This window comes from Carassius gibelio, chromosome B23 (genome assembly GCF_023724105.1).
Source record: "Carassius gibelio isolate Cgi1373 ecotype wild population from Czech Republic chromosome B23, carGib1.2-hapl.c, whole genome shotgun sequence".
Lineage (NCBI taxonomy): Eukaryota > Metazoa > Chordata > Actinopteri > Cypriniformes > Cyprinidae > Carassius > Carassius gibelio.
In genome coordinates this window covers 10,733,071-10,877,249 of record NC_068418.1, presented here as the reverse complement: position 1 = coordinate 10,877,249, position 144,179 = coordinate 10,733,071, and the positions used below count along the sequence as shown (strand labels likewise).

At 39.2% G+C, this 144,179-nt stretch overlaps 2 protein-coding genes across 2 annotated transcripts in view; both read right to left on the bottom strand.

Annotated features, from left to right (window-relative positions):
• Nucleotides 1-34,710: 34,710 nt before the first annotated feature.
• On the bottom strand, nt 34,711-107,073 carry cntn3a.2 (contactin 3a, tandem duplicate 2). The gene is made up of 23 exons (XM_052595100.1): nt 106,686-107,073; nt 95,849-95,985; nt 89,210-89,339; nt 80,273-80,448; nt 76,576-76,668; nt 75,769-75,972; nt 71,779-71,881; nt 71,096-71,280; nt 67,076-67,212; nt 66,770-66,899; nt 64,026-64,176; nt 61,565-61,692; nt 58,559-58,728; nt 55,293-55,410; nt 53,513-53,671; nt 53,003-53,152; nt 48,567-48,637; nt 48,023-48,257; nt 45,891-46,000; nt 45,290-45,476; nt 43,761-43,873; nt 43,230-43,395; nt 34,711-39,895 (listed from the first exon to the last, which is right to left on the bottom strand). The coding sequence occupies exons 2-23, from the start codon at nt 95,901-95,903 to the stop codon at nt 39,795-39,797; spliced, it is 3,072 nt and encodes a 1,023-aa protein (XP_052451060.1). The 5' UTR covers nt 95,904-95,985; nt 106,686-107,073; the 3' UTR covers nt 34,711-39,794.
• Nucleotides 107,074-138,286: 31,213 nt separating this feature from the next.
• Nucleotides 138,287-144,179, bottom strand: part of LOC128011626 (uncharacterized) — a 7,018-nt gene continuing 1,125 nt past the window's right edge. Inside the window, exon 2 of the mRNA XM_052594261.1 lies at nt 138,287-144,179. This exon is cut by the window's right edge and continues 774 nt beyond it. Coding sequence (XP_052450221.1) covers nt 138,776-143,758 — 4,983 coding nt within the window. The 5' untranslated portion in view covers nt 143,759-144,179 and the 3' untranslated portion in view covers nt 138,287-138,775.

The window sequence follows — 144,179 nt, the reverse complement described above, 5'->3', positions numbered from 1 at the left end:
AATGTCATAATTTTATACAATTGATTATTAACCATATCTGTTAGCCAAAACATCAATTTTATATTTTTGTTTGTTTCCACATTTTTTTATGTAATACGTTTCAGAAATGTTGCAGTTAGCACATCTCGACGTATAGCACAACTACATGTAAAAAGATAAAGCTACACACACTTTATCTCAGCATCACATGCCCAGTGAATAATAAGGAGCATGTTTGAGCCAGCTGGATGTTGGTTTAAGCTGCAAGTTTGTGGCCTGCTCATGTCAAGCATGCACTGCCTCTTATCAGACCTACATTTCCAAAGCATCAGCACTTGCTTGATCCCCCCCGTGCAGACACAGCAGTGTTAATATACTTCCAGCACAGGGTCAAATGATAGAAAAAGTGTTTTGAGAGCGGTGCGTTACAGCCTTATCAAACTCCCTAAAGATTGGAAGGTAAATCTTCAGTACCTCACATGACAGCTGGCTTATTTGCTGGAGGAAAAAGGAAGATGGAAGAGTGCAGAATAATTAAAGGCTATCTGTTAGGCATTGGCTACAAGGAACAATTCATTAACATCTCATTATTTTTCAGCACCTAATTAAAGGGGAGGTAAAGGGCGCTGTTTAAAGGCATGTATGGGTAAACAGCATTTATCTCAACCTATTAGTTTTATGTGATTCTCAGACAGGCCATCTGACAGTTCACCTTGTACATAAACAATACTGAGGTCTAAAACACCCATCTGGATCTAGTTTGCATGCATTGTTGCGGTGAGGTCTTAGGAGCGATTTTTAAAAGAGACGAACCAAAACCATTAAGTGCTCATTAGAAATAGTGTAAGTAATGTATCTGCCACACTACAAGCCAGAGACACATGGTTTGGATGCAAACAGGAGAGTGGTTTGACATTAAAATAAATAAGTTGTTAGAAAAAACAATGACTATTTTTTATATTTGCTCAATCTAAACGGGCTAAAAAGCTAGTGTGTACAGACTGCAGATGTTTTGCCTCATGTTCTCATGTTCTTGTCAGCGACTGTGTTAAATGAAGTTTAGGAAAGATTAAAAATAAACTGACAACAGACCACATCTGACAGCTAATAGTGAAAATGAACAGGCATCGCAAGTCATTGTCTGCATGAAGCCTGCATGACAGGATAGACAAAAATGGAAACATGCAACAACTTAAATTGTCACCTCATTAGTGTGATTCGATGCCTTAAAGGAATCGTTAACTCGAAAGAAAAAAACCTGTCATTTTTTTTTCTCAAGTTCCAAACCCATATGAGCTTCGTTATTCTGTGAAACACAAAAAGAGAGGTTTCTAATAAAGTTCACTTTCTTCTACAATGAAAGTTGATCAGGTTTCAAAAACAACAACAAAGAAGCATTATACTGTATGCTATATTTTTAAATCTCTACAATAGCTTTAGGTGAGAAACACAATGAAATTTAAATTGTTTTTCTTAAAAAAAAAGTAAGGAAGTATTTTTTTTTTTGCTGTACATGTTCAAAATAAGCTTGGGAATTCTGAGAATTAATACTATTATTTAGTTTGTTTGTTGATTGATTGGTTGGTTGGATGGACCATCCTTTTAATAATCAAAAGACACATTGAAAATAGGAATATATTCAACATAAAGACAATACCATTGTGTCCTGCTCTCTCAAAAGAGCATGCAATGCTTTTCTGTTTAATGCCATTGTAAATATGACAAATGTAACGTATGAATACAGAGACGCACGCAGTCAAGGAGAGATTCTTGCCACAGGCTAATGTTTGGCAACCTATTTACATCTGCAGGAGGAAACAGCTGCTGAGTTATTGTGTGACCTGATGACTCACACGCAGCTACCACACATTAAATCCTCTGCCTTGATTTACAGCCAAACCAATGTATCCATCACATCCACAGGCAGTCACTCACTCGTGACCGATGCTTTGTGTGAAACGACAAAAACAGAGAAAGAATATGAATCTGGCTGTGAAAGGAGATTTTCTAAAACACACACGCTCTCTTTTTCTTTAAACTCCATTTCTGAGCAGATGAAAAAACTGGTAACTGCATCTCTGGTTATCTGAAGCGGCGGGCTTTATTTAGGCCTTATAAAGCTTCTAGATCCAATTAGTTCCCTAAAGGCCCATTAGAATGAGTAAATCAGGCTAAAAATCTGCAGAGCTCACAAGTGCACTTCTTAAATTAACAGTTTCAAATGCTTGAGGATGGTATTTTTTCTCTTACGGCTCTTATGTCGGATAATTTCTGCTCCTGATTATACAGCAAACCCTGCCGATTAAATGCACTGGGTGCTTGAATTAAACCGAGAAAACCAATTTTCCTGTCTTTCACAAAACACGTGTAGAGGTCTCTAAGACACTGCTGATGAGATCATTTCAGTCCTCCTCCAGAGCAGTAACTGACCGGATACTCCGCGCAATAGCGCCATCTATTGAAGTGGCAATAGTAGGTGCAATTCCCATCACACACTCTGGGTGGCACTGTTTTGCTAAATATCAGCATGAACAACAGTCACCTGTATGCATGCTGCAGAAAATAACATTTGCTTTGTTTTAATCCGACAGCAAATCATTGGCTCACATATCAAGAATCCCCAGGCTTATATGGGAAACATGAGATCAGTGCCGTCTCTCTCTTTGTACATATGGCAGTGACAGCCTTTGTATAATTCCACTATTATTTATTCAACCAACTGTCCGTCGAACAGTTGTGATTAAAATGTCAGCATGCAAAAGTTCTGCTTCAGTGAGATTTAATCTCAGATATTTTGTTTTCATCTCCACGCTTTTGTACCAAATGCAAATGATGCAAATGCTTTCAAAAATGTTTTGACAAAAGCATTTATGTTGCTTTGTAGAACTACACTTGGATCTCAACTGATTTAGCACTCAGGTTCAGTGTGAAAAGCTTCATGTTTTTTTTTTTCATATTTTATTCCCCTATTTTTCCATATTTTGGTTACTTTAGCATTGCACATCCTCTTATAGGCTAGATATATATTGCCACAGGTTAATTTGCCTAAACTGACTTCTCGGACTATAAATGTAACAATAAAAGTATTGTATCCCTTCTTCACGTTAGTTGATAAATCTGCTTGTTTCCGTGACTGTCCAAAGCACATTACTTGAATATGAGGCACATGATTGCCTGTCTGTTGCATAATCTTTTGAATAGATAGTGTTGTTGTTTTTCATAAAGCCCTGAGAACTCAGACCAGCGAAGCATCTCGTATAAGTCTCTTTGCTGTCTCATCCTTGTCTCGCTCAAACCTTCAGGCTACGAAAGCTGACATTTTCGCTGCAGAAGCCTAGCTATAAATCATAAAGTTTTAGCTTCATCGTCCGTAACACACGTTGGAGCAGATTTCAAAAGTGTATTGATTTTCTGGACAATGGCAAAGGACTGTCACGCCGTCATCCATTTGAGGTGAGACTGAAGTGTCAGGGTAAGCAGAACCCCCCCAAAGAGGCCTCCTGAACTGAAACCCATCATAGCATATTACTTGCTGAGGCAGTAACAGGATTTATCGGTGAGTATGGTTAACGCAGTTCACACCGCACAACATACAAGACTGCACATGGACGCCCAAGACCCCAAGCATGATCAAAGTGAGAGCGGCTTCTTAACTGAACCAAATATGCCTGATGCTCGGCCTAATTCATGGTAGAAAAATATAGCCTTCTGTAATTGAGCTGATTAATCAGCCTGGGTTCAAATTTAGCTTCATTAAAAATAACTAATCTCCAAATAAGTACTTGATTAGACTAAAAACCTTCAAAATCCACCAGTTGGCAAAAGAGAGGAGTGACTAACAGCACCAGAGAGGAAATCATATATGCAAGAACCGACTGAAGTGTTGTTAATTACAGCTAAATTGCCTAATATGAATGCTAATATTAACGTTTTCATCAAGGTAGCTGTTTGTTATAGGTTGGACTGCAAAACAGATCAGATGTTTCTGACAGCAGAATTGAAAGGATTGAATTTCTATATGATTTATTCATTGTTCTATTTTTACAGACATTTATTTATTTATTATTTAAATATATGCACATTATCTGAGCTATATCTGAGAGTTCTGAGCAATCCGAGCACCTATACAGTAAATCACGTGTTCAGTGTCACCAAGTTACTCACTTGATTAGTGACCTAGAAATATTCTGCGTTCATGCCACGCCGTAATTACCGAGATTACTAGATGGCATCCTGGACAGAGTATTTCATGTCCTTGGACTTGTAATTATGTGTTTCTATGGCAACAATATAAGGCAAAAATGTATCTGTGTAATTTGATAGTTATTTAAATCCTTGCCAGTATTTCTGTATGTCTATATGTTGTTTATTTGCAGATTATTCTTGCATTAAGACATTAATGATAATCAATTATAGGAATTATTAAACAGAAAAAATACAAATACTGACTTATTTACAATGTCCTGCTGAAGCTGCTTTGGTGTGTTTTCCCATGATGCTGTGCAGTCAGGTGGTACAAAGCAGAGCTCAGAACATGTACAGTACAGTAGAGTTTACAAATTGTGAGTATCTACAAGAACATGAACACTTACAGTATTTTTGACATGGTATGAATTTGTGGTGTTAGGTTTGTGTGATAAATCTTCAAACATTGTTTATTCACAGGGAAAATTAATAATAATATATAATAACAATGAAATCATGTTTTCAGTATGTAATCTGTCTACAGTTTGAGTGTCAGTCCTTGCACATGTTTCTAGGTTAATGCTAGGTTGTAATGCTTTGATACTTCTTTATTTAGTAGTCAGCTCTGTTGATAGGTGAAGATGAGGTGGCACTGTGTCCATGGAGTAAGTTAATGACTTCAGTCATTAACTTACTGTCAAGCTTACATTGGCTTAAGCCAAGGAACCCTGTTAATAAAGACTCTTAAAGACTCTGTAAGATGACTCTCAGGTCTCATGTGACAACCAAGAAACATCTATATATACATGTATTTTGACATACAGTATATTTTATTCTGTCTTATTTACTATTCTTTTATTTCTCATTCTTACTGTTTTTTACAATATTCTATGATAGTGAGCTGCATTAATGGTTAAAATGTAAAATCTGTTATAGTCAATTCTTAAAGAGACCTAAAACATTGTCAGTCAAGCTGATTTTGTGGTGTAAGCTAAGTTATTAACACATATTATTTGTAGCAGAGGATGGATTCTGAGTATGGGTCATCATATTGTCATATGTTTTCTTTTTATTTTTGACCATCTGATGCAATGTGAATCAGTGGATGTGAAACTATAAAATGCATGTTGGTCGTGTTACTTGTTTAAGTTCTATTCTATAGGATTAACATATAAATGTAATGTATTGTACATGTATTGTAAATGTCAAATGCAAATATTAAAGTTACTCAATGGAGTAGGCACATTTTGATGAATAAGGAGAACAGCTGATTCTGTGCTACAGATTTATTCACAAATGTGAAGACATGAAATGAAAGAGTTGTTTATGTCTCCATAGGCGCACACACACACACACACGCACACATGCACACACACATCTCATAGGCGTAATGGTTTTTATACTGTACAAACTGTATGTTCTATGGCCCTTCACCAACCCTACACCTAACCCTAACCCTCACAGGAAACTTTGTGCATTTTTACTTTCTCAAAAACATGGGTTATGTCCTCATAAGTCACCCTCTCCTTGTAATACCTGTGTCATACCCATGTCATTATACAGAGTTGTGTCCTCATATGTCACAAAAACAAGAGCACACACACACACACACACACGCACACACACACACACACACACACACACACATACACATACACACACATACACATACACACATACACATACACACATACACATACACACACACACATACACATACACACATACACATACACATACACACATACACATACACACATACACATACACACATACACATACACATACACATACACACACACACACACACACACACACACACACACACACACACACACACACACACACACACACACACACATATATATATATATATATATATATATATATATATATATATATATATATATACATATATTATTATGAAATGACTGTTGGCTCATTTGGAGCATATCAACAATACCTAGCAAATCAATTGCTGCAATCTTATCACACATAACACAATCTAGAAACTGCTACAGATTGCAGTTTAAATTTAATTGCCTGTCTGAAGACGGTTTTTGTGATCTGGGAGATCTAATTCTTGCAGAATTTCAATCCTTTAACAGGAAAATGATGAAGATTCATGTATGCTTCACCCAGTGCAACTGAATATTTTAGGACACCAGACAAAGTCTGGAATTATTTCTTGTCTCTGGATGGTTGTTGCATCGCCCCTGGTTATGACATCTTGTTACATGTCCTAAGATTTTAGTATTTGATTAATTCAAGGACTCTGAATGCACTCATTACTACCTGCCCCAAACAATTAACTTCTCTTGGAAACACTAGGAACTTCTAAATCAATGAAGACTCTCCTAGTCTTTTCAGATTAATGTGGCTGATCCAGCTTGCTTCTCCCATCCAGTGTCCTTCTATTGGCCTTCACATAAAACCATCATTTCTGCTTCTGTGCCTGCAGGATAATCAATTATTTACTTCTCATCACCGTCTATTGTCCAAAACTGATCATCGCTATTACAGCATGCTGGGGAAGAAATCTCATTAAACAGTTTTCTCATCAGCAAGAACATCATTCTGTCACCTGCCTGACTGGACCGTGGGCTGCAGGAAATTGGACACATTGCCACATTTTCTCCTAAATATTTGAGACTTCACCTTGCAGAACACCTTAATGGACACAAAACCTGAGGCAAGGCTGGTTCTTCTGTGCTGCAACGTCTGACTGAGGTAAAAAAGCAGATTATTGATCACTTTTTTTGGTACTTTATTTCAAGCAGACATACTTTTTTGCTCTGTAATGCCTTCAAACTCTAGTGAAGCCCAAGTTGTGATATCCTGGCTGGCTTGCTTCTGTTTAAATCTTGATGTCCATCTCACAGATCTTGATTTTTTTTCAGCAGGCCATGACACTATGCTTTAGTTATGAAGCCAATGATAGGGCGAGTGTCTCCTGAATTAAAGAGCAGTGTTACAGGAGCTATCGGTCCAGAGCTCATTAGAGAGGATGTGATCTGACAGTGTGTGTCAAAGCGTGTACACCGCACACAAATAAAAAAAAAAGTGAATATGCTGCTTCAGCAGCCCCCGTGGTCTCTCCTCTCTGAAAGCAGGCTGACTCAGTTAGAGCAAGAGACATGGGTGGATTAAAGGCCTTGTATTCATCTTCCAGGCAGGTGGACATAAAGACCAGCAGCCATCCACAGTTCAGCCATTAACCACAATATACCGTGTGTGTAAAAGGAGTAATTAAGACAAAAGAGATGCTGGAGGTGCTAAAGTTTTCACAGGGGAGTTGTTTCTTTTTGGGGAGGCAGAATGTTGTGTAACTAAAGCAGGTTTGTGAATTTTGGAGCTATCAAACAATTATCTTACCCATAGGGTAGTGTTTAATACATTTTTAAAAATGTCTCATCAGACAGTTAATATTTTATGCTACTTACAGCAGCACTTAACACAAGTCATGCCTTAAGTGTCCGCAAATGCAAAACTGTACAATCTGAAATTTAATGCAAAAATGCACTAATGATATTAAGTTGGCTTGCTGCTTCACATTCAAGCTCATATAACACATGCATTAAAATGATATATTGCATTAAAATACACATACAGAATCACCTGTGTATTTGTATGTTTCCCCACAACATGCAATGGTCCCAAATTATTTGGAAACTTAAGCAACAATTAAAATGTATAAATGTATTTGCATCCGAATATAACCCAGGATTCTTTAATGTTAAACAAACATAGGACAAGCACACTTTTGTATTAAAACATTTCACAAAATTAAGCTTGTTGCAAAATATGAGCCAATATATTACATGTATGCATTTAGCAGACATTTTGATAAATTTTTTTTACTTAAATCTGGAACAAAAACAATTAATCAAAGAGCCAAAAATAATCATAATATAAAATTCAAGGTTTATTAGAGTTTAACTACATTAGAAAGCAGACTAGAAAATAAATGCTGAAAAGAAATAGCAAAAACACTGAAAAATATTTTTTACATTATATGTTCCACATGTAAACATTTTAATGAACTTAACCAGGGGTTATTCTCCTAAGACACCTGTGTGAACCTGATGGAATATTACTTCATCCATCCACAAAAAAATACCTTGAGATTATTTAATTAAAAAAATAATTGAAAAATAAAATGGCTCAGAAATTGATCACAGTTGTAATGGGGCTGATGAGTCGTGAGACGTGCGGATCCATGTGTGAGCATTTATTAAACAGAGACGTGTCGTTACAGGCATGGTATGGGCAAGACACAAGAATAATCCAAGGGGAAGCAAGGGTCTCCGATCAGCAAACAATATCCAGAGGGTTAAGCAAGAGGGGAAATCCAGAATCCAGAGCAAAGGGTCAAAACACGAGAATGAAAACTATAAACTTAAACAAGACTGAGAAGGATAAGTGCTGAATAACACTCGGCAGAGCATGAGAAGAAGTCCAATGCTTATAAAGTGTGTCTGATGATGTTCTGTGTGTGTGTGATTTATCTCAGGTTAACGGTGTGATTGTTATCAGATGAACTTGTGATTGGTGCAATGGATCATGGGAAATGTAGTCCAGGGTGTACTGTGTAAGCCTGTGTGGTGAATTAATGTCAGTTCAGTGACCAGATCATGACATAAGCCCCTCCCCCCCCAAAAAAGAGTGGCTTCAAAACACTCCTAAACAATTTAGGAGGGCGTTGGATCAGAGGTGGAACAGGGAGAGGGAAGCAGGGCCAGGTCCACATAGAAGTGGAGATGCTGGGGACCGAGGCAGAGCCGGAAGCCAGGGTGGAGCAGGCGGCACTGGAGCCCACCAGGGTGGAGCAGACAGGCAATGAGTTCTTGAGTGGCCTTTGTGGCCATGACAGGACAGGCAGTGACTTCTTGAGCGGCCTCCGTGACCGTGGCAGGACAGGATGAGAGTTCATAGACGGCCTTTATAGTCGTGACAGGACAGGACGAGAGTTCATAGACGGCCTTTATAGTCATGACAGGACAGGATGAGAGTCCATGGATGGATACTACTGACACCTCCGGAGGTTCTGCAGGAGTTGCCACCGCCTCTGGAGGTTCCACAGCAGAAACAGTCTCCTTGACAGCAACACAACAGGCTGAGAGAGCATTGCTGGGCGCCACCACCATACAAGGAGCTGAAGCAAGCACCGCCAGTTCAGCAGGTTCTGCAGCATGTACTGCCACCTCTGGAGACATCACAGTCGACATTGCCACCTCAGGAAGTGCTGTGGTGATGTACGCAGCCCAAATGAAACCTAAAGCAATCCCCATCATGGGAAGAGCTTCAGACAGGAGGGTTAGTTCAGGAAAAGAAGGGTTAGAGTGAGTGGGTTGGGGATACCAGCTGCACGAGCAGATACCAGCGGTGTATCCCTCACACTGGAACCCAGACCGGGTACCGAAGGACTGAATATTTTATATAAAATATTCACAAATATTTTATCCAAAATCTGTTTTCACGCCACCTTATACAATTACTAAAGTTCATTAGCAATTAATATTTTTATGAAAACATGTTTTAAGTCATGATTTACCACCACTGGTACGTCATCAGACCTTTGGTCATCGTACACCCCCCACCCCCCGGCGTCCCTTATTTTTCTGTATTGAAGGTGGCAACCAGTCTCCAATCAGCTAACAATATCCAGAGGGCTAAAGAAGTGGGGTAATCCAGAATCTAGAGCAAAGGGTCAAAACACGAGAAACAGGGCAAGAAAAAGAAAAAAAAACAAAAACAAGAAAAAGACTATGAACTATAAACTTAAGGAAGACTATGAAAACTATAAACTGAAACAAGACTATGAAAACTATAAACTGAAACAAGACTATGAAAACTATAAACTTAAGGAAGACTACGAAAACTATAAACTTAAGGAAGACTACGAAAACTATAAACTTAAACAAGAATATGAAAACTATAAACTGAAACAAGAATAACACTCGGCAGTGCATGAGAAGAAGTCCAATGCTTATAAAGCGTGTCTGATGATGTGTGTGTGTGTGTGTGTGTGTGTGTGATTGATCTCAGGTGCACGGTGTGATTGTTATCAGGTGAACGGTGTGATTGTTATCAGGTGAACTTGCGATTGGTGCAATGGATCATGGGAAATGTAGTCCAGGGTGTACTGTGTAGTGTAAAAGTCTGTGTGGGAATTAACGGCAGTTCAGTGACCAGATCATGACAACAGTTCACAGAAAAATCATTAATTCATTATTAAGGATAATATATAACATATTAAATAACACATTAGGTATCAATTAATAATATTTGTAGTGGATTTATTAACATTTTTCTTTTTTTATTTAGGATTTTTTCATTTTTGGTTCAGGGTATAAGTATTGATAACATTAACATATTCAGCATAATTAAATTTGTGTTTTTTACAATCCATTTACTATGTGCATGTTATCTTTTATATATAATTCTGTGGGTGCATACAGTATGTGATGTACCTCTGAAAATCTATGTATATTTGTTGGAAGTTTTGACACTGCTTTACTGAAAAAATGTCAGTTCTTGGACAGGATAAGCTGCAAAGTGGACCAGACTTTATGCTGATACTCAAAAGTCTGGTTCTACAAGACCAGCACTGGGCAAAGAATAGCCCTGGTGTGAGAATAGAGATGATCAGGCCTACTTCTTATTTATGGCTTTACAATAGAGCTTACAGCCACTGATATCTGAATAGTGCTCCTGTGATGCAACAAAGGAGTTTCTAAGCTTCTCCCTTCTCTGCGTCCCACTGCCTGCTCTGAAGTAGTTGTCATCTCTGATTGTACAAATTAACTGCTGTAGCTAAAAATCTGGAACAAAGACTTGAAATGTGGTATGCGGAAAGGTGATAAAGCGACAGGCTTGTGGAACAAGATGCTCGGCTCAGATTTAATCCACCAGGCAGATCACTCTGCCAGAAAATCACACCTCATAGTGAGAGAGAGAGAGAGAGAGAGAGAGAGAGAGAGAGAGAGATTGGAGGCATGTACTAAAAATAACTTGAATGCTAAAATGTAGTCTATTTATTTATTCATTTCTCTCCCGAATCAAACATCTGTTAGTTTTGCAGCAATAGACAAAAGCTAAAAAGAAACAGAGAGCCGCAATCAATAGTAATTTAGCATGGACCTTGAGGTTGCCCTCAGTTTAATCTGAAAACATTTCAGGATGCAAGCCTGTGAATTTACCATCACACAATGAAGTCTATTATTATTCTGAATCACAGGATCAGCATTGCATTGGGACTGAATGCTGTATATCATGACTCAAAGATCAATTTCAGTCCCTGCTATAGCAAAGCCTCCAGCGGGACATTATCTTAGTATCTGTGGTTGGTGTTAGAATGCTGGTCATTTCTCAAGTATGATTATTATCTTCAGAAAAGGGTAAGCGATGAATTTATATATCCAATAGTGTTTTCTTCTGCTGCAGAATCTTGACAGTGAAGTGCTTATCTGAACAAGAATGTTCACCAGTTTGTGAGATATACATTTCCTGGTGATAGGGGTCAGTATGTGGTCTGATGATACGAAACATCAATCATGATTTATAGCTGTGATTTATTGCTTGTGGGAATTTACAGGCATTTATTTCATGTAAAAAAAAGTCAGTCTAAGAATAATTAATTATTTCATTAAAACATTAGGATTTAAAATGATACAATTTCTGAAAAAAAAAAACTACAACTGAAAAAAAAAAAGCCCTTGAAATGATTTTCTCTCACAAATTTCTAGTAAATGTAACATCCAATAATCTTTGTCTTATTTACAGCTCAGGCATTTTTAAGTGTGATTTAAAGGGTTAATTCACCCAAAAATAAATAAATAAATAAATTATATATATATGATGTGACGTGCTAACATGGATGCAGCTGAAGCTGCCGGGTTTTTCTTCAGGGAAGCTTCAGGGAATTTTTATTTTATTTTATTTTTTAAGAAGCTTCCCAATGGAAACCTCAACAAAAGACGCATGTCTGTTTCACACACTCCATCTGCAGTGCGTATGCAGTCCGTGTGCGTTACGTATGTGGTGCAGAAGCAGCGCGGACTCATACTCATTGTGCTTAAAAAAATACAAAATGCATACGTTCTGCAGACGGAGTATGTGTGAAACAGGCGTACGGTTGTTTGTACCTTGTGCTATGTGGAATTAGTTTACAGCTTTCTCAAGCAGTTTGTGATGCATTTTGGAAACAGGAGATGAGCCCCTGGTCTAATGCACCACCTGGCTTGAGAAACCCCTTCTCAAAGACTTACTTTTAGTCATTATTTTATTTGGGTAGCACACATATTCTGAATGCCTTTGGCAGAATTCAAATGAGCCATTTTAATCTAGATTAATCATATATATTTTTTTTCATTTAATAATTCATAAAAAGTATCATTCATCATTGGTTCAGGTTAATTATTGATGTTACTAATGTTAATATATACAACCTATACTGTAAAAAAATAAATACAAATAAATAAAATAAAAACAACCTTTGTTAGGCTTTGCAAGAAAATACTTTTTTTTTTTTTACGTTTTTCTACTTCAAATTTTCAAGTTTAATTCGGGGTTACTTACCATTATTTAATAATTGTTTGTGAAGTTTACTAACAATTTCTAAATGAAAATGATTTCTATAGCATTTGTGGTAACCTTGTAACACATGTTACAGGTACTTACTATTATAAACAAGAAACTATGCATAATTACATGCAAGTAACCCTAAGACAAACCCTTATCCCAATCCTAACCATATAGTAAGTACATGTAGTTAATTAATATGACTTAGTACTTGATTAATTACACTGTAACAGGGACACCTTAAAATACAAATACCACCAAAACCACCCCCACCCCCGCACATTGTCTGACAGTCTGAATAAAAAATAAATAAATTAAAAAAATCATATTAGTTTTTTCCATATTCCTCATCCTTTCCTACCAAAATGCTTGCTACGGATGCAAAAATGCAGAAAATCAAACTTGGTCTAAATTTATTTATGACAGACAGTGTGTCAACATGATTGACACAACATGAGGTCATATTTATTTTATTTGACTATAAGATATTAACATATTTTCACTCAGAAATTGCTAGTAAATTTCACATATATTTACAAAATGGCAAATTAAACATTGAATTTTACATGCAATAGTGAGGTGGACAGGCTAAAATAATTATTTGCTTTTATAATGAACTCTAATAATGTTTATATACAAAACCATTTTAGATTTTACAGTCTACAGAATTGTGTAGTTATTTAATAATAAACATTACATATGACATTACAAAAAAATAATTGCACAGAAAATGCCAGAAAACCTTAAATACAACAAAAGCACCCGTTGAAGAGAAGATTTTAGAGTTTTTCCAATCATGAGTTACACGACAGAGTGCATGAACCAGACATTTTAATATGTCTCCGCATTGATTTGGAAGATAAAGAGTGGCTCTTCATTACAAGCAGAGACCCTGAGGGCCCATGCACTGTTAACTTCAGACGGAGAGAGATATGGATTTCCGTGCCTCATCTCACCTGGGTCACTCAGCTCAGATATGCTTCAGGTTTAATATGTACTAGGACCTCCGTTAATGACGTGCCTCTAACACAGATTAATTCATTTCCTTATCTTGCAGCCGAGCAGGAATGCACGTTGCGTTCAAATGAAAACGCATTAACTGGCATCACGATGGAACACTGGCCCTGATGAAGTGAGAACATCCCTGTCCCACTACAACACTGATACACTGTCGAATTATCAGCACTATTTGCTGTGATGCCAAATAAAAATAATTGGTGTGGTGTGAGACAGTGTTATCGTGTAGGATAATTAGAGCTTTTTGCTAAAGCAGACATCTCTATTTGCTCAAATGCACAACAGAATTAAACTTCCCACACTGCTTGTTCTACGTACATGAGTGTTACCTCAGATCATGCGGCTTGTTGAGAGAACTGATTCCCGTTCAGTCAGAAATTGAGTCTGGCATTAGCATGTTGCTAAGCTAACAACATTACGTACTTTTGTAAGCATAAACACTGACTGACTTGATCACGTTTGAAGTGTTTCATGGGAATGGGTGAATGCTAAAGATCTCTTGGTTTGATTTGCTTATTTTTTTATTATCTGATTCCTTGAGATTTCTGCAGAATAATGTACAAAAGACTAGTAGTTCACAGTACATCTTACTTTATAGGAAAAATAGTTTCCATTTGGATAGAATGAATGAGAATGTTCTGTGATATTTACCCAGATAAAATTAACTGGTTTAGGTTACATTCTGTTTTTCTTTTTTAACACCATGTTAAAAAACGTTCATGTTAGAGGTCTTGAATGCTAATTTCAATAATAAGCTAACGGATTGATATTATTAATAAGCATAAAAACATATAACACACAATATTAACCTTTTCTATACAATAAAACTATTAAACCCTAAAAACTATTAAAATAAGCATGTTTAACTTTTAACTAATTTGCATAAAATATAAAGCAGGATTGTTTTTACTTTAGTAAAATGGTTTGGCAACTGAAAGCCAACTAAAAATAAAACTGAAATAAAATAAATAAAACCTAAAAAGCAATATTAAAAAAATGACAATAATAATAATAATAATAATAATGACAAAAGCACATAGCAAACTGATTAAAACTTAAATTAAAATTAAAAACCTAATAAAGCTAATACAAAATATTCATAAAAACATAGTAACATTAAAATACTATTAAAATAACACTAATACATTTAATTACATTAAACATTTTTTTTAAGATAATAGTTTTTTATTGTATTGCTAGGCACTTTCTTTTGCCTAAACCATTATGGATTTTCTTTTTTTCTTTTTTTTTAGCTCAGCTCAGCACAGTGCAGGGATGACTTCTCCACAAAGAGTACAAGCAATGTTTCTGCAACTGCATAACAATTATGCATGGGTAAATACTACTCAGATTTTCTTTGGAGTATTGTAAAAATAGTTTTTGTATTTTCTGTTAACCCTAAAACACAACACAATGCTGTGAAATAAAATAAAAAAAAAAAAAATAATAATAAATCAAGAAAAAATCCTTTATATTAATAGAATACGGTACATTATTATTATTATTACTTTGTTTGTACCGAAACATGATTGATTTGTTGTGGTAGTGTGGGGGACTCATTCATGTCTTGTGGGACAGTACAGACATGCTTAAGATGCTGCTGGCTAATAGGCAGTGAGTTGTCACAGTCATTGTCAGACAGTGTAATCATAAAGAGCTCCCTGGTGTTTAAAGAGCATGGAGCTCAGGTCCTGCTTGTTTCTGATTGCATCGGAGCATCATGCATTGATTGCATCGACTCCCCCCCACACACTTTCCAGAGCTGGATTAGCTGGAAGTCTGCAGTCTAGCGAGGCACCTGATGAAAGAGATGGAGAAATATCCCTTTTGTTTTTACAGTGAGAGTCATTAGTGCATTACTGGCCAATTGTGTCGACTCTGAACACGTGCCAACCCTCTTGCTACTTTGGCATAGTGTCAGCATATTATTTGGAGAGTGCAACAATTTATATTACATTCATCTTACGCTGTGTGAGAGCCATAAAACTCATCTGATGTCAGCACTCAATATCAGATGTCAAAATAAGCCAAGAGGAATTTAGAATCTAGAAATGAATTGATAAATAAGCACACTACTGTTATTCAGCCAAATTAAACATGCTACAGGAATTAAACCAAATCAAGTGTATTTTGGCTTCAAATATCCTACAATAATCTGTCCAAATGGAGAATTCTGGGAAATAAAAAACATGGCAATTTCTAAATGTAAAATGAATTTGCAAATATTAAGTTGTGCAAAAACTCTTAAGAACATGTTTACTTTTTACTGAAGCTATTACACAAATAATATCATTTATGATAATAAAAAGTGCATTAGATTAGAAAAATGCTAAAAGCATTGTCACTAGTGGCGTCAAAGTTTTGAACCCCATCTCAACACATTCACTGTGATGATAAATGATTTAATAATGAATGCAGTCACATTCAAATTCTGTTATTATAATTCCAGAAAATCATGTGTAACAACTGCATATTTCAGTTGTCATATTTTTATGCTCACAAATACCTTTAAATCTAACTCGTAAACCTACAGACTTGAAAAAATGATTTATTTATTTATGATTCTTTTTTAAATATATGCCTTAGGCATCATCGAAAGCTGTGGTGCCATTTATCACATTTGCTCTTGTGTGAAATTTTGGTCACAGTTTTGCTGGTTTCATAAAGCGTAATATGTAAAATTCTTGCACCCTCACTAAATTAGAGGCATTTAATCCAAAATGGCTGCTATGAAATGCATGGGTATGCTTCAGAAGGAAAAGAAAGATAGAAAACAACGCATCTTTTCTTTTAGACATATATGTGTATTTGGCCTTGTTGTTATCATAAAACAAATATTGAAACCTTCTTCGACACCTGTATTTGACATTAAAAATGTGTTTTTGTATTCAGCACTCAATTAATTTTCCATTCTAAACAGATACAGATGAAGATGAGACTAGCACATCCCAGCTTATAGGACAATAAAAAATATTAATACCACAAAGAAAAAAAAGAAGAAAGCCTTTTTTATAGCAAGTGACACTTACCCATGCTGGATGTTGGCTTATGACAGTACATTAACTAGAAGAAAGCATCTACAGCTCACATTTTTCATTGTTTTGCCTAAAACCAGAGTTAGCTCTCAAACTTCACCATGATATCTAGATGTACTGTAGCGGTTCAAGATAAGCAGTTGAGTCAGGCATTGGAGGTCTGAACCATGAGCATTGACTGTGCAGACAGATAACAAGTTTTAGCAGGGTGCTGAGGCACTTACAGCCCTCAAGATGAGAGGAGATACATTCATTAGTCCATGACCTGCAAGGTCCTTCTGTGTCACTATTCCCTCAGATCCAAATCTCACTTTATTGAATTCTTCTCTAAAAAGCAATAAGCAGCATACTCTTTCAGAGTGGCTGGGGATATGGATGTTAGACAACACGCCAATATTAAAGAATCACAGCTCAGGCAAATGAAATCATAGAGCCTCTCGCTTGCTAAAAGTCACCGCCGACCGAAAACCTCAACCAAACAGCACAATGACCCCCTCTGTCACCGATTCAGCTAGTTGATGCTTTTCTTCCTTTTGCTCCACTGGAATTAGAGTTTAATGCTTCTCAAATAGTGCTGTGGAGAGTAAAACACTGAAGTCACTCATTTGGAAGGACAGTGTGTGAAGAACAGGAGAAGAGCTCTTTGAGGAAAGACAAGGATCTTTCTTTAATGACCTGAGCATTGCTGGCTGTCTTAAGACTGTAGAATCTATTTTGAGAGCAAATGAAGCAATGTTTCTTCTTATCTGGTACTAATCGTTCAGGCTTTGACTAAAAACTAAGGAAACAAACTGATATAGACAATCGTACTTTTCATTTCCCAGGTGCTTTGAATGAGAACAATCAGGGATGGACTGAGAGTAAGAAAAACGGCCCTGGATTTCTTCCAAAATTGGCCCACCACAACAACAAACGGCCTCTACCATCTCACAATACTACAGCAATCAATGTATCCCAATTACAGCAAATAACATCACAAAACCCGTTGTGACCTTGCTGAAAAAAATAAATAAATCAGAAAATCTCCACCTCGTCTCATAAAAATATGTACCTCTGTGCACTTTTTGTGCAACACCATTTTTATGCACCTTACGGCACGTTTCGCCGTAGTTTCAAAGGCTACGTTCACACTGCAGGCTGAAACGACCCAATTCGATTTTTTTGCCCCTATGCGACCTGTATCTGATCTTTTCATGACAGTCTGAACGACACAGATCTGATCTTTTCAAATGTGACCCAGGCCACTTGGGTATGTGGTCCTGAATCCGATACGTATCCGATCTTTTGAAATGCGACCTCCGTCTGAACGGCCAGGCCACATATATCCGACCCGTAAGTCATTGATACGCTACAAACGTCATAATTCTGCGTTGAAGTAGGCGGGAACGAGAAGAGCCACTCACATCAGTATCCCACCACTCCTGGCTGCGACTCCGCACCCACACGTTTCTCTGTACCGACGTTGCTAACACTGCTCCACAAAATGCCATGGCCAAAAACCTTGCTCTCCTCCTTGTTTTTAATTTTCTTCTTAAAACGAAAAGATTGTAATTGTGCTCCGTTGGGAAAAATAACTTTAATATTGCATAAAGAGCTCCGCTGTTGACTACACTGTTGTTGACATCCATGTTTAACGTTAGCTACTTCTGCAAACAATGAGTGACGTCGTTCACCGCTGAGTACTTCTGTGCATGCAGGTCACTTCTGGGTTATTTTACGTTCACACAGGAGATCACAAAAGGTCGCATTAAATTGGAAATGTGAACGGCCTTTTTTCCAAATAATCGAAATTGTGCATTAAGCCCTGTAGTGTGAACGTAGCCAAAGAAAAATGTCCACTTAGTGGCACTAAAATACGGGTTCAATATGTGAACCCTGTCACGTTTTTTATTACGTTGATATAGGAACTTATTGCTGTGTTTCTATTATGTTTGCTCTGTTACATATTGCGGCAAATCAAAATTCAATTATCCGGGGACTATCGCAAAAAGTTAATGCTCTATCATGTTGGAAATACACCCTACACCAAACCCAACCCTAAACCTACCCTACAGATGCAAAACTGATGAAAAAAGCATTTGTTGATGCAACCGTGCAATTTAAACTTCCTTATATGCAGATTTGAATTGCTTTGTCGATCCGTGGTCACACAGGATGTGAATTGGAGCTCCAGGCCTCTCAAGTCCGTCTCCGTTCCCCATGAGCTAACGAACAAACCTATCAGCTATGAAAACCCTTAGGTATTAAGCTGGGTTTGTGTGATGCTAACATTCAAAGGCATCAGTTTTCAAATCGAATTGTGCGAAAATTTGCTTTATTAATTCGAAACTCTGTAAATTTGTGTGAAAAGAAATAAAAGGTCTCAGAGTTGTACTGCCTCTAGTGTTTATTTATTTTGAAAACTGAAGTGATTTAATTATTGGTACGTATTTCGCATCTCGCAAAAAAGTGCACCCAGGTACATTTATGCCATGAGACCAGGCAGGAAAATCTATGGGTTTCCACTATACATACCATTACAAACAATCAACTTTTAACCATTAAATAATGGTTTCCTGTAGTGTGTATTTGGGACATGTTCCATTAGGATTTAGTGGTTTTTAACAAAAACCACCAATATTAGGTGACCAATTACAAGTAAAGACCAACAGGGTCCATGACATTTTCCATGAAAAGTAAAGCCAAGTAAAACCGTTATAAATTATATTGATGGTTTCTAAGTTTTTTTTATTTTATTATTACTATTATTTTTATGTTTTTCAGCAGGGGGTTGAAATAAATGTATTATTGTATAAACTAAAATATTTGAAATCTACATAAAAGAGCAAAAAGCAAAAATGTATATGACATAATAAACATAAACCTAGAATCTAGAAATCTCTGCTGTCTCATTATGAATGAATGGAATATTCACGTCAGACAATGTGGAGTAATAAATAGCAGTGGACATTCAGATTAGGGGTGTACTGGGATTTTATTATAGTGCTCACAGGCTACATGCTCTATAGTGAGAGAGGCGGGCAAAGGTAACCTGATGTAAATGTTTGCTTTTTTTTATTTTAGCTTCTCCCAAGTGCCTTTATCATCACATTTTTTCCTTGCCATCATGAGCTCACTTTACTTTGCGTCAGTTTCGGTTTATTATAAGGAAAAAATGCTTGTATTAGCGCCCTCTTTTGTTGGCTGTCAGCATCACTTAATCTGACACCTTTTCTTTGAATATGAACCAGCCAGCCGACATCTCCAGAATGTCCAGATGTCCAGTCCGCCCTTGAGGTCAATGCAGTAGCAGCGAATCACCATCTGTAAAGGTACTTCAGATAAAAAAATGATTTGATTGACTTTGAGAAATGAAGGAATCAAGCAGACCCTTCACTGAGAGTTTGATTGACAGGCGATCTGACTCATGATAAAGCTGAAATTGCCATTTTGTTGAACAAACAAATCAGACAGAAGAGTAGATTTACATCACTGAACTTGAAATTGAAAAATGGCGTGCATTGACATCTTTTCATGGTTGAAACGATACCTTCTGATTTTCATTCATGTTTATTTCGCACAACCACCTCCGGCTCCTTTCCTCGCTCGCTCCTTTCATCTTGGCAATGGGGCTGACTGATTTGAGTGCAGCCCGCGAAAGAAATACTGTTACTGCATTGCTTGGGAGCCGAGGGTCAGCGCGTGCTGGGAGTGTTTGAGTCGTTTTCTGTTCCACCAAAGACACCAGCTTCTTGGTGAGTCTGTGCAAAAGTACGTAGCCAGCCTATTGGGATTGGCCACCACATGCAAGTTAGGTGCGTTGCAGTGATTCGCAACCAGTTAATTGAACATACTGATGATGCAAAAGTGCGTTAAACTCTGCATTATGAATACAGAGTGCAGCTGCATGTGTGTCAGCTCCGACCAAACAGCAAACAATCACGGAGTGCTCAGCCCCATCTGCCATGCCATCATCTATGTTACAACCCAGCCAGAATGACACATGCTACTGACGCACATGCAGCGGTCTTGGCCACACCCACAAGCACAAGCACAAGCATCTGTGGATCTTCATCTCAACTGTCTAGAGCACAGAACTGCCCAGCTCGTGATCAAATATGCCGCAACTGTGGTAAACGCAATCATTTTGCTTCAGTCTGCAGCTGTGTCAGCCCAAACACCAATAATCATTCACTATGTCGACTCTGGGCCAGTCTCATTTAAAGCATGTTCAGTACGCCTAAATGATGTGTGTATCCCACTGCTTTTTGACAGTGGTGCCAGTGTGTCTCAACTGAAAAGGTACACATACAGCACTTTTTTTGGTGCACTGCCACTTTGGGCACCTTCTGCTTCACTCTGTGGCTATGGTGACTCAAAGATTGACTTAGTGGGTTCCCTGCAAGTGACTGTTGGATATGGCAACAACATGGTGCCCAGCTTCACCTTCCATGTTACCCATTGCAGGCCAACCTGATGGGTCTGGATTTGGTCTCGGCTCAGGGATTTTCTCTTGTTGACACAAAAGGAGCTGTGATCCTGACAGTCTCCATGCATTGGCAGGAAAATTGGCCATCCCTGTTTGAAGGATTACTGCTTTTGCCCATCAACCTCTCCTGAACCTTGCTATTAAACCAGTCATCCAACCACTTCTATGCATTCCCCTGGCTCTCCCTGATGGTGTTTTGGCTGAGCTTAAGCAGCTGCTAGACGTTGGCATTATCTAACCAGTGGATGCGTCGCCCTGGGTCTCAAACCTAGTGGTAGCTCAGAAGAAATCAGGGGTGTTCCCTTTGCCTACCTCAGAAGAGCTCATTGCTCAGTTCCATGGCTCAACCATGTTCTCTAAACTAGATCTCAGACAGGGCTACTTACAAGTGCCTCTCCACCCTGACAGCAGAAACCTCACAGTCTTTGTGACACATGTAGGTGTGTTTCACTAAACACATATGGCATTCGAACTCAGCTCCGCCCCCAGCAGTTTCCAAAAAATCATGGTGTCTGTGTTGGCTGTAATACCAGGGGTGGCCATTTACCTGGATGATGTAATTATCAATGCCATGTCTTTGCAGCCCTAGCTAAACACAAATTAACCCTTATATTCTCTGCACTGACTAATGAATATCTGGGATTCTGGCTGTCGGCAGATGGCATCACACCACTTCAATCATATGTAGATGCCATACTGGCAATTCCCAAACCCAGCTCAGCTGTGCAGGTCGCCTCCTTTTTGGGCATGACAGGCTACTACCTGAAGTTCCTCCCACATTATTCTTCTACCATTGCCCCACTACAGTGTTGCCTTAGTATGAGCCATGGGTCTTGTCACAGGCATGCTCTGATTCTGTGCTTGCGCTCAAGATGCAGCTCACCACAGGTCCACTGTTGACTCACTTTGATATCTCCAGCACCACCTGGGTGACTTGCAATTCGTCAGCTACAGCCATAGGAGCAGTGCTGTCACAGACCCAGCAGGGTGTTGAGAAGCCCATGGCCTTTGTGTCACGGGCCCTCAATCAGACGGAGCAGCGGTACTCAGTAGGGGAACGTGAAGCATTAGCCTGCATCTGAGCCTGTGAGAGGTGGCAGTATTATCTCCAAGTGATCTCCAGATCTCCATCTCAGTGAAGGCACAAAGTGACATGCAAGCCACCGATGCAAAGTGCCACCCCTGGCACATACAAAGCCACACCCCCAGCTTGGCAGGACTCCCCAGTGCTTCAGCTTACACCTCAGATAGCTCCTGCACTGGCTCCAGACATGCCAGATGAGATGTGTGCCTGCCCATCACAGGCTGCCCAGCCTCATCCCTGTGTTTCTCCATGGCCTGTCATGAAATGTACTTTTTAAAATATTTCAGGCGAGAATGTAGTTGTTTAAAACTCAAATATGCAGTTTATTTATAAAGACAGCGCCTATTTAAAAATGTGTTTGGCTGATATTGGAGACGGTCAGCTCCACGCGATCAGCAGGAGCTCAGTGATCATGTATCCGCCGAGAGCAATCTCACCTCGGCTAGACCTTCTGATATGTGCCGCTGGCTCTGATGTCTCTAGTGGTTAAACATAAAATATAATTCGTTTTGGGTAAATCTAACAGGTAATCATTGGTCTGTATTCAATTTATCTATATGTTAAAATGAAAATAAAAAGAAGCAATTGATATAATATTTTGTTTCAATGTAACAGCTGGGGGGAAAATAGTTCCTGGAGAAAAAAGTTCCTGGTACAAATGTTCCGGGTAATCTCGGGGGAAACGCGGCATTACAGGACTTTGTGTCAACATTTCATGTTTGAAACTCTGAAGGAGGAGGGGAAATCTTGTGGTCTCACACAAGTGTTGTTTGATAATGCTTTGAGTTAGTGTTCAGTGATGCATAGAGTTTTGATTGATTGTGCTGATTGTGCTGAAAGCATTCTGTCGTGCCTGAAAGTAAAAGATGCAATAAGTTGATGTTACTCCCTGTGATCCTCTAGTCAAACACAACATATATATCACAGCAGTTTCCAAAATAAATGAACACTAGAGACAATAAAACTCTGACACCTTTTACTTCCATTTCACACAAATTTACAGAGTTTCGTTTAATAAAGCACATTTTTACACAAATTACTTAAGAATATCATGTTATGACTTCAAAACAATATAAATATGCTGGGAGATTTGAAAAACTGATGCTTTTGAACGTTAGCATCGCACATATCCAGTTTAATATCTATGGGTTTTCAGAGGCAGTAGGTTTGTTTGGTAGCTCACGGAGTACGGAGACGGACTTCAGAGGCGAGGAGCTCCAATTTGAATCCTGTGTAACCACAGTTCGACAAAGCAGTTCAAATCTGCATGTAAGGAAGTTGAAATGGTACTGTTGCATCAACAAATGCATTTTCACATCAGTTTTGCATTTGTTAACACTATCAGGTAGGGTTAGGGTTTGGTATTTTTCCAGCAAGACAGAGCATTAACCTTTAGCGACAGTTCCCGGATATTTGAATTCTGAACCGCCATAGTACATACCAGAAGCAACGTAATAAAAACACAGCAATACGTACCTAGATAAATGTTATAAAATGTTCCAGGGAGTTCACATATTGAACCTGTGTTTTACCACTCAGTTGACATTTCTCTTTGAAATTGTAGCAAAATGTTCAGTAAGGTACATAAAACCGGTGTTGCAGAAAAGTACCCAGAGGTATGTATTTGCCATGAGATAAAGAAGGAGAGTTGATCGGTTCGTATGCTGTTTGAACCGAGGTGCTAAAGTGATCTGTTGGTTTTAACTGCTATCTGAGAGGCATGGCTTATTGGACATACAGTAGCAACAGTAATGAAGGAGGGCCTTTGCGAAGGGTCAATTCTTGTCAATATAATATGCTGTTAAGGCATTGGACAGTAAATTGGCTCTTGTACTGTCCTGAAATATTTGTATCTGATATTTTTCCCAAACTTTACTGTCAAAAGCAGTGTTTTTAGACCCCTTCCCCACACACGCACATCATCCCACACAGCGAACAGCCAAACTTTCTTCTTATTATGCTTATGTGGATGTGTTGTCATGGCAATGATATTTAAATTCCCCAAAGGCAGGTTACTTTTGAGGATCTGGTGCTAACACACATTTGGGAAACCCACACAACACATGTATAATGTGATAATATAACAATAAACTAACCTTTTTCTTACCTCTAATTTATTTTCTGGCAGTTCCTGCATGTTAACTTTAAAAGTCGTGTCTAATACTGCTCTCAAGGGATGTTTTTATTCTAGTACTGCATTCCCCTGAGCCAGGGGCTGTATTTTTATCCTGTTTCTTCAGGAATGACAAAGTGTCCCACGAGTTTTGCTGGATTCTTCTCCAAATATACTCCAGGGTTTGCTATCAGAGTCAACATGAAATCACAAACGGACCCTATTTAATATGTTCCTGATCTATGTGTATTAATCACCAGTGAAAAAAGACTTTGTGATCTATCATAATTGTCTGGATCTAATAATTCCTTCAAAAATACATTAAAAAGGCAACTGATACATAAAGTGCAATGATCGACATAATCTTAACTTTACTTAGATACAATACATGCATCACTTCTATGATCATCACATTGAAATAGCTGAATTAAACATTATTTTGAGAAACAAACATAAAACGCAAGATTATATCATATCTTCCTTCCTTCCGCTCAGGTCCATTACACATTATAGCACTTATGAATACCAACACATGCACTTAAACACACAGTGTTACACTACACACTAGACACATGAAACTGCATGTGTTTCACATGTAAACGAGATCATCTTGAAGTTATTAAGTGAAGCGGACAGCGTAAGGAAAATGTGCATGGCAACGGCTGTATTAAAGCCACGGGTCGTTTAGATCAGGACTCAGCAGACACTTTTAATTGAAAAATTTTATCTAATAAGGTTCTGCGCACCGCTGGCTTTCTCCCTTTAAATCACCTCTACCTGAGCCAAGAGGTTGTAAAATACTCACTAGAGATATCGATCCGAAAGATTTACTTAAATGCCAGGTGGTTCTAGAGGCCGCTGTCATTGTTAAATTTAGAGAGACTCTTCAATAAACCCTCAAGGCTTTTTCCTCATATAGGCCTTTGTTATGAATTAATTGGATGGAAATAGAAATGCACATGCATACATAATGAGGTCATTTTTAAAAATCGTATTTTGTAATAACATTTAGCATAAAATAGGCCCGTGACATTGAATATTTCCCAGTGCTCATTCTCCAGTGTAGCAAATTAGAAGCAAACAGATTGGCTGAAATGGGAGGCATGTTTTTGGCTGACACGCACAGCATTTCACAGTGGTTGACGGTTGGAGTTTGTTTGTTTGTTTTCCCCGTGACAGCTGTTTCGGACTCGACCACACAGCAATTTATGAGGGCACTATGGACAGTTTATCATAGACAGAGCACAGAGCATACAGCATTCATCACAGAGGGAGCCAGGCCATAGCCAGGAGAGCAATTCTAGGGGCTACTGGTTTGCAAGGCACGGCATGAATCACTGCCAAAGCAAAGGCACAGAAAAGGGGGAAAAAAACCACTTAAAAAAATATAGTTCACCCCAAGATACATAAAAAGTCATGTGGAATGGACTGCGGTAAATCCTTCTGCACATCACGGCTTTAGACACCAATAGAGTCTCTTCAAGAGCAGCACCGAGGCGCGAGCAGGAATGATTGCAATGCTCAATAAATTTCGGTAATAACATCGAATGCACAATCCGCTCACAATGGCCATATCCAGCTACAAGCAAGCACAATTCAGCCCTCCTTCAAAGTAATGGACAGTTTCAGTATTGACTGATACAGGTAAAGAACAAATATATATTTGGTTGTTGTGTTGTGCCCAATTTGGATGCAATTACAAAAGATCTGTGTTGTTTCTGTTGGTATGGATGTAATGGCTGCCTCTAGGCCAGTGGAAATGAGTCCAGCAAATGGTGAATAAACAAATACACCATCCAACAAGCATCCGACATATCTGTAGCCTAAATATTCAAATGTAGAAGAGGGCCTGATTTTAAACTACTCTTTTATTTCACTGCTGGTGTTGTCATTTATTTGTATGGGGTTTAAGTAGGCTCATGTACAGCCAGCCCATTATTATTACAAAATAAAGCCTTTCAGGATTGACCTGTCACTTATTATAGGACCACTCAATAAATAAATAATATGCAGCATTTTGGTTTTTCCCATTTGACTGCTTGTGTCTAATAACATTTATTGTATATACATTGTAAAAAAAAAAGAAAAAAAAAAGAAAAGAAAATGAAGCTGATTACTGGAGAGAATTTTATAAGAAAATACTAGTTCCCTATCTGTCGGTCACTACGAGTTATGTCGACCGACAAATGGGGTCTCACTTGGGAGGCCAATCATCTCTGATTTTAAGAGAAAACGCCAATGAAATTGGCAAGTGGATTAACACACCTGAGCCACTCCCCGTGCCAGCGGGTATAAATAGGGCGACAGGTGCATCCACTCATTAGATTTTTGCTTCGGAGCCGAGTAGTCGATGAAGAAGATCACTACAAAGCCATTCATCTTTGTTTTTGGTAGAGCTGTTCCTGGTCGGTGTGACGGCGCGTTACAGTGGTGTCCCTGCGAGCGGCGATTCCCCTGGGCGCTTCGGCTAAAAGAGACAGTTCTCTAAAAGAGCAAATCACGGACGATTCGCGTCTTTTTCAAGATGCCGTTTCGTCCGTGTCCTTCTGGATGCGGTCGTTTCCTGTCTTCGGTTGACGGTCACGAGCGTTGTCTGCAGTGTCTGGGCGTCCAACACGCTGAGGCTGCGCTCGTGGATGATTCATGCGTCTACTGTGGGCGTATGAACATGGCAGCGCTGCGATCGCGTCTCTCACTCCTCAAGGGGAGTGCAGCAGACCCCTCTGTCGCCACCCGTCCCGGTCTCTCTGGCTCGAGCAGAGGGCCGCCGGCTGGCGCTCTGGGAGATCTGAGGATCACAGTGAGAGCTTCTCCGCCGGGCCACGCCCCACGGACCTCTCACTCCTCACGCAGCGACTGTCCCGTGCAGCTGCCGATTGATTCTGCTGGGCCGTCTCACAGCGGTCCCAGCGTGTCTTTCGGTGCGCCGCCCGAGGACCAGATGTCGATTGCTGCATCGGGGGATGGGTTATCGACCTCTGAGGATGAAGGTTCGGCGGGGCTGCCCCCCTCGGGTGTTGTCGCTACTGCCGAATCGGACTTGGAGTTGTCGGCCATGCTTGCCCGGGCAGCCGTGAGTATCGGACTGGAGGTGACTACACCGCCCAGTCCCGAGCCCTCACGGCTGGATGATTGGTTTCTCGGCGCGGGACGCGGCTCACAACCTCGTTCTGCTCCGGTGCCTTTCTTCCCGGAGGTGCATGAAGAGGTGACGAAGTCGTGGACGGCCCCTTTCACGGCCAGAAGCCGCTCTTCTCCCTCTTCCATCCTCACCACCCTCGATGGCGGGGCAGCCAGGGGGTACGTAGAGGTTCCCCAGGTGGAGAGGGCGGTTGCGGTGCACTTGTGCCCACAAAACGCCGCCACTTGGAGGAATCGTCCGCGCCTCCCGTCCAAGGCCTGTAAGCTGACGGCCGCACTCGCTGCCAAGGCTTACAGTGCTGCGGGCCAAGCTGCCTCTGCCCTGCATGCCATGGCTATCCTGCAGGTACACCAAGCCAAGGCACTCAAAACCATGCACGAGGGTGGTACCGACCCGGGGTTGATGCAGGAGCTGCGCACGGCGACCGACTTCGCCTTACGGGCAACGAAGGTCACGGCGCGGTCCCTCGGGAAGGCGATGTCCACGCTGGTGGTCCAGGAGCGGCATCTCTGGCTGAACCTGGCTGAGATGAGGGACATGGACAAAGCGCGCTTTCTCGACGCCCCCATCTCCCAGGCAGGCCTGTTCGGCGACACTGTCGAGGACTTTGCCCAGCAGTTCTCGGCGGTACAGAAGCAGACTGAGGCCATCCAGCACATCCTGCCCCGACGTGTCTCTCCGGCTGCCACCGTTCCGTCGCGGGTAGCGCCTCAGCCTGCTCGTCGCCGTGGGCGCCCCCCTGCGTCCTCTACGCCAGCTCCGCCCCGTGCTGAGAGTTCTTCGAGGCCGGCGCGTCGAGCCCCGCGCAGGAGAGCGGCGCCCCCCGTGTCACTCCCGGCTGCGAAGTCCTCCAGGAAGTCGACCAAGCGGCCCTGACACGGGCAACTCGGAGATGCGGAGAACTGCTCTTCAGGAGATGGCGAAGACAGCGCCACTCCTTCCCCCGGAGGAGGGCCGGGCGGAGAATCTTCAGTTTCTGTTTTGTTCTGTTCCGCCACTGGCCGGACGGCCAGTGGTACCCACATTTTCAATAAAAGAGCAAATTCTCCTTCCTCCGAGTTGCAAGGCTCGTGGCTTGACAATGAGCGACGCACAGCTTCCTCACTCTCACCCACGACGCCCCCTTTCGCCAGCGGCCAAGAGGTCGCGGTTCGGAGACGCAACGCCTCTCCACGCGTCTCTGGCCAGTTCCTCCGGGAACACGAGGAGTGTGGTTGCGATGACCCAGGACGCTGTGCCTTCTGGGCCTTGCGGCACGACTCCCCATCGCTGCACCACTGCGGGTATGTCGACTGTCCCTTTGGTGCCACTTGTACGGTATCTGGGAGCGTGGCTTGCGCTGCCCAACCCGTCACGCTGGCTCATCCGGACGGTTCGACTCGGCTATGCGATTCAATTCGCCCGGCGACCCCCCAAGTTCAATGGCGTGCTCGAGACTTCGGTGGCAGTCCAGGACGCCCCTGTCTTGCGCGAGGAGATTGCTGTCCTCCTGGCGAAGGATGCAATCGAGCCGGTCCCTCCAGCCGAGATGAGGACGGGGTTTTACAGCCCTTACTTCATCGTGCCCAAGAAGAGCGGTGGCCTTCGACCTATCCTGGATCTGCGAGTCTTGAATCGGGCCCTACACAAGCTCCCGTTCAGGATGTTGACGCAGAAACGCATTATCAAATGCGTCCAGCCCCAGGACTGGTTTGCAGCGATCGACCTGAAAGACGCGTACTTTCATGTCTCTATCCTCCCTCGTCACAGACCGTTCCTGCGCTTTGCTTTCGAGGGTCAGGCATGGCAGTACAAGGTCCTCCCCTTCGGGCTCTCCCTGTCCCCCCGTGTCTTCACGAAGGTCGCGGAGGGCGCCCTTGCCCCACTTTGGGAAGTGGGCATCAGGATCCTCAACTATCTCGACGACTGGCTCATTATGGCCCGGTCCCGAGAAGAGTTGTGCGATCACAGGGACTTCGTGCTTCGGCACCTCAGTCAGTTGGGGCTTCAGGTCAACCGAGAGAAGAGCAAGCTCTCCCCTGTGCAGAGAATCTCTTATCTCGGTATGGAGTTAGACTCGGTGAGTATGACGGCACGTCTCACCAGCGAACGTGCCCACTCAGTGCTGAACTGCCTGAGTTCCTTCAGAGGCAGGACAGTGGTACCACTGAAACACTTTCAGAGGCTCCTGGGGCATATGGCATCCGCAGCCGCAGTCACGCCGCTCGGATTGCTTCATATGAGACCACTTCAGCACTGGTTACACTCCCGAGTCCCGAGATGGGCATGGCGCCGCGGTACACATCGTGTCACCATCACACTGATGTGTCGCCGCCTATTCAGTCCTTGGTCGGACCTTGCCTTTCTACGGGCCGGTGTGCCCTTGGAACAAGTGTCCCGGCACGTTGTTGTCACAACAGATGCCTCCAACTCGGGCTGGGGCGCGACATGCAACGGGCAGGCAGCCTCAGGGTCCTGGACAGGACCTCGACTGCTTTGGCACATCAACTGCCTGGAGTTGCTGGCAGTGCATCTAGCTTTGCGACGGTTTCGTCCGCTAGTGCTGGACAAGCACGTGTTGGTCCGCACGGACAACACTGCGGCTGTTTCGTACATCAACCGACAAGGCGGGTTACGATCACGCCGCATGTCTCAACTCGCCCGTCATCTCCTCCTCTGGAGTCAGACGTGGCTCAAGTCGCTGCGCGCTGTCCACATCCCGGGGGAGCTCAATCGTGCAGCCGACGCGCTCTCACGACAGCTCACTTTCCCCGGGGAATGGCGACTCCATCCCCAGACGGTCCAGCTGATTTGGAGTCGATTCGGGGGAAGCCCAGGTAGACCTGTTTGCTTCCCACGAGTCCTCCCACTGCCAGCTGTACTATTCCCTGTCCCAGGCCCCCCTGGGCACAGATGCACTGGCACACAGCTGGCCTCGGGCTTTACGCAAGTATGCGTTTCCCCCAGTGAGCCTGCTCGCACAGACACTGTGCAAGGTCAGGGAGGACGAGGAACAGGTCCTGTTGGTTGCGCCTTACTGGCCCACCCGGACCTGGTTTTCGGAACTCATGCTCCTCGTGACAGCCCCTCCCTGGCGCATCCCCCTGAGGAGAGACCTTCTCTCTCAGGGGCTTGGCACCATTTGGCACCCGCGTCCAGATCTCTGGAACCTCCACGTGTGGCTTCTAGACGGGACGCGGCAGACCTAAGTGATCTGCCCCCAGCAGTGGTAGACACTATCACTCAGGCTAGAGCCCCTTCTACGAGGCAGGCCTATGCTCTGAAGTGGAGTCTGTTCACGAATTGGTGTTCTTCTCACCGAGAAGACCCCCGGAGATGCCCGGTCAGAGTCGTGCTTTCTTTCCTGCAAGGTAGGCTGGAGCGTGGGCTGTCACCCTCCACCCTGAAGGTGTATGTGGCTGCCATTGCAGCACATCACGATGCAGTGGACGGCCGGTCCCTGGGGAGGCATGACCTGATCGTTAGGTTCCTGAGGGGTGCCAGAAGGTTACATCCTCCTAGGACACCCCTGATTCCCTCCTGGGACCTCTCTATTGTCCTGGCGGGACTTCAGAGGGGTCCCTTTGAGCCGCTGGATTCGGTTGAGCTGAAGTTCCTGTCTCTCAAGACAGCGCTCCTGATCGCGCTCACTTCCATCAAGAGGGTCGGGGACCTCCAAGCATTTTCGGTAAGTGAAGAGTGCCTTGTGTTCGGGCCGGCCTACTCTCACGTTGTCCTGAGACCCCGGCCTGGATACGTGCCCAAGGTTCCCACCACTCCCTTCCGAGACCAGGTGGTGAACCTGCAAGCGCTGCCCCTGGAGGAGGCAGATCCAGCCTTGTCGTTGCTGTGTCCCGTAAGAGCGCTCCGCATATACGTGGACCGCACCCAGAGCTTCAGAAGCTCTGAGCAGCTCCTGGTCTGCTTTGGAGGTCAGCAGAAGGGGAAGGCTGTCTCTAAGCAGAGGTTGGCCCACTGGATAGTGGACGCCATCGCCTTGGCTTACCATTCCCAAGGCGAGCCGTGCCCCCTGGGGGTGAGGGCCCACTCCACACGGAGTGTGGCCTCCTCCTATGCGTTGGCGCACGGCGCCTCTCTGGCAGACGTTTGTCGAGCTGCGGGCTGGGCGACACCTAACACCTTTGCGAGGTTTTACAACCTCCGTGTAGAGCCAGTTTCCTCCCGTGTGTTGGGTAACAGGTAATTGGCGGGAAGGGCTGGCTGGGTGTCTCGCTTGCTGCGCCATTCCCCCTAACACGGGGATGTGAGCGCCTTCTTCTCCCAGTAGAGTTCCCCGGTTGGCGTACCCTGGTCGAGCATCCTCCAGCACCCTCGGCGTCAGACTTGGCGGAGCAGTCTGTCGCCAGGCCCAGTACTGGCGTTAGCATGCCCGGAGCCGGTCAGCCCCCGTACTGGGCTAGGTGTCCATATGGCTGGGTTCCCTGCGGGTAATCCCATATGTGTATTCTTCCACGGTAAGGTTTCCCTCTTGGCAAACCCGTGTCTTCCCTTGACAGATCGCTCTGTCGGTCTCTTCTGGCAGCCGTCCCATCCCTACTCCAAGGTAGGACCTGCCTCAGAGACCCCTTCCATATGTAGTACTGCCCCCTGGGTCAGTCCATATCAGTATATCCACATGTCACCTCCCTACGGGTAGGATGTGGTCTCCGTAGCGACCCTTCCTAAAGGCTCGCTTCCCCATTGTCTTGCCAGCTGAAAGAACAAATAGGGAAGATTTGAAGCAATCTTTCACTGAAGGTTGAAATCCCTTCCATTTACTTTATGTGGGCGGAACAGCAGCATGGCCTTCTCCAGCAGCGATGTACTCACCCTTTGGCCCCTTCGGTACCAAGGTCAGTGAATTTGCGCTGGGGCTTTGGGAAGGTTACGACCTTAAGCGTAGCTTTTGTGGCACGCCAAGGCTTGTCAACAATTGCAGCGCCTCAGGGTTGTGACAAGGTTCAGGTTATGGCGTTTTCCATAGGACCCCATTTGTCGGTCGACATAACTCGTAGTGACCGACAGATAGGGAACGTCTCGGTTACGTACGTAACCCTCGTTCCCTGATGGAGGGAACGGAGACGTTATGTCCCCATGCCACAACCTTGAACCATTCGCTGTTGCCGGGACACGTTCTCGGCTCCTCAGCGTAAAACCTAATGAGTGGATGCACCTGTCGCCCTATTTATACCCGCTGGCACGGGGAGTGGCTCAGGTGTGTTAATCCACTTGCCAATTTCATTGGCGTTTTCTCTTAAAATCAGAGATGATTGGCCTCCCAAGTGAGACCCCATTTGTCGGTCGACATAACGTCTCCGTTCCCTCCATCAGGGAACGAGGGTTACGTACGTAACCGAGACGTTATTTTTTATGTGAAATTTGTGAAATTTACTAGCAATTTCTGTGTTATAATGATTTCTGCTCTTTTTTTTATCAATATACTGTATAATGTACATTATTGATAGCATCATGATAGCATTCATTATTTATTTATTTTCAGTATTGTGTTTGCTGTTTGATTACATGTATTTTGATGTCACTATTAAAGCCTGTCTTTAATGACATGTACATGTTGAAGGAAATGGTTTGTCCTAATACTGGCATTAATGTGTAGCATACATGCTGCTTCACATTAGCTTCCTCCATTTACTTTTATATTTATTGCTTATCACCATGAAAATTATACCACAAGGGTGTTATTGGCCTTCATGTAACTTAGTCTAACAGCATCAGTCCCAAACAAGACATTAATTTATCTGACACTGGTAATTGCTAATATAGAGATTTTAGAGGAAATATTTCAAAGAGCAGTTATCTCTTCTTCCTCTCATCCAGAACCACTAGAATGCATGAAACTCATCAGAAATGACCTGCGTGTGCTTTGTATTTCAGAGTTCAGCTATCCTCTAACATGCCCTATAATCAAAATCAGCTGTTAATTCAGGTCAGAGCAGCGGAGGTATAGCGTGCTATTCATCTGAAACTGGATCAGTGGGATAGCACAACTGTCCCATGGCAGCCTCGCTCATTTAACCAAATTTGTAATCATGATAACACAGACATGTTCAAGAGAAAAATGGTTTTAAGTTAATTTCCTAATTGTTTACAAGCCTCCACTGAGACTGAGTAAAGCATGGGCACACCAGGTTAAGAAAAAAGAAAAAAGAAACAAGAAAGGTTTAATCCAGCCCGGCTATTGATCTAAAATGAGTGTGACACCCCTGGGTTAGAGGCTGTCAGTGAACCGCTAAGATGAATAGTGCAGTTTCACTGAAACCTATTAGTCATGTAACAGGCCTAAACAGCTCATGCATTATTTCTAACTGGTTTAATACTATAGGACTATAGAACACAGGACAAATTTGAAATGGCCGAGTTATCATAATTCAGCTTTTGTGACAGGTATTTCAATATTGATCACAGTTAAATAGCTTGTGCAAAACTACTTCCCCTTACAAACTAATTATTGAAAGCATATGCACTATTTTGACATCCGTAATTTAATTAGGGTGAAATCCTGCAAATGGTACACTAGGATGAGCTAATAATGTTATAGTCTGTCTGTGGATTTTGGACTAAGGTACTGGTTTGGTTTTGATGTTACAGAAGGCAGTATGATCACATTAGGTACTGGGCAAACTTGGTAAAGCATTTTTTGGTGAGGACTCATACTATATAATACTGCTGCCAATACATCCACATACATGCTGCTGTGAGCATGTAAGAAATACTGTTGCTGAGCATATAGCAGATATGTAATTACCCCCATATATTACATACATACATTCCCCTATAGCAGATCTATACAGGTGGAGCTGGGGAAGGAGAAGGGTTTCAGAAGCACATTGCAACTGCTATAACAAGTACTAGAAAGGCGTTTGAATATTTAAGAAAGCAGCAAGCTCATTGGCTGCTGATGTGAAGAGAAACCAATCACCCGTGCCATGTGAATAATGATGTCATCATGTCAGATTGAGTTAGAACCTATTAACTTGCACCATCTAGAGTTTCATGACATAACTTTGTATTTACTAGCAGGCTTTGTCATCCTGCTTCTTGCTGCCTTTATTTATGCTTAAATATATATAATTATAAAACAATTTCAGAATAAAAGGACCCAGTGGCTTGACATTATGGAGGTAAATCTCCAGTAAGTTGTTTTTATTAAATTTGCTTTAGAAAAAATGTACACACATTAAACAATCAACATGCACAGCTTTACTATACACAATCCAATTCTTTTCAATGTGAAAACGGTATTCAGCTCCAGTACATCATCTCACAGAGATGTATTCAGTAAACAATGTATTAATACAGAAATATCAAAACATTAGGTCAAGTGTTGTTACATGTATTCATATGGAAGGTGGATCTATTTGAATCTAACACACGAAAACACAAGTTAATCTCGATCTCGTCGACATTTCAACCAAAGAGGAACAAAATATATTCTTGCATTCCACGACATAATCTTTCCACAAATCGATCCGTGACAGCCATAATCAAATTACTTTACTTTTAAAGGACAACACTTGACCTTTAACAAAAAAGCCATTACAAGTTTGATGTCATGAAACTGAAACAACAAAACAATACTTACAAAATACAAAACACTTCTTTTTTTTTTTCGTCACCTTTTTTCAGACACAATCACATAAACCAATGATTTTCTTTTTTGTTCGTTTTTTTAGTTTTTTACATTTATAATAAGCACTTAAGGATCTCAGATGAAGTAGGAACTCCAGAGAAAATATGAATAATATTCACAAAATGGGCTGACAATCCAGAACAAAATACACAAGTCCCAACAGGCACCTAAATGTCAGCAGCCATAATCAAAGGTTAAATCAAAATCATGCAGCAGCCTTCATCCCGGACACAAAAACATCCAAGAGCTTCAACAGAGTTTGATGTGACATCTATATTGTACGGCAAGTCTGTAGGGACAATGCGACTTTTCTCACTCAGAGACCATTTTCATTTCCTCTCACTTCAGACTGCTTCCTATTTGACCTAACAATTCCAAACCAAGGCCGGGTGTGCGGGCGGCCTTGAACAACACCCTGGAGTCTCCTCACATGTACCGAAGTGAGAGTCATACAAAGGCCCTTTGAGTGCGGCCATCCAAAAATGGCACAGAAAGGTGGCCACGTCCCTTTCGTGAGGAGAAACAAAAGAACGAAAAGCAAAGCTCGTCAGCTGTCTGGACAGTCCTGATACCGCTCATCATGCTGTTCATCTCACATCCATCTTGTCTTCGCCTCTGCTAATAACCATTATTCCCTTGCAGATTTGGTCAAAAGCCACTGTAGGGCTCACTGTAATTTATTAGCATGGTTTAATGGCTTCTAAATCACGGTAAAGACCAGTCAAATCATGTTCTTTCAGGTCATGGCTCTAAATTTTCCAGCGTTCTTGTGTTTATATCTTTCGACAGCGATGTTTTAGGCCACATTTTATTTTAGGATTGCAATACACAAGCATAATAATTAAAGGAATAGTTCTCCTAAAAGTGCTGAAAATGTACTCACCCTCAGGCCATCCAAGAAGTAGACAAGTTTGTTTCTTCATCAAATTCAACATTACATCACTTGCTCACCAGTGGATCCTCTGCAGTGAATGGGTGCCGTCAGAATGAGAGTCACAACAGCTGACAAAAACATCACAATAATTCACAAGTAATACAAGACTTTAATGGTGGATTATTGTGATGTTTTCATCAGTTGTTTGGAATCTCATTCTGACGGCACCCATTCACTGCAGAGCATCCATTGTTGAGAAAGTGATGTAACGCTACATTTCTTAAAGAAACAATCTCATATATATTTCAGATGGTGCAAGGGGGTGGGTAAATGTTCAGCAGTTTTTCAGTTTTGGGTGAACTATTCCTTTAATTACCAGGACTGAATGAGTCTAAAGCAATTTGAGCGTTACTGGGTAAGCAGTTTTTTTTTGTCCCGAACTTTCCTAAACACATCTGATTCAGCTGATAAAGGCCCTGAGGAGCATCTGGTGAGTGGCCTAGAATCTGCGCCGCAGTCCAACACAGCGAGAAAGTGACAAATAAAACACCAGCTATTTATCTGAGGTTTGCTAAACAAGCTTCGAATGCATAAAGTACCAGAACTTTTAACAGTCACAGAAGAACAAGTCACAATATACATGGCCAAAAAATGAACAAAAACAAAACACAAGTGGCTTTTAGCAACCATTCAGCATTTCTGGTTTAAGATCCAGCAGACGTGTGCAGTATCCAGCGCTGCCCACCCTTTGTGTTGATATCTGGACTAAAAGCAACAGCCAATACAACACTGTCTGCATCCTCTGCTGTGTGAAGAAACACCGGCAGCAGACTGAGTACGCTTGCTCAGATCTAACAGTGTGCAGATAAACCAAGGGCAACGAAAATAACACTAGCTGACATCTAATTTGTTATTATATGTAATAAAACAAGTTATGCTGTAGTGCTTAACAGATTATTAATACATTAAACCTATCATATCTGGCTCACTTTGCTGTTTCTGAAAATTGTAACAGTATTAAAAACAACAACAAAAAAAGTACAATACTTGGGTCATCCCTTGTCAAAAAGAAGTACGCTTAGGTATGCTTTTAAAAAGACTACTTATTATGGAAATAATATACGTTAAAAGAATTTCGTAATCACTTGTATTGTCTTTTAAATATGGTTAAAGTGTACTTCTGAATAGAATGTAATGAAAAGCATTTATGGTCAACTAAAAATGCTTTAATGTCAGTTCTATTGATGTTTGCCATTTATTGAAATGTATGTGTAATTACACATTTGCAATGAAGCAGTTTAGTATAAATCTATTAACTGTGTAATATTAACATACTACTGTTCAAATTTTAATCGCGTTGTTTGCATTGCTTTAATGTGTCAACACATCAAAATAAGTCAATTTATTATTTAAACAATTATAAAAAATTTACTTTAAAGTCATTAAAAATGAATACACTAAAGTGGCCTTTTTATTTAATATGATCTGCGATGTACTTTTTTAAGATTGAAAGTACACTACAAATACAAATTGAACACAATTAAGAACATTTCTTTTTCACAAGGGATAATTAAGAGATACTAATAAAAAAAGGTCATTAAAATGTGGCTTTAGCGCTCCAGATTTTCTGATAGTGAGGAAAGAAAATCTAACATATCTCATATTGTAATTCTGTAATAATTGGTTGCTCATCTCAAAATTACATTTTCACCCACCTTTTACTAAAACAGTGCATTTTTTATCATCAAAAATTATTCAATTATTCTTTATTAAATCGAATCATTATGACTGCATTAAGTGTCTAAATGCTTAATCAAATTCTAAACTAAGAATCAGCGAATTTATAAAAGTCTAATAAGATCCCTCACGTCACTATCATCTGATATCATTACTGTTGTGAGTGTACACAGATTTACCCATAACCTCTTCTAGTGTTAACACAGTTGAAATAGTGTAGATCCTGTACTGTAGCACTTTGACAATCATGAATACTAGAGGCTTGTAGCTGCAACATGGTGCTTGGAGCAAACAAACACAAGCCTTGTGTGTGCTAAAACATAGATAAGGCACAGACACAACTCTTGAACAAATAATTAAGCAAAGGCGAAATGTTAATTAATGATGTGATTACAGAACAATCACAAGTATAACAAACAGCTTAAAGGGATCATTCACACAAAATATGAGTCTTCTGTCATTATTTACTCACCCTCATGTTGTTCCCAATGTCTTTCTTTTTTCTTCAAAACACAAAAGGTGAATATTTTGGCTTGTTTCTCACATAAAATTATGAATTTGTAAGTGGTTACATAGCCTAGAAGTTGTATGGACCACATTTATGATATTTTTTTATAGCTCTTCCATGACCTTAAAAATGTTAATTTGCTGGAAATATACTCATCCTCAGGTCATCCAAGATGTAGATGAGTTTGTTTCTTCATCAGAACAGATTTGGAGAAATGTAGCATTACATCACTTGCTCACCAGTAGATGCTCTGCAGTGAATGGGTGCCGTCAGGTTGAGAGTCTAAACAGCTGATGGAAGCATCACACTAATCCACAAGTAATCCAAACGACTCCAGTCCATCAGTTAATGTTGTGTGAAGAGCTGAGTGTTTGTAATAAACAAATTCATCTGTAAGATGTTTTTAACATCTTGCTCTATCTATAATATTGCCTTCTCCAGTGAAAATGGTCTGAATCAGGAGCGAAATATGCACAGATCAAGCAATGCTGAAAAGCAAAAAACAGTCTAAATTAGTTCTGAACAAATATGTATGGTTGATTTCGATGGACAACAGGGGATGGACTTTTTCCCTGTACGGTTTAATCGATTTTGGCCAAAAGTGATGAAAAAGTTCAAATGCCTTAATGATGGATTTGTTTCTTATAAACAAATGTTTTTTTCAGGTTACAAGATGGACTGGACTGGAGTGGTGTGGATTGTGATGTTTTCATCAGCTGTTTGGATTGCCATTATGACGGCACCCATTCACTGCAGAGGATCGATTGGTGAGCAAGTGATGTTATGCTAAATTTCTCAAGAAACAAATCTTGGATGACCTGAGTATAAGTGAATTTAATTTCTGAGTGAACTATTGCTTTAAAAGGCCTCTCTCTAAATTCACTGTAATTGCATGGGATCATTCTTTAAAATAGCACTTTGTGTCCCACAGCCAATAAAGTCACATGACAACAACAAGAGGGTGTGTAAATGATTTTTGGGTGAACTAATCCTTCAGTTAATGATGTGATAACTACAAACCAGTCATAAGTTTAACAAACAGTAGCGTAGGAAGAAGCAAAAGGATGTTAACTACTTTGGCATGTACATGGAAGTAAGGCATTTGTTCCGACGGATCAATGAGAAGATGAAATCTTAGTGCAGTAACATGACTCATCCCTCCTCATACACCAATATGCTTCAAAAACCTTCCGTTGAAACCTTGTTAGGGTCTCGGATCGCTTGCAAGGACACAATGATACACAGTACATAACACATGCACATGAAATCTGACCACCCTGACGCTGACGTTTTCCCGTTACGCTCCTTGAAGGCCTCGCCGGACATTGCCCCAGATAACTATGGAGAGATAGATCGATAATATCTCTTCCAGTGTTTTGGTGCACCTCTCCAACGGCTCCACAGCGAGGAAGAGTGCAGGCAATCAAACTGGTCAGAGGTTGCTAACACAAAGTTGGCCGCAGTGTTGATAACGCGATGATGGAAAGCAAGGACACTGGGATGGTGTTGGGTCGCCAGGCTCTGGACCCTCGTACGCTCATACCTGGAACATGGAAAACAGGACTTAAAGGTGCTGAAGCTTATTAACTTTTAATTGATGAATAAAAATAGACAGAGTAATATAAGAGCAATAAAGGAAGGCATCGTTGGGAATTGAAGGATGGAATTAAAGCTTTATCAGTGTTTAGCTCTACATCTGGTGGTGGACAGTCTTGTGCTCTAAGCGGATTTGCATTGACTTCCAGTAGACGTTCACTGTGCAGTTTTCCAGTTTAAATGACTAACTAATTAATGGTAAAGCAGGTTAGAAAACCTTGCTATTGGCACAGCTAATAATTTCCTAGATTAACAACAGAACATTTGAAATAACATTTTCTCTTCTGTTACATTGAGATTTAAATGAGCGTTATGACAGCAAAGTAATTCTTTAAAAAAAATAAAAAAATAAATAGATTAGTTTAAAACAAAAATGAAAAATTGCTGAATAACTCCTCATCATCATACACTATAAAAAAAGTCCTATAAAAAAATCAAAAGTACTGGCAGCTATGTCTGCAAAACAAAAACTTAAAATTGAAGTAAAATATCGTAACTGAAAAAGCTGTAAATTAACAGGATTTTTTCTTCTGCAAATGCTTTAATGAAAAAATCTGTAATGTTGTTTTTAAATTTTATTTCAATGAAGATATTTTACTGTAATTTTATGGCTTTTGTTTGACAGCCGTTGCTGCCAGTCATTTGACAATTTTTTTTTTTTTTTTTTTTTTTTTAATATGATCCAGGATGTAGAGGAGTTGGTTTCTTCACAGATTTCTTCACCAAAGGAAACATTTAGCATTGCATCACTTGCTCACCAAAGGATCCTCTGCAATGAATGGGTGCCGTCAGAATGAGAGTCCAAACATCTGACAAAAACATGACAATAATCCACAAGTGGCCCACACTACTTCAGTCCATTAATTAAAGACTTGTGAAGAGAAATGCTTTGTGTTTGTAATTAACAAATCCATAATTGAGTTTTTAAATTTTAAACCAATTGCTTCTGGCTGAAATACGATTCCTTTATCTATAATATTGCTTTCTCCAGTGAAACAATGAGAAATATGCACAGGATCAAACACCATTTACAAGCAAATACAGACCAAGACAGACAACATTTGATTATTGTGATGTTTTTCTCAGCTGATTTGACTCGCAACCTGACGGCACCCATTCACTGCAAAAGAACCATTGGTGAGCAAGTGATATAATGCTAAACTTCTCTATCTTAGATGTCCTGAAGGTACATTTTCAGTTTTTTGGTGAACAACTGTGCACAACTGTTCATAAGTTTGGTGTCTATCAAATTATTCATTTAGGATGTATCTTATACTCAACAATTATTTAATCAAAATTAGAGTAAAAACAGTTGCATTTTCACTGAGGTCCAGCAGATGCTCACTGAGCAGTTTTTCCCAGTTTAAATGACTAACTAATTAATAATAAAGCAGGTTGGAAAACCTTGCTATTGGCACACACCTAATAATTTCCAACATTAACAAAAGAAAAGAGTCAGGGCTTTTTCTTGAAAACGAGACATTGCAAGCCATTAGATGAAAAATGTGAACAATAAGCCACAGAGAACAGTTGTCCCTTGCAGTTGCATCAGCCTGTGTCGTTGTATCCATGGGGGAGCGGAGACCAACGGGCAGAGATAGATGGCGAGGGCTTGGGCTAGTTAATAAAGATCAGACTGCTTAGCCCAGTGGAGAATAAAAGGTGTACAAGGAGGACACATCAAATCAGTGAGAACTCATTTAGAGAGGCGCATTAAACTCTGGGCTGCAGTAAGAGAGCGTCTACGCTGCAAACTGCACCTGCGCTGTTCACTCGTGGGAACAGGAGGAGAACATTATGAGGTCAACTGTGCATTGTTTATTTTATAGGGGCCTGTGTGTTTAATATCCCTTTAGCATTGAATATTTATCTTTGACATCACAGGCTTTGAAAGAGGAGAGCAGTGAATGTGCTTTGTACACTCCTGCAGGCTTAACTCACCTACGGAAATGTAATATTATATATGCAGACGTGAAATAAATGAGCCGAGTATAAACAACTGATAAAATCAAATTCATAAATCGCATACTTTTTTAAAGTAACAATGTCCGACAGAAACACAAGGATGGTAGCATTGTCATAAAGGTTTTGAAGGGTAATCAGCAAATATGAGCATTGAATTCACAGCATTGTGATTGGCTCATTACCCTCTCAGTGTCATTCCCCCATTTCATTGTTCGTAATCGGTTCACAAGAAAAAATGGCCGGAATAAATATTGTGTTAACTATTCAGCCACTGAGAAAGATCTGCGAGTCAGGTTAGCAGAGTCCGATTTTTGTTTTTTTAGTGAAACCGGATATTTTAAAAGAAAAATGTGTGGCAGGACTTGCCACACATTTAGAATTTGAATTTAAACTTGGAACATTAAGAATTTGAATTTGGAACATTTTGAATTTGAACTTGGAATTTGATTCATTAGGAATTGATCGGATGGAAAAAAAGAAGATAATACATTCCAAATATTTTGCTATTGGTTAACATTATCCAATAGCCTATGCAGCCTAAGTGATGTCAGTAAAAAAGGAAAGTTGTTTGAAAGGTGGAGCACATTATAAAATTTCACCTATTGTAACAGATTTAACAATGTATTGTAACAATTGTGATAGATATGACAATGTTAATGTATATGGTCTTGACGGAATAGATCTGCTACACTGCTGCATCTGAATTGCTGCTGCTGTTATTGGTGTAGATGTAGATTATTGCTGCAGGAACTTGCTGATGCCAATGCATATTCCTATATGGTGCCTTGAGTATTTAAGACATACTGCTGCTGCACAAATAGCACATACAATAACCCATAGCAGATCTATACAGGTGGAGCTAGGGAAGGAGGAGGGTTTCAGAGGAACTCTGAATGCAGGCTGCGAACTGCTGTAGTGAATACTAACCAAACACACCACTTACAGTAAATGTAAAGCTGCAAGCTCATTGGCTGCGTATGCCAAGTAGATTAATGCTGTGAATTTCATCAGTTACGTTAAGACCCATCAGCTGGCGCCATCTAGCATTTCATGAAAGAACTAGGTATTTATGCTGCATAATTATTCTGTAGAAATTAATTATTTTATTTTGTAGGATATTTTGATGAACAATGTTCAAAATAACTGTATTTACTAGATTTTTTTTTCATTATTCCTTGCTAAATTAATGAACACTTTTTTATTATTGGCCTCAAACCTTTGAACAATAGTGTACACTGGACTAAGAAAAAAAAAAACTTGTTGACCACTATATACAAATGCATCAAAAAATAAATTAATAAAGCATGTTTTCTTACTAAGTTTATGTATGTTGATGGGTTCGGTTGGCATCCCTTCTCCTCCGTCACTCAGCGCTCGTATCTGAATGATGTAATCATCATCTGCAGGTAGCGTGAGCTCCACTGAGGTCAGATTTGTTGTTATTGTGTTAATTTCTTTATGCCGGTTCCTTCTGTAAGACACCTGGAGAGAACAAATGACAGAGGTGCTAACAACCACTTAGATTTATTCAGCACAAGCTATTTTAGTCGATAAATGAAGTAAAATCAAATTATCATACACTATGGGGAACTGTAGTGTTTATTAGCACACCTGGTGTTTTTGCTATACTGTATAGCACATATTTTGTAGATCCGCAGTATAAATTCGTTTTATTTTTAATTTCCGTTACCACTGAGGTGGGTAATCGTCCAACAAGAAAAATAATATAAGCCCTCTAATGTAGTTGTTTCCTAAATGCCCACTAGAATAGAACAAGCTAATATGATTATGTGAAAATAATGCCCTACAGTTTGGCTTTGAGGTTTACATTGCTGAGAAGCACTTACCTGATACCCGGTAACATCTGACTCCATCTCCAGAGAAATGACAGGTTCCCAATGAACAGTGAGCTTAGAGCCAATCAGATTCCACTCCACGTTCAAAGGTGGCTGGCCGGGTGCTGAGGGGAAACACCACTATTAGTTACTGTACACATGACCACATCAGAAAGCCAGGAGAGGTGCCTGCCTGGCTGTCTGTTCGTTCATAAATACATAACGTATTATACTAAACGGATAGTTCTAGAACTAGAAAAGGCAGTTCTGGCATTTGAAATGTGTATGAAATTCTTTTCCTCTCTGGAACACAAAAGGAAACATTTAGTAAAATGTTCACACTGCTCTTTTCCGAACACAAATTAATTTTTTTCATAATGCTTTGTATGTTATATCCCTATTTTTTTGTGGTCATATGAATATATAGTATGCAAGTTAAAGACTACCTAGGTACTTTTCACTGTATTTTTTCAATGAATGAGAAAGCAGCATGAACATCTACTTAAATATCAAATTTGTTTTCCCTATACGGAGGTTTGAAATGATGACTGTGATTAAGTGCTGATAGATTTGTATAACCTTATAACCAATAATTCTTTAAACTTTTATTTTTCTTTACTTTATTCAACAAGGACAAACAACAAAAGTGACAGTAAATACATTTATAATGTTACAAAAATCTACATATCAAATAAATGCTTTCTATTAATGTGACACTGAAGGCAGGAGTAATGGTTTACTACTATTTTTAATCAAATAAATGAATGCTTGGTAAAAAAAATTATGAAAACCCACCCCCACACACACACACACACACACACACAAAACACTTTACTAGTAATAACAGTATATATATATATATATATATATATATATATATATATATATATATATATATATATATATATATATATATATATATATCAAATGACAGATGTCTTTATCCTATTTAAATATTATAAAGGACTATTCTACTTTTTCACAAAGTGCAATTTGATCCTGGACCACAAAACCACTCTTAAATGTCAATATTTAGAGATTTCTGAGATTTAAACATCATTTATACAAAATAATTTTTCCATTGATGTACGGTTTCTTAGGAAAGGACAATATTTGGCAAAGATACAACTATTTGAAAATCTGGAATCTGAGGGTAAAAAAAAAAAAATCGCAATATTGAGAAAATTACCTTTGAAGTTTTCCAAATGAAGTTCTTAGCAATGCATATTACAGATCAAAAATTGAGTTGTTATATTTACTGTAGGAAATGTACAAAATATCTTCATGGAACATGATCTTTAGTTTAAGTCCTAATGATTTTTGGCATAAAAGAAAAATAGATAACTTTGACCCGTACAATGTTTTTTGGCTATTGCTAAAAAAATATACCCAACCCACTTGTGGTCCAGGGTCACAAATATTACAATTAAAAAACAAAACAAAACAAAAAAACCACTTATTAATTAGTTTTATATACCTGCAATGGCAATGCAATGCAGAATTATTACGGTTTATACTTATTTAACTAAATCTATACTTACGGGTCTTCTTGGTGGTCACATTGATGGTGGGAGAAAGAGGGCCAGTTCCTGCTGTGTTGAAAGCACTCACTGTCAGGAAATACTGAGTGTATCCTCTCAGACCGCTGATGTTAACCTTGTTCTGATTGGCAGACACTCTGACTTTGCCCATGGTCTCTGGTTTTGTATCGTCCTCCCAGTACACCACCTGATTTCAAGAGCAACGGAGAAAAAGCACAGCCTGTGGGATCTAAAGCCTCGCGGATATAATGCTACGGTGCCATTATGTTCAGTGCAGGAGAATTATTATACAGGAGTATTTTACTTTTTCCACACAGTGGGTTTGGGGTGACATGGATGAAGAGTTTCACAGTGGAATGTGTAATGTGTTCTCTGTGTCCTAAAAAAGGATGAAGAAAAACCATTTCGCCCATGCGGCAGAGAGGGCCTCCTATGCATACTGTAAGAACAGGGTACCCTATTCTTATTTTCAAATGGAGCGTTTCCATGGGTACAGAGGGAACTTTGAGGTGCAGCGTGGGAGATGACAGGCTCTGACAGAACCCACGGTGCATTTCAAAACCGGACAGAGAGTCATTTCCATTTAGAAGAAGGGACGCACCTCATAGCCCAACACTCTTTCTGGGGAAGCGCTGAGAATGTGCCAGCTCACTTCAATTTCAGTGGCAGAAATGCTTCTGGCCCACATGCCGTCTGGAACGCCACTGGGCTCTGAGAGGAAAGATAAAAAGAGAAAAAGATGAATGCATAAAGACAGAAAAGAAGCAAAGAGATGAGAACAAAGGAGAAGAAAAGAGATAAGGAAATATGAGAAAAAGGAGAGCCAAAATAAGAGAAATATGAAAAAACTAAATAAAAAGAATCGAGATGAAAGAAAATGAGACAATGTGGAGATGAAAATGTGACTGAAAGAACAGAGATAAGTAGAGGATGCAGTGAAGAGAGATATAAGACAAGACTATGAGAAGAAATTAGATAAAATGAGAGAAGACAGACAACATGAGAGAAGAAGTTGATGGAACAAGGAGAGAAAATTAAGACCAAAGAAGACTAGACGAGACGAAAGGAAACAAAAAGAGAAAACAAAAAGGTCAAGAGAATAGATGAGATGAAATATGAAAGGACAAGAAGAAACAAGAAAGAGGATACAACAAAGAGACAAACCTGAAAGGGGTGAGACGAGAAAAGACAAAACAGAGAAAAGAAGAGATTAGAGCTAATTAGAGAAGTTGAAATGAGACTCAAAGGAAAGTGAAGAAAACAGAAAAGACAAGACGATGAGAAAAGAGAGGAGAAGAGATGAGAGAAAATACAAAAAAAAAAAAAGATTTAGAGAAGGGAAGAGACTAGAGGAGAGGAGAAGAGAAGAACTAGGATGCATCAGAGAAAAGATGATACAAGACTTAAAAAAAAACTAAACAAGAGATGGCAAGAGAAGATGAAACGAGTTAACACTGAAAGAGAGGATGAGAAAAGAAGAGACTATGAGGAGAGAAGACTTGTGACAAGACTGAAAGAAGAAAAAGAGGATGCATCAAAGACTGATGTACCAAGACCAAACCGAAAGAGAATAAATGAGAATAAAATGAGAAGAGATAAGAAACAAGACTAGAGAAGACAAGAAGAGAAGAGCAGCAGAGACTGAAAGGAAAGAGAATAAAAGAAAAAAAAGAAAAGAGACAGGAAGACAAAAAAATGAAATGATGAAACAAGATAAAACTGAAAGACAAGAGATGAGAATAAAAAAAAAGACCACAGGATGAGAAGAGACAATTACGAAGAGAGAAGACCAAGATAAGACAAGATTGAAAGAGAATAGACAAGAAGAAAAGACAATGGAACAATGTAAAGAGACAAAACTGAAAGTGAAGAGATGAAATAAAACAGTAAGACGAGGAGAAAAGACGAGATCAGGAGAACGTAAGACACAAGGAGACGAGGAGAAGTAAGACGCACAAAAAGACAAAGAGGAAAGAGACAAGACATGACTAGAAGAGAAGCATAATCAGTGCACAAATCAGAGACTGATGAGAAATCATTTATAAATGACTGATGCTAAATCTTTTGTCTTTTGTTTACTAGCCTTCATTTTAATAGGATAGTTGAGTGACAAAGGAACATTATCTGTACAGGAATTCAATTAATGGGGTAGCTTTCTGACACACTGCTGTCTGCCTGTCACTCCATGCTGTAATAGCTCATCTCAAACCGATCCTAACTAGCTGAAAGATTCCCACACTGCCGAGCATGAGATTCCAGAGCTAAAATCACTTGACATTTACAAACCAACGTCACATACAGTCATTATAGTACATGCTTTACTTTGTAGTTACTATAAAAAGAAAATTGCATTATGTTTTCTTGGACATTTTGAAAAAATACAAAATATATTTCCTGTTAAAAAAGGATAAATTACTGCCAAAAGAACAGAAAACAGCCACCGACAGTGTTGGAAATACCCATAAAATGATATAACATTATATAATCTAAATCTATATCCTACATTGTCCCGCTTTTCCTTAATCATTCATAAAAAGATCTGTGTTCTTTCAGTGCTGCACACAATAAAGTGCTGGTGGTAAGGAATCAATTCCAGCCTGTTCTTTCAATGTTTTATGCACCTTACAATAGCTGAATAAACACATAGCGAAAAGAAAAATCCATTGAAAACACTGTAAATGACTGAAAAGGTAAGCTTTTGTGCGCTGCTATTAATGCGATTGACAGTCTCACCATTCTCAGCCGAGAACACAATGGTAACAGGGCTGAACGGTCCCTGGCCTTTGGTGTTGTAGGCACCCACTTTGACACTAAATGGAGAAAAGGGTGGGATGCTCTCGTTACGGTACACGTAACGGGACTGGGATGGGATGGAGGTGACGGCGTGCGTCCAGTTGACCTCCCCCAGTGGCCGGAAAGCAATGATGTAGCCGAAACCATCTCCGTTTTGCAGGTCTTCAGGCACAGGCTGGGAGGGAAACAAGAAACTGTAGTGATATTAAAACATACAGACCAGATCCAGCCTCAGGTTCACACCCAGTGCTTTTCCAAACCCCGCACAGTTTTCACAAAGTAATGCAACCTCTTGAGAGTGCAAATGAACCGCTTTCTAATATACAACCAAATTTGAATTGAATGCCATTACAGGAGTAAAGGGCCCAGATGGAAAACAGGCTTGGCTTTGACTGAGGTAATAAACACCCCCATTCAATTCCATTTAATTAGCCAAAACTATTACCTCGCACAGAGGGAGTGATAATATAGACAGATGACTTACCTCCCATGTTATTACTAGCTCTGACTTGGAGCCACCCCCACCTCCAACATCGGTGGGGGCCGTGTCAGGAACTGTGTATAGGAAAACAAAGAAAAACAGCCATGTTTTCAGTACAGCAGATAGATGCAGCCCCTGCCTTCCTCATTGTTGCTTTTCTTTTTCTCAAAGCCTCATTATCAAGAATCAAGAAACAAGACTCTGGTCCCTTAGCAACTGCTTTTAAAAGATTCTGCGGGCAGCATCTCAGTTAACTGGCTTTGTTTCTAGTGAATTTTACCATTTGCCAAGAGTCTCTCAAGAATAATGCACAAAGAATTTGTTCTATAATAAACAAAGAGGCACTTGAGCACCTAAATTGTATCGCTTCATCATGGGACGTTTGAAGAATATGGGCACTTGAGGTTTAGTGGATTCAACCTCAGACAGCATGCCCACAGGCCGCCCACAGTCGATTACTGATCATCTGATGTATACTGCGCACAAAAAATTGGATTGCGCTTTCTCGATCTGGCAAGCACTGTTCTGATTGGCTGAGTAATTTGATGTGCATTTTGCGTACCTTTGGAGGGGGAAATTATCACTGAACTTGCCAAGGTTTGCCATGATCAAATAAGACGCAAAGCAGCTCTGTGAAATAAACTTTACTTCATACTTTTGTAAAGGCAGAAATTCTGATCTAGGAGTAATTTCGCTTCTGAACTCTTCTTTGTTTATTGGGTCAAAGAAAATTGCTAACAAAAATGTAAGTGAACAAAAGATTTTTGATTGTTTTGATTGTGCGTTTGAATAATCTACATCACAATAATTAAACATTTTTTTATCTAAGATTTTAATCAAAGTGTACTAGTAATGAAAATATGATGAGAAAAAATAAGTGCAAGGTATTTACAATGCTTTTAGAAACATTTAGAAAAAGAAAAAAAAGTTACCACTGACACTACCATTTAATAGTTTAGGAATAGTAAGATAAAAAAACAACAAAAAAAACAGTTTATAACTGTTATCTAGTAGTGGTGTAATGGCACTCAAAAATGATGGTTCGGTATAGTTTCAGTTCAGTTCAGTTCAGCTGGGCGGGGTTGGGGGGGGGGGGGTGAATTGTGGATGCATGGGACGTGATGCATTCATTCCCTCCTTCAGGGAATGGGGTTACAATACGTAACCAAGACCTTCCCTTTCAGTCGGTCACTCTCGGCGTCACATCGGATGACTGACGAATTGGGATCCATAACATGGAAGCCTCCATGTTATGTGTATTTTTTCACACAGGCCAGGGCTACCACAATAAGTCCAGCTACTATGGAAGATTAGAGGTGAAGTCTGCCATGGAAATATGGGCTCTGAGGCTATACTGTGGATTTTACAAATATGGGATCCACTTATGGGGTCTCTACATATGGAACCTAGCCCTCTACCAGTTCTCATGGATTTATCGAGGGGATGGAGGAGCTCCACAGGGTCTACGATAAGTGCTCTCTGGAGTGGTTTTAGCAAGCTGACCCAAAGTCAGGGCCTCTTAGTGCTACTACCCATTTGAGGTGAGAACACAGGAGGATACCAGCTCCACATGAAGGCTGTAGCATCTAGTGAATGTGTTGGGGGTCGACGAGCCCATGGCTTTACAAATATCTGTCAGTGAGGTGCCACGAGTCAGCACCCAGGAGGATGCAAACTCTAGGCATGAATCATCGACCAAAAATGTGTGGAGTTCTCCTACCCTCTTGATGTGCGCCAATACAAGCAGGAGCAGAGCTTTTTAATTGACATAAATGGCCCTGCTGTAGTGCTCTGAGCACTAGTGACAGGTCCCAAGAAGGCCTTATAGCCTTATAGCCACCTTAAGGAACCTCCCTGGGGGTCTTCTCGGTGAGAAGAGAACCACTTGATGAACAGGTTTCTACTTCAATGCATAAGTGTGTCTTGTAGAAGGTGATCTGGCCGAAGTGATGGTGTCAATTACCTCTCTGGGTAGGTCACCTAGAACCTCCTGAAGGAAGTTTTGTAGATCCTTCCTCAGAGGAATCAGTCAAGGAAGGGCTGTCACAAGGAGCATTAGTTCTGGGAACCAGGTCCGGTTGGGCCAATAGGGCGCCAGTAACAGGACCTACTCCTCGTCCTCCCAGACTTTGCACAGTTTCTGTGCTAGAAGGCTCAATGGGGGAAATGCATACTTGTGCAGGCCTCATGGGCAGCTTTGTGTCTGTCTTTGTGTGTCTGTGCCGAGAGTTCCCTTTGTCAGGGAGTAAAACAACAGGCAGTTAGAAGTTTCTGGAGAGGCCAACGGGGGGCAGTGACGAGCAGGCTGGGGCACTGCGAATGGGTGGAGGCACCAGCTGCCCACTGGGCAGAAATTCGGATTTCCTCAGTATGCCCCAGTGCAGGCGAGAACTGCTGGCCAATGTTTTTGACTGTGTCATTGAAAAGGCCGGTCTGGGACACAGAGACCTTGAGGAACCAAACTTTGTTGGCATCCCTCATGTTGACCAGACACAACCAGACGTGATGCTCCTGGACAACAAGTGTGGACATTGCATAACCCAGAGAACTCTCAGTGACCTTCATCGTTCAGAAATTGAAATCAGCTGTGGTTTGAAGCTCTTTTAGACCTTCCAGATCATGTCCACCCTCGTGCACGTCCCTCAGTGATTTAGCCTGAAGAACCTGCAGCAGCGCTGTAGCGTGTAAAGTGGAGGCATAGATAGATATTATTTAAACATAAAGTGTCTAAAATATATAAATTGTTATTTATCTGTTGCACAAAAGCAAAAAGAGCAACTAATATTAATATTAAAATGATTGACATACACAAGCTTGGCATATTTATAACATGTATTTAAAGGGTTGCGCAATGTAACCAATCACAGACTCAGTTGTTGATTTCTGGAATGCAATGGCCAGTCAGAGGTGATTTAGTTAGAATCCTCTCAACGCAGTGCTGAAAATTTGTGCTCACGAATACTCTCATTTTAACACACAAAGTGTAGACTTTGTGAAAGATTTATTTTGCATATATTTATTGTATTATAACAGAGCTTTAAGAGATTGCGATTAACTAAGATGTCAGCTTTTAATGATAATAAAGTAAGAGCTGCTGGCATTCTGCCATGCTAAATCGTGCATGCAGCAGCCAATGCTTGTTTTTCTTTAAAAAAATAACAGTGGCCTGTGAATGTTAATGCTTAGTCTAAACAACAAAGTATTTTATCATAAGTGTTCATGCTGTGATGTTGTGGAGTTTAGGAAATGTTACAGAATTATTTCATGTAAATTTCTTAGAATGTACGGAAAATCTAAATAGATTACCTTTATGCAGGCTTTTGCGGGTGGGAGTGGGAAAAAACATAAATGTTGTGGGCGGGAGCGGGACCAGATAGCGAAAAGCTGAATATGCACTGCACCTGCTGCCTACTTATACTCACACTGTGATCAGTGGCAGCTGGATGCAATAAGCTCATACCAATGTGCATTGACTCATTTAGTTTACACTCAAAGTGGATTGGTCTCTCTAAGCGAGATCCCAATTCGTCGGTCATCTGACGATACGTCGAGAGTGACCGACTGAAAGGAAACTCGTCTCATATTAGATTTATTAAAAAATACATTAAATATTTAAAACATCACTAACAGGTAAAGTAACATTTAATGAGTATATAGTCTAATATTTCATGAAATGCTCCTCTCTGCACTTAACTTCTCTAGCGAACTAATGAGCTGTGGACAATGATGACTTGCCTGAGGTAAATGAAATGCTACAAGACATAGTAGTAAAGAGAAGGAGATGATCACCCTCACTGCTGTTTGAGTCACTTAAACAGCGATCTGTCATGCCACATCAAATACTGTCAAAAAGACATTTACAGTTTAAATTTCCCCAAAAAAGTAACATTATTTGAAATATGAGAGACATCAAATATGAAAATATTAAAACCACTCGTGCAGTGGTTAAAACAATGCTGTATTTGTTTAGAACACGTGTACCAAACCAAAAGACCCATACCAACATTTTTTTGTACTAAGGCGTTTAACATTACACCAATATTATCTTGTGATAATATTTTACTATATTAAAATTTTTATTGTATTTTCGATCGAATATGCATGTAATGCCTTGGTGAGCATTGGAGAATTCTTTCAAAAACATAAAAAAAACTGAATGACCGCAAACTTTTGATTTGATGGCAGTGTAAAAATAAAGTTTGTATTTGAAATCATTGTTTTACAGGCATTTGTTAAATGTTGGTATGTTTAATTTAATAAATAAAATGTTTGAATGTTTGCTGTAATGTTGTTCTCTCTCAAGTAAAATGTAAATTTCATAGATTAAAATATGATCAAATTAAAATCAACGACTATTACATGGAAAAAAGACAATTTAAGTAAGAAATTCTCTGATTTGACTTTCAGTTGTGTACAAAAGAACACTGTTGGTGACTCACCTGCATCTTCAGTTCTTGTTTTAAGAGAAGCGGGACTTGGTTCTCCCACGCCGACGCTGTTTCTGGCCAGCACTCTGAACTCAAACTCCACCCATGCGTTCAGATCCACCACCGTTGCCGTCAAGGTGTTCCCATCAATCACCTCTGGGACTGAGAGCAAACAGAAAAGCCAAGGTTTAGATGAAAATACCTGGATTACATGGAGGCGCCATAAGTCAACAACAGGAGCCCAATTTTGAGCCGATGTTTACAGTAAGCCAGAAAAAAACACAAAACATAAAAAAAATGGTTCTATTCCACATCTCTGTTGTTCAACTGAATTCGTATTCGAGCGGCAGGGGCAAGAGACCAGATTAAGTCGTTTTGCGTTAGTACTTAGAGGCTCTTATATGTACTCAAAGCGAACATAAGCTTCTTTCTTAAAAGCACATGAGACGTGCTATGGTAATTTCAGTCTCTCGCTGAATTGATGCTCCGCTTGACTAGCTTTAGCTAATCCTGTATTGTTACCCGTGTTCACCGCTTGCCAGCCCACTGTGAATGCTGTCTTGGCCTGGATGATATAGCTTGTGATGGGGCTGCCATTATCCTGGCCAGGTCTCCAAGAAAGCTGAGCTGTGCTGTCTGTGATCTCCTCCACTGTTACACCATCTGGAGCTCCTGGGGGACCTGATTCAATCAGACAATCAGCAGTGAATTAGCAATTAGAAATGAAGTTACCTTCACTGACATCTAACCTTGCTCACCCCCTGCCAGGAAGTTCTCCGCTTATCGCCCCACTAAGCTGTGATATAAGACCAATGTCTAAAAGGTGTTATTACATTTGAAGCTGTTGCTTTTGTGGAAACACTAGATCTCTTTGAGAATCATAGGAAAGGTTTTCAGAAGCTTGAGCTGTTGCCTTAACAGCTACAGCATGTCTCCTTTGAAAAGCTGCAAGCAGGCCTCGCTCTGCACATCTTTAATTGGCTCCTCCAATTATAAATGTGGAGAGGGTTGTGTTCCGTTGTCAAAAATCACACTCCTTTGGGGGAAATATAAAGAAATGGAGCATGATGTTTAGTGGTTTTGTCAACACAGGTCATTGTGTCACTCGTAGCATCAATAATAAGATCAGACTGCGTTGAGCTTTGAGATTGCATTAATTTATAAGACTTTTCTAGATGTAGAAGTCATACATTTATAATTTGATTCCCCATCTATATAGCACACGCAGCTGTGACTTCAAAACCTGGAAGACTAATTCGTCATGCGTTCGCTCAAGGTTTTCCTATGGGTTTTTATATTCATATGTAAAATAAGGTCTGTGGTAAATGTAACTTGTCAATACTTGTTTTGTTGTACAACATGAAGTGCTGTAAATTTAGCAAACGCTTTTATCCAAAGCAACTTACTGTACAGTGCATTCAGCCTATAGAATTTTTTATTTTGATTTTACCAGTATGTGTGTTCCCTGGAAATTGAACCCACAACCTTTTGCACTGCTAACACAATGCTCTACCACTAAGTCTTAGGAGAACACTATTACATTATTAAAAACACACGTTTTTAAAAATAAACACACTGTAGCAGCTTCAATATTCACATTCATTTTTTTGCAATGTAGATCAAAATGTCCAAGTATCATCAATTTTTGTTTACCTCACCACACACCTTGTTTTACTCATAACTTTAAAAAACCCATTTTAAAAACCCATAGGACAATCTTAGTCTTTCGGTTTATCCAGGTTCATGGCTGTAGCAGTCAATTCAGTTTTTTTTTCAAGACAATTGGAGTTAGTTGAATGACCAAATATCTTTAGTTGTTTTAACTGATTCTGCAGTTTTTAAAAAAAATCATCTTAAGTCAACTTGAAGCCCTCTTGGAAGTTTGCTGAGGCCATCTAGCGGACCCCGGCCCCTGTTTGAGAACCATCCAGATCCTTATAAAATGATTTTATTTGGTCACTCCAGCCAGTTTTAACATGCATTCTGTGCTTGCTGAGCGCTAATTTTATTCCCTGCCTCTATACTGTTATAAAGCATAATTAAAGGTTCTGGCAGTTGGCAGAAAGTTGGCATGTCAATCTAATTTCAATTGAAAGACATTGATCCCGCTAAATCTCATTTGTAACCTTTGATAAACAGCTTTGATATGTTCCTCTAATTACCTCTAATGGAACATGTAATAACAGATCAATTCAACAGACGGATACATTTCCTAGGCAAAGCAAGCAAAGCATTTGAGTGTCCTTCTATCAAGTTTTCCTTTCAAATCCAATCCCTGCATGCCTGGCCGTTGCCCTCTTACCTTTCACGATTAAAATAGCTGCCGCTGATAAACTCTCGACATCCGTGTCAACCACACAGACGTACTTTCCGGCGTGTTTCAGCTGTATATTCCGTATCATCAAATCCCCAGATGTACTCTAGAGATATAAACACACACATACGCATTACTATCCACTCTATCAAGCTGGGGTTTTAAAGCGACAGGAAGATGTGCGAGTTATTTGCTATGTTTGCCGGCAAGTGATTCAGTAAGTGTAGACACCCTGCTGGGTTTGGGAATGAAAATGTGGCCCAACTCCGCAGCTAATGGATGACTTTTGGCAAAGGCTGTTCGCTGCTGCGTTTGAAACGTCCGTCATGGATAAACATTTCCTCTGGCCAAGCCTTAGGCTCCTTCAGCACTGCACAGAATCCAGCTACCAAGCTTACTGGCTAATTGGCTAATTAGAGCTTAATCACATTTAAGAGGTAGTGTGATTGGATTCAGTGTGCCGAAACCCCGAGATACGAAACCATACAAGTGATGAATACTAAATCCACACGTGACAATTAACCGCCTTTGTTAATCTAATAAAGATGAAGAAAGTTGTTCATAAGAGTGGAGGTGAACTTTAAAAGCACTTTGTCAAGGGAATAGATGAAGTTCTGTGAAAACAGGTAAAGTAATAAAGATATTTCCAATTATATTCTGCATGATACATGTAGTTAACAAGTAAAACGAGCATGAGAATCCTCATCTAGAAAAAAGTTATAATCATAAAGAGGACCTTAATTATTGTACTTTGAATGTACTTTCTGACAAACTAATTTTTATTCTTAATATGAAAATTAGGACTGTCAACTGATTAGGGTTAGGGTTAGGGTTATGAATCATATTAATTGATTTGCTGATTAATTGCATGCATCAATATGTACTTAGAAAAGAATCCAAATTAATTTAAACACTGTAAGCACTGAATAGACAATTTTTAAAAGAACAGACAACTTTGAAAAACTCAAGACTCCAGCATTTTGTTTCACTCCATTGCTCTCCATTTAGATAATTGTTAACATAAGCATTTATGTATGCATTAAATGAACATTATACAATGAAAGCCCTAATAAGAAAATATATTTGCCTGACTTCCACTATTCTTCTAAAGTTTGAGGTCTGTATGATTTTATTCATTTTTTTAGAATAAAGGAATACTTTCTCTTAGTAAGGATACATTCAATTGATCAACAGAAACAATTAAGACATTTACATGGTTACAAAAAATGTATATTTCAAATAAATGGGGTTCTATGAAACTTTCTTTTCCTATAAAAATAAAATAAATGCATCACGATTTCCATAAAAAATTGTTTTTAACAGAAAATGTTTCTTGAGCAGCGAATCAGTATATTAGAGTGATTTCTGAAAGATCATATGACAATGAAGACTAGAGTAATGATGCTGAAAATTCAGCTTTACATCACATTTTAAAATATATTAACATAGAAAACAGCTATTTTAAATTATAATAAAATTACATCATTTAACTGTATTTTTTATTAAATAAATGCAGCCTTGATAAATGCAGCATATGGTATAGCATATAGTGTATTAAATTAGGTGATCAAATAAAGTTAATGAAAAAGAATTACATGTGATATTTCAGCATTACTTTTGTGGGTGATTTTATTATGTTACCTGATTTGCATAAATCTCTTAAGTCGCTAAAACCATGCAGACAGCAGATGCAAATAAATAGCACAATCAGTGGGCGCATTTAGTTCTTACTTTATTCACCCATCTGTCAAAAATCTTCAGTTTACTAAAATGGATCCTTTATTGCCCTCGTTTATAGACACTGATTCGCCTGGATGTTGATATTGTCTGTGTAGCATCTGAAGTCTTTGGCACGGACAACTTCACTAATTTAATAAAAAGCGCTTAGATTTCAGAAATCAATTAAATTACATGAGATAAGATGTATATTCTTATCTGAGGGGGAGATTGTGGTTGGCAGAAAAGAGGTAACTCTGCGATTTCAGCAGTAAGGACATTAGGCTACAAATTTTGTTTCATTATGGAAATGAATTCATCCTAGCTGTGAACTTCATGCTGATAATCCTACAAGACGGGTGGCATCGGAGAATTCATAAGAACTGGAATATAATTACTGATAAGAATCGCTGGCTTAAATGAAGATGAGAGCGCTTCTTACAGTATGTGTGTGTCCCAAATGTTAAAAACCTTCACATTTTCTGTTCACATTTATGATGGAATTACCATAATTAAATAAAAGTCAAAAGATATTTTATTTTACTGTTGCGGTTCACAAAAACCTCATTTAATTCTCTAAAATATGCAACCTGTTTTGAAAAAGTAGTCATCTTTTTGATGGCTTTGGAGTGGTGATTAATGAATCTGTTTAAGGATTGCTCAGTTGAGTCATGCACATCCAATATTGACCAGTCAGTCCTCATTACGGCATTCTCTCAGTCTTTAAAGTCATTACTATTTCTAGAACGGCGTCATTACATCCCAGAGAAAAGCAATCGGAGATGAGATCTGACCATTCTAAGGCCATATGAGGACATTACACTTGAGATCATTGAAGGCAAAACTTTGATGGATTGATTTCTATTCTGTGAAGAGGAGGGAAAGAGCTCAAAGTGAACGTAGTAGGCTGCTAAGCAGTGGAAGGAACGGCTAAAAACCTCAAAAAGTGAGTGATGAATTGATCCCTGCCAAGTTTTCCACATTTTAACAGTAGGTCTTGCTCAGAGTATAATAGCATTATACAGAAAACTACTGGATCTACTCTTTCAGAAGGTGACATTTGTTGAGTATAATAAATGCATTCATTGTAAGAGCTGTCCGGCACCAAGACATTAAAGCTACACTCAGTATTTTTCCAAATTAGAAAGGTTTTACACAGAGAAATGAATAGTACTTTTCATAAATTTGTTTCAGATCATTTGCATTCACATACAGTATGATGCAGACTCCAGTCATATGATCAGCCAAACAGATTTTCAAAAATTGCTTATAGACTTTTTCCAAATATTGGATACAATTTTTAATCTACTTGTTTTCCTTCAATTAGCACATTTTTTGTATTTCATTTGAAACCGACTGATTGGACGCCTCATTGATTTGAGGTTATTTTTCATTGAACATTGGCAAAAAAAAATCTGCACAAGCACAGACCAATTAGGGCTACGATCAATCAGTTCCAAAAAGAAAAGACAAAAAAGTGCTAACCGAGTATAGAACAGAATATCGACAGAAAAATTGTCCAATAAAATATGACTTACCCCACCCACATGCTCATAATGTTGGTCTAGTTTATTGAGGAGCTGCCCATTGAAGGCCCAGGAGAATGAAACATCCAAAGCGGGGTCACAGGAGATCTGGCAGGGCAGTACGATGCTCTCCCCAACAATGATCTCCATGTCCACTGGACCCTGGGTGATTTGTGTGGGATCTGCTCCAAATCACACGCAAGCTTGATTCATTTAAATGTATAATAAATGCAAATATATACACATACAGTATATATCAATTCTAAACCACAGAATTAAAAGAGCCATATTTTCAAACCAGATCTCATAAGAAACATGTGACATTTGTGCAAAACCTGAAATCAATGCTCCAGGTACAAAAGCCAGACCAACCTACTGTAAGATTTAGAGCAAACCTAAAATATTAGAAAATCGGAAGCAGACAAAGGTGGGAGAATGTGTCCTTATCAATGAAAAAACTGCTAATCCCATGATGAAGCACTGCAATGTATTTTTACGGGCTGCTACAAAGGCATATTAACAACCTTGGGGCTCACAGTAGGTCTGTCTTGAAAGGTTTATACAATATCACTAAAAACCAATTTCTCTGAGGAGGAAATGAAAGGGATTTTTACTTCTATCCACTAGGTAGGACACTGCAGCTTTATCTACTGTACAGGGAAAAAGGCTTAGTAGTCTCTTGCTCATTCCCTCTGTTTTTGATGTAGATTGATTTAATACCACAGGAGTGAAACACACACACACACACACACACACACACAGTACAAAAAAACAAACAGGGTCAATTGGATTGGAATATTTTTTAATGATTAGTTACAATAACCCTAACTGAATTTTTTTTTCTTTATAGTCTAATGAACTTTAAGAATTTCAAATGATCGAGGAAAATTCCATCACTATACAACTGATATGACCCCTTTAATCACGTGAATGTTTTTACAAGTGCCCGGTTGCTTAATGCGAAATGTCAGATCCATATTCAAATCTGCTGGCGTGGAATCTGCTGTAAAAGACTGTGATGTAGTAATCTCAGCAAAACCCAGAGTGCAAATGCAGCATTCTATATTTTTCTCTCTAAATTGTGCACGCTCAACCTATAACCTACACCCGCACACACACCATTAGTGTAATCCAGGGTAATTGCAATGCCATAAGCGGAGCGTTAAAATGGGTAATTACAACAACACACAAAAAGCCACTGTACCCTATCCCTGTTGAGTTGAGCTGAGAGAAAAAAAAAAAACCCTGCCAGTTGGAGAGCTGAACCGCTCAACCCATTGCATTACACTAGAGGAGCATGTAAGCCCCAGAAAGCAATCAAACAACTTTCCTTTCAGAATGCATTATAAAAACAATGAACTACATGAAACACAAATCCTCTAATTGGCAGAACACCTTTGTATATATTCCTCTGGTTGTATCTATTTGTTGCTTTTGCTGCTTTTGTTCCTCTATTGTAAGTCATTTTGGATAAATGCGGCTTCTAAATGCATAAATGTAAATGTTGTTCTGGGGTAACTGGCAGGTCAGGATAGCATATTAAACTAAAAAATAAAAGAGAAGTAAAATTCATTCTCATTTATTTAACCTTGTTTTTACTCAAACTTATGTGTCTTTCTTTATTCTCTGAAACACAAATATGACATTTGAAGAACATTTCAGCTGTTTTTTATGCAATAGAAATTAATGGGATCCAACAGTTTCAAGCTCCAAAAAGGACATAAAAGGTAGCGTAAAAGTAATCCATACAACACCAGTGGTTTAATGTTTAAAGTTTTCTCAAGTGATCAAATAAATTAAAGATCAATTCATGTATACAGAATCCAAATCAAATATGGCATCACAGAGTTATTTTAGTATCACTGAGATTACATAGCTTTTATAAATTATATTTTATTTTGGGACATTTTTTTTTTTTTTTTTTTTTTAGTTTGTTTAAAGGGGACCTAACACACACAAATGAATCTCAAATGAATCTTGAGTACCTATAGAGTAGTATTGCATCCTTCATATCACCAAAAGGTTTTTAGATTAACCATATTTATAAGGGAAAGATACAGCTTTACGAAAACAGCCGAGCTCCTGGAGGCGTGCCGTGGGCGGAGCTAAAGAGTGACGAGCACTTGAGTGCCGACTGCCAACAAAACACAGCTTTTGATGCCAGTGCTGCCGAATGAAGCACATTGATGGGTGCACTCTTGCTCTCGCTCCGGTCGATGTGTGCGCATTTTAACTCTTTTACAGTGTAAACAATTTTGAATGCATGAAACAGCATTGTGCACCCCCCTCCCAATAGTTTTATTGTGTGTTTTTTATTATTATTTGTCATTATTTTTGGATATTGGTTTTTTTATGTCTATATAGTTTTTATTATTATCATTTTTTTAGCTTTACTTATTAAAAGTAAATTAAAATGAGAAGTGTTGTTTTAGAAACAAGCTGAAGTTTATGTTTAATTTATTTCAAGTTACTTTTCTTAATGGTTTTACTTTTAGTTAACTATATTAACTCGGCGTCACATTAATAACATGAAATCTCATTGGTTTTTAAATGTGACGTGACTGAAAATAACGATGTCATAACACAAAGAAGGTTTGATGTTATTCACACCTGTCCATATTTAATTTGGATTTTCTTTGGCTGTATCATAAACACTACCTTATGTCCTTTTTGGAGCTTGAAACTGATGGACCCCAATGACTTCCATCATATGGATGAAAACAGTGGAGACATTCTTCAAAATATCTTTTTTTGTCTTCCAAAGAAGAATGAATCATTTGAAACAACATGATGTAGAGTAAATGACAGGATTTTCATTTTTGGATTAAGAAGAAACTGTCATGATTTTGATGAATTGTGCAGCTGTATCAAGCACACAATTGCATGTGATGCCTCCAGAGAAAAATCACCACTTCCCACACCACATTCCCACAGATGAATGACAGTCTGAAATAACTTTTATCTGCAGCAAAAGCAAAGAGGAAGCCCAGAACGTAATACTGTTACAGTAATCCATACCTGTGACCAGCAGTCTTCCTGTAGTGCTGGCCGCACCAAACTGGTTTCTAGCCAAGCATGCGTAGTTTCCCCCGTCCATCTTGGTCACATTTGTAATTCTAAGTGTTCCATCAGGGGGTAAAGTTATCCTAAAGGAGAGAAGCACAATCCTCTCAAATCAAATTTAAACTTGGTTAACTCACAATGGAGCTAGATTCCGAGTACAAATGTGTTTTATCTTTCGGGAACAGAAGAAATGTAGTAAGAAGAACATAATGTGTTTCTATACAATGGCACATCAATCTCTGTTCACTGGACAGTCTCCATGGCTCGATGCATGCAGCTGTCCGAAAGCCAATGAAGCTGAAGAGTGTGCATTCACATGAAACAGTCTTTCAAACGTAAAGCCAACGAGATATAACAGCGGGCTGCATCGCTCAATCTACCGCCCCATCATGTGAATTAGACTACCTTCCAACTCCTTCTCTTAAACATGCTCTGAAGAAATACAAACCTTATTTCCTCATGCACATGTGAAGTGCCTATAATTTGAAGTGCTTTTCATTTCATTTACAGTAATTGTTATTTACCTAGAACTGCAATCTATGACTCTTTAACCCTTTATAACTGTCTAACAGCCTTCTTACACTGTTGCTTTACACATTTGCATGACCGAATTAAAAGAAAAAGAATGGCTAGTAAGCTAATCAATATATTTTAATAGAAAGGGTTGTGACTTATTTTATACATTTAAATTTAGGTTATAATTTGAAAAAGTTTAAGGTTGGTATGAGTTTAAAAATGTTTTAAGTGTCTAATGCTAAAGGCTGCATTTATTTGATCAAAAAATATACATATATTTTTAAATATTACAGTTTAAAAAGCTTTTTTTTGTTTTTTATCTTAATTTATTCATATGAATTTTCAGCATCATTACTTTCCCATCTTCAGTGTCACATGATTCTTCCGAAATCATTTTAATAGGATGATCTGCTGCTCAAGAAACATTTCTTATTAGTATCAATGGTTGTACTGCTTTATATTTTTGTGGAAACTGTCTTTAAAAAAAAAAAAAATTCTAAAGTTCAAAAGAGCAGCATTTATTTGAAATAGAATCTTTTATGTGACAATGTATAAGACTATCACTTTTCTTTTTTTTTCTTTTTTTGTGTCCATGCTCAGGAAAATGATCACCTGAGTATAAGTAGCATCAGTCCAAAAATACGTCATGACGAGGAAAAAAACATATATAAGTCGCACTGGACTATAAAGTCGCATTTATTTAAAACCAAGAACCAAGAACCAAGAGAAAATATTACCATCTACAGCCACGAGAGGGCGCTCTATGTTTTCAGTGTAGGGTACAGGAGCACTGAGCAGCATAGAGCGCCCTCTTGCGGCTGGAGACAGTAATGTTTTCTATTGGTTAATTTCTCTCGGTTCATGTCAAATTAATTTTGATAAATAAGTCGCACTTGACTATAAGTCGCAGGACCAGCCAAACTATGAAAACAAGTGCGACTTATAGTGCGGAAAATACGGTAATTATATATAATTACAGAAACCAACATTTCAAACAGATTCTATATTATTATTATTCTATATTATTATTATTATTATTGACATCTAAAGGAATTAGCGTTATATAAACGCAAAAACTGCTTAGTAACGGTAATCTATACTAAGGCAGTGATATTTTGATAAAATATTATTTTTATCTAATTTTCTAGCAATTTTCTAGTGCTAAAAGCATCCCCGTAAATGGTAAATTTCTTGTAATAAATACTAAATTATTCTCAAGCCTTGCTCAGTTTAAAAATGTAGTGGCACTATTAGTAATGGCATATAAATGTATAGCAGTTTTTGATTCATGGAAAAAATAAATAAAAATTCCTCCAGCCATGGTTATATATCAAGAGCTATTCATAATATATCATCATCCAGAGTACCAGACAGCCACTGCTGGTAACCCAGTACTGGAATGTTAATGTTGTAATGCACAATTCCCCGGCAATGCGCTTACAGTTAAATTGGACTTGGGACGTCTCACCGAATGCTCTCAAAACAAACAACTGTGGCTTAATGCAAATCTATTGTTTTCCCACAGTAGTTCTGCACCCTTGACAGGATTCTCCCCATACTATTTAATCCAACTTCATTATAAAAAAAGAGCCAAGCTTGCGCTCCGCCGTGCTTCCTCAAGTAGCCTCCTACCAGGAATCATTTCATACTTGACAGACTCAACCCAAAATGCCGTGCGACCTCCTGCCGGCCCGGCCTAATGGCCTGCTTTATAATTCATGAGTGTTATGGTCAGTGAGCTACCACAATTGGCAATGCGGCTTCCTTTTGATAATGGTTCAGTTGCAGGCTGTGCACAGATATTGTGAACATAGCAGGGCTGTTGGGGTGAAGCCTTGAATGATTAGATGGTCAAAAAGAAGGAATAAGAGGAATTAAGGAAATTGTACAGTATCTGTACCTCTCTGAGCTCTGCACTGGTTCGTTGCCTTTCCTCCACATGCTGATGGCTGTGGGAAATGCCTGTGGTCTGCACTCCATGGTGACTGTGCTGCCCGTCTTGGCTTTAAGCAGAGCTCTCAGAGGGCTTCTGGAAAAGTCTGGAGGCGAGGCTGTGGAAAAACACAGGGGCAAGAGAGTCAAACTGCCGCCTCAGGCATGGATGCCCTTCGCACATTACTGTAAACAGACAGCAGGGCCGGAAGCCCATTCTCTTTGTGTTTGTGTGCACTGCTGATGTAGGACCACTTTAGCATTTTCTCTTACACTTTGATGCAAATTCAGGAGGGACTTCACTTGTACGGAATTATGCAAATCAGGTAAGAAAATTAGCGATGAATGCAGTTTGCACGGAGCAGCACCTCATCGTGTGGGTGGTTCTGAGAACTGGGTTGTGCAAGATACAGATGACTACTGTAATCTGACCAGTCTTTGAGACCATCCGAGAAAAAACAAAAAAACATACTTTTGGGATACATTTTAACAGATGATTTGACTTTTGAAAAATGTAAAAAAAAAAAAAAAAAAAAAAAGATATATATATATATATATCTTAATTACAGCTAGTTTCCAAGGCAATATTTATAATAATCATTTAGCTTAACTTATATATAAAATATAACTAAAATAATTAACTGAAACTTTAAATGACAAAAAAAAACACATATACATAAAAACAACAACAAAAACACAACTAAAATTAACACAAGAACAGAATATACAAAAGTAAAAGCCAAGTGAAATTATTAACAAAAACTACTATAGTACCTCAATGATCCTGAAATAACACTGGTTTGTATGTATAAGTAACTTATTTTTTTCTGTCCTTCTATAAGAAGTTTATTTTTCTCTATAAAAAACAACAATGTAAGTCATTTTTGAGTATGCTACCCCTTTAAAAAGGTTTAGTATAAAACCCTAAACATGTTTAAGGATGACTGATATTACACAGTCAGATGACACCAGTGTTTATAGAAGTTGTCCAGCTTTTAAAAGTAGCCCTCATATGGAAGACATTTTCCGATAGTGATGATGCAATGCTAAAAGACCAGCACTAATTGGGTCTAATGTGTCTCCTCTGCCGAGAAGCAGCGTTTATCCAATGCTGCGAATGGGAAAGCTGCTTATGCACTGTCATTGCGAACATGCTGTGGCCTAAAGCATTGTTAAATAGCATCTCTATTACCTAATTAGCCCATGGAGGGTTGCTGGCTCCTACATAAACATCATTAGACAAGACCAGTGGAGGAATTGGCTGCAGTCAGAAAGCCGAGGTGTCCTTAATGACCTCTACCCACTTTCCACCATTTCTCCCTCTCTCCATCTCTGTATGAGCCGATGACAAAGATCTTTCTCTGCTCTTTGTCACTGTCTACTCGGAGGTTTTTTCACCAGTGAACCCCTCGGTTGTGGCTTTGTCATGTTGTCAACAGAGCGGCCACAGTTCCTCATCTCCCACCAGCCAATCAATAGTGGATTAACATTACTGAAAGTCCCAGTGCCACGCCACCCCACTCTAAATGTTGCAAAATCAATGTTCTTATGGGAAATGTTGAAAAGGGGGCAGCTCCTCTGTGTGTGAGGCCATTTCAAGAGTTTATTTGCCTGTGAAAAAAGTGGATGAGAGCTGTGTTCTGATATTCCTAATCAGACACAGCTGCAGTTTGAACCTTTTTGTTTTTTATTTGCAAACTGCACTAGTCACTTCTTTGTAGTGCCAACTGAACAAGTGACTCAGAGCTACATTTAAAAGTACTGTCTCAAAGTCTACTCACCGTCATTTTTATTTAAAAAGAAAAACTCAAGCACACTGTAAAAGTATGTAAAAATGGAAAAATGTGCTCTAGTCTTAGTTAACACCTAAATGCTATTATAAGAGTTCCCAAAGTTACTTGTTAAAAGCTTGCAAATGAAGTGTTGATTTGTTTACATTTATTTTCCTGCAAATTAAAAATGCAATAGTATGATAAACAACAGTAGTATGAAAAAAATAAATCAATATCACAATTTACTACTGGAGTTTCATAATGAAATATATATATATTAATATATTAATATTTCTCCAACTGATTAACCTACATTAAAATACATTAATATATATATATATATAATTTATTTATATATATTATTGATTTTAATTGAATTGCCTTTGTCATTACATTTAAAATACAACTATATTTTGTATGCTCTTCCAACACAACTATCATGAATACAGACACAAACAATAAATTTAATTATACCAATGCTTGTTCATAACAGTTTATAAATCTGGAGGCATGCTTTGATTGACCTGAAACATCTTCCTAATTTATGTTATCCTTATTATCATTATTATTAATATTAGATTTTGTTAATGAAAAATGTCAAATGCGTAATAAACATAATGATTTTACAGCCATTCAAACAGTCTCTTTAATTGTTAATACACCATTAAGATTTTTTTATTTATTTAAATTAAATGTATTGCAGGCAACTGAATGGCAGTCAAAACAACAAAATAAAACAGCTTCACATTTATGTTTACATACATTAGTGATTTTAGTATCTAGAAAGTTTAAAAATGTTATATTGCACATTCAAAACTGCAACCAAAAAGCAGTGTAATGAAATGTTGTAGAAATGTTTTGTGTTCGCTGGTCTTGTGCTGCAGAGTGAACAAAGGCACCCGATAACTGGAAATGAGAAGGGTACAGGAGGTTCTCTTACCTAACACCACCAATTCGGCACCAAAATAAATGATTCCGTGTTTGTTCTCAGCGACACACTGATACATGCCAGCATCGGAGAGGTTCACGGAGCTGATTGACAGGGCTCCGTTCTCTATCTGGATCCTGTCCTGTGAAACAGAGGAACAGCAATGAGCTGTGCATTCAACTCAAACAACAGCGCCAGAGTTTTAAGCATTATATAATCAATATATATTCAACAGAGCTCCCCTGCTGAGGTTTGACCCAAGTATCTTTGCACTGCCATCCCTGTCTTTTTATGACTACACCATTGCTTGAATGTTACCTCGGCTGCCAGTAGTTCTCCATTCTTCAGCCAGCTGTATGAAGGCTTGGGCTTCCCATTGGCCTTACACTCCCAGAACAATCTCTCTTCGACTGACAAAGCATTGTCTCGCATCGTCTGAACCCACTGAGGCTTTGCTGAAGGGACAAAAGTCAATCATTTTTATCAATTCATTCATTAGTCATTCTTTATGTATTATTTATATAAGTTTTTGATCTTTTTTATGGTCTTTGATCTCAGTTGTGACCATGTTGTCAACAGAATGGACACATTTTCTCATCTCAGTATTTTTCACATTTTATTCTCACCAAGGCTGCATTTGTCTGATCATAAATACAGTAAAAACAGTAAAATATTATAAAAAATGTAAATAACTATTTTCTGTTTCAATATATTTTTAAATGTAATTTATTTCTGTGATGTAAACACATGATCCTTCAGAAATCATCCTAATATGCTGATTTGCTGCTCAAGAAACATTTATGATTATTATTCATTTTGAAAACAGTTGGACTGTTTAATGTTTTGGTAGAAACTGACTGTTTCCAGGATTTTTTTTTTTTTTGATGAATTAAAAGAACATTAGAAATATACAATATTATAGCTTTATTAGAAATCATGTGTGATATTAATGCACTAGTCACTTTCATTGGTTTAATGTGTACTTGCTGAATATAGTAAAAATAAAATCTGTAGTGTGTAATCATCACATTCTTCACTGATAGGTTGACAAAAGGATATTTTTTAATTATACATGCTAGTTAATGTCTTAAGAAAACATTAGTTATGAAAAGGAAAACAACACTGTAATAACTATTATATTGTTATTTTAAAATGAAAATTCTTCTCTGCATTCCTCCTCTTTTCAAGCTTGCCTCCTTGTTGCCTAATAAACACAGCATTGTGTATTACGATTATTGTTGGCTCTTTGACAAACTGCTTTGTTCCTCTTTTGTAACTCGCTTCGGATAAAAGCCTCTGTTAAATGCATTAATAAATATAGTACCATGTCTTCCAATCTCAATGAAAACATAATTGTTAAGGCAAGCACTGTTAACATTGATTACTGCTTAGTTATTTACTGTATATACGTATTGTATTTCTAAATTAATTATTTTCTTATGATTAAAAACATACATTTTTGGGCCATATATGTATATATATATAGGGACTAGAGAATCAGAGAGAATTGTGCTAGTGCTCTGGTAACATGCTAGAAGTTACAAAAAACCTCCAACTGTACAATGATTTTAGGATTTGGCTTTGCTAAAACATGGCCACTCTTTTATTTGATTAATTGCAAGCACAAAATGTAAATAAGCACTTGATCTATCCGTCTTCCTGCCAATTGAAAAGGTGACAGGTTTCCATTCATGTCTCCTATCCGGTCTAGATTCATGATTGGACCGTCAAGCACGGTTCTATAATGTGGCACACTCCTCATGTTCAGCGTTGTTGATTTCTACCAATCACACAAGAACTGTGCAAGCATGCCTATAGATGAATCATCAATCACCAGTCCCGCTAATGGAGCTTGCAGGTTTTGAGGCAACTAAGCACTTAACTGTTCGATCGTATTCACAAACTGATTGACTCATCAAGAAAACTGATCAGCTCTGGTTTCCCAGGAATTAATTAAACCCAAACATCTAGGAAACACAAGCGCTGACCAACCTGACAGCTGCTATCACTTCTTTTTTTACATTCTGGCCTTTTCTTTCAAAGAGCTTGGCGTAGTGCATTATGCAAGGACGCTTGCACTCTAACAGCGCTGTGAAGAAAAGCTTTTTTATGTTTTTGTATCGTTTGTGGAGGCCGGGTCTTTTCAGAAGAAGGTTAGAGTTGCACCTGCCCCTCTAGCCTTCTCAATAAGTCATACACAAACCTTGGGAACGAACGAACGAACTTGCATTCACAATAACAGCATTTCATCTGGGAACTTAGAAGTGGTGGGTACACAAATGTGAGTGGAAGGAGCACCTTTGAAATCCCAGCTGCCTAATGCAATAGCACTGTGCTGATTTGGGCTACAGTTTTGCAAGTGGTTTTCTTATCTGTATTATATATCCATTTATTTGAATCAATAACAACTTATGTGAAAGAGATTGAGTAGCATTTCTGCTATCAATTAGCATTGAGAAACGTGCTATTTCCATGTTACTATTCAATAGTTTAAGCATGCTATGGCTGGTAATTCTACACAAAGTCAGTGATCTCCACATCATTAGGTTGAGGCCTTTTCTTCTTGTTATTGTGTAGATGGAAAATGACAGAGCCAAGGAGGTAATGATTCTCGAATGCTTGCTTCTAGTGCATAATAGTCCTTTGAGTCATGTCTCTTCTGCAAAAATGGGCTCACGAGTGGTTAAGTTCCAGGTAGACCTGCAATTTGTCCATATTTAAAACAATATCTCTTTGAGCCAGACTTTGGTGTCAGATTTGGAACAGAAGCTTTATCTTATAAAACTAAGGCAAAATAATGAATACATTGGATAGAGAAATGCCAAAGATAATAAGAGCTGACCTAATTGCAGCGTATGAATTGCTAATAATGAGCAGCAATGTTAACTAAAATACAATAATGAATAACACACCAGAGGTGAAATAATGATTATATCTATCTATATCTATCTATGAATGATTTGGCTCTATAAAACTGTAACTTATGCCATTTGACACCTTTCTGGATCAACGAAAGTGTCTCAAATTAGCATTTAGCACCGCTGAGTCTTGGCACCATGCAACATCACACTGCCAAATCCATTATGCGAGCTCGGTTTATTTTGGTCTTTACCATGCGGTTATAGAAACTATAAGAAAGTCCAGACAGGGCAGAAAGTAATCAGAAAGCAATTCACTGCAATTGCGAAATGACTGAACGGGCAGGCTTCCTCATGGTAAACACTGGCAAGAATTTGAATCGTCATGACAAAAATAATATCTATTAAGTGTGTTTAAAAAGATTAGCAAGCATTAATTTCAATGACAGAGAAAACGATATGGCAAAGGGAGCCTGTCCTCCAACAAAAAACGACCATATAGGTAGTTTGTGCAAGCACCTTATTACGACCTATATTTACATTCCAATTTAAGCACCCTCTAGCGGGCGTAAAAATAATGACAGAATTGCGTTGCGTCTGTCGTCATGAAATGACGTATCATGTCATTACCAATCAAAAAGAACGTTTATGTAAATGCAATGTGTGGGCTTTTTTACACCGATCACACAGTATTTCCTACATATTTTACTAGGTTGCTTATTCGTTCGAATGACCACACCTAACCCCACCCCTAAACCTAACCCTTACAGAAATCATGCTAATACATATACATTTTCGTGCACGTCCATTCCTTGGGATCGAACCCATGATAGCATGATTTCATATCAAGGTATGACACAATAATCTACCAACTGAGCTTCACGAAACATAAACCAGAGTGCAAATAAAAGAATACAAAACATTAATATGAAAACGACCTTTTGCCGATAGGGGCGCAATTGTAGGATACACTCTGATGGGTCGTATTTCAGGGATTTGGACAAACGACCTATACGAGCGTATTGGTTGGAGGACAGGTTGGGCAAAGATGACTGGCTTCTGCAAATCCTACTAATATCCAATCACTGTGTAATAGTACTTTGAAATAATGACAAATGCGAACAAGATAAAATCAAACAATGAATAAAAAAATGTGTTTCTACATACAGCGCCACTTAGTAATGTACTTTTTTCAGTAACATAATGTTACTGTCAACTCATTACCACAATTTCAGAGCAATTTTTACAGAAGTATTTATACAATGTCAAAGGAAGATTAAAATATTTATGTGATTAGGTAAATCACAATGCAGTGGAAAACTACCTAGTCTGCATCAATTTCACTGTAAAACTCCCAATACAGTGATTTATTACAAGAAACTGCTGTGACATTTTGCAAAATCCAGGTTGTTTTTTTCGCGAAAATTAATCATACCATGTGCACTGAACATAAAAGGTACTATAAGTAAAATAATCATACCATGGAAAGACAGGCGTCCTTGAACTGTGTTCTTTCCCATCTTGTTCTCAGCCACACATTCATAGCCTCCGGCGTCCTCCTGCTGGAAACTGGGAATCTCCAGAACTACATTTGAGTTCTTCATCTTCACCTTGCTGGGAAACGGCACTCCATTCGCTCTCCTCCACGTTATCTCTGGAACTGGGCTGAATGTATGAAAAACTATAGTGAGTAATCTTGCAAAAGAGAAAAATGAAAAAGCTACATAGAGAGAGAAAAAAAAGAAGAAGGACAGAACCAAACACACAGAGAGAGAAACAGAAAAGATGAAGATAAAGAACAGAAATTTTGTATAATATCATTATATGTAGATTACTGTCGTTCCTCCTCATATCTCTGCTAAAAAATACTAAATGAGTTACATTTCCTCATAAGACACCATCTCATTTCTTTTTGCAAGGAATACGTATATGGCTCATCCACTAATGGGATCAATTGAGAGAGAAAAATTGCCTCAAGGCAAAAAAGAGACTGTTATACGGTATTTTCCAAACAGGTTTTGACAAGCATGTTTAAAAGGTGGCGAGAAAAGGGCCAAGATGAAAAACATTAAGCTCAGTGACAGAGTACCATTAAAAGTCAAGGTAGCCATAAAGGAAGAAAGCGGCATCAGTAACTACAAAAGGGTGAGGAATCACACTTACTTCCCCAAAGCAAAGCACTCCAGTGTCACAACTGATCCCTTTGCAGCTGGAACCATGTCAGAGAAATGAACCTCTATTTTCGGCTCATATTCACCCATTACGCCTATAAAGTAAAAAAGAAAAACTGCTTTATTTTTTAATTCATAACTCATTCACTGATGCATAATAATAGTGTAACACTAATATTGTAAGTAGGTGAACAGTTTTTTTCCCTCTTGAGAACAAACAGCTAAAACAAAGGCAACTAATTATTCATATCATCATCTGGAGTCTGACACATCTGGAGAGGTGTGGTGTTTGCTGCAGTTTTTACAGTGTCGGTAAATATTGTATCCAGCCATTGTTTGTGTTTACTTTATGGCAAAGTATATTTAGGACTGTGAAAGTGTTTCTTGAGAGTAAGCAGGGATGTCTAAGAAACTCTGACTTCTCAAAAAACACTGTCTGAAACTAATTTACACTGTCTAGTTATGTTAAAAAAAGTGTTTGCATGGTTAACATGCTGTCAAGTCGACACCAGAGAAAGTGTTTTCGGTGTCGCTTTCAAATCTTAAGCAAATTAATTAGTGTTACATTTAAAGTCCAAATAAAAAGAAAGAGATATAAATCATTAATGCATTATTCAAAACATTTATTGCACCATTGGAACCGAGTGCCAACCAAGGTTATTATACACTCAAAAAATGATTCTCCAGCACTGTTAAGTTTAGTTTAAAAAAAAAAACACCATTTAACGCCATTATATTAGGTTTCCCCATTTAATCAATTGCAATGTGTTAAACTGACTTGGTTCAACTCTGTATTTTCATTTTGAAAGAACCTGTTTCAATCACACAGACCGAAAATAAGATTTGATGCTTTTTCAGTTTACTTAAGTAAATTAAGTTAATTCAACAGGAAGTGGATTTACCATCCCATCATGCTTTGGACGGGGCTGGATAAGGAGAGTAAATGTTGAGAATATTGTTACGAGAGGGGCAGGGCAGAGAGCCGTGGGAACGGAGCAAGGCCGGTGGTGTAAATGTTAATGCACGACACCTGCACCCCTCACCGGATTCACAGAGTCCCACGGAGGAGCTCCAAAAGGATAAGAGGAGGAGCATCGACAGTGGAAGACGAGAGAGGACCAGGCATGGATTTTATTTTGTGTTTTGGTTCTGTTTGTGCGTGACAGTCATCTACAAGGGGCTGTTGTGCTGTTTTTTGTTTATTTTATTGTTAAATATTTGGTTTGGATGTTCGCTGGTTCCCGCCTCCTTCTACCCGTGACTACAAACGTTGTTACATAGGTGCTGAAACTCAGGAGGAAGGAGGGACATGCTGCCAGAGATCCTTCACTGCTGTGGTGAATCCACAGTAATGTTGAGCAAGGCGAAGCAGTCTGCTGCCATGGACGCTCGAGGCGGTGGGCTGGAGTGAGTTGTCTGGGGAGCGGACGAACTCACTGCCAGCTGCTTGAGATGTGGAGGGACAGCTACCATCCGTGAGGGAGCGGAGGAGTCACCGCCGCTCACCTGAGGCTGGAGCAGGGAACGGGGGACTCCTGCCAGCTGCCCAAATCCGTAGGAGTCGTCACCGTCTACTGGGAGGCAGAGGAGTGTCGGGCCGTCTACCGAGAGCTATCCAGTGCTGGAGTTCTTCCAGCTGGTGGAGGGCTGAGCAACAGTGTGTCTGAGAACTGGAACAAGGATTTTTTGTTCTTTTTCCTCTCTCCCCTCTCTTGTCTCTGTCTGTCCTCATCCTTCCATCCCTTTACTTTAGCCTCGTCTGTCTGTCCATACCTCCAGGTACACCGTGGCTGCCCGGAGAGCCCTGGGAAAGGAGCGAGGCTGGTGGAGCTCCGGAAGGATAAAAGGAGGAGTGTCGACAAAACTGACTTATGGCTATGCCTAACAAGTTTAGGCTAATGTCTAAAGTTAAGTAAATCCTATGTATGTCCTTCTTTTTTAAGAGTAGAAGGTCGTCTGACTAATAATTTATTATCTAGTTCAAGGTTTTAGTTTGAGTTCAACAAGCATGAAGAAATCACTTCATCAGTTTAACAATTTAATTTTAACTATAGCTATTGGATCAAATTAAGTTGGCCCAACTCAATTACATTTCATGACATTAATTTGTTTTATTTTTTTAATGAGTTTAGGCTACATATTTTTATTGGATGGAAAACCTGCCCTAAATTAAATTGAGTTCATCCACTTAACTATTTTTTTGAATGTACTTGCATTTCTGATTTTGTTGATTTTAATACTATTCTCAAATACACTTAACATTAAGTCTTTGTCTTAGATTAGTAATGGCTCTGATAGTTAATAGTTACTTATAAGACCTTAGCACATTTTATATCATTATTAGTAATATTATCATTTTATTAGTATTATTGTTACTCCAATAATGTCAAATATTACTACAAGCCAACAATGCTTGATTGCACTCTAAAAAAATCTGGGGTTATTTTTTTTTACCCAAATGCTGGGTTGAGCCTTTTGGGTAATTTTTGGGGGTTATTTTTTCAGTGTTTGAGTAATTTTTGTGTTACCCAGCTCCTGGGTCAAACGTAATAACCCAGTGTTTGGGTTGTTTTGCAGCTACTGTGTCAAATTTGACCACCCAATGTTTGGGTAGTTTTTGTTTTACTCAGATCCTGGGTCAGACTTAACCCAGTGGTTGAGTTATTTATCACGGGGATTTGGTTCTCTGGAGAGAGCAGTTCTTACCGCCATCGAATTGACGCATTCATCTATATTACAGGTTTATATACATTTTACTTTATCTATAAAATAATTACTGTGCTGAATATCGTTCAATTTTATGCAGAGCAACATGGCATAACAGGCACGTGGTATGAATCACTTTTAACGAGCGTTACGGAAAAGCCTAATGCTTTGCATAAAATAAAAGATTTTATTCATAAAGATACAGAATACAAATATTCAGAGCTCAGAGCTGTTTACTGTTTGTTTTTTTGGGCAGGTTATAAAGGCAATGGCAGTATATTTCGGCTATGACTGAAACGCAGGGGGGCGGCCTCAGGCGTGAGCAGTTCCCCACCAAACACGACTCTAGAGAACGCTAGAGAACCAGCGCGACGCAGCGCAGTTACGGTGGAAACAGAACAACAGAGACTGGTTAATAACACGTAAATTACTTCTGTTTAACGTTTAATTTTTAGTTTTATTGTTTGTTAAACAAGTTTAAATAAGGGCAATATGTATAGCCTTTTAAAAACTATATAAACAATGCTGTAAATGATAATTAAAGGAAAATAAAGGAAGTTAACATGCAAACCGTTTTGTGGATTATGAGTGGATTATTTTAGAAAGATTTAGAGGATTTAAGTTAATCTGTAAACATTATTTAATGTATAAAGTAAAATATTTGCAAGTAATATAGTAAAAATTAATAAATTTAAAATTATGCTGGGTTAAATAAACAACCTAATTTGCTGTCCTATATTTACCCAGCCCCTGGGTAAAATTTGGGTTGTTTTTAACCCAGTGTTTTTGAGAGTGTGATTAATATTATGTTTAAAGTTCAGTTGTTAAGCTTTTTAAATCATATCACATGTGAATGTATCTTCTTAATTATAAGTGTTAATATTGTATGGTGTACTCTGATGGTAGGGTTAATTAAGAATCAAATTAGTGAAACCTAATATGGACACACACACACACACACACACACACAAAATACTAGCCAATGGTGTTAATATTGTAAAGGTCTTCTCAGAGGGTTAATTAAGTTAATCAAATTAGTGAAATCTAATATGGAACTAATTTAATATCCTGCTGCTTCATTTATTAAAAAAAGAAACATTGAACCTTAGTCAAATATATATTTATTTAAATGATGTAGCAGGATCTTAAATTAGTGCCAACAAACCTGATGCTTAACTGCATCAACAGTTCAATCAAACCTTTCAGTGCTTTGCTGTGATTTAGCTTTTGTCTAATAAATCGCCCAATGAAAAAAAGAAAAGAAAAAGATATTTACCATCGGTTCGCAGTACTAGAGGGGTTGGGGAGCTGAGGACTTTGCCTTTAGTGATGCGGTTTACCACCACGCATGTGTAGTTACCCACATCTGAGGGCTCGACTTTGGCGATGTAAAGGTTTCCCGTCTCCTGAGAGACAAAGCGACGATTGTCTTGCTGGACAAAGTAAGGGTATTCATTGAAGACCCATGCAAATGAGAGATCTGGAAAGAAGATGGGGAACAAAACATATAGAAAACAAATCAACCAAACACTCTTGGGAATTTAAATGAGGAATTCTTTGTAATTTCTGGTATAATCATTAGGGCACCGATAACATTTTTCTTTTCAAATAGCACTTTTGAAATCTGATGCAGGTGTATCTAAAATTATCATAGAGTAATTAGGAGCTTAAGTGGTGATAAACTCTTCTTTATAAGACACTAAGAATGTCAAGCCAAACAATAGAAAAAAAATAAAAATAAAAACTTGACATAGTTGTCAGGCTTAGCTTCAAATATCAAATTGAACTTGAAAAGAACCCACACATAAACTTGAAAGACATTAAATCTTTCAAATCTGTAAACATTTTTAGAGGCCACAAGGTGCAGAAAAAGAAAAACAACAACATTCATTAAAAAGTTAATTCTATGGCCTCTAAAAATTATTTTAGACAAAGCATGCAAGCTCTTACCATTAAAAAAAACACCATTAAATCTCATGGATCACACTTATAAAAGTCAGAAAGCTGTATTTTTCACATGTGCACAGCATATTTATGCTAGACTAGACTATAAACCAAAGAATTAACACTATAAATGCCTTACCTCCTGCATATGATGGTGTACCACAAAGTAAAACGACCCCCTGGCCTTCTCGCACAGAGACAGCACTCCTGGTTTGAGTTTTTAAATTCAAGTCTGAATGGCATGAAAAAAATAAAAAAAATGTCAGAAGATACAGCAGAGCAAGCTGAAGCTCCGAGAGCTCTGAACATGCCTTATTTATTTTAAGTCAAGTTAGTCAAGATTTGATCAAGATGCACTTTGATATCAATGCTGCCCAGTTATACTCGCGCTGCGATCAGCAGCAGCTGGATGAAATCATCGCATGCCAATGTGCATTGGCTCATTTAGTTTACACTCAAAGTGGATTGGTCATTACTGACGTGATGTCGAGATTGACCAACTGAAAGGGAACCACAGTTGTTTTAAAAGTAAAACCAATGTTATTAATACAACCATGGTTTACAGTTTTTATCAATCGATTTGACACTTTTCTCCAATGCACTGTACTTGTTCTGAAAACAGCCACCCAAACACAAAATAATCCTAACCGAAAAGTCAAACTTTACTGCAGAAGGAAGCACTGCAATTTTAATGCAATTATTAAATATTTACATCCAATCTATAGATGTGTTATCTATTGATTAAACACATTCAGCTGTATTAGGTCAATTGGCAACATGATTGGGTATAAAAAGAGCCTCTCAGAAGTCAAGATGGGCAGAGGATCACCAATTCCCTCAATGCTGCAGCGAAAAATAGTGGAACAATATCACAAAGGAGTTTATCAGAGAAAAATTGCAAAGAGTTTGAAGTTATCAATATCTACAGTGCATAATATCATCCAAAGATTCAGAGAATCTGGAACAATCTCTGTGCGTAAGGGTCAAGGCCGGAAAACCATACTGGATGCCCATGATCTTTGGGCCCTTAGACGGCCTTAGAAATCACATCATGGGCTCCAGAAAACATTGTTGGTGAACACAATCCACCGTTGCCGGCTGAAACTCTATAGGTCAAAAAATAAGCCATATCTAAACATGAACCAGAAGCGCAGGCGTTTTCTCTGGCCGTTTTTAAAAAGGACTGTGGCTAAGTGGAAAATTGGGATGCCATGTCATCCGGACTAAAGAGGACAAGGATTACCCAAGTTTTTATCAGCACTCAGTTCAGAAGCCTGCATCTCTGATGGTATGGGGTTGCATGAGTGCATGTCATGGGCAGCTTACACATCTGGAAAGGCACCATCAATGCTGAAAGGTATATCCAAGTTCAAGAACAACATATGCTCCTCCAGATGTCGTCTCTTTCAGGGAAGACCTTGCATTTTCCAACATGACAATGCCAGACCACATACTGCATCAGTTACAACATCATGGCTGTGTAGAAGGAGGATACGGGTACTGAAATGACCAGCCTGCAGTCCAGATCTTCACCCATAGAAAACATTTGGTGCATTATAAAGAGGAAGATACGACAAGAAGCCTTTAGATTACACTGAGCAGCACAGAGCGCCCTCTCGCAGCAGTAGACGTTAATGTTTTCTCTTGGTTCTTGGTTCTAAATAAATGCGACTTATAGTTCAGTGCGACTTGTGTTTTTTTCCTCGTCATGATGTATTTTTGGACTGATGCGACATATACTCAGGTGCGACTTATAGTCTGAAAAATACGGTAAACATGGCCTTGCCCCAACTTTTTTGAGATGTGTTGATGCCATGAAATTTAAAATCAACTTATTTTTCCCTTAAAATTATGCATTTTTTTCAGTTTAAACCTTTGATATGTCATATATGTTATATAACCATGATTTTATTGTAGTAAAAGTAAAAGTAAAAGTTTTTTTTTTTTTGTGTGTGTACATTGATTACCATTTGTATAACCACAGTTGGTTTAATAGTAAAACCATGGCAAATGTAAGCTATTTGCTGGTCTGAAAATGCATTAAACAGCACATACATCTGTCAAAGCACTTGAAAAGGCAAGCCATATTAAAATATATGCTTAAAGAGCTCTTAATATAACATGTTTTTGGCAGCTTGGATTGTGCATTTTCCCTGCAATGCTCACACTGTGACCTCTGCTATTTTTCAGATGTTCTATCCATTAAAATGAATTATTCACTGCTGTAAAATGACGTGACTGGCAGAGGTTGTCCATGCACAGAGACCAGATTAATTAATGAAATGAAAAGTCATTGTTGATTACTTTCAATAATGAATATTAGCTGTTTGCTATCTGTTGCCAGAAAACATTATTTTTGAGGTTGCATTCAGCAATGTCAGTAGCACAGAAATCACACTTTTTGCACACAGGAACAAACCTTTAAAATAATGCAGAAGATCATGCATTGCATGCACAGGAAACTTCTAACAGTCTGTATAATCAGTCTGATCCAAAACAAACTCTTAACAATTAAACTTACATTTTGCGATATATGCTGAAATGTGTATGGATAAAATAAACAGTAAATGTACAGTGACAATAATTTTAGTTTCAAGATAATATTACATGTAGGCTTAAATATTTATTTCCAATTAGTTAAATCAATGTAATGGAATTGAAAATATTTAACTATCATTCATTAAATGCAACAAAATCAACTTACAGACTAAACATTTTATGAATATTTATAAACATTAATACATTTTTAAAGTCATTCATTTAAAATTCAATATGTTAATAATGTTAGATTTTAGTGTGTATACCAGAGGTGCCCATATGTTTTACTATAAAAAAAAAAATAAAAAATAAATAAAACTGTGGCAGGTAAGTGCATAGTGAGAATTTTAGTTTAATATAATACTGTAAATGCCATGCAGTATATATACACACATATGCACAGGCTTCTTTTGAATCAAATTGGTTAAATGTGTTAAATAAATGATATGGAATTTAACATATTTAATGACCACAATTAATTAAATGCAATTAAATCAAATGAATAATGACCCAATATTTTGAAACCATAAAGATTTGTAAAAAGTTGTTAATACTGTATGCATTTAATATAATATAGGGTCCTACCACGTTCAAGGTCCAGAAAGGTAGAACAATTGTTTTATTAAGTTATAAAAAATTTTTTTTACAGTTCAACTGCTGATGTCACATGGACTATTTTGTCTATGTGTTTTGGTACCTTTTTGGGCCTTGAATGTGGTAGGACTCTTGCTGTCTATGCAGGGTCAGAAAGCTCTCGGCTTTCATCAAAAATATCTTAATTTGTGTTCTGAAGATGAACGAGGGTCTAAAGTGTTTGAAACAAAATGATGATGAGTAATTAATTACAAAATTGTCATTTTTGGGTGAACTATTCCTTTAATAATGTATTTTCAGTGTCTATATCAGAGGTGCCAAAACGTTTTACTATGAGAAGCCAAAAAAGGCTGAGGGCTGATAGTAAATGTTGCATTATGTTCAACTATATCATAAAAAATTATAAACTAAAATAAAATCAATCAATCAGTCAGACACTCATATTTTCTACATTTCAATGGAAAGACTAAATTAAATTAAATGTGTGCTTGAGTCATAGGTATAGTATAATAATCCAACCATTCGTTTTCACCGTATTTTCTTGTAGGAGCTAAATTTGCATTAGTTGCATTAAGGTGTTGATAAGTCATTTTCTCTCTTCTTAAAGCTAGTCCAATATTGGCAGCATCCACTCTAACACCTGTCACCCTGCATTGAGGGCTGAAGTGCTAATATAGCATGCTAGCACACATTCGATGACTCACATGCAAACTGGAGGCTCGCTCTTCTGCTAAGAATTGCTCCCTGTGGGTTGAAGGCAGTGCACTGGTATATTCCTCCATCCTGGGCTCGGTCCAGACTCCTAATGACCAAATTTCCCCCAGATAGCCGCCGACGGGAATCGGTACTGAGATTAATCAATGTGCCGTTCAGAGACCACCTACAGACACACAAACAGACAGATGATAGTGCACACAGCTCAATGTGTTGTGATAACTGCTGATTGTGAGTGATTGTTCATGATAACCTTTAAAATTGATTTTGTTTTGGATGTAAAACTGTCAAGTGGAATATCAATGAATTATTACAAAGCGGATTCAGATTGCTATTACACTTCATCCCTGATTCATTTCAATAAGAAATATTTCAAAACCCGAACACTCTGATGGCCTATAGAAATGTTGTGAAGAAAAGCTACGTTTTTCTCATTGAACGTCCTGTTTCACTTGGAAATGGATCATATTATACAGGTAAAATCATTTGCAAATGGCAATTCATGTTGAGTTTTTATGCTGAAAGATTTCCAGCAGCTCCTTTTGCTGTCCTTTTCATTGTGCGATGATTAGCGCCGGAGTCCCATCAATTCTACTTTCTCACACCTCATCTACGCCTATCATTAAGACCCAAGACCCGAACCCACCTGAGGCCTTAACTACTAGCATGCAATTCAGAGGCCAGCCTGCTAATGTGGACAGATTTTCAAAGGGCGCAAGATCATTTAAGGATCCTGAGGCCTCACTAGTCATTCACTCTGACAGGGCGTCAGCTGGGCTGAACTCCTATAGTTCAGCTGTGTGTCTGCACACCCCAGGAACAGATGCTGAGTGATAATTTACTAGCGTGAGCAGTGGATGCAAATAAGCTAATGGAGGTGTAAATGCAAAAACAATCTTATAGAGCTGTGATCAAGGCCTCCTATTTTCTACAACAATAAACAAAGGCTTTATGACTTTTCCACGTGTTCGCAATTTACCGGACTAGGATTAAGGATTTTTGTCAACATTGACCAATTGTCAATATTAACTTAATTTTAGCATATTGGCTGTTTATTTGCACTTATAAATTTTAAATTCCTTAATCCTACCTCATACCTAAACTTAATAAATACCTTACTAACTATCAATAAGCAGCAATAAGCAGAGTTTTAAGCAAAGTTGTAGTTAATAGTGAGAGGTTTTAGAACGTTTTAGTGAGAATTGAATTTTTCAAAATTTGTTTTGCTCAATTTTTAACTGATAACATATTTGATAGTTTAAAGGTACAACAGGTGATTATCTTTAGAAATCTTTTTTTTATACTGCTTAAAAGTCTTTTCACATCTCAATAGCATTAATTAGTTAAGTGGTCTAAATGTATTTATGTGTATTTATATATATTCTGTGGAAGGCGTAGGACCAAGAAATATTCGTCCAACTGAAATGCTCGTTCTCAGCATTTTTATTAACTTTCCTGCGTGCCTGTCAACATAAGTATTCGCCCAGTTTTCGCGCAGACAGGATACATCATCAGCGCGTTCACGTACACTGTGCAGACAGAGCGAGAATGGCATCAACAACCTGACTCTCCTTCCTGCTATTGTAGTACTTTTACTAACTCTACTATGACGTTTTCTCAACGTTGAATAACACATGATGTATTAATGTTACTCATTTACATTATTTCTCAACTTCACTTCCATACTGAGGCAGAAAAAATCAACTACAATTAACATACAGATGAAAAAGCTAATTGGTCATGTAGTTCATTTTTAAAAAATCAGGCTTTTTCAGTTTGACAAAATTGGTTTTGTGTTCCGAATGTTTTTTTTTTTTTTATTGTTTTTTTTTTATAGGAACAAAAATCACAGTTTACCGACAAGGAAGGCCATGATCTGTTTTTCTCCACCCACGCTGTGAAATTCACAAATGTATTCTTAAGAATGCACATCAGCTGTCAAGTGTGCCTTTAGTGAATGGCACAACAGGTTAACCATACATCCATAAATGAGCAAATATGATGGAATATCACTTGACTCAATGCATTGGTTCCAGTCACAGCTTCTTAAGGTTTTCACCCATGTATATTTATTCTCTTTTCTTCTCAGCATGTTTATCTCTGAGAGCAGCTGTATATGTCATGAACATAGCAGGGATCAGGGTAAGGGCCAAGAACAAAACGCTCTTGACATCTCAGAATGTAATAGCTTTCTCGCTCTGCTCAAATCGTCAGCTGCTTCTAATGTGAGGTCTTTCGCGAGCAATGCAAATAAGAGGCGTTCGACGACAATAAGCGGTTTTCTGTTGAGTAAAAATAGTAAGGCAAGTGAGATCCGATCAAGGGCACTTGACACACAGCAGCAAAGAGGTGACACATCCGCACAGGCTGTGATAGCAGGAGAAAACGGAGATCGAGTGAAGGGAGGTGTGAAGTGGGGTTGCGTTCGCCTCAGGGCTTTTCTGGAAAGTGCCGAGTCTCCAGTGTGGCTAAGACTGAACTGGAGTCGACCCTGCTGTTCATATCAATTTTGTATGAGGGGGGCCGGCATCATTGATATGACTGCTGGTGTGGGACCCAAAGCACCAGGCTCATCTGCTCATCTCTCTGCTCTCCTCATGGTGCTCAGACCTTCAACACCTGTGAACCGCCCTGGAGACCAGACTCTGGCTGTGGCGGCCAGCTTATGTTCCAGGAGAGCAATCTCTGCTTCTACACACACACACACACACACACACACACACACACGTGGGCCAGCAATGCAGGCTAGACACTCTCAATGCTTCAAAACAGTTTCTAAGAAAAACTGAAACAAGAACACATGAAAATGAACTGCATTTGCTTGGGCTAGGTACTATATTAAATATTCACAATATATTCATAATGCTATTAAATTAAGTAATTTGCCTGTGCTAACTTTTTAAAATTTCTTGTCTTGCGATTTGTGAGTGGGAGAGTTTTCAGACAGACGTCTTAATACACTTTCTGATTTAAACTTAATTTAAAAAACTGATTAATTTTTTTTTATTAATCACCCCCCAAAAATTAAATAAGTGTTCATAGTGTTTTTTTCTCATATTAATTTAAATATTCTAGTAAAATCAATGTATATACTTCATACTGTTGTGTATTATAGTTTTATATTAGCGCATATAACAGAAATGTATTATTATTGTTTTTTTATATTGATTACGTCACTTTTCTACATACTTTTTCATTTGATTTCAGTCAAACTAAAACATTTTGTCTTTTTAAAATTCACGTGAACAATTTAGTCCAACTCAAATAGTCCAGCTTTGGTAAAATCAGACTAAAGACACATTCACACAAATAAAAATAACTGTAACAATAGGCTGATTTGACCAAAAATCTTATTTCATGACAAGATAAATGTATTTTACAATGAGGATCTACTGTATATCCCAAAATAGTTATGTATTTTTGTTATTAAAAACTAGAACAAAGTAGCAAATTAAAGATAATCGGACAAATATAATAGAACTAAGATACAAGGTTTTTCAGATTCAGTAGGTTCAACATATAGAATATTACAGAAATTAAAAAAAATGAAGCATAAAATTAAAACACTGCATAGTCTTCACTGTATGAAATATAATGATTCTTAATAAATAAATAAAATATTCAGTCAAGAGCAATGAGTGATTTTCTGTTTTGTTGTTTGATTAATATTAATGACACCGGCGGAAACAGGTATATTAGGGTGCTGTCACTTTAAGAACATCAACACTTCTTGCTAGAGACTTGACAGAAATAGACAGAGAAAACGACTTCATATAATTTTCAAAAAGTATGTAATTATACTGCCCTAACAATAACTATATGAGCATCCACACCAATGGATGATACAGTAACTTTCTATTTAATATAAACGCATGCAGCTGTTATGTTGTCTGCAGCATTGAATGCTTGAAAGTCAGTTTGATTCTGATTGGCTGTCAATGTTTTTTATTTATTTATTTATTTTTATTCAGGGGTTCTGAAAGATATTTTTAAGATCTTAACAATGTATCGCTATGATGCTGCCATGCAGTGGTTGGATGGATTTCTGTGCAGATGTACTTTGTTCACACTTTATTTTGAGGTCCTGTTAATTAAATATTAACTACAGCGTTTGCCTCAATAAAATCCTAATAACTGCTCATAGTTAATAGTTAGTAAGGTAGTTGTTAAGTTTAGGTATTGGGTAGGATTAGGTATGTAGAACCCTGTCATGCAGAATAAGTGCTTTATATGTACTAATAAACCGCTAATAAGCTAGCATATTCATTCTAATAATCAACTAGTTAAAAGTGAGAACTGGCCCTTAAACTAAAGTGTTACTAGGACTTTTATTAAAAAGAAACAAAACATTCCAGGCGAATTTCCTCCAAAATATCTACAGAAATACCAGCAAAGCATCGATGAGAACAGACCAAGAACTGAACAAATCATGGGGTTTAAATACAGCCCAAACTAATCAAAGAAATAAACATCAGGTGTAAACAAATTAAAGAGTAACCAAGGAGACAAACTGGAAAAAAGAAAACACACAAAACAGAACAGATATGGACTTCCCTATTCTCACAGAAATGAGAATAACTTGTTGTTGTCTTGAATGGGTCTTAACTGACCTACAGTAGAGTAGATGATATAGCATGATTACATAAACTGTCACTTGTTGGTTTTAGCTTTAAGTATGAATTTGGAATCCAAGTTGTAACCTATAAACTGACTTTGCAGCCGTTTATCAATGGATGCATATCAGAAATTCGTTTGTATTTAGTTTTGCAATTTCCCTTAAATAACTTGTGTGCAAGTGAAAACGTTCTATCACCAATGAAGCACAAGGAGCAACCAGCAAAATATTCCAGCACCATTGCCGATCATCACAAGCGCGAACAAACAATTAAAAAAATTCTGCTCAACATATAAAAATGCTTCTTCTTCATTTAAAACATTACTGCCACAAACCATTTCACAAAATGGTGTGAAAAGCAAAAAAAAATGACACTGACTCTGTTTGGCTGAAATTATGGCTCTAATCCAATTACATCATGAAGACTGTTAAAACGATGCAATATATATATTTTGTAAGCTATACCACCTAGCCCTATTATTAACAAAATGTAATAAGCCACAAGGACTTTTGATGTTCATGCTTGAAGTCAAAAGCATCATCTGGTCTATATTGTAGCATTTAGCTGTATTTGTATTCACTGAGGAAACATGCATCTATTAAAGAAACTCATCTCTCATGCAAGCTGCAGCAGGACAGGAGTTTGGGATTTCTAATATAACTTTAAAAGACTGGATATTTTGAATTCAGGGTTTGATGTATTATTTTAAGCAATTACCTTGTAGTTTACACAGATCATTTTAGCATACACTTCATTTAAACTCTGCAGACTGACTCAGTTCAAAAAGATAATTTTTGTCTGCAATCACACTACACAAAAGATTTATACGGATTAAATCAAGTCTTTTAGCAATTCATCGTTGATATCTCATGCTGCCAGTAAGTGCTGGGATTTGATAAAGTTTGTCAAATCTTTATTCTTTGGAGTTGCTTCGTCAATATTTTTTTGCCTGGGTGTCAGGAAACTTGGGTGGTAAAAATCATATTTTGACAGTGAGGGTGGCAAGTGATGCACTGTTCAAGAACCGGCCGGTGAGATAGTGCAAGAGTAATTTAAAAGTGCATCTACCTTCAGTTTTTATGAACCTCACAGTCGTAGCCTGGCAATTTATTCTAGAGAGCTGACAACTCAGCTTCCTGCTCAATAGCAGGAAGGAGCCAGAGAAGAAGCGCTTCAGCCCTATTTGCACATCAAGAGAGGTATGCAGGTTAAAGCTCAGGCACCGCTCTGCATGACGTGTGGCACAGCAAGAGAAAGAGCAAAAAGATGATTAGAAGAAAATGAGGAACGCACAGGCCTGTAAAAAGTACAGTAAGGCTAAACATCACCCATGCATTTCAATCGGGGGAGGAAATCTGCTCCTTAACTGAGATGAGCACAGCAAGCACTCTGGATGGCGATTAAAGATTTATGTCTTTAGAGTGTCTGTGTCTAACTTCCTGTTTACACTTGGTATCAGAATGCCTTTTGGTAGACTGGATGACGTGTATACACGGGGGACACATTCCCTTTCACCATAGATCCCAAACTATTCCAGGAAATCAGGAATGGTAAGAAAACATTGTGCAACCCAGGCTCATTGGAAATGCATGTTTGTGGCGATGTTTCTGCAACCCCGATATTTGTACCTAAATGCTTCAAAGTGAAATATCAAGTGAGTGCGCTAAAATGTGCATCCAATATGTGACTGTGCCCATGTTTTTTTTTACATTGGTACAGGAATGTATTGCTGTGTTTTACGTTAATTACGTTGCTTCAGTTAATTATGGCGGTTCAGAATTCAAAAGTGCTAGGAGTTTCGCTAAAGGTTTAATGCTCTATCGTGTTGGAAAACCACACATACCCTATAGCAAACCCAACTATAGTGTTATTGAAGGCAAAAGTGATATAAATGTATTGGTTTTTTAATCTCGCAGCATGTTCAAATCATTTTGAAGTCAATATATTGCGCAAGGAATTGTGTGAAATGATGGCTTTTTTAGTTGAAACTCCTTTAAATCATACTTTGTATAAAAATGATTCATTTAAACTGGAAAGTGCTGTGATTTGTATGAAGTATAGGCAAGAGTTCTGAATTCCGCAGTAATGTAGGTAGAGGAACATATTTCCAATGAGCCCGGGTATGCGTTTAACATTTCAAACCGAACTTAAAATTTCAGCTGGCTAAGTTTAAATCCCATCTGGCTAGCATGCTTCAACAACGCATCCCATAATGTTTAAGAATTAGATCAGTAGGCATAAAGGCAGCACTCTTTAGTGCCTGTTCAAATGCATTTGACCGCATTAATGTTTATGAAAGCAATACAGTCAACCAAGAAATGGTTGAATGTGGACAAGCTCACAATGTTTCAGACTCCATTTACAACTGTATTGTACTGTACCGTAACGCAAGGTGTAAACAGGGTCTAAGTCCAAATAAATTGCTGTAGGCCATGCCATACACTGCACTACACTCAATCTGCAGTGAGAAAAAGAGACGAGGTCAATGGATTTCAATGAGAGTTGCTGTTTTCTGGAGACATACTGTAAGTGATTGGCTGCAATTCAAAAAAGCTAAGATGTTTCACTTTATGCAAATGTATAGTGAGCAATAGGAGCAAAGACCATGGAGATCATGTGATCAGGATGTTTATAGTAAACACTTTTACTATTTTTATTCCTCTTAACAATTCCATATCCTTACGTTTAAAGGAATAAAGCAAAAGGAAAGTAAATGCTATTTTTTTGGGGACAAAAAAAAAGCTTTTAATAATTATTTAAGCTGTAAAAGTTACTAAATCATTAAAAAAAAAAAAAAAAATTCTCCAACAATACTTCTAATTTGTGAGATTTTACACAGATCACCAACATTATTAACACCAAGTCCTAATTGGACACTTGACACCACAAGACGTGTTAAAAATCCTAATCAGCCAAGTTGGCTATACGTGAAAAGCACCAGGAGATTCAGTTTCTGGCATGCTTTCTATTTCTGCAACATCACGGCATGACAGCTGATTGGATTTTATGTAACATTAAAATAATGTCATTTTAGCTTGAATATCATTGTGCATGAATTTAATAGCCATAAAAAAACTTAGCAAATCATAATTTACCAGATATCTTGAAAGCAAATGAAGACAATTTTAGGAAATATTTTATCACTCACTGTGTTTTGAATGATTATTTAATTTAATAATTGACTTCCATTCAGTTGTGTGTGGGACAGTGGTGCCCTGGCAGAGAGTCCACCCACACTCTCTTCTGACTGGCTCTGATTAGTGATTGATTTTGTTGCATCCTGTAGCCGTGTCGTGTCTGGTACGGACAGAACAACAATTGCATCCTGTCTGGTTTTGAAGAGGCTGAAAAAGCCTACTAGTGAAGAACAGTACAGCAACCTGGTGACCTCAAAAACACTGTCAGTGTTGAGAAGGGCATAATAAATTCTCTATGCGAAAAACATTTCTGATCAGCTATTTTCAGACTTCTTGAAACAGACTGCAAACAGTAAGCATGTTTCAACCCAGTATTTAAAACACACTTTTGAATAAAAGATGTACATATTGCATTTTTGAGCGATGTAGCTTGATTTAAATTGAATGATGCATGGCATATAACATGTGCCACATGTTTAATTGATGTGCATGTGTCAATGCATTCACTGAGCCTTGCCAGCATGAAGCCGGTATAAATATTGCACTTTTATGAGTCTTCAGCTGAGATGGAGCCCAGGAAGACACTACGAGGTACAGCCTCGAGATGTGAAATCCATAATCCATTAAATTACAGGAACATTCCTGACTAACCATTACCATCAGATAATGCAGATGTCAAAATGTGACACGCTGTGCCCCGGCGTATATCCGATCCGAACAGCAAAAATAAATGGACTGTTCCAGATCATTTTGTTGTCACGGGCAACTCTCACCATTGCGAGGGAGTTAAAGTTGTGGATTCTGTACATCTTGAACATTAAATTCTAATAATATCACAATACTGCATGAATAAACATAACATCATGCATGAATGGTGTTGCAGAATCTTTCAAATTACTGAGAGGAAAAAAAATGTCTCAAAACTTTGTGAGCTGCCTAGATAGGCAGCATTAAGGCGTCACAAGCACGCTTCAGATTCGAAGACCGTTCCAAATGGTAATTAATTAAAAAAACTGAATATATTACATGTTGTGTAGTTTTAAATGTATTAGAGATTAGAATTGTTAGCAATATTGCTAACAGCAAACATACACTATTTGTAAGCTCCTGTGAAGGCACTGAGAAGCTCAGTAGATTAAAGAGAGAGAAGAATAAGCAGAAAATGCAAACGTACCTGTACTGAGGGGAAGGAATGCCCTTTGCATCACAGGCCAGTGTAGCCTCTTCCTCCAGTGAGCCCACTGTCAGATCGCTGGGCTCCATTCGCCACTTCGGCCCATTGAAAGACTTATAATCCACACACTCTGAGAGCAAACAACAGAATGCAATTACATGGCTGTATGTTAATGCACAGTTAAACCTGAAGTGTGTCATTTTTTTCAATATTAAAATACTTTTACCGAATAGTTCACCCAATAAAGAGCAGAACTTTACCTGTTCTTTTACTAAGGAGAGACAATTATATGTAAGCCATATGTTGGTTTATTCCTTCAAAAGACGTAAACGTTATGGCTTTGTGGCGCTATTAAACCACTGATCTGTTTGTTTGAGTATCCTAAGCAGCCAGAGACAGTGACACCGACTCAGTTTAGCGGCGGGAACAATGCCTGACTAATTTGTTCGAACTGTAAAGGCTGATGGGTTTAAAGTCACCATGAATTCAAGACTGACTATTCTTATTGTTATGGAAAATTACAGGGTTTATTATGAATGATTTGTCTTGGTATTCATTATTATTTTTTTTACAATTTTTCCATAACATTTAATCAAAAACTTCCTGTCCTCCTCTCTTCTCTGATGACAAGTGCACCATTAAGAGGATGACAACGATCCAATCAGTTCCCAACGGAGAAAATCAAGCCCCATTTTTATCTCATTCAAAAAGCTGTTTCATACATCACAATAGAGAAGAATAGATGATTGCAAAAAAAGAAAAAAAGAAACCTGTTTTCAATTAATAATTTTTGCAATTCTTTTATGTTATGCCTACAGTAAAAATAAAAAAAATGACACACTTCAGCTTTAAAGTCAGCTTATTTGACCTTAACAAAAGAAAATTCGATAACACTTTATAATAGGGAACACATATTCACTCTTAACTAAGAGTTTCCCCTCAGTTAACTTTTAATATGCTGCTTATTAATAGTTATAAGGTAGTTGTAATGTTTATAGGTATTGTGTCAGATTAAAATGTGCCTATTAGTACTAATAAACAGCCAATATGCTAGTAATACGCATGTTATTAAGTAATTAGTTAATAGGGAGAATTGCACACCAGAATTGTTAGTGAAAATTCTACTTGGTAAAGGCTTATTTCATCTGAACATAAAAATTCTGTCATCTTTTGCTATGGAACAGAAGATTTTTTCATAAAATATCACAGTGGCTTTTTGTGCATACAATAGAAGTCAACCAAAACGGTGTGTTTACAAACATCCTTCAAATGATCTTCTTTTGTTTTCTGTAGTGGAAACTCATGAGGGTGAGTAAGTGGTGGCAGACTTTCCATTTTGTGTGAACTTTCCCTTTAAGAATGTTTAAAAAGCAGTCTGTGGGTAAATATTCTGCAGGTGACAGAAGCTGCGCAGTAACACGCATGCATTAAGAGTGCAGAAACACGGACCATATGTGGTGAGATCACACCAGGTGTGTGGCTTCTAATCAAGTGCTATGCTCGCATCACTCAATTTCTGCTTAAGATGTTATCAAAGCGGCAAATTTACAGGAATCTTCACATTTAAGTGTGACATTTGTTCAGAAGATGGGATCTATGGTGCTCTCATCTGACATTTACATTGTGTACATTAAAGTCATACTTTACAGTACAGTGTCTTTCTATTTTTTATCCTCTCCTCAACCTGACTGAAATACATCTCTATTCAGTTATATATTACTTTTAAAGGGCTAGTTCAACTCAAAATGACAATTCTGACCAATGATTTTTTCTACAGAATACGAATTAATGAAATACAATATTGATGATGTAACTAGTGAAAGTATTTAATACATATATATATATATATATATATATATATATGTGTGTGTGTGTGTGTGTGTGTGTGTGTGTGTGTGTGTGTGTGTGTGTGTGTGTGTACAGAAGAGACTCTAGACTCTAATTCTTAGAGAGCACAAAAGTTGTCATTGCTTACATCATTGCACAAGCCAATTATGAGCTGTCATCAGATGACTGATGATCGCTTTTTAAATAATTTCTCTATTAATTAAAACTAAAGAGTATTTTTTGTTGTTGTTATGGATGTCCCAATTGGGGTACAGGATTTGTAATTTTCAGACAGTTCATGTAACATTTTGGTGAGTTCAAATATTATTGTAATATCGTTATATCAATCTAGTTCACAAAACCAGTTTGAATGATTCATTCACAAATCAAAATGGTCCTCGAGTTCAGCTCACAGACTCCCGTCACAGCCGTAAACAGCTCGCAGGAGGTGAAGAATGACTCAAATTTCAATCTGTTCCTCACTCAAAGCTATCATATGGCTTCAGAAGACCTGAAATTCAGCACACATGTTGTACAGACCACTTTCATGGTGCATCCTGTTTGAAGCTTGAAAGCCTCAGCGGGGAAGAGCAATCAGTAAAAATACTCAAAATATCTTCTTTTGTGCTTTTGGGAAAGAATATCACAAATTTGGATCAACACGAGGGTGAGTAAATGTTGACAGATGCATCATTTTACTAGAAGGTGTACTATCCCTTTAAGAGCTGTGGCCTATATTCTCAGTGAATTCTTATTCATGGAAATAAGGCTGCTTTCACACCGGCCTCATTTAGTTCGATTGAATTGTACCAGAGTTTGTTTCCTCGTTTGGTGCGGCTCGTTTGGGCAGGTGTGAAAGCAGCAATTGCACTCGGGTGCGCACCAAAGGTGGACCAAACAAGCATACCGAGATCTGCTTGAAGAGGTGGTTTCAGTGCGCTTTCAAACGAACTCTGGAGCGGTTAGTTTGTGGTGAGAACGTGATCCGAACTCGAACAGACCCAACTGCAAAAAGTACTGATCATTTTTGGACTAAACCAGCTGCCGTAGTCAGCTGCGTTGTGCATTATGGGATGAGGAAGTGTTTGTTGACAGTTTGCACTTTAGCATGGCAGCTCGTGGACAAACTTGTAGTAGTGAGGAGGTGCGGAGCCTCATAGAAACTTGGTCAGATGACCATGAGCATGTCAGAGTTAAGAAGAATTAATGCACACCTGCGCTTGAAGTTACGAGCGATGCCCGCTCGCCGTTTGCAGTGCATTAAAAAGTTGTTTTCAAGCCGCATCGGCGCTTCATTATAGAAATGTATTGTTTGCATATTGTGGTGTATACAAACAATGTACTAGATTATGACCAGGGACAAAACCAGCCTGCGCAGTCGTCTCTCCATAGTTGTTTGCTGGCTTTTCCTCTTATGTTGGAATTTTCCCGCACGTAAATTCTGACCAATCGAAAAGCAGTTTAGGAAATACGTCATGGCCAATGAGTGATGTAGATGTTGTCATGTGACTGCATTTTGGTTTGTTTCAACTGGTTCGGACCAAAGCAATCAGTGTGGTGTGAAAAGGAACCAAAAAAGCTGAAAAATGCTACAATGTATACTTGTTTGCCCTTGGTTCGGACCAAATGAACCAAACTAGAGATGTGAAAGCATCCTAAGAAAGGATTCTGTAGGAAGCGGAGCCATAAAACTGTGACATACTAGTCCAATATTTTTGGAGGACACATTGTATCAAAGCCTCCAAAACCTTCTATGACACAACACAATTCATTTTCAAAATGACTGCACAGCTTAATTGAAAGCCCCTCCAGCACATCCAAAACCCGTCCTGTTGCTGTAAACCTGATTCTGTGCATCAGGGTCTGTTACTGTATTCCGCTAATAATCAAGATATGGCCTGATAGCAACAAATGCTCCAACAACAACAACCAGGTTGACCACATATACAATACTTCACTGAACAAGAGCATGCTTTCTGTGGAGCACTTGTGATATACAGTATATTTATAAATACAGTCAGATTTCTCTTTTTAAACTCTGAGCTTTATAACATCGTTACACTCTCAATAAGAAAAGATTAAGTTAAAGTTGATAGAGACATAGTTGTGAATACACCACAAGAGCCACAGAGGGAAGGTGTCAGGGTTTGCAAGGGAGGAACTCAAGTGCAGACAGGATACAACACAAAAGGGTTTATTAAATACAAAAGGGAAAACAAAAACCCACGAGGGGGAAAACAAGGGCTAGGGTAAGGACTAAATAACCAAACAAGACAGGGCTGACCAGATAAAGACACTAAACACTAACTATAAACAAACACTCACGGTATACAGGATACAATCACAGTCACCAGTGTGGAACACATCTGAGAAGCACATAAGTAACACAATGAACCGACGCAAGACAGAGCACACTAGGAGATCTAAATAGGGGTACTAATCAAGACACGACAGGTGTTACAGATAGGACAATCAAGACACGACTAGGTTAACAAGGGGGGCGGGGCAAGGGAACGAGACAACACAAGCACATGGCCCAAAGACAAGGCCATGCGCTTGTACACAAAACATGGGTCTGTCATGATCCTGCCTCAAGACTAGGAAAAAATCAAGGACACGAGGGCAGAATCATGACAGAACCCCTCCCTTAAGGAGCGGCTTCCAGACGCTCCTCAAGGGAACATCAAACACGGGACACGACTGACATGACAGACTGGGACACAGACACAAACCAACAGGACATGACAAATAACAACAAAGGCAAACATGAGTACACAACGGCAGGGTTGGGGTGACAAATAAAAAAAAACAAACAGGGAAGGGGAGGGGGCGGGACCACAAAGTTCATGGGGGACAGACCAGGGCGGGTGGGAGGGGTAGGAATCCTAGGAGGACAGGACGAAGGCTGACGACGGGGGGTACGGGCAGGTCTGGGTGGTGAGGGACGGGGAGGGGTCTCGGGACAACTGACAGGGGACATGACAGGACCAGACAAGGGACGCGGGACAACACTTACGGGACGCGGGGAGACGACATCTACTGGACACGGGGGGACCACAGGACACGGGGCCACATCAACAGGACACGGGGAGACAACGGCTGGACACGGGGAGACAACGGCTGGACACGGGGAGACAACGGCTGGACACGGGGGGACCACATCTACTGGACACGGGGGGACCACATCTACTGGACACGGGGGGACCACATCTACTGGACACGGGGGGACATTAACGGGACACGGGGGGACATTAACGGGACACGGGGCCACATCAACAGGACACGGGGAGACAACGGCTGGACATTTGGGACTTCTGGGGACAGGGTCAGGGGACAAGACAGGACTGACGGGGATTTCTAAAATTTGGACAAGACGGGACAAATAATCAGAAAATGCTTTTGCAGCTAGGACAATTGGCATCTCCTTATGAGATGAAACCGACTGTACAAGAGTCTTTGCTGCAGAGTCGGCCGCGGCTCTCTCCTCCGCTCTCACGACTGCCGACTTGCATACAGCTTTCTTTCCCGGCTCGGGCACGCTAGCGCTCACCGCTGCTGACTCGGACACGCTCACTGCTGCTGGCTCGGGCACGCTCACTGCTGCTGGCTCGGGCACGCCAGCGCTCTCCGCTGCTGGCTCGGGCAAGCTCACCGCTGCTGGGTCGGGCACGCCAGCGCTCACCGCTGCTGGCACGGGCACGCCAGCGCTCTCCGCTGCTGGCACGGGCACGCCAGCGCTCTCCGCTGCTGGCACGGGCACGCCCACCGCTGCTGGTACGGGCACGCCAGTGCTCTCCACTGCTGGCACGGGCACGCCAGCGCTCTCCGCTGCTGGCACGGGAGGAAACGGGGTCACAGGACCGGCAGGCCCCCTCTTCCTCCTCTTCCTCCTTGGGCGCGGTGCAGAGACCACAGCTGGGTCAGAGGCGGGTTGGGGGAGTTCGGTCTCTGGCAGGACTGACTCCGACGATTCCGAGGCAGACTCCCACGATAACCGTCTCCCTCGCTTCCCGGGGAGACCGACGGGTGTGGGAGGCACCTCAGGACTCGGTGAGGGATGTGCCTGATCCCCCAGAGTGGCCACGGCCAGGATACGACCCTCTGGAACCGTTGGCAGCTGGGTAGGTGGGGACCTCTGGGGCTCCTCCTCTCGCCCGCTCGCTCCGGAACGACCTCCCCTGGTCCCCCGGAACACCACAAGGCGAGAGCCCTCAAAACAATCTCGCTTGCTGGCTGACAACATCCAGTATTGCCTCCTGTCTGCTGAGTTCCCTTTTGGTCGGTTCATTCTGTCAGGGTTTGCAAGGGAGGAACTCAAGTGCAGACAGGATACAACACAAAAGGGTTTATTAAATACAAAAGGGAAAACAAAAACCCACGAGGGGGAAAACAAGGGCTAGGGTAAGGACTAAATAACCAAACAAGACAGGGCTGACCAGATAAAGACACTAAACACTAACTATAAACAAACACTCACGGTATACAGGATACAATCACAGTCACCAGTGTGGAACACATCTGAGAAGCACATAAGTAACACAATGAACCGACGCAAGACAGAGCACACTAGGAGATCTAAATAGGGGTACTAATCAAGACACGACAGGTGTTACAGATAGGACAATCAAGACACGACTAGGTTAACAAGGGGGGCGGGGCAAGGGAACGAGACAACACAAGCACATGGCCCAAAGACAAGGCCATGCGCTTGTACACAAAACATGGGTCTGTCATGATCCTGCCTCAAGACTAGGAAAAAATCAAGGACACGAGGGCAGAATCATGACAGAAGGAATTACCAATTCATTTTACCTGCAAGATACTCCATGATTGATAGCAGCAAAAACTGTTTCCATAGTAACGTCATCTTCAGCTGCCAGGGGCGAGTGTTACTTGAATCCAGTGCGCCGTGAACGAACGGCTGCTCTCTCAAGAGAAAACCACCTGACCTGTTGAGGACCAGATTAGGAGAAATTAGAAATACTTTGTTATGGGCAGTCCAGTTTTATTTTTCTCTGTTAACACTAAAGATTAGTTTTTATGTAAAAGAAAGCCATGAGGTAATGAGCGGTGGCTGCTGTGTGCTCACAATACGCATCAGGGGGCGAAATTATCACAGCGCTAATGTGGCTTCAAAGATCACAAGTGAGATCACTTGAACTCAGAACAATACTCTTTTCCATGATGCAAACTGGTATTGATCGGCTGGAAGAACTAAAGTAGATTTTTGCAATTAAAAAAAGCCTGCAATCAACAATTTGAACAAATAGGTCTGCAGATATGTGAAAGAAAAATAAATAAACTAAACCAGGATTTTAATCAGAAAAGTGTATTATTGCTCATGATGTCACCTCACTGTCATATTTCTATTCCCACATATTGTACGTATTGAATCAATGGGAAATCCTCTGATTTTAATGAGAAAACATTACCTACCGAGTCACCGTTTTATATCTGAAATCTCCCTGTTTACACACTGTTAATGATTCAACAATGACAACATTTTTGTTAACAGCAGTTATGATAACAACTTCAACGTTGATTAAATTGACACTTGATTCAACTATATACACATACACACATCATTCCTATGTATATTTGCAAATTTGCACTGTTCTGTAGCTTTTTAACTGTCCTTGTTTCCAAAAAACTGAAGTGGATGTTGGTTAATAGAAAGTCATCAAAAAATACATGCATCACAACTTATTCAGAGTAGTAAAACTGACTGCATTTGGACATGAAGCTTTATTTCCAAGCATTTATAATGTCTCTCCGAGCAAGATGTTGCATTGGTAAACTTTTAATTTAAAACGACATTATTTTATTCTATCAATTATATCAATCCATTTACCATAAAATTACTGCAGAAAATGTTAAAGAAGTCTGAAGATTCAGTCTGGTTAAAGGGAAAATGATGTCCTAACCTATGCCAGTTGGCCATCACCTTTCAGATGAGTAAGGATGTACTGTACACATTACAGCTGTGATGGTCTGCAGGGTGTGCTTGTTTTTTAAAAATGACACACTATTCACAATAGCCAGTGAGTTATGGGGTTTGGATGGTGTTCAGTCGATTATTTTCTGCAGTGCCAATCTGCCAAGCAACATTTTAAATCAATTTATGGAGCCAAAGACAGGGAAAAAGGACAGAGGGAAGGATGTAGTACTGCTGATGTGAGAACAGAGAGATCCCAAAACAATGGGTTTGTGTTTTGATTTCCAACTGCAATCCAACATAGAACCAAACAAGATACATTTATTCATATTATTAAATAAGAAAAATATTATCATTGAGAATTTGGGGTTAGGGTTCATATTATTATTATTATTCATATATTATGTGAAAAGATCAAAAAGGCAAAAAAAATATAAAATTGTGAAATATTATAACAATTTTCTACAATTTACAACAGTTTTCTTTTTGAATGTATAAAGCATTTCTAAATAAAAATATAACATTTAAATATAAAAATAATTTTTTGTAATAGCATAAAAAGCATTTACTGTAACTTGAGCAATTTTAATTTGTCATTGCTGTTTTTTATTCCAAATAAATAAATAAATACACACTAAATAATTAATATGAATTGAATATTAAATGTGCATATTAATAAATGTATATTTTTACATTTAGCATATACTGTACTAATTGTTATGCAATTGAAACTATGATTAGTATATCTCCTAAATTCTGATGATTTTATAAAATAAAAAAAATTCTCAGAAGTAAATAATTTACTGCACAAAACATTTCTGGATGGCACCAGACATGTCATGATTATCCTAGCAGCACTGCATATTTAATATTATGCTGGTCATATTTTTTGAACCTTGCGTAGTTTTGTCCATGCTTTTCAAGGATTAGAGCATGTCACACAATCTGTCCATGTTGGCATCTGCCTAATCTGACAAACGGCAGATTAATTTGCACCCACACACCGCAGAGTTTGATCAGAATAGACCTGTGACCCACTTTTGGGCTGCGTCCCACCAGTTAAGAACCTCTGATGTAAGATGCAAAACCGTCAAGTTTCTCATAATACACTTCAGAGAAGCGCTTCATACAATTCACTGGTGCACAAAACACACGCTCGCACAAAGCCGAGTAATATCCAGGCCACTGAAGACTTATAAGGGCACTCCAAGAATGATAATTACTGCCATCTCATGTAGCTGCTGGAGCGTGGGGCCTCAGGAAAGATTTCCCTCATCTTTCAAGTTTTAGGCTGGTTTTAGCAGGAGCAAGTGTGTAAAATGGGATTTAAATACTCGGGATTTTGTGTGAAGAACACTGCATGACATGCATGTCGTGTTTCTTCTTGCTAAGCAGTCTTGAAGTGAAATCCTCAACACAGTGAGTCTGTGAGACCTTCTCATCACACTGAACCGTCTAGATCAGTCCCCTTAATGAAAAGTTGCACTGCGTAATTAGGGGCTCTGTTATTTGCAGCCTAATTGAATGCCTTTTAATACAAACAATTCAACATCCCTCCAAATAAAACACCCTGAAGATGTAAAGCCGCGCCAATAATGCTTAATTTTCGAACTCTCTAAAGCGAAGACTGCTTCAAAGAGCCATCTCCAGCCCATTACAAACAACTCACTGATTCCTTGATTATGTTTGCTTGTTTCTTGACTAAACATAATACAAAAACACTCGTTTGAATGTACAGTATATGTGTCCAGATTAGGGCGAGTTTCATTAACGAAAATTGTCGAAAAATGTTTGTTTACTACCTTTTTTGCGGCTAAAATGAGACGACGATGAGACGACACCAACATCATTAAAACATTAACTGTGACTATGTCATTGACGAAAAAAGGATGTAGTTTAAAAAAATTAAGTTTAAAACAACTGAATAAAACAAAAAGTGATGTTTTCTTCATCAGAAAGAGGAAACAAAATGATCTAGAATGTTTTTAGCTAAGCCCCCCATAAGGGTTGCCAGATGTCATGAGATTAAATCCCCCAATCAGAGCTTTTCTCTTAAAAAGGATACATTTTGTATGTAATTCCTGCCCCGTGAATTACTTAATCTTCACAACCTGGCAACCATGAGAACACTGTGTTCCTTCACATGATTGCTGTGACTAAATCTGCAATCAAACCTTCTCAGTGATGAATAAATCCACACATGGATCTTGGCTCTTTAGTTTGCAATCTTGGTTGCTGCATAAATGCACTTATGAATAAAAGTTTCTGCCACAAAAAGTAAATTTTCTTTAACATCTTTTTCTATTTTATTTAAGAAAAAAGTCAGAATTGCAAAAACGAAGTCTGATTTGTGATATAAAAAGTTGCAATTCACTTTTGTAAAAACTAAACAATAGAAAACTGTTGTTTTAATAGAAAAACATAAGTTATGATTACAATTTTTTTCAGCAAAATAATTGTGATTATCAGTTTAACTATACAGCATGACTAAAATATGACGTTTTCATTGATTAAAACTAGCCTAAACTAAACTTTTAGACAAATTAAACTTAGACAAAAAAAAAAAAAAAAATAGGACAGGTTGTCAAAGTATGCTAAAAATTGACAATTTTACATAGGACTAAGACTAAAATTAAGACAAACAAAAAAAACAGCCAAAAAAATAAACACTATTTCAGATTTTTAACCAAATGCAACACTTGAACCACGCTGATATAGCTGAGATACAGAATGTAATGAATTTTTTTTCAAGTGTAGCAATAAATTGACTTTTAGTATTCTTCTCTCCTGAGGACAATATTCTGTCAATAGCAAGTGTGACAAAATGCATTACGATGCCCTGAAGTGCTTCAGATAACTGAAATATCAGAGACATTAAGACAAAAAGAAGAATTCTAATAAGCAACACAGACAGACAGTCTATTTGTGACAAACATATCTTTTACTCTCCCATAACGTTGCAGTTATAGGTTAGTTAGCTGGCGTCTTCATGGCACAACACTTTGTTCTGTGTGATCTTGCTGGTTTATGTTTTGATGATCCTCTGCGGGGTATAAGAGCGATTATTGTGTCGCTGGCCGGCCTGACTGATTTTCTCAATTACAAAGCTGTTGAGCGCAGTTTAGCGGGACAGATGTTATATTTGTATTCATTTCTTTCATTACTTTACAGGGTGGATGACACGTGAAATGAGCCTGAAACAAGAGATGAATATCTATTATGTTCCTTATGTAACGACACACATACAAATGGCATCAGGTGGGATTTTTTCATTTTATTTATTTTTTAAGCTTCGGAAATCAGTCACAAAATGACACCGAACAGCAGTATATCATTTTTTAGAAATGTAATGTAATGCTAGAAACTGAATGAAGTAATAAACCAATTTATATTGGCTAAAACTGATGTTCAAGTTAAATGTGTTGACATGCACAGTCCTACTCTGGTTATGCTTAATAATCTGACAGCATTTAAGATCATGTACAACAGTTCCTTTGCATTTACATTTGTATATTATAGCGTCTTATTAAGTATGCATTTGTCTCATGCATCTATATGTTATAGATGCATGTTTATGTATATAGCATCATCAATATATGGCTGGGCAATGTATCAGATATTCAAATAATATTTACAATGATGTTATTAAATGATATAACACTGTAATTATTGCAGCAATTCGAATAAACTGTTCATTTGGTAATTACATGTCAAGAGACTAATTATGAGATTCTTCACTGGAAATTAAAACTTAAAGGGACAGTTCACCGAAAAATAAAAAGTAAAAGTTACCCAATGATTTACTCACCCTCAAGCCATCCTAACTTTCTATCATATTAATAAAATCAGAGTCATCTGAAAACATCTCCTGGCTCTTCCAAGCTTTACAATGACAGTGAATGGGGATCGAGATGTTCAAGCCCAAAAAAATGCATCCATCCCTCACAATAAGAAATCCACATGGCTCGGGTGGTTATGAATTAATGGATTTGTGTACGAAATGGTACAAATCAGTGGCACACAAGATGCGATGATGATGTAATTGTCATTACATTTTACATTTTTAGCCTATCCAGTTGAACCCATAAGATGCGGCACTGCTACATTGTTCATTCAAAAGAATTTGGAGAAAGAGAACATCAGCGCTGGGAAGGGGAGCATTTGGGGATTCGGTGCCTTGCTCAAGAGCACCTCAGTCGTGGTATTGCCGGCCTGAGACTCGAACCCACAACCCTAGGGTTAGGAGACAAACTCTCTAACTACTAGGCCTGTTTCTACATGTTTAGAAAGCCATGTAAAATTCATGTAAGTTTGAACTTTTAAAACACACGTATCAAGAATGTATACATTTTTTACCCATCCCACTGCATCTTATGTTTTTAAATGCCTAAAAGTACTCTTTGTGATTGGTTTTTGGTTCTTTGTATTAAACTATACATGCATACAAAATGCTGTTTTGTTTGCAATTGTTTAAGCTACTTAATTAATTATATATGGTTTATAAACATTCATTTATTAAACATGCACTTTTATCAAAGATAGTCATATTATTTTATTGCTTTGAAGAAACGTGCGTTACTAATATTTTGCTCTATGCCCCCTCTTGTGAACATAATTTGAATATTGATGATATTTAAGTACAAAATTCGATTTTGCCATTTTGACAGCCCTAATGCAGTGACCACAATGCAGAAAACACACTGGGGAAGTTGTGGCCTAGTGGTTAGAGAGTTTGACTGAGTCTCGGGCCGGCAATACCACTACTGAGGTGCCCTTGAGCAAGGCACAGAACCCCCAACTGCTCCCTGGGCAGCTGGATATATAGCTGCCCACTGCTCCGGGTGTGTGTTCACAGTGGGTGTGTGTTCACTGCTGTGTGTGTGCACTTTGGATGGGTTAAATGCAGAGCACGAATTCTGAGTATGAGTCACCATACTTGGCTGTATGACACGTCACTTCACTTCACAAATCATAAATCAGAGGTACAAAAAAAGGATTTAAAAATGTCAGAGGATTTGGATCTACTGTAAGCCGAAAGGAGAAAGGTTTTCCTTTGCTGTAAAAAAACCATGGTACTTACTGTACAAGACAAGTAGACTCTCTCATGATTGTGCATATGACAGTTTGCATAAGCTAGAGATTATGGCTTATAAAGTTTAAAATCTGGATATTTTTCTTACAGGCCATTAGTAACTTTTCGTTAGCCATGTGGAGCTTTTTATGTTTTATTATGATGGATGGATACACTTTATTTTGCTTCAAAATCTTGATCACCATTCAACGCCATTATAAAGCTGGGAAGAGCCAGGACATTTTTTTTATATAACTCCTGTTGTATTCATCTGAAATAAGAAAGACGGTCAAACTTTATTTTAGGGTCCAATTCTCACTATTAACTAACCATTAACTATGACTTTTGCCTCAATTAACTCCTTATTTGCTGCTTATTAATAGTTTATAAGGTAGTTGTTAAGTTTAGGGTATTGGGTAGGATTATGGATGTTATGCATTATATGTACTTTATAAGCACTAATAAACAGCCAATATGTTAATAAGCAACTACTTATTAGTGTGAATTGGACCCTATACTAAAGTGTTACCAGAAAGCCATATACAGTACACTTAGGATGGCTTGAGGGTCAGTAAATCATGGGGTAGCTTTCATTTCTGGGTGAACTATCCCTTTAAGTGCCAAAAACAGCATTTTTGAAATGGTTTCATTTATGTAACTCAGTTCAAACTGTCTATTTCTAAGATTCGATAAAAAATCTATCTATCTATCTATCTATCTATCTATCTATCTATCTATCTATCTATCTATCTATCTATCTATCTATCTATCTATCTATCTATCTATCTAGAAAAGCCTTATATACCACACAGGATATAGGATATAAAAATCTATTGGTCAGACCTAGTGACCTACTATCACCAACTGTCAAACTGAAACCCAACAAATGAAGAGATACAGCGATGAGGAAGGCCCGGCGTTGAGGCACAGTTGAAGTGGATGTGGCAATATTAATCTCAGGTGGTGACGAGTGAAGCTTTCACTCTGAAACACAAAGCCATTAATAACAGCCTATCAATTGCTTTCTCTTTTTCTGGAACCAGAGAGTGGCCTCTACGGGTACCGGAGCACATCATCAAAACAGCAGATGAGGCTGGCGGCAGCGGCGAGGGAAGCGAGAGGCGCCAGATTTGTGATAATCATCATTCACTCGGTCCCTTTGCCTGTAGGCACTTTACATCAAAACAAATGACAACTGCATCTTATAGTGACATGTTAGTTTAAGCAAATGCATCGAAGACAGCTTATCAAAACCATTCCCGACAGAGAAACAGCCTTGTGCCGCCGCCGATACCAGCGAGATTTGAGATAAATGTGCACATTATTGCATTACTGTAACGGGTGAAGTCTGTTTTCCTACATGATGTCTGTTTTTTCATTTTTAAATTATGAATAAATGTTTGATGAACAGCTTGGCGAACAGCTGGGTTGGATTTAGTAACAGGTGAGATGACCAATCTAGCAATTGAGAGAGGGCGGATGAATGCAAACCGTTTCTAGGAACAACAAAACAACGAAACTCTACGAATTATAAAACAAGAGCGATGCAAGAGATTTACATTTTTGTGCACTTCAGTCACGGCGACGTTAAAAAAACCCTGGTTTGATATGTGAATTTCTCAGGGGCCACTAAACGATCAACATGATCAAAACCATGTTTTCGAAAACCTGTTGTACACAACCTACTATACATCTTCTGTTGTCTGTTGATAGTTTATACGTTTTTAGCAGGATAAAAGCCTTTTAATGTAAATCTAAAAATGTTCAATGATACCACAAGAATAACTTTTATATTCTAATCTCAAAACTAACATCTACTGAACTGAAGCAATAGGATTCCTTGATTAACTTTATATCATTTTTAGAAAAAAGCATGAATATTTATTGTTTCATCTCTCAATCATCATTGCATTGTAGCTTACTGAAATATGTGTTGACTCCCACAATACAAACTACAGAGCAGAATCATTTAAATATTAGGAAATAGAACGGCACCTGATGTTTCTGTGCATTTTCTGTAAGAATCGAATCTAACTTTTGGTCATATTAATATTAGCAACTGAATCAAATAGTATATATGCATATTTTACTCAGTTTGGGCGCCTGAATTAAATTGAGACGTTTGTTCCATACTCTCAATATAATACTATATAAAAGTCTGATGTATCATATTTGATACATATATTAATATTTTGACAAGAGGTTCATTAAACTGTTCCATATAAAAAATTTAAACTAAAAACTTTACAGGGTTAACCTAGTTTCCCTGCTTTTGAAATCAATGAGAGTCCATCAGACAAACGTGTACACGATTCAGAAACTTATTTTCATTAAAAATGCATTCTGTCAAGGACTATTATGTTTTTATCCTTCCTCTCTTCCTTTCCTAAGTACTGACCTTATTTAGTTCTTTCCAAGAACTTTGCAAAGCTACAACTCCATTTAAAAATCATTTCTGCAAATTAGAAGAGCTATTAAAGTGTTTTTTACTGACAAACAGAATTCCTTTAGCCGAAAACGGAGGCACTTATAACAACCCATATTTTGTCGATTATAAAATCGTGAAATAAAAAAAAAAGTGTCTTTCAGGATTTTTCTGTGACATTGTGTTGTTAAGTGCTGATCTGTTGTAATTAGAGTAGGCATGCGTTTGTCCTTAATTTATTTGCTCCCTTAAGCCCAAAGTCGGAGACACTCATTAGGATAACGAATGGCAGCTTCGGAGAGAGGTCTCAGGACACAGAATTCTTCCCACTCCTACATGACTAGACGACTAATAAGTCTCATCATGGATGCTCCCTGTGCACGAGGAGTTTTAAGAACAACGCCGTTTTTTAAATGTCAACCCACAAGGGCATTTATGCTAACAGATACCTAGAATTACTTGTGTTTGTGCCATATAGACTCCGCAAGAGATTATTTGAAATGCAATTTAGTTCTTGCCGTGAATAAATTGAGGGGAGCGCACATATATAAAGCAGGTCATTTAAAGATTCTCCATGGTGTGAATTTTACGCAAGTTGTCTGTGCCGATGAATGACTTCATTTCACAGCTTCAGTGTTATTAAAGGTCCACAGATTTATTTTATTTTTTTACACCACACGTGTGGAATGAAATGAGCAAAATGCTGCATTAAATCTCAGCCTCTCCTCACATGCAATGCAGAATGCATGTCTCATGTGCATGAGCAATAAAGTCCTCGGCTGAATTTGATCACGGATTCATATTAAATCTGTGGCTGCGAGATGAAAGGACACTTGGCACTTCTAAGCGGAGCGGAAAGTGAGGGACATTTCTTGACTTCTCTTGACTCCGTGTGATTCTCATATTGCATGCATACTTCAGATGAATAATTCAAGTGAAATTAAAAACTAAAAGTTCACATTAAAAATGCAAAGCCATATTACAAGTATCATTTCTGGAGGAAGTGGTCGCTCTCGAAGAGAGCATGATATCAGTTTAACCACAGAGCAGTGTTACATCATATGAGAAGCATAATAAACATAAAATGCCTCGCTGATACAATATCACCACACTCTCAGGAAACACAAACAGGCATTTTAAATAAAAGTATGCTATTCTTTACATTATTCATGCAACGTGATTAAGAAGAACCCAACATGGAGCCTACTTTATCAATATAGTTACCGTACCATGCTGAGCTACTCGTAAATACACTTTACACAAAAGCAAACAGTACATTTAGAAATGTATTTGGTAAAAATGACATTCTTGCAAGGACTATATTATGGGTTTTTCTTTTTTATGTTTGTTTTTTTTAAGTGCCCACTCAACTACTTTTGAAGAACTTCACAAAGCTACACTGTCCATTAACCTCCTTTCTGGAACTTTAAAGCGGTTTTACTGATGAATGCATGAACTATGCATGTTTGGGAAAATACATATTGTGTGTGTGTGTGTGTAAAATGTTCATGACATGGTTTTAATATGATTCAGCATCACTAAATCAGCCAATACATACACTAAAATGACTATAACTTCACATAACTAAATAAACTAATACAGTCAATACATTCATTTATACCAACAAAACTATTTATTTTATTTATTTTTTTGGGGGGTGGGGGGTTGAATCAGGTAGAAATGGATCTTTTAAGGCATGCAGGTTACTTGCTTTATACAGTATATATTATTATATCTAGGCTAATCTAATAAGATTATTATGGCTAATATAAAATGCGATTGGTGTAACAAGGACATTGTAATGTAAAGGAATAGGCACTTTTGTTCTGAATGTCAGGCTCTCTCCAGGGGTTTTCCTGACACACCAGCAGAGCACCTGTGCATTTCTGCAGGAGATGCGCAGCTGAAGCTCTGCCTGAACTTCACTGCTGCAGAGCTCCTTATATCCGTGCCTGTCAAATCCAGCCCTGTCAATCAGCATCATTCAGCACACGCTGTTTAACAGTAAACCAACACGAGCTGATGGGTGAGCTAATATTGGACCTGCTGATTAACGCATCTGCTGCTTCCATCACGGATTCACTGGGAATTCTAATGCAGCAATACATGAGCATGAATTATGGGTGAACCTGAAAGCCGTGCAAGGTGAAACAATGAGCAGGCAGAACAATTCTTATAACAAAACGCCAAATTGAATATATAAAATGTTCTACTTTACCCGACTAACGTGTTTTTTTCTTCTCTCAGTTCGTGTATTTCTTCAGTCTGTGCTCCACGAGCGGTAGCCTAGATGAGAGAGAGGTGCTGACATCGCAGTCACTGAGATTTCGGGAAAACCATTTTGCCCAAGTCTTGCGTCCAGAGAAAGAGACAGAGAGAAAGAGAGGGAAGAAAGCGCAGGCTGTAGGAGGGTTTCGCCCTTTCTCCTTCGGTTCTTCACCCCTGAATATATTCCAGCACGGCTTCCTCGCAAATGTGTCTGCAAACTGCGCACAAACCCAGACAGTGCTCCTCCTGAGCCAAGCTCACCTTGCAGGATTCACAGCCATACAGAGAAAAGAGAGAGATGTTGTTTGCGGCTAGATTTACATTCAGCGTGTCCAGCCAGCGCTGGGTCCAGCAAATCAGCGAAAGACTGGAGCGACACACTTTATGAACAACAGCGCCACCTTCTGACCGAAGCGCACATCTGGCCGTCATCAAAACAGAAGGGAAGCGTGAGGGATTGTTACGTTTTCGCCTCCACTCCCCAGTGGTTCAATTAGCGATTTATTTTTACGTTTAATGAATAAATGAATGAAATAAAATATTGCATTCTTAATTGCATTGCATTGCACATTATAAATGTCTTTACTGGTGAATTTAATTGAATACTCTCTGAATAAAATTATTTTTAATAAAAAATACAATCTTACTTTTAAATTAAATCGTATTGTGTTATGGTTTTTCACACACACACACACACACACACACACACACACACACACACACACACACACACACACACACACACACACACACACACACACACACACATTAGACAGAAAAACAAATAAGAAAACAGCTATTTTAAATAATATTTCACAATATTATTGTTCTTTCTGTATTTTTTTTTTTTTAATAAAAATAAATGCAGCCCTGGTGAGCATAAGGGACTTCTTTCAAAAACATTAGCCAGCAGTCTATTTATTTAGTAATAAATAAATATATAACTAACATTTAAGCCAGTAGTTTACTCTACTTAATCAGTAATTTAACCAGTTTTGTTTTCCAGCATAAATATCTGAAGATGCCTAAACATACTTTCGAAATGAAAAATTAAATATCACGACTTGTTTTCAGAGAAAACGAGTGATATTTATTTATGATTTGCCAGTGGGGTAGGAAAAGTAAACATGTTTTCACTTATGTCAAATATATTAATCTTTCTTATGCCATTGGCAAATAATTATTTCTCTGAAAAAAGAAAATAAAAAAAAAGACTTAATACTATATACTCTTTTGCTTCTGAAGTAAATATGTAAATGTGTTTTGTATTAAGGATGTTAATGGAAAAGTATGATTTTTCATTCTTTCATTCTTTTTTTTTTGGCCGCATAATTAGTCGAAGCCCATTTTTCGGTTGCCTCCCAAAACATTTTTTCCAAAACATTTTTCTATAACATTGCACTGCATATGCTGGACTGACATGCTTTATCTCTGACACCTGCAGCACAAAGCGCGCTGAACTTATGTGAAACATGACAGGCTTGCAGTTATGCTCAATGCCTTCAGAAAGATATATCTGAGTGTGCTCAAATTGACCTTGAAATGAGACTATTCAATCCCATTCAGGAACAAATGGCATGACTCTATGGGTGCCACCAGTCCACAAGTGCAGTCGGACCTGGTGTCAAGAGTGCCAGGTCTCAGCGATTGAACTTGTCAACTACTTTGAGCTCCAAATGGTTCACTATTCTAGAAGGGTTAACAAGTTATTCAGGTCTCTGCAACAAACAAGCCCCTTCACCCTAGCATGCACACAAACCTATAATTCAAGGACGAGAGCAACTTAAATTCACCCTTTTCGTAGGCTACTTTCTGCGTTTCTTTTGTGTCAGTCAAGAATTTCTCTTAAAAAACATCACTGTCTATCAGCACAGACCCCACAGGCCTGCGCTGGAGTGTAAAACACACCCACGTTCGCCCACAAAAAACACTGCCTTTTATTAGCACTTCCCAGACATATCCATCCATATCACCCCATTATAATTGTTGTTGGAAATAAATCTCGGAACAAGACCGGAAGATTAGATGATCTTTGGAAAGGTCGAACAGCGCTCCTCCGGGTGTTGAGAACAGGTCAATTCCAGAGACAAACCCCGGTAAAATAAGCTCTCTTTATTAAAGCCGAAGCCATGTTCTTCCCCACTGCCATTAAACACATATTAATCATGCTTACTTCAGCCCAGGATACTTTAACACAGCCCAGCCATCATTAATAACGCTCCATCCAGTCCCGCGTTGACATTTCCTTTAATTATCTCCGTAATTTATTCATGTACTGTATCAGTGGCGCTTGTTGTGCGAAGCTGCCTGCGAGGAATATTTTACTCAAGCCTCTTCAAGACGCAGGATTAACTATGCTAATGAGGAGGCTGGGAGGCATGACTGCTATTTGTGCCTGTTAAGCCAGGAAGCCATTAGGCCCTCGATACACACGTGCCAGTTGAAACAGGTTTGAGTTTGTTACAGTGTCAGAAATGTTTTGAGCATTATATTTGTGTTACAATGACGTCATTTTGTCATACATTTTAGTAAACACTTGAGCCACATTCAAGGCTTTGAGCTTTACGGTTACATTCACATTAATGTTGTCTAATTACTGTGTTTACAAGTGTTTTGGTATCATGTTTGCACATTAAATGCAGATCAACGACTGAGGGTCACACAATTCACAATATTTTATGACATTACCTGATAACTTTGTCTCATTTACAAAATGCATGTGCAAGAAGTGAGACAGGAAACCTCGTAAGACTACAGCTCTTCCCTCTTAAATTTTCTGTGCCATGTATATTGCTTTCTTATTGGCTGTTGCTGGCCACTGATGTATTTTCCATCTAAAACACATTTTACACTACAAGATTGGCAGAAAGGGCATTGGTGTCGCCTCAGAATTCAGGCTGTCACTGAATGAAAATCAAGCCTAAAATTGTGTAGTGGTATTTTATATTTTCAATCAATCCCATCAATTTTCCAAACTGCTTTATCCCCCGCAGTCATCATTTTTATATTCTATAATTGTAACTTATATAGCACTCTTTAAAAAAAAACGTGTTTTACAGAATGTAAGTATGGGAAGACTTTATTTTATATTAAGTTATAATGAATTATTATTAAATAAATAATTGTTGCAATACACCATGCTTTTTTAGTGTGAATATACTACTACTTGCACTAGTTTTTCTTTATTTTTTTTCTTCTTTTTTTTTTTATATTTTTGTTATTGAAGGAAGAACAGGTTAACATGTTACATGGAAAAAGTAACAATGCTCTTTAATTTACCCCCCCCCCCCCCACTTACCATCCCCACAGAAGAGAACAAGGGGAAAAAAGAAAGTAAACAACAACAACAAAAAATATTTAAATACATAAATAATAAAAAATCAATAATAAAAATCAATAAATCTCAAATTGTTAATATTACATTAAGGAATTACTTATCATCATTGTTAGCCCATTGGGTTTGATTGCATTGTCTGTTACATCATGCACAGGCCTATTTAATTTAACCATTACTTTTATTTTGGGGGAAGAGTTAGATGTTTTTCAAAATATGAGATCGTTGGAGTCCATACTGAGTAAAAACATTTAGTGGATCCTCTAAGAGAATATTTAATTGTATCCAATTTTAAAAACATCATCACATCACTAATCCAGAGTGAAACTAAAAGGTGGCTTACTTGTTTTCCAATCCAGTAATATTCTTCTGAGGAAGACATGCAAAAGCAAAATTTTTGAACATATCATTTAAAAACTAGGCCCAATTTCTTTCATATATGCCTCAGAAATAATTTAAAATATAGTTTTCCAGTAGTTAAAGGGTTAGTTCACCCAAATATGAAAATTATGTCATTAATAACTTGACATTAATGACCTCTTTCGGACAGTTCGATTCAATAAACCAGTTGAAATAAACGGTTCACCTGTTCTTTTGCGCTCGACGTAAGGACATCATTGCCGCGGATTGCCCTTGATTCAAGCCTTCGGTTTACCCGTGCTCATAACACCAGCACAGAATCAGTTCAGAATTAATCACCCATAGGCCTAGTAATAGTTCAGTTCAGATGCACTCGAGAACGAGTCAATCGTTTGTTTGTTTTTTGGAGTGTCAGCCACATTAAAAAAGTGAACAGCTTAAGTCATTTGTGGATTAATGCGTATTGGAGACGTGAACCATTTCAAACGGTTCAGTTCGATTTGGTGAACTGGTTCAAAAAGATCTGGTTACATCGAATGATTCATTCGCAAACCAGATATCACTACACTGCAGTGTTTTGAACTCTCTCTCACAAGAGACCTGGAAGAGAAGACATGGCTGAGTAAAGTCATAATTTTTGCTATTTTTGGACCAAAATGTATTTTCGATGCTTCAATAAATTCTAACTGACCCTCTGATGTCACATGGACTACTTTGATGATGTTTTTCTTACCTTTCTGGACATGGACAGTAGACCGTACACACAGCTTCAATGGAGGGACTGAGAGCTTTCAGAAGATGAACAGAGGTCTCACGGGTTTGGAACGACATGAGGGTGAGTTATTAATGACATCATTTTAATATTTGGGTGAACTAACCCTTAAGAAGTCTGGGGCAAGCCCAAAACATATGAGCCAAATCTGTTTTAGGAGAGTGACATCGCTCACACGTGTCAACTCCATTTTGACCTTGCTGTAGTGAAGTCTGTGGAGGACCTTGAACTGAATTAAACCTAAATGAGTACAGGAGGTTGTTCCATTCACTCTAAATAATGCTACTTTTTCTAAAAGGTGTGGTAGAATAGTGCAGAATGATGGGACTTACCTGAAGTAAAGTGAGAAAAATATAAACTAAAATTACACAATTAAGGAAACATATTCATCTATGAAATTCAAAAGAGTCACAGGTCTAAAAAGGGCCTGAAAGTAAAGGTAGAGATACCTTAAAGTGGCTTTTGAAATTGACTCCTTTACAACTCTGACTCCTGGACTAAAACACAACCCGTGGCAGCAGTATTAAAGTAGCCTAATTATGTGATTCAGCAGCTAGCTACTAATGTACTCACATTCACTTAAGCCTTTCTGTCTGTTAACATGCAAATTTTTGTTTAAATCGGACTGAATTCATTACAGTTTATGAATCTGGATGTAGTGTCTACATGAACGCTATATCTATTTTGACATGCATACACTCCACAAATATAAAGTTTTCCTCTGTTTGCACATATTACCCACTCTCGTGTTTCTTTATTAGTTAAACTGCAAAATTAATATTAGTCCATTTCTGGATAAATAACTGCTGTAGTGCTTATATTTATCAAGCAGTAAAAATGTGCACCCTGTGCCCAAAACCACTCTGCAGGAAAAGTTAGGTGACAAGTAAAATGTTTTGAGTAAGTGCGTTACTTGTTATAAACGTAGTGGAGCAAACAGTACCTATACAAAAATGTAGTCAAATTGAGAGTAAAAGTTACTATACTTAAAAAAAGCTGGGTTAAAAACAACACAACTTGGCAAGTTGTATTTGGCAACCCAGCACTGGATCAATATTGAACAGAACACATGCTGGGTTATTTGCTGGTTGCATGCTGGTTTTTACCTAACATGCTGGGTGTTTTATTTTAAGTCAACCATTGTTTAGAAATTATATTGCTGCCTTACAAACAAACTGAAACAAACAAACAAACAAAACTTGTTCAACATGCATTTTAAAAATAAAATAGATGACATTTTAAAATAGCATTTTTATTTAAGTTTACTCAACCATTCTCTGTAATCACTTTTTACCACAATAGTGCTAATTCAGATTTAAAAAAAAAAAAAAAAAACAGCCCAGTATTTTTAGAGTGTAGCCAACTCTTTGATGCTCATTCAAATTACAAAGTTGACAAAAAGATACTTAAATACTAATTACATTTACTCAAATACTTCACACAGCTGAAAACAGTAGGCTACATTAATTACATGCGTGCACAACACAAACTGTGGAGTGGGATTATTTTCTTTAAAGATTAGTGATTTTCGCAAACCGAACCATAACCAATGACATCGCTACAAAATACAGCAACAACTGCAACATTCTGTAGTTCAATCCAATCCAATCCAGTTCACAGCAGTGCGTGCCAAGTGCCACAATCACTGGAATGGAGCTCCGCTTAGTCTATGTGTAATTACCCTCTCTTGCCTTTAGCTTAAGTTTACTTGCGTGCTGTCAAGAGCAGCATATCTATGAAGGCAATAACAGCTCTTGGCAAGACTGTCAAACCATCTGGCATAGGGAACAGGGTGACAAAAACAAACGCAGACAGGGACTTGGTCTTCATCCAGTTTGGAAGGCATAGAGAGAAACCGCCGCGCTCCAGGCAAAGCTTACTCAGCATCACTAAAGGAAATGCACGCAAGGCCATCACCACGCAACACTGACCATACATCTCATTTTTGTTATTCTTCTCTGAGGTGATGACCATAGGAGCACAATTACTTGTGGAGCCCACATCTATCTATTTGTGCTCGCCGGGGGCGGATGTGTATTCTGAAAATGGTCATTTGCGTTTTGAATTGCTGTTTGACTGTGGTCATATTCCTTCCATGGACGGTTTTGTCTAATGGAAATGCATCATGCATCATTTTTAGTACAGTGTGAATATATTCCAAAATTCCAGCGTCTTGCTTTATCACTGTTCTTTATTTTCACTGTAAAAGATATAGCTCATTTTCTCGGGACGTGATATGCCTTCAGTCTGATGAAGCCGGATGAGCGCCCCCCATATCACATCCTACCCTATTAAAAATGACAGCAATTTAATAACATTCCCAAATGCGTAAAAAATAACCTCACAGGTACAACTTTTGGCTTCAAGTGGCGATATAATGCACATTCAGAAACAAACTGAGCAAGACACTTTACACACTGTAGACATGTTGCAATTTAAAACTCCCGTCACAGCATTTTGCTTTGCCTTGCCTTGAGGCTACACTCTTAAATGAAAATATGCTCTCAAGACGAGGATTTTTCCCTGGTAAAGCATCTGAAATTCTCGTAAATGAAGGAATAAGCAAACAAATAAATAAATATGTGAAAATATATATCCACTCAATAAGCACTAAAAACTTTTTTATATCCCTCCTTGTCAGTTTGAGGCCCATGCTCTTCACATTATTTGTCTCTTATGGTGAATTTACCTCTGCAGTGAGAGCCTTATTTCCTCTGGGTGCCCTAACCCTCTCCTTAGTTCATTATCCTGCCTGCTGCTAGTCGGGCCGCATAAGACTAATGGCCCTCTCTGCCTCTCATTGTGCACTGCCGTGCAATGGTGGAGGGATCTATAACGTGTGAGCAGTCTGAATTTACCTTCTCCAAGAGAGTCCATGGTGGACTTTAATGAGAGGACAGCATCCTAGACATAAATCCTTATTGGGTTGGTCTGTGGAGTTGGTGGGATGCGGGATGACAATCGGACCACGTGGCCCTCGGAGGCACATGACAGCGATAACTTATCCCAGACAGACCGCGGCTCCGTCTGTGCCTGGATTCCCGTTATGTGGAGGGAAATGAGACGGGAGCAGGTGGCGGGTCTAAACACTTCCAAATGTCAATCTGGCCTTGAGATTCACGGCACAACATGAGTGGGAGTCAGGCAAAGCTTCGTTGACTCCAGTAAATTGAGATTTAATCAAACCGCTCTTAATTGAAATCTTTTCTCCAAACACTGTTTAAGTCCAACCTGGTGTCGTAGTTTTGTGACAAAAGACAAGAGACTAGAACTGTTTTCTACCATTATTTGCTGCAGTGTAATACAAAGTAAAACAATGGTGAAACAAGTTAATATATTTGCATGAAATGTTGCATTCAGTTTATCAAAAGTTAAATAATTTGCATTGATACTAATTGAAGAGAGAAGAATAAAAGAAATGCTGTTCTTTGTTTTTATCAAATATGTATCATGGTTTCCATAAAAATATTGAGCAGCACAGCTGTTTTCAACAATGATAATAGGTAATGTTTTTTTTTAAGTAATATCAGCATTAGAATGATTTCTGAAGGATCATGTGACACTGAACACTGGAGTAATGAAGCTGAAAATGTAGCTGTGCCATTATGGTATAAAATTACATTTTAAAATATGTATTTTTTATTTTTTATTTTTAATGAAATCTATATGTAGATGCATTAAAGGGTTAGTTCACCCAAAAATGAAAATTATGTCATTAATAACTCACCCTTATGCTGTTCCAAACCCGTGTGACCACCGTTTATCTTCGGAACACAGTTTAAAATATTTTAGATTTAGTCCGAGAGCTCTCAGTCCCTCCATTGAAGCTGTGTGTACGGTATACTGTCCATGTCCAGAAAGGTAAGAAAAACATCATCAAAGTAGTCCATGTGACATCAGAGGGTCAGTTGGAATTTTTTGAAGCATCGAAAATACATTTTGGTCCAAAAATAGCAAAAACGACGACTTTATTCAGCATTGTCTTCTCTTCCATGTCTGTTGTGAGAGAGAGTTCAAATCAAAGCAGTCTGGATATCCGGTTCGCGAACGAATCATTCAGTTCACAAATCGAACTGAATCGTTTTAAATGGTTCTCATCTCTAATGCTCATTAATCCACAAATGACTTAAGCTGTTAACTTTTTTAATGTGGCTGACACTCCCTCTAAGTTCAAACAAACCAATAGACCCCTTTTGCGCGGACGTCACAGGTACATCACGACGCTAGCTGGAGGCAAAACAAACGGAAAACTGGAGGCGGCTAATACAAACCAACACAGGGTCAGCTACTCAAGGAGCTTAAAATGTCGTCTTCTTGTGTTGTTGGTTGCCAGAATTGACGGAGAACATTTTATATACATTGTTGTGATTAATTGTGACTGGAATTTAAGAACATGGTAAGAAAGAATAAATACAGAAAGTTTATAATTATTTTCCAGTCTTCAGAATTTTTATTTCTAGAAAATATTTACATCTTAATAATAATTTTACTGTAATGTCACTCTTTATATAATCTAAGGATTTATACACCCTCAGTTTTTCTATACACGCTCGGTTTCTCTATCAGGTAAGTGTAGATGTCAGGCCACTCAATCGGAGGTAATCCTGTCAGATCGTCCATCCAATGAGTGATTGTGTACAGGTCGACCAATCTGGTTCCGTCCGTTAAAGTTAACTTTTTCAAATAATTATCGCGGTCCCGGACAGTGAGTTACATTAAATATTCAGATAAAGCAGATATATTCAGATTTTCTCCAGCCATTGTTAAAAAAACAAGCTAAGAAAACTCGCTAGCTACCGTTTGTTCAAGTGTTGAGGGGAATCTTTCTGCCTCCAGCTAAGCCCCGCCCACACAAATACGTCACCTTGTTTACCAACTGTAAAAGGGTCTATATCCCGGAGTAATTCATGTACTCAAACAGAACACTGACTGAACTGCTGTGAAGAGAGAACTGAAGATGAACACCGAGCCGAGCCGGATAACGAACAAAACATTGATTCGTTCATGAGTCAAGAACCGTTTCTGTCAGACGTGTCCGATTCGTGAACCGAGGAGCTGATGGTACTGCGCATGTGTGATTCAGCGTGAAGCAGACCAACACACAGAGCGTCTGAACTGAACTGATTCTTTTGGTGATTGACTCTGAACTGATTCTGTGCTAATGTTATGAGCGCGGGTAAACCCATAGACAGTAAAAGAAATGGACACAGCGACCCCATTGGAACTCAATTGAGACAAATGAAGCCCAGTTTTAGCGTTTTTTAGCACTTCCGTTTCTGACGCGCAGACTCAAACGAAGCTTGACGACGTCAGCAACCTGTCTGCCAGATGTAAATCTTCTATCTGGCTCGGCTCGGTGTTCATCTTCACAGCAGTTCAGTCAGTGTACTGTTTGAGTGCTTGCATTACTCCGGGATATTGGTTTGTTTGAACCAAGGGGCAAGGAACTCGACCGGAAGTTGAAGTCGGGTGGGGGCTGCCATCTTTTAGCAGAACTTCACTTGCGTTAGCATTCCCATTGACTCCCATTCATTTTGGTGTCACTTTGACAGCGAATAACTTTACATCTGAGGCGTTTAAAGACTCTGTTTGTCCATTATTTATTTCTAAAGATATACGACAATGTATAAAGGGCTCCATTACCTTCTATGTTACATTATGGCCCCGTAGAAACAGTTTTTGTAAAAATAGGCTAACGATTGCGTCATAACCACTCGGCTCTCTGTCGCATTACCGTACAGACAGGAGGAGAAGCTCGCAGACAATTAACTTAATATGGCGTACTGGCGTTATATTTTAAAATACTATACAAAATAATTAATCAGAATACTTACTCCTGCTCACTCACGACAAAGAACTCCCCGCTCAAGCTCGCCGTCTCTGCAAGATTAACGATGGCAGTTTGCACGCACAGCCACTTAGAAGATTTACATCTGGCAGACAGGTTGCTGACGTCGTCAAGCTTCGTTTGAGTCTGCGTGTCAGAAACGGAAGTGCTAAAATACGCTAAAACTGGGCTTCATTTGTCTCAATTGAGTTCCAATGGGGTCGCTGTGTCCATTTCTTTTACTGTCTATGGTTTGAACTCAGAGGGAGTGTCAGCCACATTAAAAAGTTAACATCTTAAGTCATTTGTGGATTAATGCGTATTAGAGATGCGAACCGTTTAAAACGAAAGTACTATATGAAAAAAAAAAAAAAATAAATAAATAAAATAAGGAAGATTTTAACATCTTCATTATGTTCAAAAGTTTTCACCACCCAGCTTTTATACCTCCTTTGTTGTGTTTCCTTCTGAAGCATCAGTGAATGTTTGAACCTTTTGTAACAGTTGCATACGAATCCCTCAGTTATTGTCAGTGTGAAAAGATGGATCTCCAAATCATACAGTCACCACTGGAAATGGTTCAAATATGCAAAAGATGCTAGAAAAGCCAACTTTTGTATGAGGTTATTTTTTAGAAATTCTGCTATAATCTTGTCTTATGAACTATATGCAAACCTTTTTTAATGTAAAATATTTTATTCAGGACAGCGTTGAATACATGCATTTTGTATCATCCTACTTATTTTGGTAAATTATATAATAATATAATATATAACACATATAAAACAAAGTTTTTCATTAAAAACAAATCTTATTCAGCCTTAAATTGCAAAATGAGTTTCCCATTTGTGTCACTGCTAAATAGCATGAAATCAATATGGGTGATAAGACCAACAGAAATCATCTAGCTGATTAATTGTTTCCTGTGCTTCTGTGTCACATTAAAAAGTGTGAAAAACACATTTTGTTGGTATAAATTATGGTTAATTTTTAGTTTCAAACAATGTTGGCAGTCATATTCCTCCTCATGTTTTTAAACCAGCTTTTCTCTTTCTCTTGTCTCACCTCATCCTCCATAATTTTTTTCTTTGTTCACATGGCCATCTCATTTGTCAGTTATTTAACTGGGGCTCAATTATTAATCCGCCTGCTCATGGAGATGGATCACAGTCAAATTTTGGTAAAAAAAAAGCTGACTATGCATCTCGAATAAATATTTCAGCACTTATTTTCACCAGACTGCTCTTTTCTCTGCTTCGGTGCTGAGGCAGGATGTTTGTGGTTGCATTTCTAAACACCAAAACAATGAGGCTGTAGAGCGCAAAGTGTTGAGACCATAGGATCAATATGCTAATGTACTGCAACAAAAACAAGCCTCACAGACTGCATTCACTGAAGCTAAATCTAGCTTTGGAGTTTTTGTTTCATAAAAGCATTCATAGCTGGAAATTGTGTATTGTCTGGTGCAAAAGACTATTGCCCGCAATTTTAGTGTGATGCAACTTTGAGTAACTTGATACACACTATTCTAGTTGAGCTTAATTACGTGAATAATCTCCATATTAAATGACCCCAGGGCTCAGGAAGAGCTGCAAGGTTGTGATACTGGTGCAAAAAATTAGGACATACTGTATTGCAACTGTTTCTATAAAATGTGTTCATTATTTTCTTGTACAGCATGTGGTGAGTGGACTCCTCTGGAAAGCTTTCCAAAAACAATAACTCTGCTGTCACAATGCAAGTTCCTCCTGTTACATTTTAGCACTGCGTGAGACATCCTGGAAATACATTAAATATAAATATTAAAAAAAAATTTTCATGCATGACACAGATTTAGCAAACCCAAGATTAATCTAACCCTAATCATATATTTTAATTGGAATGTTTTAGACATACATTATCTATCTATCTATCTATCTATCTATCTATCTATCTATCTATCTATCTATATATATATAACAGTTCTGTCTGGTCCTCTAATCTGATTGCCTAATAAGAGTGCAATATTCAGAATAACAGAATTCCAACCGTTTCACCGATGGTAACACTCGGCTTACAGTATTACTCACAGCGAGTATCATGACAGATACCCAAGTCCACTATAATTTTTAAAATAATTCAGTTTTGGGTCACAGAGTTTAGTTGTAAGAGTTACTTGCATTTGTGGTAAATCTCCATAGGTTTTTATACTGTACAAACTGTATTTTTTATTGCCCTACACCTAAACCCACCTTTACAGAAAACTACTGCCAATTTTTGAATTTCATAAAACACTGTTTTGTATATTGTTTAAGCCTTTTGTTTTAAAGAAGCACAGGAAGTGTCCTCATAAACCATGTTTACGTTGTAGTACCCATGTCATTATGCACATTTGTGTCCTCATAACCCATATATACCAGTACACACACACACACACACACACACACACACACACAAACAGTTACCACAGAGCAACACACTACACCCATTTAGAAACAGTACCAACCATATATCAACACCCTAAAAACTATCATGATGTCTCAGGTTACATATGTAACCTTGGTTCCTTGAGAAGGGAATGAGATCCTGCGTCCTCTAGTGGTCACCATGGGGATTCAAACACGACAATAACACTGGCCATTGACAGCCTATGGCCTCATTACTGGCAGGACCACAGCATAAAAGTGTGCTGAAAGAATGTTTCATCAGCTTTTTTGTCTGAAGCTCACGTCTAAAGCTTGGCAAGGCTTCTAGAGAACACAGTGTCTCGTTCCCTTCTCAACCACCCAGGTGACATACGTAACCTGAGATGTTCCCTTCTGAGGGAACTTCAAACTGCGTCCTCTAGTGGCCGCTATGGGAAATGATAAAACCATGCTGCCATGTTGAGGGGAGTGCATGTCAAACACAAGTTTGTTCCAACTCTACCAAAGTTATTGGAGTTCCCCCTAGGACTCTTTGAGGGTTGTCAGTGACATTATCCCCTTTGGCCAAAGGCTTGGAATCAGAACAAGAGATTCCTTTAAGGGGATACAGCCAAGCTTCTAGGATGAGCCAAGCTTCCTGGCCTGTCTCTATGTTGCTTTTACTACCAAGAAACAGTTTTTTGAGCATAACTTGTCCATCACAGATACAAACAAAACTCTAACCAAAACAAACGTAAACATAAACAAAGGAATATCCATCCATATTACAATGTAATTGTTTTATTGGACTAAAAGTGCTCTATGGGATATATACACTGTATATAAGGCTGTTTTTCAGTGCACCCTTACCTTTCTAACTAAACCAGGATTTGAAAGTGAAAGTGAAAGTGACGTGACATTCAGCCAAGTATGGTGACCCATACTCAGAATTCGTGCTCTGCATTTAACCCATCCAAAGTGCACACACAGAGAAGTGAACACACACACAAACACACACTGTGAACACACACCCGGAGCAGTGGGCACCCATTTATGCTGTAGCGCCTGGGGAGCAGTTTGGGGGTTCTATGCCTTGCTCAAGGGCACCTAAGTTGTGGTATTGAGGGTGGAGAGAGCACTGTACATGCACTCCCCCACCCACAATTCCTGTCGGCCTGAGACTCGAACTCACAACCCTTCGATTGCGAGTCCAACTCTCGATTTACAGCAGTGGATACATTTGTGACTTGTTATTATGATGCATTTTGTATCCACTGCGTTTTTATGCATGTTTTGATATGTACTTCTAATACAAATACATTCCTTATAAGCTTTCAACTGAAAAACAGCAATCTGTCATTGAGGCTGGAGGCTTAGACCTTTAGAATGATATATAGTTTGTCAAGATTTATTTTGTCACTTTTTATTTTTTTATCTGTTTGTAAACATTGACATGTTCAAACAAGTGTTCAAACAAGCATTTAGGTGAGAGTTAAAAGGTCAACCAGACCTGGAAGAACTCCCAATAACAGATTCATGCATGAAGACCTACCACTCCTCAGAGCCAAAGCACGCAGGAAGGTTTTCCACAGAAACACATCTCGCCCATACCTTAGGGAAAGCAGTGTAATCAAGCGGTTCACTGGTTCGACCATAAAGGCAGTGTGACAGGGAGGTCCAGGTGGGCCTAACCACCTATCAAGACTGCAGAGTAGAGTTAAGGAGTAAGGCCACTCAACGCCTCAGCAAAAGGAGCTCTTAATCAGAGAATGTGCCTGATGGTTGAGTGGATAACTCAAATCTCAGGAGGCCTATAAGGGTGAGACATGAGTAGCAGATCCTGACAGGGGCAGCTTCTTGAAGGAAACACCCAGCTATTATGTCGGGAAGCACATCACAATGCATTATCCTCCAAAATACTCAACCTAAAAGTAACGTCAAAAAGAACCCATGTGTCCTTAAGGTTACAGTACTATACTGGGAACCTGATAAACAAGGAGTCTCCAGCAGAAGCCTAGCAACTTGGCTGCATGGTCCAGCAAGAAGATGTAAGCTTGTCATCCAGCCTGGGTCTGGTACATCACTTCAATCGGTCGACATCAAGAGTTTCTGACTCCAGAAGGAGAGGTGCTTACAGTGGTCCTAACCATGTAACCAAGTCAGATGTACAAAGACAGGTCAAAACAATGCAGTGGGGAAAAGACTGCAGTGCAAGTGCAGGAGGCTCCTACGTAACCTCAGTTAGGTGGAGGGGATGGTGGCTTCAGGGGAATTAAGGGGAGGAAGATGAGAGCAGATGTTAAAAACCCTCTGGGGGAAGTGAATAGATATTTCAGGTTTTACTCTGGATCACCTCCCTTAATTTTGCCTGCTAGCCTTTGACTCACACCTTCTTTGAAGCCCACCCGATTGTAGGGATACTCACGAGTCAAGACACTAGTCTTCTGCGCTCATCTTTAAACCTTAGACTGAGATGGGAAAGGACCACTTTTCTGTTTGGGTTCAGACCTGGACCTTCGTGGAATGAAGGACTAAAAGGTAGCTGAGCATGCCGTCGCCTCCTTAAACTTCTCAACCACCATCTTGATGGTAGTGCTGAAAAGCTCAAAAGGTAAAACAGTTGCATAAAGGAGAAAAAAACTTCTCTTTCATCCTGATATCCACCAGTTTCACCCACAGATGTCTCTTCATAACTACCATTGCCCCCATAGATCTGCCAATAGCAGTGGTGGTCTGCTTAGTGAAACAGGGAGTGAGATCCGTGGTACAGCGCAGCTCAGCCACCTCATCATGGGATAGACCCTGACTCTTGTACAGGTCTTTCAGCAGGTCAGCCTCGTAAGCTTGTAGCACTGCCATGGTGTGCAATGAATTTGACACAGTGTATGTACACCTTGCTGTCTTGAAGAGGTTTGGATGGCAAGGAGGGAGTTTAAGAGAAGATGTCTCACTCATAGAGAGATAGCAGGCTACCTTCTCTTCAACAGGGGGCATCTTCTTATGATCATTTTCATGCACCATGGGGAGCTGATGTCTGTCCCTCTTTCTTCGAAAAGAGAGACAAACGAGAGCAGAGCTTTTTCATGTTAAAATGCAAACAAAATGTGTTTAAAACATTGCCCCCATGAGGACATTGTGCACATGCTCTTCACTTAAACAAAAGATGCAAAGAACGTTTGTCATTGGGTGTCAAATAATGAGGACACAGATCTGGACACTTCTTAAATGCCATATAAGTGCTCAAAATGGTAAAGAAAGAATAATCAATCTTACCAGAATACATGTGTCAAACAAAACGGCGCCCATACTGTGGTCACGCTGGTAATGACGCCATACGCTATCACCAGCCAATGTTATTGTCATGTTTGTATGTACTGTATGCTTCAGACACCAGTCATGCCAAAGGTGTTCCCTATAGTTACCCCAAGAGGACGCAGTTTGAAGTTCCCTTGGAAGGGAACTACCACAACTGCTGTTAAAAAGCACACTAGCAAATGCATACGCAAGGTGCTAAAAACACTATGAACACCCTAGCAACAATGGAGCCAATGCACTTAAAATCACTCATAACCCCCTTGTATCCACAGAGCAGTACCCTTAAAAGAACTGAAACTTTTTAGAACATCCTAGCAACTACAGCACATTAGAAACCACTTATGTTGGGTCACATTTGCCATTACTTATCAAATGCTTGCAGATGAACTCATTGAATACGAATCCATGTGATTGAGAATTGTATGTAAGTACAAAAGATTTGCCAATGCAGATTCTGCATAGTGATGGGTCGTTCTTGAACAATTTGTTTATTTTTAATGAATCTTTAATGTGACTCGTCTAGAACGAATCATCTTGGTTAGTGATTCGTTCAGGCGCGCATACACAAAATTCTATAGGTTCTGTACTGGAATTAGTGTTGGTGTTCACCTGTATCAGGAAGGAACGACTCATACCGTAGACTCATGATATGAAGTAATCAATTCTCTTTCCGGCTCAGACTGCATAGGTTAAAGCTCATGGGTCTGTCATTTGAAGAAAGAATGACTTAAACCCAAAGACTTGTCATAGACTTAAGAACCAAGTAAACAGTGAATTAAACTTTTCTGTTTCTTATAGCAGTATAGTTTTATATTGTTTGTAGTGTGATCAACGTTTGCATAAGTTCCAGTAGACATGTTAGGGAAGTAATGTAACATTTAAATTATATTTTAATAAAAAGAACGAAATTACTCAAAACAAGATTCATTAATTTTGCTCAACAAGACTCAAATGTCTGAGTTGGATAAAATGATCTGAACTTTCCATGACTAATTCTGCATTAAGAGAATTTGTTCTGTTGACCATCAGAAAGCTTTCTGGTTTGAAATCGACTTCTACATCTTCATAAATCACTAAACTATTGATGGCAGACAAGGAATTACAATTTTGTTAATGTGCCTGCTATTTTAAAATGCTCAAGCAAATGGCTTAAAGAAACTGCCCAGAACACCCTTCTGTAGCATTACCAGGGCAAGTTTTGCACATCCTTTTCTAATGAGGATGTAAAAATATATTTTATTTGGTTGTTGGCTTAATTTCTCTATAATGTCCTGTATGCTCTTGAATTTCTCTGGTCCACTTCACTTCTGTTTGTTCGAGTCAAATGAAATGTTTACTCATATCAGCAGAGGACGATATGGTCTTTAGTTTTGTTTGTTTTCAGTTTGAATGTGATAAAGAAAAGGAGAGGAACAAACACTGAATTTAAACATAGGAAGTCATGCTTCTCATACATTTCCACTGTTTTTGGTACAGGTTAAAGGAGAATTATGACAGTTTCCTTGTACAAACCCATAATTAGGTAATTATCAAATCTTTTTATTTCCCCTGTTAAAGATTTATTACATGAAAGCAGCTTTCCTCTGAAAAGACTCAATATTGAAAATTGTAAACAAGATCTATTTTCTACATGCTGGAATCACTGATCATCAAATTGAGGTTATAAGGCAGCCAGAGATCTGTCAATCATTCTGCCATACACTTGTAGAATATGCATGTTCAGTACAGAGTGGCTTCATTCACCATATTTACCAAAGGGTTGACACTAAAAGCTTTTTGACAGCAGCAATGAACGACCACATAAGATCATGAATGGCCTCCTCAGTGCAGTTATTTATTTTCTCACGCTGGTTGTTAAGTCACTCCTGTCTGGCAAACAAGCACCACCAATTCTCAAATCCTCAGGTAAAGCATTTTAGGAAAAACATGAAGAGATTAAATAACTGTAATTTGGAATGACAAGTAAAATGTAAACCTGCTTAATCCAGTGCATTACTGAGACTCAATGACCAATTAAAGGAATAATTAACCAAAAATGAAAATTTGCTGAAGATGCACCCACCTTCAAGCCATTCAAGATGTAGATGAGTTTGCTTCTTTGTGTTACCAGATTTGGAAAAATCACTTGCTCTTCAATGGATCCTCTTTAGTGATTGATTGAGGTCAGGATGAGAGTCCAAATAATCCACATCACACCACTCCAATCCATCAGTTAACAACTTGTGAAGTTAAACCTTGTCAAGTGTGTGTTTGTAACAAGGTGTTTATTTCTGTTAGATCTGCAATATTTCACTGGTGAAAACAATATTACGGATTGAGGACTTTAGCAGTGAAAAATGTCTTAATGATGGATTAATTTCTTACAGACATGTATCTTTTCACTTTACAATATGGTAATTGATGGACTGGAGTGGTGTGTGTTACTTGTGGATTATTGTGATGTTTTTAATAGCTGTTTGGGCTCTCATTCTGACGGCACCCATTCACTGCAGAGGATCCATCGGTGAGCAAGTGACTACGTCATTTCATTACCAATAGATCCTCTGCAGTGAATGTTAATTCTCCAAATCTGTTGTGCTGAAGAAACAGGCTCATTAACATCCTCGATGGGTGAGTGAATTATCAGCCAAATTAATTTTTTAATATACTGTATGCTTGCAAAGGGAAGCTCTGAAATCCTTTTTTTTTCATGCAATGAATAGTATAAAATGCAATACAGAAAAGATAATCATAATTGCCACATAAACACTTGTTACCATGGTTTCTTCCCTTAAGTACAATGAATTAAACAAATACCAAATTCTTAGTCTTTTAAGTAACAGATGGCCTGAATCAAACATTTTATTGCCACAAAACTGAAGATTACAAATAATTCAAGGCAGATACATAATGTCAGAACTAATGCCAGTGAAATTTATAAGCCGTATAAGAATATTTTTTTGTAGTAAAACAATCATTCTCTTCATACTCTTTGCAGTTTCAGAGAGCGTTGAAGGGATAGTTCACCAAAAAATGAAAATTTGATCTTGATCTGCTTACCACCTGGGCATCCAAGATGTACATGTACTGTAGGTGACTTTGTTTCTTTAGCAAAACACAAACACAGATTTTTAACTCAAACTGTTGCAGTCTATCAGTCTTATAAAGGCAGTCAATAGGCTCCATGGCTTTGAGTGTAAAAAACAAACATATACAGACAAAACCAAATGAAACCCTGCAGCTCGTGACAATACATTGAGGTCTTAAGACATGAAACGATTGGTCTGTGCAAGAAACTGAACAGTATTTATATATATATATATATTCTTTTTAAATCTGATCTCTTTTTATGTCTTAAGGCCTCAATGTATAATCACGAGCCGCAGAGTTTAATTTGATTTGTATGGTGTCTGTGTATGGTGTTTTACTCTTGAAGACGCGGAGCTCATTGACTGCCATTATAAGATCTTAAAATCTTTATTTGTGTTCTACTGAAGAAACAAAGTCACCTACCATACATCTTGGATGCCCTGGGGGTAAGCAGATACACATCAAATTTTAAAATTTTTGGGTGAACTATCCTTCAAGAATATTTCAGGTGAAGACTGGAGGGGGGGTAGAGTGCTGAGTGCAGTCAGTCATTACTGATGATTTCCGGGACTCTGAACAGTTAAAATTAGAACAATCGAACAAATTAATTAAGCACTTCTTAAAATAAGCAGCGTTGGTGGTCCTGTTCAGCAAAAACACAATAGCGGAAAGGCAGATCAGAGACCACTCTCCGGGAATGCTTTTGTTTCTTCAGCATGCTGCTAATGAGAATGTTCTGTAGCCAATCTTAAATGCTTCAGTGCCTTTCAGAAGTTGCTAGCTGAGGTCTGCACACTGGCCGGCTTCAAAGCTCATTTGCTATTCTTTAATTGTATATTAATTATTAACTCACAAAATTCTTCATTAAATAACATATTAAAATAGATCTGCCTCATTGTATGTTTGTGTCCTGCTCAGTGGTGAATAATACTTAAAATACCTGTGTGTGTGTGTGTGTGTGTGTGTGTGCCTGCATGTGTGTATACATGCTTGAACGTTTTACATGAAGTTGAATTATCAGACAGAAAAAGTATCATAAAATACAAAAATTTGAGATCCATCACAGCCACATACAGTATGTGTAATACTTAAATACATTTGTTAATAAATACAAGAGCTCCTCTTTTTTTCCCTTAAAAGACTTGCATGCTTTATAGAAAAATGAGAATGGTGATCAAATAAGACAACAAATTGATTTTGTTCTTTTTCTTTGACAACAGTTTTTCACAATAAGTCAATGTTTTCAATAATTTAACTGTCAAAATTGTCAAGAAGGTTAAACCTTCTTTAAACCTTTTTCTCTTATATTTGGTAAGATCTTTATGTGCTTAAATATATTAGATTTTCTCTAATGGGGCTATATGATGCTTTTTTTAAAGATCATTATTTTGTGTAGTTGGTGTAACAGAATATGTTGACATGCTTCAATGTTAAAAAAAAAACATTATTTTTTAAGTATTGGACATTATTGTAGGTTCTCTATGCCCCGTGTCTCTCAAACGCATAGTTTTCTACAAAGTCCCCCCTTCAGACAAGCACAGTCTGCTCTGATTGCGCAACTGACTCAGTGCATTGTGATTGGCCGAACACTGCAAGCACTCGTCGGAAATGTAATGCCTCCTTCCATAATCGTGAGCTTCATCTTTTAAAATAAATGTAAAGACAGTTAATAATGTCCTTAGTTTTGCCATCAGTTTAAGCCTGAAAGGGGAACAGAGTGACATTACACAGTGATGAAGCTCGTATGTGTTTACTGAACACAAGTCACAGACGGTTAAGACAGCTGACTCCACTGTTTGACCATCTCTCTCTCTCTCTCTCTCTCTCTCATACACACATGCCCGCAATACACAAAACTCTGCATTTGAACATTCACTAGCAAATAATTAAACTAATAACAAAATATACTTACAGTAGCTGATTCAGAAGTGCCAGACTGTCATGGAAAAGTCAGAATTACCTCCTCTCCCAGGTTCACGAAACAGTCACCCATAAATTTTGTTGCTGTTCTGTTGTTCAGTAATCTTATAGGTTCCTAAATACATCTCCGTTCGGGAGGCCAAATAAAGTGCTTCTGCTTTCTCCTAGACGCACACAGCATCTCCCTGACATGACTGCTTCAACACTAACTGTGTTACTGAAACCATGGCTTCTATCTTTGCGTGAACATTTGGGTGGCATTATGCAAATTTTTCCACATAGTGACATAGACACGTGGGGGCGTGTTTGAACGAGCCGTTTTAGGGGGCGTTGAAGGATCTTTATTTTTATATAAAATATCTCTTTGGATTTGAGACTTTAGTCTTTGCAGCTTTAAAGATCTCCTTTATGCACCAAGAGCTTGTAACACTCCAAAGAGAAATGAGGAGAAATTTAAATCGCACTATACAATCCCTTTAAACTATAGGGACAAGACTGTCAAAGACCATCTCAAAGCAAGTGAGCGCCCTCTAGTGTGCAGTATCTTCACTTATGTTGCCTGTGTTGAGTTCAGTGTTATTGACAGCACGGAATTCACATAAACAGGTTGCCTGGAATTAAATTTAGCTGTGAAGCCTCTGCAGCATGATCCAAGAGCGTCAGAGATGGAGGTAGATGACAGTTAAAGACAGCTCTGAGTAAAGCTGTCTTGGTTACTTGAATTTGATTGCTTACAGGGGTTATGAAATGCATTTTCAGAGTTTCTTGAAGTTAGTTTATAAAGTTTGCAATGTTCTCTCTCTCTCTCTCTCTCTCTCTCTCTCTCTCCCTCTCAAATTTAGATTGCTTGCATCTCATAATAGTGCACATTATAAAAAAAAATATTATATATGTTTTTATTATCTGTACAACTTTTTAATAAGGGAAAATGACTTAAGTACACTTTTAACTGTACCTTGTTTATACTGTTTTCCAGTTCTCTGTCTCATCACAGTGCCAGAGGTTTGAAAAGCTTCAACAGCCTTGTCTAAACCCACATTCAGCTCTCTGTCCTTCTCTACACGAGTGAGTGAGACGTGCCAAGCGCCATCAGAGACTCTGCAGGCGGCGTGAGTCTCCTGACTGTGTTATCTCTAACAGCAGCCTGCTCTTACTAAAGCCTTGAGCACTTCTAGTATGTTGGAGGCATGTGTGATTGGGAAAACTGAATGTAAGTGCTGCGTCTGGGATGTGCTGTACATGCTGACATGTTTCTTACACTTACACTAGAGGGCAGTACTATATTACTGGAGGCAAGGCATTTATTTACACCAATTTCTTAATGTTTTTGACACTTTTTCCAAAATCTTCTTCACACAGTGAGCACACAGAAGTCTCTCTCTATATATAGTTGTTTTAAACCATTTATTTTATTTTATTAATTGTTTTAGAATTGTTCAGCTGTTTCAGTTATTCCTGTAAAAAAGGAATCCTACTCTAATCTATTTAGTTGGCTCATAAACTAATCTTTAAAATCTTTCATTGTATAATTTTCCCAATTTCATAAACAATTCAAACTGTACTGCATATTTTCGGTCTTTGTGCTTTACTAAAAAGCAGCAAAGTAGTGCACTGAAGGTCAAAGTTCAAAGAAATGCAAAACAGCCCTTGCTAACCTCACTGCAACATCTCAGAGATACTCCAAAAGCAGAAATATCTAAAGACAAAAGGTTTTGTTAAGCGTAGAAGAGACCTTTTTTCCTGAGTGATGTGTACCAACTTAAAATCCACACATCAGACATGATTTAGAATAGAACGAGCCGAATAGCGCAGCTCATTAAGTGACTTTGTGCATTCCACAGAGTCAACATCACCATGACAATAAAAAAAGGCATCTTTTAGGACAATGGTGGCCCATGCAGTGAATGAGGTTTCAGAACGTCCCTTGTGTGCACTCTGATCCTTCTAATGCAAAACTGGCTTTCCACACACCATAATCCATGAAGAGGGGGTCTAAACCCCAGAGGAGAGAAACACATTTGCATTATCCATAATTACAGGGGTAGGTTTTTTTTTTTTCTTTTGGTGGTGGTGGTGGTGGTTAAATTATGGGGACAACATTTTTTAGAAGAGAGTGAATTTACCAACCCATGTACTGCATCTTCTCTCCTTGACTTTCAATCACTGCTTACCAAATTTGAGGAAACACTTTGCACTTAAATAAAGGTAGGGATATACTGAAGCAGATCATCATTTAAAGCATTGTAATTGCACATTATGAATAATGACAACATTCCTGCGATAGGGTTCGAACAGAGCTGTCCAGCCTTTGCATGTAATAACGAAGAGAAAGCAGAAGGACCAATTATGTGCATGGCTGGACATTAACTGCCCTCCTGCACTGAGATTAAAAAGCAATTACAGCATGTTACATGTAGTAGAGTTCATTTTAACTCTGATTAGTGGTTCCCGACACTCTAAGGACATTTATATTCACTTATAAAGGTAATTCAGGGAAGATAATACAGAGGGACACTCATAAAAACCCTCTTAAACTCATAGTGTTGATCTCTGCTAGTTTATGTTCAGCGTGGGTAAGCAAAGTTAATTACACATCTCTTAGGAGGCTCTCGACCATAACCTTCCTGCTGGTAGAGGAAAAATCCTGAAAACATGAACGGGGTACAGCACCTCCAGCCCCTGCCTGCAAAAGCGAGCATAAAATCCCTAACATAGGCGTACAAACACATCAAGGCCTCTGAATTCTGAGCCAGTGGGATAAGCACTTTGCAGCCGTGCACTCGCTAGTGTCCCGTGGACCCTGCAGTTTAAATAGACTTGGTTTAAACAGCTTTAAGTGAGCACTCAGAGGGACCTGATACATATATATATATATATATATATATACATATATGTATATATATATATATATATATATATATATATATATATATGTATATATATATATATATATATATATATATATATATATATATATATATATATATATGTGTGTATATATATATATGTATATATATTGTGACGAGTCAGCTGCCTCCTCCCTGATTGTCACCGGCACCCCGTCCTAAATCGCCGCCCTTCACCAGGCTCCCGACTGGAGTGGGTGTGTGAGAGGAGGGGCGCTGGACGAGTCAGGGCTGGCGGCGTGTGATGGGGCACACCTGAAGGAAGTGGAGCCTCATTACCGCCGCTGTTTAAAAGCCCAACGCGCCTCTCCTCGGGAGACCGGTCTCTTCCCCGTGCATGCACGCTGGTGGCCTCGTGGGTCCAGGAAGGGTGCGTTGAGGGACTCCCGCGCCACAAGAGACGTGAGCAGCCGGACCCGCGATCTGGAGGAGAACCGCACCCGTTTACACGGCCGACGGGCCAGGATGCCGGGCCGTCCATCCCCTACCAGCGCCGCGGCCGACGAGAGAGATGCGGCTGCTAGAGGAAGCCGCCGCCCCTCGCGCCCCGGACCAAGGAGGGGAGCGCGTGCGGCCGCCGGACTCCGCCCCTTACCTGGACCCTTCCTCGATGAACACTGCCCGACCTACACAAATCCCGCAGCACGACGAGGACACCAGATTCCCTGTTATTTTGGACACTTTCCCCCTTTGGCCACTTTTATTCCCTGTTATTTTGATTTCTGTTAATAAAAGCCTCTCCGAGGCCTGACGCCACGCCCACTGTGTCTGTCTTGTGCTCCTCCCGTGACTATATATATATATATATATATATATATATATATATATATATATATATATATGTATCAGGTCCCTCTGAGTGCTCACTTAAAGCTGTTTAAACCATGTGTATATATATATATATATATATATATATATATGTATATATATATATATGTATATATATATATATATATATATGTATATATATATATATATATATATAAAAAATACATACACACAAAACAAAATGATACAAAATTATTTAAGTGGTTGCAATCAAATTATTTTAACAACATTTAAATAAAAAAAATTTAGTTGACTAACTTTCAGCAAAATTAGTTAACTTAAAGGGGATATGATGCAATTCAATTTTTTCCTTTCTCTTTGGAGTGTTACAAGCTCTTGGTGCATAAAGAAGATCTGTAAAGTTGCAAAGAGTAAAGTCTCAAATCCAAAGAGATATTCTTTATCAAAGTTAATACTCTGCCACACACCCTTAAAATGGCTCGTTTAAATATGCCCCCATATGTCTACATCACTATTTGGAAATATTTGCATAACACCGCCCAAATGTTCACGCAAAGAAAGAAGGTGTGGTTTCAGTAACACAGTTAGTGTTGAAACATTCATGACAGAGAGATGATGTGTGTATATAATGTAGGAGAAAGCAGAAGTGCTTTATTTGGCCTTCTGAAAGTAGATATATTTAGGAATCTTTAAGATCACTTAAAACAAAATAGCAACACATTTTATGGACAACCGTTTCGTGAACCTGGGAGAGGAGGTAATTCTGACTTTGCTACGGCAATCTGGCACTTCTGAATCAGCTACTGTAAGTATGTTTTGTTATTAGTTAAAAAATTTGCTATTGACTTTTCAAATGCAGAGTTTTGTGCATCGTGTGTGTGTGTATGAGTGTTTGAGAGAGAGAGACAGGTTCACACACTGGAGTCACACTGGAGTCAGCTGTTAACCGTCCGTGTCTTGTGTACTGCAAACACATACATGATTCATCACTGTGTCTGTCATGTCACTCTGTTCCTCTTTCGGGTTAAAACTGATGGTAAAACTGAGGACATTATTGACTGTCTTTACATTTATTTTAAAAGATGAAGCTCGCGATTATGGAAAGGGGTGTTAGATTTCTGCCAAGTGCTTCTGGTGTTCGGCCAATCACAATGCACTGAGTCAGGTGGCCAATCATAGCAGACTGCGCTTGTCTGAAGGAGGGACTTTATAGAAAACGATGCGTTTGAGAGAGGCAGGGCATAGAGGACCAACAATAATGTAATTTTTTTTTTTAAATAATGTGTTTTTTGACCAATAAAGCATGTCAACATATTCTGTTACACCAAATACACAAAATAATGATCTTTAAAAAAAAAATTTTTTTTTTAATTCAATTACTCTTTTGGTTCAGTGTGTATGTGTATGTGTGTGCTACAAAATGCTAAATGTAAACTGTGTGTTATCTGTTACCATATAGGTTTAGATGGACAACAGTTTTATTTAATAGGCAAGTACTAGAAATGATGGGTTTTTGTAAGTAAAAAGTACATATCACCACATAATGTGTTAATTACCACATAATGGTAATTAATTATTATAACTGATATCACATTCAGGAAGGTTGTATGATATAAGTAAATGAAATGCTGTTATGGGTTGTCAAATGTGCTAGCGCGAAAATGTCTTAGGAGGCTCGAAAAAATTATTACTCTTATTCATTAATTTATGTATGTGTATGTATGTCTGTATGTAAAATTTGTCACGTTGTAGTTAAAGGTATTAGAGTTTTCCTGGTTACACTTTATTTTAAGGTGTCCTTGTTACAGTGTAATCATACATTTAAGTACTGAGTAATATTAACTTAAAGACAACTGAAAAAGACTGAATGCAAACAAAATGCCCCCAAAAGAAAATCCTATTCTGCAGATTACAAAACTGCAGGTAGATAAATATGCAGCCGATCTGATAGGTGACAGGAGCACTGAGCAGCATAGAGCGCCCTCTCGCGCCTGTAGACAGTATTGTTTTCTCTTGGTTCTTGGTTCTAAATCAATGCGACTTATAGCCCAGTGCGACTTATATGTTTTTTTCCTCGTCATGAAATATTTTTGGACTGATGCGACTTATACTTAGGTGCGACTAGTAGTCCCGAAAAATACGGTATTTGGCTCAAAGCTGTCAAAACTAGGGAGGTAGACAACAGATATACAATTAACCAATAATAAAATTAAATGTAATCAATTAATAAAAGTAACAATCACATGTTTAGAGGGTTAAAAGAGATGTATACAAATGGATGTGTGCATGCCTGAAGGTGGAATGGGGTGTTGGAACAGATGCTAAGGATCCATGTGAGTGTCTCTCTGGTACCCAGAGTGTTGTCATACTGTATATAGATCAGTCATGGAAATTCTCTGGTGGAAATGTGTACGAACCCTATGTTTAGTGGTATCATCTGTTGTCCAAAATGTATATATATTTTTTTTTAACCAACTGTTTTTTAAAGTGCTTTAACTCATTGATTTGCTTGTATATTATAAATTTCTAGACAAGTGATTTTGTCCAGTGACGATGAGGATGATGTCAATTGGTCCGGCAGCCAAATCAGGCCTACACCTCCATCCACCCTCAGGTAATCACCTCCATACTGTAAATTTTTTTACCATTTAGGTGATGATCATTTCCTTTGGTTGGGTGGTTTGATTCTTGGCTTTTTTTGTGCGAGTTTGGGGTCTTTGAACAGTGTTTAGCAAAACACATAATTTGTTGCTTAGAAAGAAACCAAGATGATCAAGTTTTCAGCCTCATAAACTAGAATAAATCACTAATCTTATTTCTGACAAAAAAGATTAGAACATCTGAACCTGTTTATTCTTAATAAGAACTTTTGTTTCGAATAGACACAAGATGTTGAATTGCCTCAACTTCAAAAGATTTGTTACAGAATAGTGGCACATCTCCAGAAAACAAATAATGTCAAGTTGACTCAACTAAACTTTTTTTTTTTTTCTATCACAGACAACTTATTTTCAGTTCGTACTGTTATTTACAAAAGTTGAGTGTAACGATAAAACTCCCTAATCATCGGGAAGAAGGAGGCGGGAACCGGCGCACAATCAAAAACATTTTAATAATCAAAAATAAACAAAACAGCGCGTCAGCCCCTCGCGGCGACTGACGCGCACAAATAAAAAGCAAACATAAAATAATGTCCCAGGCCTGGTCCTCTCTCGTCCTTCACGGTCGTCACTCCAGTTTTATATCCTTCCATCTCCTACGTGGGACTCGATCCTGGCGGTGGGGCGCAGGTGTAGCTCATCTCCAATCACTAAACCTGGCCTCACTCCTCGTTCCCACGCCTCTCGGCCCCGCCCCACTCGCCACATAGTACCCTCGAGACTGCGCTCTACTCCCCCCCCCCCCCCCCTTCCCTCCGGGGGGGACCGCTCACGGGGACCTGCGGGAACCTGGGGGTAGGACAGACGAGGCGAGAGAAAAGGAGATGGAAGGAGGAGCGACAAGGACGAGAGAGGGGAGAGAGGAAAAAAAAAAAAAAAAAAAAAAAAAAATTCCGGTTCCCAGACGCACTGCTGCTCGGCCCTCCACCGGCTGGGTGATCTCCTCCGCGGTGCCCGGCGGTGGCACTGGACGGCCCTCGGCGGACGGCACGACACTCCTCCGCCGCCCGGTGGACGGCGACGGCTCCTCCGATTTCGGGCAGCGGCAGGAGTCCCCCGTTCCCTGCCCCTCCGGATTCCGTCACGGAGGCGGCAGGCTCCGGCCCCCTGGTGAACGGCGCCGACTCCTCCGCTCCCTCACGGACGGCAGCCGCCCCTCCATATCGTGGGCGGTCGGCAGCGAGCTCGCCCGTCCCCGGCAACTCGCTCCAGCCCACCGCCTCGAGCGTCCCTGGCGGCACATACCTCGCCTGCTCGAGGGCACCGCGGATTCACCACAGCGGCGAGGGATCTTCAGCAGCGCGTCCCTCCTTCTCCCGGGTTTCGGCACCACTGTAACGATATAAAAATCTCCATATTCATCGGGAAGAAGGAGGCGGGAACCGGCGCACAATCAAAAACATTTTAATAATCAAAAATAAACAAAACAGCGCGTCAGCCCCTCGCGGCGACTGACGCGCACAAATAAAAAGCAAACATAAAATAATGTCCCAGGCCTGGTCCTCTCTCGTCCTTCACAGTCGTCACTCCAGTTTTATATCCTTCCATCTCCTACGTGGGACTCGATCCTGGCGGTGGGGCGCAGGTGTAGCTCATCTCCAATCACTACACCTGGCCTCACTCCTCGTTCCCACGCCTCTCGGCCCCGCCCCACTCGCCACATTGAGTCAAAAAGAAAAAGCTAGGAGAAATTAGTACTAAGATTTTTTTTGTTGTTGTACGAGATTTTTACAGTGTTGATTTTTGTATGGTGCATCCACCCTCAGGTCTGTGCTGACACCTGCACCGCCTCCATCCACCCTGAGGTCTGTGCTGACACCTCCACCGCCTCCATCCACCCGGAGGTCTGTGCTGACACCTCCACCGCCTCCATCCACCCGGAGGTCTGTGCTGACACCTCCACCGCCTCCATCCACCCGGAGGTCTGTGCTGACACCTGCACCGCCTCCATCCACCCTCAGGTCTGTGCTGACACCTGCACCGCCTCCATCCACCCTCAGTTCTTCACCATCATCTGCTAGGCCGACACTTCCACCACCTCTGGGTAACCTGAGATGGCCTGATGTTTCAACCCATCACCACGTCACCATGTCACCAGAAACCTCTCAAAGACAAATCAGGGGCAACATGTTTGTTCGCATCTTAACACTGATTGAGGAGATGAAAGAGACACAAAAAATCCAGGGGAGGATGTTACAAACGCTTCTACAACAGCATGGCAACATCGGCACCACCTTCTCTTCTACCCCCGAGGGTTTCCCCCTAAAGACAGTTAGGGATGTGGAAATCATGGAAGAAAAACTGGCAAACCCAAACTTCATGTCCGAACTGGTATGCATGTTAAGTCTAGGGTAGTGCAACTCAATTAAATTTTATTGGGGGGCTTGCAGTGAATTTGATCTGAAACTTCCCAAGTGTGCTTTTTGACAAGTTTTAGATAATTAGTTTATTAAATTAATAAAGAGACAAAAAATACCTTGAGATATGTTTGGTAATTGTATCTGAATGAATTTAAAGTTAATTTGCTATATTTCAGATCAATATATTTGTTTTCCTTCATTTTAATTAACACTAACTTTATTCTCATCTGAATTATAAATACTTTATTTCTGTATAAAATAATACTACCATTAAAAACATTTGATTTTTATTTTTTAATCAATGTAGTGATGCCCCTACCATTTCGATTCAATACGAATACATGTACCGTTCCACGCCTAGCTCACACCCATGCTTCTGGCAGTTCTTTCATGTTGAGTGGTTTACTCCAGTGAGCAATATACTGTAGATAAATTTGCTTTGTATTGCCTTTGTTCCCCCTCAGGTTGCAGCTGTGACTGACATAGGAGGGGGGACTGTTGACGAGGCCACAAAAAGGATGATGACTTTTCTCCTAGACCATGGCCTATCCAGGCAGTATAACTTTGTGGGCCGAAATGGGAAGAGAGAGTTCAAGGCCTTAAAACTGTATGAAGTAATATATGGTAGGTGTGCATGTGGATAATGTTTTAAGTTGTACCCATAATAGAAAGGTGTCACAATACCCTAACGTTATAAACATGTCAATTTTAAATATTGTGAATGAAGCGTTTGTTGTCCTGGCTGAGCAGTGTGTTCGCACATGTCTCTCAGTTGCTTAGCTTGTGTGTTCAAGAGTGTTATTTCTAATAATAATCTTAATTTATATAGCTCTTTTTTTAACATAGTTGTCTACAGTCCTGGCTGAGTGTTGTGTTGGCACATATGAATTAAGTCACCGTTATATTTGTTTCTTGAAGGAGGCTTAAAGAAAAACGCCATGACCAGCCAAATCACCCGTAAAGATGCCGAGAAGGCGGTCTCCAAGTGGCTCATTGGTGCTAGGGACCGGGGGGGTAATAGACAGGCCCGACAGTCAACCCCTCAACAAGGACTTCAGGCTTCAGGCTCGTTTGAGGTGGAAAGAAACTAATTCTGTTTGTGACAGTGAGGGAACACTGTGCAAAAGCATGTTGTCATAAATTTTACTTAAATAAAATGTAATTAATTCTATTACTGGTATCCTTGTTATTTTAGCTTGTTTAACCCAAGGTGTTCGGGTCTGTGAGACCCATTTTCAATGTTTGCTAAAAGAAAAAGTTACGCTATTTATTAACTGTGTCCTCCTCCTAACTGGGCCCGCTGTGTCTTGTCTGTGTGCGCGAATGTTTTTTTTTCCTGCACCTGCTATTCACACACAAAGTAACAAAATTGTTACATTTCAAGCACTTTCACCTGTTCTAAATAAAGTTCTAAGAAATGAGCACCAATAATGATAAAAAAATCTTGTTTCTATTTTTTTTATTTTTATTTTTTTATAATTGAATTTCCATGTTTTCTCACACACAAAAAAAAACTATCATATGATCATAATTGTTATCTCACGGGTAAATGGCGAGTAAGAACCATAAATTATGTATATACCATTGGTAATATTGAGCTAAAGTAAACATCTGTTAACTATTTTTACATAAATTGTTGTGGCTGTATTGATTTAAAAGCCTAATAATGTGGTGAGTCCACCAGACTCGGGGATATTGGCTGTGTAACAAAAATATTAACATCTTACAATTGTTAAAGAACTGTATGGACTGACTGTAAAATAAGAATGAATGTACTGTTCTCGCTGAGGTGTAACAACTCCAACTAAACAGTGAGATAAACTCTCTCTATTCATGAACATGAAGAAATCCGGAGTTCTTTTTATGTAGATTTATTTTCTTCACATTGAACTGAATCCATACATATGAGATGACTGATGAAAAACGAGAGAGTGAAACTAGAAAACAAACAGCAAAATACTGTAATTAGCTAAGCCATTTAGCTTTCATGAACATTACTTCTACAGCACAAAATCAAATGCTTATAAGTTAACTTAGTCAGAACAAAGATTATATACATACAAGCGATGCTTCTGCTGGGGAATCAACATGCAGGATGAATCTTCTCTGAAGAAATGACTGTTTTCATTTTTTATCCAGTCTACCGTTTCTATTGCGTTCTTTCATGCGGTTTTTTTTACTTCCGGTTTTGCTCAGTAAACAAACGTCAAAATAAGAGTCTGCATGAAACTGAAAGTATACCAAATTAAAAGCATAAACTTTAAACTTATTAAACTTAAATGCCTGAAGGGCAGAACACTCCCCGTCTGACCTAAAAGGTCACTATTAACTACCAAATGAACATTCAGTCATTGGGCAGAAGAAGAACTACTTCTGACACTGGTCTCAAGAACACCCTCTCAGAACCTTGATTTGATGTCCTGAGCTCCACCTTCCTTATTTTACTGTCTCTCCCAGGGAAGACAGCTGTGATCCTTGCCATAGGCCATGTGTTACGTGCAGCTTGACTGTCCTTCAGGAGCACAATGTCCCCTTCTTTTAGGTCCCGTTGAGAATCTCTCCATTTCTGGCGGACTTGCAGGGTGGGGAGGAACTCCTGACGCCAGCGACGCCAGAATCTGTCAGCGAGAGCTTGGACTTGTTTCCATTGTCTGCTGAGAAGATCCTTGTCTGTGAAATCTCTGTGCGGTGGGGCAACCCCAACCTTCTGGGTAAGTATCATTGAAGGAGACAATATGAACGGTGACTCTGGGTCGGTGGAGACTGGAACAAGAGGCCTGCCATTGATTATCGCAGTTACTTCCATCATGAGTGTGCACAGGACATCGTGGGTAAGTTGAATGTTCTCTTGAATCAGGATTGCATCCAGGATCCTTCTTGATAGGCCTATCATACGTTCCCATGATCCACCCATATGGGACGCATGAGGAGGATTAAATATCCATGAGCACCCTTGTTGACTCAAGAAGTTCTGCACTTTGAAGTCAGGTTGTTGTTGGCTTAATCCCAGTTCCTTTGCAGCGGCCACAAAGTTTGTTCCGCAGTCCGATCTAATCTGCTTTGCAGGTCCCCGTATGGCAAAGAACCGTCTCAATGCATTGATGCAACTTGACGTGTCTAGGGAGTCGATGATCTCGATGTGCACCGCTCGGGAGCTCATACAGCAGAAGAGCATCGCCCATCTTTTGCTTTGGGCCTGTCCACCTCTTGTACGCCTGGAGACGATTTGCCATGGTCCGAACACATCCACTCCTACATAGGTGAAGGGTGGACATGTGTGCAAGCGTTCTGGAGGCAAGTCTGCCATAAGTTGTTCCTCTGTTCTTCGACGTAACTTTCGACACACTACACATTTGTGCAAGAAAGAGGCAATAAGTCGTTTTCCACCTATGATCCAGAAGCCCGCTGCTCTCAGGGCCCCTTCTGTGAAGTGGCGGCCTTGATGCTTTACCTCTTCATGATACTGTCGCACCAACAGCAGAGAAATGTGGCTGGTCTTGGGCAAGATGATGGGGTTTTTTTCCTGAGTGCTCAAGTCAGCGTGCTTTAATCTGCCACCAACACAAATCAGATTACCTTCAAGAACAGGTCTGAGCTTGTGAAGAGAACTGTCCTTGGTTACAGCTTGTCCATGCTCAAGAACTGCGAGTTCTTTTGCATAAACATCTTCCTGTGCTGCCCTGATGATAATGTGTCTCGCCTGAGACAACTCATCCGGAGTACGTGGGAAGTTGCAGTGATGCCACCCTTTACATTTACTGGACTTGTTGTGTCTGTAAGCACTGGCTATGTGGATGAGTAGGGCAATAGCCCTGATGAGGGAGAGCATACAAGAAAAGCACTGAAACCGTGCAGCGGTAAGGCCTTGGTTTTGAGTCTGAGTAAGAAAACTACTCACTTCAGGTCGTATTTCCATGTCTGATTCTGGGTTAACAAGTTCAAACATCCTGATTGCATGTGTGTCAGATGGATTTGGCTTGTGTAAAAAGGCTGGTCCAGTGAACCACATAGTCTTTGTCAGTTGGGACGCAGGAACTGACCTGGATGCGTGGTCAGCCGGGTTGTCCTCTGTGTTGACGTAGAACCATTGGTTAGGTCTTGTTGATTGAAGAATACGTCTGACTCGATTGTGAACGTAGACGTAGAAGCGTTTTGTTTGATTGCAAATGTATCCAAGCACGACCTTGCTGTCACAATAGAACTTGATTTCATCCAGCTTCAGGCCCAGTTCAACTTGGATGAGTTCGGCAACTTCTACGGCTAATACTGCGGCGCACAATTCCAACCGAGGAATGGTAGGTTCGGACTGTGGTGCCAGCTTAGCCTTCCCTAGAATGAATCCTACTTCGACTTGTCCCTCAGCTTGAATGGTCCTGAGATATGCCACAACTCCAATGGCTTTTGTGGACGCGTCAGAAAACACACATAGCTCTGTGTGTACAGCATTGGAAAGTGACGTTGCGGTGTATGAACGTGGGATATGCAGCTTACTTAAGTCATGGAGTGACTCACACCATGCCTCCCATTGCTTCAGCTTTTGTTCTGGAAGAGGAGCATCCCAATCACTTGTGTTGACACTGAATTCCCTCAAAAGACTTTTGCCCTCAATAGTCACCGGTGCGACCATGCCTAACGGATCGAAGACACTATTCACTGTTGACAGAACTCCCCTGCGAGTAAAGGGTTTCTTGTTTTTTGAGACTTTGAATGTGAAGGTGTCTGTCGTTGTCTCCCACAACAGTCCCAAACTGCGTTGGGCTGGTGTTACTTCACCGCTTAGGTCAAGGTCTTTCAGAACAGCCCTGTCCTCTGGTGCAAAGGCCTGAAGCACAGCTTCTCTGTTTGAGGCAAACTTGTGAAGCCTAAGGTTCGATTCACTGAGAGAGTGCTGCGTTCTCTGTAGCAGACTGATGGCTTCAGCTTCAGTAGGCACACTGATGAGACCATCATCTACGTAAAAATGATGTTCAACAAACTGGACCGTGTCTTCTCCATACTTATGTGCACCTTCATGGATGGCTCTCCTTAGTCCGTAGATGGCTACAGATGGTGACGGACTGTTACCGAAAACATGAACCCTCATCCTGTAATCGATAATGTCCTTAGACATATCATTGTCTCTGTACCACAAAAACCTCAGGTAGTCCCTGTGGTCTCTGCGGACAAGAAAACAGTGGAACATCTGCTGTATGTCAGCAATCACTGCAACCTGTTCCTTGCGGAAGCGGATCAGCACCCCAATGAGTGAGTTATTGAGGTCTGGGCCTGACAGAAGAACATCATTTAGAGATGTGCCAAAATAATTTGCGCTGGAGTCAAACACCACGCGGATGTTTCCAGGCTTTTGAGGGTGGTAGACTCCGAAAGTAGGCAGATACCAACACTCATCATTCTTCTCCAGTGGAGGAGCCACTTCTGCATGTCTGTTGTCAATTATTTTCTTCATGAATTCTTGAAACTGGTCTCTCATCTCAGTTTTTCTTCGCAATGTTTTCTCCAAGGAGGCGAAGCGAGTAAACACCTGTTCGCGGTTGTTGGACAAGCATTGACGGGGAACTCTAAAGGGGAGAGGAGCGACCCAGTTGTTTGACTCATCTCTTTGCATTTCTTGGTCCATGATTTTCAAAAAGATTGTATCCTCCATGGACTGGGCGGGTTGGTTGTCAGACTCAGTTTCCCTGAAGACATGCAGTCCAAGGGCTTCCAACGATGCCTTGTTTGGTTTGTTCTTCTGCTCCTTGCCATTGGACACATCTTCGGTCAGCTTCATGAAGCCTTTACATGGTCTGAGAATGGAGGGTCGGCCATTCTCTAGCACACTTGTCTTGAATGCTCTCACATCTGGTTTGTGTGCATTTCCTAGGCACACGTCTCCTATCAAGACCCATCCCAAATCCAGTTTTTGTGCAAAGGGGGCGTTGTGAGGTCCGCTCACTTGCTGTCGGACTTTATGGACTCTCACAATGTCTCTGCCTAGCAAGAGGAGGATTTCCGCTTTGGGGTCGAGTTCTGGAATGTGTGCCGCTACACTTCGTAGGTGTGGATGATGACGGGCTGCATCGGGTGTTGGTATTTCAGAGCGATCAATGAGAATGTCATTACACTCAATTAGCGGCGGTAGCAATAAGCTAGTCTGCCCATCGAGCGATTCGACCTGGAAACCCTCTGCCTTTCTGCCGGACGTCTGAACCAATCCGGCACAGGTCTTCAGTGCATAGGGAAATGATTGGCCCTTGATGTTGAAAAGCTCGAAAAACTCTGAACGCACCAGTGAACGGTTACTTTGATCATCCAAAATAACGTACATGTTGGTTGCCTTTTCACGTTGACCTTGAGGGTATATTCGTACCAGACAGATCTTCGAGCAGGATCTTGCGGTATGATCTGGACCACATACTTGGGTGCAGTGTGAGGAGATGGCTTTGCTGTCGCTAGCATGTTCCTCTACCTCCCCGCCGTTGTCTGGTGGGGGTGTAGGCCTTCTGTAGACTTGAGGTGGTGGACCTGGATGCATAGCAGTATGATGTCGTTCGCTGTTGCACTCCAGGCACTTTACTGCTGCTTTACAGTCTCTTGCAAGATGACTAGCTGATATGCAGCACTTGAAACAAATTCCATTCTCCTTGAGAATGCTCTTTCTTTCTTCAAGAGGCTTACCTCTAAATACTCTGCATTTCCTTAGCGAATGTGGTTTGTTGTGAATGGGACAGTTTTTCTCTGGCCCACCGAGCCTTCTCTCAGGTGAGTTCGCAGGTGGATCTTTACCCGAAGAGATGTCTGTCTTGTGAACTGATATATTTCTTCCATAATTATTTGAAACTACCCTGTCTGACTTCAGTCCGTTATTGCTGGCATATGAAAGGATGAAACTTGGATCATTCCTCCGCCGTGCTTCGTCGCAGATGAAATCGGCAAAGTAATCGAATGGAGGGAAGTAGCCGTTATTATCTTCCTTAAATTTTGAGCCAACTGAGAGCCATTTCTCCTGTAGTCCGTGAGGAAGTTTCTCCACGATGGGCCCAATGCCTCTGGCAGTATCCAGGTAGGCCAATCCTGTGAGGTAACCTTCTTCTCTGGCACCCTGGATTTCCATAAGAAGATCGCCTAAGTCTCTCAGCTTCCCATAATCTTTAGTTGATATTCTTGGGAATTCATCCAATCTCTTAAAAAGAGACTTCTCCATTACTTCAGGCGCAGCGTAGCATTCTTGGAGGCGACTCCAGGCCTTTTTAAGTGCTGCATCTGGGTTCCCGATATGCACAGAGCGAATCCTTTTGATGTGTTTCACAGACTCTGGTCCGAGCCATTTAATCAGCAAATCTAACATTTCGGGGGAGGTGAGTCCTAAGCCTGTAGTAGCATTGTTAAATGATGACTGCCATGCTAAATAATTTTCAGGTTTATCATCGAATCGGTAGAGACTTGTACTTACTAAATCACGACGAGCCAGGTATCGTGCCAGGTGTTCCGTTTCAGGTATTACGCTTGAGATGGGTGGTGCATACACAGGCACGTATGATGGCGCTGTTGCTTTAAGTGGTGATTTGTGAGGATGTTTTGTTGTCTTGGGTTTTGTTGGGTATCCATTGTCTCTAGCAGGTGTTGTGTGAAGTCCACCGCCTCCAATGGGTGTTGTATGATGTCCATCATATCTTACCAAACCTGTATGACCTCCATTAAGTGGTGTGCTGATTTGGGTTTCATCCCTGAATTTAGCATGGTTGCTGAAGAATGGCTTTGTCGGCGCT

Bases quoted from the DNA above. Each gene is read 5' to 3' on its own strand.
- cntn3a.2 (XM_052595100.1), bottom strand. From the start codon at position 95,903: ATGACGTTACTATGGAAACAGTTTTTGCTGCTATCAATCATGGAGTAT. The intron at 89,340-95,848 runs GTAAAATGAATT...GTTTGCTCTCAG, and splicing joins AATCATGGAGTATCTTGCAG to AGTGTGTGGATTATAAGTCT. The intron at 76,669-80,272 runs GTGAGTCATCGA...CATGCCATTCAG, and splicing joins AGCGAGCCTCCAGTTTGCAT to ACTTGAATTTAAAAACTCAA.